Source organism: Labeo rohita, chromosome 5, assembly GCF_022985175.1.
Source record: "Labeo rohita strain BAU-BD-2019 chromosome 5, IGBB_LRoh.1.0, whole genome shotgun sequence".
Taxonomy (NCBI): domain Eukaryota; kingdom Metazoa; phylum Chordata; class Actinopteri; order Cypriniformes; family Cyprinidae; genus Labeo; species Labeo rohita.
Genome location: NC_066873.1, coordinates 31,280,621 through 31,424,799, shown reverse-complemented (window position 1 = coordinate 31,424,799; position 144,179 = coordinate 31,280,621). Strand labels below are relative to the sequence as shown.

The 144,179-nt window shown below is 36.0% G+C and overlaps 8 protein-coding genes across 14 annotated transcripts in view; 2 read left to right on the top strand and 6 right to left on the bottom strand.

Annotated features, from left to right (window-relative positions):
- Positions 1-26,856: 26,856 nt before the first annotated feature.
- mfsd3 (major facilitator superfamily domain containing 3) lies at positions 26,857-57,549 on the bottom strand. Of its 4 annotated transcripts, none has more exons than XM_051111077.1 (6): positions 57,460-57,549; positions 55,214-55,946; positions 46,653-46,800; positions 39,740-39,840; positions 34,576-34,685; positions 26,857-28,883 (listed from the first exon to the last, which is right to left on the bottom strand). In XM_051111077.1, exons 2-6 carry the CDS (start codon positions 55,902-55,904, stop codon positions 28,680-28,682), a joined length of 1,254 nt encoding a protein of 417 aa, XP_050967034.1. In that variant the 5' UTR covers positions 55,905-55,946; positions 57,460-57,549; the 3' UTR covers positions 26,857-28,679. The 4 variants fall into 4 exon arrangements, with proteins under 4 accessions (XP_050967034.1, XP_050967035.1, XP_050967036.1 ...); XM_051111078.1 differs by having other exon boundaries at positions 57,477-57,538; XM_051111079.1 differs by having other exon boundaries at positions 57,496-57,538.
- Positions 57,550-58,505: 956 nt separating this feature from the next.
- anxa1a (annexin A1a) lies at positions 58,506-62,029 on the bottom strand. Its single transcript, XM_051111197.1, has 13 exons — positions 61,867-62,029; positions 61,344-61,446; positions 60,995-61,079; positions 60,817-60,911; positions 60,625-60,738; positions 60,418-60,508; positions 60,089-60,168; positions 59,875-59,931; positions 59,705-59,798; positions 59,515-59,610; positions 59,135-59,193; positions 58,924-59,046; positions 58,506-58,804 (listed from the first exon to the last, which is right to left on the bottom strand). The coding sequence occupies exons 2-13, from the start codon at positions 61,416-61,418 to the stop codon at positions 58,751-58,753; spliced, it is 1,023 nt and encodes a 340-aa protein (XP_050967154.1). The 5' UTR covers positions 61,419-61,446; positions 61,867-62,029; the 3' UTR covers positions 58,506-58,750.
- A 2,844-nt stretch (positions 62,030-64,873) lies between these two features.
- Positions 64,874-76,321, top strand: si:dkey-96l17.6 (uncharacterized). 3 transcript variants are annotated; one of them, XM_051110899.1, is made up of 23 exons: positions 64,874-65,038; positions 65,470-65,587; positions 65,841-66,029; positions 67,189-67,299; positions 67,378-67,481; positions 68,737-68,829; positions 68,906-69,028; positions 69,215-69,307; positions 69,412-69,472; positions 69,593-69,696; positions 69,848-70,024; positions 70,225-70,388; positions 70,480-70,586; positions 70,673-70,722; positions 70,791-70,880; positions 71,011-71,110; positions 72,086-72,278; positions 73,763-73,943; positions 74,029-74,239; positions 75,140-75,300; positions 75,648-75,850; positions 75,933-76,011; positions 76,097-76,321. In XM_051110899.1, the coding sequence occupies exons 2-23, from the start codon at positions 65,491-65,493 to the stop codon at positions 76,142-76,144; spliced, it is 2,739 nt and encodes a 912-aa protein (XP_050966856.1). In that variant the 5' UTR covers positions 64,874-65,038; positions 65,470-65,490; the 3' UTR covers positions 76,145-76,321. The 3 variants fall into 3 exon arrangements, with proteins under 3 accessions (XP_050966856.1, XP_050966855.1, XP_050966857.1); XM_051110898.1 differs by having other exon boundaries at positions 67,189-67,481; XM_051110900.1 differs by lacking the exons at positions 75,140-75,300; positions 75,933-76,011; positions 76,097-76,321 and having other exon boundaries at positions 67,189-67,481; positions 75,648-75,756.
- A 45-nt stretch (positions 76,322-76,366) lies between these two features.
- LOC127165932 (cytochrome P450 1A1) lies at positions 76,367-83,910 on the bottom strand. The gene is made up of 7 exons (XM_051110901.1): positions 83,583-83,910; positions 82,530-83,368; positions 81,296-81,419; positions 80,558-80,647; positions 78,627-78,750; positions 78,431-78,517; positions 76,367-77,262 (listed from the first exon to the last, which is right to left on the bottom strand). The coding sequence occupies exons 2-7, from the start codon at positions 83,352-83,354 to the stop codon at positions 76,980-76,982; spliced, it is 1,533 nt and encodes a 510-aa protein (XP_050966858.1). The 5' UTR covers positions 83,355-83,368; positions 83,583-83,910; the 3' UTR covers positions 76,367-76,979.
- Positions 83,911-85,685: 1,775 nt separating this feature from the next.
- On the bottom strand, positions 85,686-102,573 carry tmc2b (transmembrane channel-like 2b). Its single transcript, XM_051108773.1, has 20 exons — positions 102,374-102,573; positions 102,070-102,111; positions 101,490-101,895; positions 100,808-100,951; positions 98,317-98,407; positions 98,152-98,233; positions 97,947-98,053; positions 97,094-97,192; positions 96,848-96,990; positions 96,577-96,724; positions 93,884-94,078; positions 93,615-93,794; positions 90,307-90,468; positions 89,405-89,533; positions 88,839-88,906; positions 88,521-88,760; positions 86,670-86,795; positions 86,482-86,560; positions 86,267-86,387; positions 85,686-86,092 (listed from the first exon to the last, which is right to left on the bottom strand). Exons 1-20 carry the CDS (start codon positions 102,414-102,416, stop codon positions 85,854-85,856), a joined length of 2,844 nt encoding a protein of 947 aa, XP_050964730.1. The 5' UTR covers positions 102,417-102,573; the 3' UTR covers positions 85,686-85,853.
- tmc1 (transmembrane channel-like 1) lies at positions 102,418-117,066 on the bottom strand. Its single transcript, XM_051108775.1, has 19 exons — positions 116,935-117,066; positions 115,338-115,541; positions 115,171-115,261; positions 114,998-115,079; positions 114,800-114,906; positions 114,564-114,662; positions 114,340-114,482; positions 114,077-114,221; positions 111,872-112,066; positions 111,606-111,785; positions 111,278-111,430; positions 110,114-110,242; positions 109,967-110,034; positions 109,621-109,860; positions 107,982-108,107; positions 107,335-107,413; positions 106,895-107,006; positions 106,492-106,677; positions 102,418-102,519 (listed from the first exon to the last, which is right to left on the bottom strand). Exons 1-19 carry the CDS (start codon positions 116,997-116,999, stop codon positions 102,503-102,505), a joined length of 2,421 nt encoding a protein of 806 aa, XP_050964732.1. The 5' UTR covers positions 117,000-117,066; the 3' UTR covers positions 102,418-102,502.
- A 9,112-nt stretch (positions 117,067-126,178) lies between these two features.
- Positions 126,179-132,333, top strand: zfand5a (zinc finger, AN1-type domain 5a). The gene is made up of 6 exons (XM_051110425.1): positions 126,179-126,345; positions 129,061-129,219; positions 129,594-129,693; positions 129,839-129,942; positions 131,317-131,448; positions 131,540-132,333. The coding sequence occupies exons 2-6, from the start codon at positions 129,063-129,065 to the stop codon at positions 131,686-131,688; spliced, it is 642 nt and encodes a 213-aa protein (XP_050966382.1). The 5' UTR covers positions 126,179-126,345; positions 129,061-129,062; the 3' UTR covers positions 131,689-132,333.
- Positions 132,334-138,351: 6,018 nt separating this feature from the next.
- The window catches only part of gda (guanine deaminase), a 6,120-nt gene continuing 292 nt past the window's right edge, over positions 138,352-144,179 (bottom strand). Inside the window, exons 2-14 of one of the 2 annotated variants that reach the window (XM_051110874.1) lie at positions 144,022-144,113; positions 143,585-143,756; positions 143,347-143,434; positions 142,858-142,963; positions 142,668-142,764; positions 142,403-142,510; positions 141,802-141,909; positions 140,100-140,197; positions 139,932-139,999; positions 139,306-139,452; positions 139,094-139,212; positions 138,848-138,875; positions 138,352-138,746 (exon numbers count right to left, since the gene is read on the bottom strand). In XM_051110874.1, the coding sequence (XP_050966831.1) occupies positions 138,679-138,746; positions 138,848-138,875; positions 139,094-139,212; positions 139,306-139,452; positions 139,932-139,999; positions 140,100-140,197; positions 141,802-141,909; positions 142,403-142,510; positions 142,668-142,764; positions 142,858-142,963; positions 143,347-143,434; positions 143,585-143,756; positions 144,022-144,113 (1,299 nt within the window). In that variant the 3' untranslated portion in view covers positions 138,352-138,678. The remainder of the gene's footprint in view (positions 138,747-138,847; positions 138,876-139,093; positions 139,213-139,305; positions 139,453-139,931; positions 140,000-140,099; positions 140,198-141,801; positions 141,910-142,402; positions 142,511-142,667; positions 142,765-142,857; positions 142,964-143,346; positions 143,435-143,584; positions 143,757-144,021; positions 144,114-144,179) is intronic. The other variant, XM_051110875.1, reaches the window with a different exon arrangement.

Below are 144,179 nucleotides of genomic sequence, written 5' to 3'. Positions count from 1 at the left end.
AATATATTGCATCATATATTAGTCAGTTTGTATTGATTTTCACAGCATTATAAATTGTTTGTTCTCTAGGAAGAGATTAAATATTTATTTATTGGCATGTAAATATTCCCATATTTTTTCCTCAAGAGTACAGACAGAAATCTAAAGTAGTAGGAAAGTAGTAGTGGACAAATCTATGAAATCAGATTTTGACAGTTTATTCTTCTTTATAATCTGTCAAATTTTCAGTATTACACAGTTCCTTATGAAAAAAAGGCCAAAAATGTACATAGCTTATAAAAAAAAACATCACATATTGTAAATAAGTTGTCACCGAATAAGAATGTGAATAACTCAATTTTGACAAAAATGTCAGATAGAACCTTATACTGTATTTCTAAGGCGACACATTACATTTGTACGCTTGTTTGTTTTGCAATTAGACGCTGCTTGAATTACAAGTGTAGTTTGATTTTTATTTTTATTTTTTTTTAATATTGCTTTTATGTAGCAAGGATGCATTAAATTGATCAAATACGACAGTATAAAAATGTATAATTAGGGCTTGGTAAAAAATATTGATTTCTCAATTTTAATTTTTACAAAATGATATCCAAGAATCGATTAATCTAGCCCGATTTCAGTTAATGAACAGAATATTGTAGCGTGCCTCCCATCCAATAAATCGCAATAAGCTTTGTGCCTTGTTACTTTTGATATGAAACAAAGTCTCAGACTTCAAATTCAGTAAATTTTTTTGTTACAATATTCAAACAATAAAACCCGAGGTAATGCAGAGGTGGACAGTAGTGAAGTTTTTTTTACTCTGCTTTAAAAGTACTTTTCAAGTGTCTGTACTTAATCAGAGTGTTTTTCTTTAGAAAACTTTACTTAACAACATTCCAAAGCATAATATTGTACCTTTTTACTGCAGTACATTTAATATTACATATAATTTAATACATAATTACATTAGAAATCTAGTACTTTCTTACTTTTACTCTGACCAAAGTAATCCAAACAGTAATCCAAAATTTACTTGAGTACAACTAAGTACTATTTTTGTTGTTCTTAATGTAGCACAGTACAATGTACAACATTATGCTTTGGAATGTAGTGAAGTAAAAGTTTTCCAAGGACAAACGCTCTGATAAAGTACAGATACTTACAGATACTAAAGTAAAAATACTTCACTACTGTCCACCTCTGAGGTAATGGCTGCTGAAAATCCAATTGCCACTGCAGGAATAAATGTATTTTATTTTAAATTGTTTTTAAATTGTTTTACAATAGTACTAATTTTACTGTATTTTGATCAAATGTAGCCTTAGTGAGTCTTTTTGCAAAATCTTACTGACAAAAATACCAGTAAAGTAACAAACACACTGGACACACATATACAGAGTGACATGTTTGTACAGTACCAAAATAACTATCATCCTAATTTTCACTGAGAGAACAGACTCAGTCGAAACAGAAACAAACAAAACAAAAGCTTTTAACGCTGCTCTCATGAACGGTGCACTCAGAGACGTTACCTCATTAAAGCACATAAATCCACAACCTCCTGATCCGATGAAAGAAGTTGTTTGTGATTGTGTACAGTTGATATCAGTACAGAACCAGCAGTGGTGATTTAGTAAGCAAGCCAGGGGCTGATTAATTAAGCATGTGTACAATATGGACTGTTTTTGAAATTAGTACCTTTAATGATGGCTACATGCTTCCAATCAGGCAGTTTAAAGGCAAACCATCTGCCTGAACTTGGCTCTTGGATGGGATCCCCACCCCCACTCACTCTGTCGATATGATCTAGCGTGATTCTGACATTATAAAGACTTATAGGAAGAGTTGAGCGCATCACTGTACAAGCACAACAATCTGAAACACACTGATCTGTAATCTCTAAAAACTCATGTGTTGTCTTGCGCTTAATGTTGACATAAACACATGCGGGCGCGCGTTTGGGAAAGAAGAGACTGTGGTGTGATCATTGGAAAGAATCCATGCACATGTAACATGTTAATGAAAAGGAAATATTCATATTAAGGGAAAACAAACTATTGAGAAAGTGCTCATTAGACCTTATTAATAAATGCAAGTGCTGGTAATTAGCGAAAGGACCTTGGAGCCTCTGTTTCTTCTTTTCTTTATACTGCATCTTTTTGTGTTTGTTTATTTGTTTTTTTTTCTTGTTGTTTTTTTGAAGTTGTTTCCGCGCCGTTCCCTCGCTTTGAGCGCTGACCTGATCTCTCCGCCCCTCTACTTCCTCTATGGACACAGCTCCATGCTTTCATCAACACGCTGCCGACCCACTCTTCCCTAATCCCCGTGCCCAGAGGAGGGCCGCTGGTCCAGTCGCTCTCCCTCTGCAGAGAGTCCTGGCTCTGGCTCTCTTGCTATCCCTCTACCCATGATTCTTTCCACCCACCCTTCTCAGTCAAAGGCCCAAAGGCTTAGACCCACTTCCTCCTAAACTTACACCCTCAGTTTGTAGCTGACTGACACATTCCATACGCACCGAAACTTCCGCGGGTTTATAAAGTGTCATAAACAATTCATGTTTAGCGAGATCATTTAATTTGTGCTTTGTAAACAAACTGTGATTTTTTTTTTTTTTCAATGAAATAATTCTTAATGCAACTGGATAATACATTTTAAAAATTGATGAATTGTTGTTATTGTAATAAAAAATTTTAATTATAAATTATAATAATGTTTTATTGTCATTACTATTATTATTATGAATATAAAAAGTAATTTTAAAAGTTTAATTTTAATAATTATTACAGGAATAATGCAAAATGTAAAAGTAAAAAGTTAAAATAGACAGATTCTCAGAAGATAATATATGGAGATAATTCCTGAAATGTTTTCCTCTAAAAGCATAATTTCTTTACAATTGAAGAAAGAAAGGCATGAACATCTTAGATGACAACAGGGTGAGTATATTATCTGTAAATTTTTGTTCTGGAAGTGAAGTAATCCTTTAAGAGTTGCCCGGATCCAATATACTGTTACACATTTGTTTTTGTTTTGTTTTTTCCTTAGCTGTTTGCTCTTACTTAAGACCTAATTTAAAGTGTTTACAAGAATATTTGCAAAGACTGGCATTTTGACACATAGAAACAGCACTCAGAGGTCTCTCAGACATATATATTTATATACAAACATACATTTCTGCATTTCATTTAGAGGCAGTAAAACACTAACTTCTATTCCTTTTCACACAAAGTATGATTTACAGGTACAGAGTTTTGATAAATAAAGCCTCATTTTCACACAATTATTTGCAATTATGCTATGACAATATTAACATCCTGCGCAATTTTAAAAATGATACTTTTGAACATTGTCATCACATATACAGCTTCATATGCATGAGTTTTCTAATTCAGTAGGTTTGCTCGGTAGCTCACACGATACGGTGTTGCGCTTGAGTGATGAAGAGCTCCAGTACAAACCCAGTGAAACTACAGTTAAAAAAAACAGCTCAAATCCACATAAGGAAGTTAAAACAGCAAGGCTGCATCAACGAATGCAGTTTTATATAAATTTTGCATTTGTTAACACTAGGTATAGGGTTGGGTTTGGTGTAGGGGATATTTCCAACTAGAGCATTAACCTTTAGCGACACTCTTGCAGAAATGTATATAGAGGCACATATTTTCATGAGCCTGGGTTGTTATTTTTGCTATGGCTCTTTTGCTCAGCTGTTACATTGTGCATATCTTTTTAATGCAATATTCACTTTGTTCAGGTGGTTAAAAGTAGTGGTTAAAAAGTAAGAAACGATCATCATAAACACTGTTGGTTACATCAAAATAGAAGCAAACATTAATCCAACCAAGAATATGCCTATGATTATAACGCTGCAAAATACCCTCTGGTTGACCAATTAAGATAAACGACAAATAAAATGAATTCAAAATGATCCTTGGTTTATGTCCACAAACAAGAATTTATTGGCACAAACTTCACTTGTATTTCTTCCTTACATCTCTGGCCATTTAATTATTCACTATATGCCTGAATAAATGAAGATGAAAAACACTCTCAGATGACTTTAAAAAAGTAATAGCTAATTGCAGCTTAAAGAAAGTTTTTTCCTCCCTTTCTACTTTTTTGCATTGTACCATCTGACTTGTTCTGCTTTCATGTCACTTCATTACATTTAATTTATTAATGTCCAATACTTAATGTGCCAAAAATGTCAGATTCAAAGCTGTGAAAATGGGGCACTTTTTTTCTGCTGATAAGGAGAGGCTCAAGCTGTTTGGAGCCTGTTGTTTTGGCTCATGGGGCTGAGAGAGAGAGGAGAGGGGAACAGAAGAGGGTGCAGTATCTGTCACACACACACAAACAGGCAGAAAGGCAAACCCATCACACCAAAGGACACAACTTTAGACCAGCTCACTTAAAAACACAACACATCTCTGGCTCCAGCTGCTCGGCCGAAAGATCGGTTTCGGAGTGGCCCGACTGAGGCCTCGCCAGTCACATGTCAGTCGCTTTCTACTGAGAACAGTACAACTTTCCGATGTATAAAAGATTGGAAACGTAAATAAAACTGGAAGTGAATTGCGAAGGAGGGTCGGGTACATTTCCACTAACACACATTCAGGGTGACGGCAGTCATTATGCAATAAATCAACACTAACAAACACCCTCCATGGAACCCAGCTGAAACTCCCCCTCATTAATCGATTGGCTCTCAGGGTTTGTCCTTGACATCTGTCCATCTCTCATCGCCACTAATTGATCTCCTATCGATTATCTTTTGTTACGGACACACCACAAAATGAGAGTTTCTCCACCACAACTGAGATAATAACATGCAACGGCTTAGGTATTGCAGCTCTTTTCAGGTATTGTAAAAATATTCTCTTTTTTTGTTGCTTGGTTGACTCATGGAGTAGTTAATTAAAGGCCTGCTTTACATCCCTCTGATGTTGTCCTCCAAAACCCATTTATGCACATCTACAGCCATCAGATGAGAAATGAACATTATCTAATTCATTTAACGTGCACAGATATACCGAGCACATAAAACCCTCGACAACGAACTTGTGATGTTTTTGTTTTCGTGTACAGTTCAATCCTTTTCTTTATATGTGCTTTGAGCACAATGTTATGTCATTAAAATTAATTAAACTACAAATTAAAATCTTCAGTGTGCTAGCAATAGGAAGTGAAGAGGCTATAATCATTGTTAATCGCAGGGCAAAGAGCTCTCTCAGGGACATTGAGAACACAATGTCGAGCTCTCAGCTCCAGATATTAAGCATTTCAGGTAATAGCAAAGTGCATTTGTGTGTATAAGTGAAAATGTGAGTGTGTGTATGTCAGATTTTCAATAAGACATTAGCACAGGCTACGTATCACTAAAATAACAGTATACTCAGGTGTGAAATTTATGTTAGATGTAATTTAGGTGTTATTTCTCTATCTGTTAAATTTTGCTTTTACCTGTTACAAAAGTTATTTTGTAGAGGGTCATTTAACCAACTACTTGTATACTGCAATTTTATAATTCAAAATTTGATTTAAACACTTCTTAATACTCCAGAAACTACAAGTTTAATCATAATACCTTTTACCTCAATTAAAATTTTGAATGTAGTGCTAAAATCCACTGAAAAAGCTTCAAGTTTAACGTCAAATGAACCATAACGTCTGACAACTTGCCATCCAAGTGGTCAAAATTGCAAATTGTGAACTAACATGAACAAACAATGAACACATTTATTTTTATTAGCTAACATTAACGAAGCTGAATAAATAGTGTAATAAATACACCACCAGTCAAAAGTTTTTGAACAGTAAAATTTCTAATGTTATGCTAAATTTTTAATGTTTAATGTCTCTTCTGCTCACCACGCCTGCATTTATTTGATCCAAAGTACAGCAAAAACAGTAAAATGTTTAAATATTTTTACTATTACTATTACTGTTTTCTATTTGAATATATTTTAAAATGTAATTTATTCCTGTTATTTCTAAATGTTAAAAATTTTTAGTATTATTGCTCTAGTCATATGATCAGAATTCATTCTATCATTCTGATATTCTGATTTGCTGCTCAAAAAAGAAGAACAGCATTTATCTGAAACCGAAATCATTTGTAACATTATAAATGTCTTTATCATCACTTTTAATCAATTTAAAGCACCCTTGCTAAATAAAAGTATTAATTTCTATATTTTTTTTCCTAAAAACTCAAAGCTTTGAATGGTACAGTGTATAATGTTACAAAAGCTTTTCATTTTTAGATAAATGCTGATCTTTGGATCTTTGTATTTATCAAAGAATCCTGAAAAAAAGTACTCCACTGTTTTAAATATTGAAAATAATAATAATAATATTGTTTCCTAAACAACAAATCAGCATATTAGAATGATTTCTGAAGGATCATGTGACACTGAAGACTGGAGTAACAATGCTGAAATTTTTGTGCTTTGATCACAGAAATAAATTACATTTTAAAATGTATTCAAATAGAGAGCAGTTATTTTAAATGTAAAAATATTTCATAATATTACTGCTTTTGCTGTATTTTGGATTAAATCAATTCAGGCTTAGTGAGCAGAAGAAAATTCTTTAAAACATAAATAATCTTACTGTTCAAACACTTCTGACTCATCGTGTATACTGTTCATTGTTTGTTTATGTTAGTTAATACATAAACTAATGTTAACAAATGACACCTTATTGTAAACCGTTACCATTATTCCTTAATATCTACACACTGAAAAAAAAATCAACACTAGTTTGAAAATAATTAATATCTATTAAAAAAAAAAACATTTGCTGAGAGTACGACCTATAAAATTGAACTAATTACAACAGCTAGACAACAGCTGTGCCCAGAATTCATACCAGCTGAATAAATTAAAATAAAGATGCTTTGCTAAAGTTTTTCTGTTTTTATATTTTCCTTCATTTCCCTGAGTTACCCACAGACTACATCTGTCTGTCTCTGTAAAGACAAATACTTATAAAAACACAGTCACTCAGCCGTCTCTAACATCTCACGAACACGGACACACACAAAACTATCGTTTCTATAGTAACGTCAGTGAAGCACTGAATGTTCAAGAGCCAATTTTTCGTACCATTTGCCCATTTCATTAATTATATCTTTGTGCAGGAGAGTACAGAACAGCCCCCCTAAACACACACACATGCACACTCCCCTAACTCCCAACACACCCCCCTTTCCTCCGACCAAATCCTGAGCTAAGGCTGTCCTGTCGCGGACAAACAGTAGCATTGTTTGGGGCAGCCGGTCCCAGCCTCCCCCTCCCTTCAGCAGAGTCCCAGGGCGCTGGCGGACAGAGAAACAAAATGAGCGTCTTCTCTAATGAGCTGCTGCCTGTCAGCTACAGTTAGGCACTCAGCACAGAAACACAGAGAAAGAGGGAGAGAGAGGCGGGTAAGGCCTCTTGTTAGGGGACGTTACACTGGCACACGTGTTGATACGTAGGCATGCTTTCTCATGAATTTTGCATCAGCCTATTGAAGACACTACAACACATACTCGGGGTCCAAAGCTAACTTTTTGTTATACCTGCCAATGGTAAACGAATTGAGGAAATGCATCAGCCATGAAACTCTCTATAAACTTTCATCACTGCAGATAGGCACTCTGTTAGAGAACTTGTATGACTTTGGCATCATTAACTCACTTAACACGTGCAAGATAAGAAACCATGAACCTCAGATCATTGTTTTTCCAATTAAAAGTATTCATTATGTGATTTCAATTAAAGTTACCAGAAAATGTCCCAAACTGTACTTGGCAAGTTAATTTTAGATTCTGGACACACCGTAAAAGCTACATGACTTTTAAAATCTTAATAGATTTTAAAACACTAGGCATCATACATTTGCCCAATTTGGAAATGGTTACAAAAAACTGGGCATTATATACTAAAAGACTTTCAAGTTGCTCAGTCAGAACACAACATAGTGCTGAAACATGCAAGAGACAAATAGAGACGCACAACAAATAAAAATGTATTCTAAAATAACATAAAACATAAAAAACATGTTTGATATGCTCTGATTTGATAGAATCACAGCCTGATTCAGACTGTAATTGTTTCTCATGGTGACATAAGTGATTTTCAACATTTACAGGGGTTAGTTGTGATTTTATTGCTGTCCAAATCCAGAATGTCTGTGTTTTTCTTCCACCACCCATGTGAAAAACCCCGGACGAATTACCTACTGTTTTTTGATAAACACAAAGGTTGTGTGGTAATTTTATTGTTATGCAAATCCACATCTCTGAGTTTACAAAAAGAAACTGATTCAAAATTCAGTTTTTTTACCACTACCAAACACCATACAATAAGTTTTGCACTGTAATTTGCATGCTTATTTATTATTAAAAAAAAAAAAATTAATCCTGAAAAGCTGGAAAATATTTCCAAGAACAACATTTCATAACTGCTCCACAACAGCAAGTGGGAGCTGTTAAAAACAAAAAGAAGAAAGAGAAGAGAAGCAAATGTAAACATTTGAAATGAGTCATTAGTATGGCAGCAACAAGAATGCAATACATTTTTTAAAATATTTATTATATAGGCCTACAGTTACACACATAACAACATAAACCAAGCAGCTTTATATTTACTTTATGTAAATAAGAGGTTGCATTAATTTATTTCTCCTAATCTCCACATTTTGTAATGACATCCATCATTTTGAGTGATAAAATGTAAGACAGAAAACCATTTCAACTATAGCACGTCTATTTTCAAATTTTTAAACAGGAGATTAAAATAATCAAATAATAAATTAATTTTATTTTATTATCCCAAGCAAATGACATTTTATTTACAAGCAGACAATCATACGACTGGCCACACGAGCAGCGGGTTTGTCCGATCACAGAACTCGCGTCTCCACTGTGAATAAATCATCATCCGAATGAATGTGTTTTATTACTGAAGTGCCTTGCAAAAATAATTTTTCAGACATACACATGAGAAACAATTACTGTTCAAATAGGGCTATAATCTAGTGTTGAAGGCTTGAAAAATCTGAGTCTGTGCCCCTCATACACTACACAATATTTTCAACTTTTGTCAACTAGCATTGACTGAAAATTGTGGCATAAGTCATGTAAGTTAAATTGTCCGCAATCCTTTTTGTCATTCACATTTTCACAAGTTACAACTACAAGATTTTTTGTCTTTGAGCTGATAAAGCTGATAAATTCAGTGTTGGGAAAGGCACTTTTAAACTGAAGCTTGTAAACAGTTACCTGTACACAAATTACAACTAAGAAACTCAAATACATCCTATATTTGTGATTAACTACTAAATTAAACACAATGCACATTTTTTACAGTTTTATAGGAAACAGGAAAAAAACCCATTTCCGCCACTGAATAAAAAACATGTTATTGCGACTTGTTGTGAGTCCCATTTTGAGGGGAAATAAGACTGATGTCTTCTCAGTATTGCGAGTTTATATCTCAGTTCTGAGAAAAAAAAATCAGAATTGCAAGAAAAAAGTCTGAACTGCAAGATAAAAACCTGCAATTCTGACTTCTTTTCTTGCAAATGCAAGTTTTTATCTTGCAATTCTGACTTTTTTTTCCTCTGAATTGTGAGATATAAACTTGCAATTGCGAGTTATAAAGTCCCATTTTGAGGGGAAAAAATACTGATATGTTTTCAGAATTGCGAATTTATAGCTCACAATTCTGATTTAATGACTCACGATTGCGTGTTATAAAACCAGAAATGATAGATATAAACTCTGAATTTTGGGAAAAAAGTGAGAATTGTGAGATAAAAAGTTGCAGTTATCTTTTTTTTTTATTCAGTGGCGGAAACGGGCTTCCATAGAGTTTCATGAACCATCTGAAACAAACCGCTTCACTGTAATGAATCACGTTTCCCACACTACATTTGTGAAAGACTAAAAAAAGGAGGTTTAGAAAAGCATGTTAAAACAACAACAACAGCAACAAAAAACAATAAAAAGTAGCTTGTTACTCGAAAAGCCAAATTGTTTTGAAAACATTTGAACTACTGTACAGTCATGAAAAATGTATTAAAGTAACATTGTCACTACTACTAGTCAGTTACTCCCCAACAATGCTAACACTGTTAAACAATGTATTGTTGGACCACAAACGTGAAATATTGCAAAATTGTTTCGTCAGAAAAATGGTTGCATGACTAAAGTTTACGTGCTTTCAGTGGCGAAACTATGAAAGATATCAGATACTGACATACAACCTGCTCCTTCATTTACATGTGAGTAGACGTTGTAATCCTAGGGGAGCATTTAACTGACGCACTATAGGCTTCATAAATATCTTATGAAGGAAACTTTAATGCCATCAAGAACAATAGCTCAAGGTACTGTAGGAGAAAATCAGTTTCAGTATCACGGTCTGAAGAACTAACGAATACAAATGTGCCTGAAATAAAAGCTGCTGCTTTCATCATCGGTGTCTGCGAATGTTTAAGATCTACAGAAACTGAGATGTGCAGATCAAGGCCGTGTCAGTCTTTACGTATTCAACCAGGAAAGGCATATGCTCTATGCAAAGACTAAGCAATTAATGTTGAGTTATAAATGTCATCCACCAAATCAGAATCCAAACACGTCCTCTGGTCTTATGAGCCTGTATATGTCAAGTGTGTATCCTCACTCACATGTGTGTGTGTGTGTGTATGTGTTGGGGGTTCAGATGTATGGACATTATTTACAGTGGCTGGGTCCTGCTGGGCAGTGCATATGTTTAGTACGTTTCATTCCCGCCATTATTAGAATGTGCAAAACGGCGCTCACACAATGACAGCCATCTGTCCATCTTTGCTCTCAGATGACAAGAGACGGTCAGTCACTGAAACAATCCATCTCTAAACAGATCAATAACCCAATGTCACGACAAATAAAGCATGCTTTGACCAATCAACTGATAATTTTCACATTTATTGTTCAATCATTTAAATACTGGCTGTGGTTGAAATGGCACAGAAGCAAAGCCCTGATCAGACCACCTTAAGAGTGTTAAAGGCTGACCAGCCATTTTTCAGTAATTATGTTAAATAATTCTGAGGCCAGATGATAAAAGAGCTTTCAATCGGCAGGAATATGAGCACAGATGTTTCATTAAAAAAGGCTGCCAGTAACACTGTATCTCTCATACACTCATCATCTGCAATACACACCCAAAATTACATCTAAACCTTCTGTTCCCATACTAGAGGTTAGATATTATATTGTGAAGACGGCTTATGCAAACAGGGAAGGCTGAGGATGGTTGTAACACAGGCTGAACTGTAACATTTAACTATTTAGAAACATGTTTAACCATGTACAGATGAAATCTTTAAGAACATCGATAATGTCATAATGTTACGAATTTATGAGATACCTTTCTTTTGTGTGCAAAGAAAACAAAAATACAGACTTTATTCAACAATTTCTTCCCTTCCATGTCAGTCTTCGATGTGCGTTCACAAGAGTACCACGACATATAAGTATGGTGTTGCTGACGCAGGAATAGTTGAATGAACTCATAATTTTTGATTTCCTTGCACAAAAAAAGTATTCTCATACAGAGGTATGTATGAGAATACTTTGTCCGTCATTGAACAGTACATAGTGCGCCTCACATTCAATAAATTGCAATCTTTGTGCTTTGTTACTTTTGATATGAAAAAGTCTCAGATTTCAAATTCTGTCCATTTCATTAGGAAATTCAACCAATACTGTTTTGGCGCTCTTTAATGTGGTGTGATAGATCGCTGTAGCTTAAACTGGGTACTCGCCTGTGCGAAATTAAACACAGAGCAAAACATTCGTTACGGTTTCATTTTTGTTCTGGATCCAGTGCTCTGCTGCCACACTGGAGCACACTCGCCACCAACTGGACAAAAGTGGGAATTGCAGTTACAAGTTAGATCACCCTCAGTGTAATTCGTCAAAGTGACGCACAATCTTCAGATTTTTCCGTCACTGATAAAAAAAATTTCTGTCAATGACGGACAATTTTCGGTTAACGCGACCTCTGTTCTCATAGCTTCATAACATTACGGTTGAACCACTGATGTCACATGGACTATTTTATCAATGTTCTTACTAACTTTCTGGGCCTTGAATGTGGTAGTTGTGTTGCTGTCTATGTAGGGTCAGAAAGCTTTCGGATTTCATCAAAAACATCTTTTTTTGTGTTACAAAGATTAACAAAGGTCTTATGGGTTTGGAATGACATGAGGGTGAGTAATCAATAACAGAATTTTAAGTTTTGAGTAAACTATCCCTTTAATACCAACCTTGAACATTTAACAACCCCTTCGTCAATATCTGGTAAAGAAGAGTTGTTGCTGCGATCATTTTAGGTCATGATCAGTGCTGAACTGGAGTAGATGTGCTCAATCTTATTTATCTTGAGTTATTAGAAGTAAAAAGCGCATCTACTGTATAAGAAGTGAAAGCTGTCTGTATGAAAAGCTCTATCAAAAGAGACAGAGGCAGATGATGGACAGAGATATAGTCTCTAATGGCTTGTGGATTATTGTAGAGTACAAAGAGACAATATAGTGAAACCTGAGAGTGATAGACAGGTTGCCAAAGAAAGACCAGATGATGCTGTCACATCCTCCTCTCACATTTGAGGGATACGCAGTTTTAGTTGTGTCACCGTGACAGACTGAAAAAGAGAAAGGGCGAAGTTCAGAGTAATTAAAAGAGCATGCTGTTGTTATTCTGACTAATAGATTTACCATCTTACACTTTCTAGACATCATGGGTATTCAACAGAATGTTTGTGGATCGAAACTAATTCATCCTAATGGTTTTTTAATAACAAACCAGACCGAAAATTGCTACATAATATTCACGATTGTCATAACTGGGCATTCAAAATCATAAATAAGTTTTTATGCAGTTTGTTTTTGTGTGTTTGGAAAACACGCTAGCAAACAAAGGTTTATCAACATTCATTTGCATTTTGTCTAGACGTGACATCACATTTATCCTTTTGTTTTACATTAACAATGTATTGACCCAGTATCAGCAGGGGTAACATCCCCAACTACAGTGCAAGAACATGAAACACTCTTTTGTCTCGGGGAAAACAACACACGTGGGAATTGTAAAAAACGCTTCCTGCATCTTTCACATTTGCAGTGATGGGAATAACGGCGTTACAAATAAACAGCTTTATTAATGGCGTTATTAACAGGTATCAAACAAATGACTGTTTCCCCCCGTTACAATGCCGTTACTGACAATAAAATGCGGCGTCACTATAATTTATTATAATATTACAATAATTTTATTTTTCAGTTCATCTGAATGGATGCGCAGCGTACCAGCAATCTCATTGACTGGCGCTCACCTATTATCGCCCATTTTGATTTCAGCAAATCAGAGCGAATGCAGACAATGTGATTAATATTCATGAACCCAGCAGCTCATTAATCCTTAGTGTGTTTTATATTGTTATTAGTAGTAGAATTCGTAGTAGTTTTGTTGTCTTTTCAGTATTATTTTTATTTTGTTTTATAGAAACACTAAATTACAAACAATATCTTAAGCACCACCACCAGTCCTAAATTCAGTCAATATGACATATGCATTAATACATGGTTATTTTAAAGTTCTAATTACTAAAGTTTAATGCTAAATTATCACATCATTATTATAATGCTTGACTGACTGATGCTAAGTGTACATTCAGATATTTAAAAAAAACCTGTGCCATTACGCTTTATATACCTGGTGAGTAAACTAAAAAATTCAATAAAAAAAAATAAAAATAAAAAATAAAAATAAATGACAAATCTTACTTGTTAGGTATATATTTGGTAACACTTTTTTCTAAATGTTAGAAATACTTTTACAGCACTATTTATTTGTCAGTGACTCTAAATTCATTCATATTTTCATTTCACAAGATCATGATCAGACTAAAATTATTGTAAATAATGGATACTACTGGACCAGATGATCGGGCCAAGCATTGCCACACACTTATTGTTTACTTGGCAGTCCATTCCACAGCTAGTGCTCTTTAAACTCAACACTTTACACAAATACAGAGCAATTAGGGCTCTAATGAGAGTGGGTAGATATGGGAGGGGAGTGTTGGTGAGGGGTATGAGAGGGCATGGAGGTGAGGGGAGGACAGAGAGACACAACTCTCTAGATGCGCTTTCTCTCTCATTACAAGACAAAGACGATGTCTTATTCCACAGCAATACCCCATTGCGTCATAACGATGCCTGCATGATGAGTCACTGGTAATCTTAAACACTTTATGGTGTGTTAACGCACTTTCATTTTTCTCAACAGTTACCTGGAGTCAAGGGAAAGAGCATTCTCATGTCCAGGCCAGAATTAGTGTTCAGTAGAACCTTTTTTGTGTTTGTTTTTTGTGCTATTTCTGTCTTTTCTAGTGCATGTTTTACTTAAGAGAAAGTTTTTGTAAGTTTAACTAGAGATTACAGTTTCTGAAATTTTAAATATAGATATTTTTCTTACACAAACGCATCAATTCACTTCAGAAGGGCTTTGTTAACCCCCCAGAGCCATGTGGAGCACTTTTTATGATGGATGGATGCACTTTATTTTGCTTCAAAATCTCGACCACCATTCACTGCTATTAAAAAGCTTGGAAGAGCCAGGACATTTTTTAATATAACTCTGATAGTATTTGTCTGAAAGAAGAACGTAATATACACCTAGGATGGCTTGAGAGTGAGTAAATGATGAAGTAATTTTCATGTTTCGGTGAACTATTCCTTTAAGTCTTTGGAGATTTTGTAAGATTTGTTTTTATGAGTAAAGACATTTTATACTGTAAATGCTGTTCTTCTGAACTTTCATCAAAGAATCCTGAAAAAGAAAATTCATGTTTTCTACAAAAAAAATTAACCAGCACAATGTTTTTAACATTGGTAACAATACGAAATTTCTTCAATTCTGAAAAATCTGCTTTTTCATCACAAGAATAAATTACACTTTAAATTAAATCCACAAGCAGCGTTGAAAGTGCCCTTGCACCCAGGCTTTTAGGAAAACTGTGAACAGTGAGCAATATGCATGGTAAATATAGCAGGAATATATAAGTCATTTGTATGCGCCAAACTTCCTGCTGCCAGCTGGAGGCGCTATGACTACAACTGAATATTGACATGTTAATGTCTTCAAGCCAAGACTTTCATCAAACATATGAAGTTTGAACATGGTATGTTTGAGTTAGTTTAAAACATGAGATATCCTATTGCCAACAGGTGGCGCTATGATTATAACTGAATATTGGCCTTTAGATGACTTCGGGCCAGGACTCTTATAGAACGTGTTAAGTTTGGGGCAGATTGGACATTTATAAGAACTTCCTTTTACATGGCGAAACATCAAACTTTGTCAGGCCACCACGGACACGCCCTTTAATGAAAACTCAAGATCTTTGCAATTTAACATCGCGAAGGGCTTAAGATTAGAGTGACCAAATATAATGTTGATGTCATTAAATCTCTAGGAGGAGTTTGTTAGAGCATAAAACATGCCACTTCCTGTTGTCAGCAGGTGGCGCTATGACTAAATATGGGCACGGGCATGTGTTCAGGACAGGACTCTTTTGGACTCTCTCAGGAATTTTGACACAGATTGGACATTGTATGGCTGAATTATAACAACCTCCTGTTTCATGGCGAAACATCGAAGTTTGTCAGGCCACCATGGACACGTCCTTTAACAAAAACTCAAAATCTTCACAATTTAATGTCACAAAGGGCTTTCGATTACACTCACTAAATTTAAGAACTTCATAGCAGGGGACTTTTTTTTTTTTTTTATGCAGTAGGTATTTGTGTGTTATATGTCTACCAAATTTTGTACATGCACGTGAAATGTAGCTTGAGGGGCACTTAGTTGGAATTTTATAGGCTACACCCACTTCTGAAACCCCTATCAGATGTAAATTTTCATCGCTTTTGGCACATGTGATAAGTTTCATGAGTTTTCGAGCATGTTTAGGCATTCAAAAATGAGATTCATTTTGGAGAAGAAGAAGAAGAAACTGATCAGTTCCAATAGGGTTATTGCACCATCAGTGCTCGGGCCCTAAATATATTAAAACAGAAAACAGTTACTTTAATATTATGTGGTAATAATTTTTACTTTATTTTTCATCAAATGAATGCAGCCTTCATAAGCATACAAGTCTTCTTTCAAAAAGACCTAAAAAAAAAAAAACCTTACCAACCCCAAACTTTTGAATGGTAGTGCAATTTAACATTTTCCTGGAATAAAACCAGCTGATAAAATTGCTTGGTCACAGTTCATTCCAGCCCATGTGAGAACATCATCATATAAATTTTTACCACTTTATCAGCACATTATACTGAAAATCACACAATTCACAGAAATCTTTAGATCATTTTGATGGGATGTTCTGTGAAGCACGTCCAAGTTAACAACAGTAACCAAGGACGGCGAAGCTTAGCAAAGGGTCATTTCTGTGGAAATCTGCAGGCAACGATTCCATGTGGGCCTGCTGACTACCCATAACACCACCCAAACCTGTGACACTTTCTCGAATGGAGAGATAACACAGATGACCAAAGACTGACCACACAATCTAATGTTTGAATTTCACGGCTGGCCTTTTCTCGTGGGTTTCTGTTGAGTCCAGTGATGCAGCTGAGTGATTTTCCCTTATAGTTTTGGCAGGCTATTCATTGGCATTAAAAGCAGGAAGACACCCTCTCTTAACGAGCAGGTCACTGAATGCCCTCTGATTAGCACAATTAAGGCTCCTTCCCATCACTCAGGAGTGCCACTGTCCAAATCGGTTTAAGCAGGACATTTTTTTCAATACCAGCCCCCTATATAGCTATATCACACTCAGCATGCTAATTAAATTAATAATATGGTCAAATAATTTGGTTTTAGTTGGTGTCGTTCAGGTGGAACTTCAGTTAGCTATTCAGTGAAAATAACTAGCACACAAAAACAGCAAACACATTTCAGAAATGTATTAGACGTAATATATAGAGAGAAATGTTTCTCTCCTCTTCTTGGTGAGTGGACATGGTTTGTCGTTTCACACAGACCTCCACTCCTCACACCTCCAGTCACAGTGAGACACTTCTCTGTGTTCTTGCTGCCTGACTGTATCAGAGAGACAGCTCACTGCCAGAGATCTGAGCTACTTCACAATTTAAGCCATGTTTGGCCCAATAATGTTTCAATTTGAGGAAACAAAGCCCTGTGTAAGCCTAGTTTTAACGTGTACAACTTGTACACATTACAACATACAGCTTGTGCACAATATAAAGTCCTTTTAAGCCATACGATAGTATAGTAGAATAATGGACTAAAAGTCATTATTCATTAAAATAATGAATTGGCAAGTTCGAGAAGAATCAAGGATAGAGTATATAATGTAAAAATGTAAATTGTACACTAAAAAAAATGCTGGGTTAAATACATCCCAGCGTTGGGTGAAATATGGACAATCTTGCAGCGAATGGGTTAAACGTTAAATATTTAACCCAACCTTCTGGATAGTTTTATTTAACTCAACTATTGTTTAAAAATTACTATACGGCTGGCTTAGAATGAACCCAAAATAGGGTAAAAATCAGACACATAATTACTAGAGGCATCAGCAATAAACAAAAGGTGGGCATTTATTAATAAGAGCTTTAAAAATGTTTATTATTTAATTATTATCTATCAAACTTATTAATAAATGATAATTTATTGAACATATGGTAGCACTCTACAGTAAGGTGTCATTTGTTAACATTAATGTATTAACTAACACATATACAGTTATTACACTATTTGTTAACCTTTGTTAATGTTAGTTAATAAAAATACAGTCACTCATTGTTTGTTCATGTTAGTTCACAGTGCATTAACTCATGTTAACAAATACAACTTGTGAATGTAATAATGCATTAGTAAATGCAGAAATTAACATTAATAAATGCTGTAGAAGTATTGTCCACTCTTAGTTAGTTATGTAGTTAACTAATGTTAACTAATGAACCTTACGGTACTGTACTGTACAGTGTTGCCGAACATATTAATAAATGTTAATTTCCAACCTATTTTGAATTTAAGTAAGAATATAGTAAGTTTTAAGCAATAGTTAATGTTGATCTATTTATTCGTAACTATTTGTGAAATTTACTAGCAATTTCTGAGTGAAAACTGTTTTAAAACCATTTTTTTTCCCAGTGTATAAGACTTGGGAATATAGTGTTTGAGTATTTGCATGGCTTCATGCAATACAGTATATTTTATGGAAATTTTGCATCCTTTTTGATACTTGAAAGACCCCCATTAATTGTAATTGCATGCAAAAACCGATTACTCAAAATGTGTCCTTATGTGCACCACAGAAGAAAGAAAATCATATCAGTTTGGAACAACACAAAGATGAGTAAATGATTGTCATTAGAGTTAACTGTCCCTTTAAGGGACATTAATTGTCAAGGTCTCTCTTGACCCTCAAATTTGTATTTTCATACTTACTATGCAGATGACAAGATACAGCACAAACATCTTCATGAATATACAATCATAAATTTTTAAGTATGGAACAAATTAGAATTCATAAATCCGGCACTGAAGGATAAGTCATGGCGCAATGTTTTGATTTATCATCGCCTTTTGACTTTGGGAGGAATTATGCCAATGAAATAAAACCAGCGACTTTGGCAAGGCCGTCCCATAATCACTGAGACACAGCTCATGATTCCTCCATCTCATCATCCTAACACGTCTGTGGATCAGTATCCAATTATATCCCAGGATGCACTGACATCTCCACATTCAGTGGTGTGTCCTCTGGGTCATCACTTTAGAAAGTCAAGCACTGCATTCCTCTCACATACCCACTATCTGGCTGTTAAAGAAACAGACAATGAGATTCATTTATGTCTTAGAAAAGGGCAGTGTAGCAGGGCAAAATGTTTTGTGATGTTAGAAAGATCAACCGCTTTGTAGAATTTGTAAACAATTTCTGAATACTAATTGAAACCTGCAGTAATCTATACACAGCGATTTATGACAGGAGATAAAATTCAGGCCATTCACTGATTCAGTAGGCATTAATACAGGTTTAAATGACACATTATAGTGACTAATTGGGCTGTATTGTGAAACAGGTAATCCCTAACCTTTTCTACGGGTGTTATTGTGAGATTAGAAGAAACTTGAGCAGCTTCAGCCCACTAGCAGAGCAATCACTGTGGGCCAATGGAAAACCACACTCTCAGTGTCACAAGACTGAATATGACCACAGATTATTTTAAAGGACAGTTTAACCAATAATGAAAATTTATCATTCATCATTTACTGTACTCACAATTATATTGTTCAATATATATAAATATAAATTTCTATCTCATGTGGCATACGAAAGTATACCGATTAATTCTGATTTGAATAAATAAAAAAAAGATAAGACTTAAAAGAATGATTTGTTCTCAAATTGGACAACATTACTTGTTATGAGCTTGGGCAAATATTAAGATTTGTAGTAACTGACAACTTTTACTGGCACATAGCCAGTGTTTTGGAATAAAATAAAATAAAATAAAATAAAACAAAACAGCACTTTAGCTGTATTGACAACTCTGAAAATTTAGTTTTGTCACTCTTTTTAAGCTTGAAAGCCTCAGTACATATTCACTGTAAAATAAAATAAACTAATAAAATCAAATAAAATATTACAATTGAAAAAGAAATATAATAAAAAAATAACGTTTTTTTTTTTTAACGCTAAATGTAACAATAATTAAATTTCTAAAAATTCTATGAAATGTCACATCTAGTTTGCAACAGTTACATTTAATGAACGCAGCATTGAAAAGCACCCACTGGCCTGTCATTTCCCGAGCAGGCCTTGCCACAATGGCCGGCCCGACGAAGCGAACAGAAATAGTATTTTGAATCACGCTGCCGTGGTCCGATGAACATCCCCGCTCCACACTCTGAGCAAAGAATGCGCAGTGATGTCACCGGGAGGCAGGGGTAAGTGAGAAACGCTGTGATTTAGGGACAGGACACAGCGGAGGGAGGGAAGGAGGGAGGACGGGGATGAACAGTGGGAGCAGTGAGGGGGAAAGAGAGGGGGATGAGATGGGGATGAGAGAGGTCTGAGGGCTTCTGCTGCCACCGCCGTAATGGCCCAAACGAGGTGGAGGGGAGAGCAGTGGAGTGAAGCCAGGGGTGAGGCGGTGGTGACTCTGCTTCAACGCCATATGAGCTGGCAGCTTGTCACAACCCAACCCATCACACAAACGCAGACACAGACACATTCCCATTATCCCGCACATCAGATCAGACCTGCTTCCGCAGCCCCTACACGTTACCAGCACAAGTGTGATAAACACATCACAATCAACCGGCATTCCTTGTCCACACCAAACGCCATCATCAGGCCAATGATAATCACTTACACGCCCTCTAAAATGCTTGTTACAGCAATATTCATCATCATCATCACCGACATGATCTTTACTCTTACAACAAATTAAGCTTCCAGAATTATCTATCCATCTCTCTATGAAGACAAAATAAGTAAAATTTACCCTGATCTTCAAATTCCAAAAGTTTTCACCCCCCAGCTCTTAATGCATTGTGTTTCCTTCTGAAGCATCAGTGAGCATTCGAACCTTCTGTCATAATGTCATAATGTTGCATAATAGTCCCTTAGTGTGAAAAGATGGACCTCAAAGTCATTGCTGGAAAGGGTTCAAATAAACAAAAATGCTGAAAACCCAAAGAATTTGTGGGACCTGAAGGATTTTTCTGAAGAACAGCAGGCAGTTTAACTGTTCAGGACAAACAAGGGGCTCAAAAACAACTGTCACTAAACAAAACAACAACAACAAAACAGTTGTGGATCATTCAGGTAACAACACAGTATTAAGAAACAAGTGTATGTAAACTTTTGAACAGGGTCATTTGTATAAATTTAACTATTATTTTCTCTTGTGGACTATATGTAAAAGTCTGTGAAATATGTGAAATATCTTATTCAGGTCAGTACTAAATAAATAAATAACATGTATTTTGCATGATCCTTCTTATTTTGGTAAAATAATTAACATTTTGCAGATTCTGCAAGGTGTATGCAAACTTTTGACCTCTGTATATATCTATCCATTGGTAATATAGATAGGTTTGGTAAGACATGAGGCTTAGTAAATCATCATAGCACTTTTGTTTAGGAAGTCTTAAATCATATGCAGGGTTATTGTAACTAAAGGTATTTATAACTAAAACTATATACCTATATCCATATATAACTAATAAATAAAATAAAATATTTGATACCAGCTGGTTGCCAAAAAAGAAAAAAAATCTCATTTTAAATAGGTTAAACTGAAATTGAAATAAATAATACTAACAATGAAAACTATGCATACAAATTCTCTAACCACTTTAACGCCTTCACTATATTAAAATTAAATCTAATCATGACAAAATATATATTGTTGGAAAGGTCTAAGACTCCTAAATAGATATTTTACCAATGTTTTTTTGTTAAAGGGGTCATCGGATGCCCATTTTCCACAAGTTGATATGATTCTTTAGGGTCTTAATGAAAAGTCTATAACATGCTTTGGTTAAAATTCCTCAGTGGTACTTCAAAAAACACCCTTTTTACCATGTCAAAATCAGCTCTGCAAAAATCCACCTGTTTGGTCAATGTTGCTTTAAATGTTAATGAGCTCTGCCCGCCCCACCCCTCTGTTCTCTCTGTGGAGTGACGAGCCTGTTTACTTCAGCCGCATTTAGCCATGAAGCTTGCTAACTAGCACATTATTAGGAAAGGCGTTTGCAAAGATTCAGAAAAAAAACCTTATACTCACTTCTGCTGTAAGTGAAGCTGTCACGAATGATTCACGTGAACATAGATGCATTTATGTAGACCGGGAGGTGCATTCCCTTCACAAACAAAAGACATCCACTGCGTCTTTAGCGGCTCAGATGTCGGGAGTAAATGACAACTACGATGTTCATTATTACATCCAACAACAGAACACCTTATGGCTTAGGAGCCAATCTTGTCTACGTCCCTGCTCAACATCGAAACAATGGCGATCAGACTGTTACAGCTCATCAGGGCGGGTCTAAGGTAAAACATCCAGTCAATCTATTGTGGGAGTGGCCTCTGTCGGTGTGACGCCACACAGACAAGATGCTGAGAATGGCTTGATTTGAAAAAGGGGTAATTATTTTTACAGATTTAATAAACACCCCTGGGTGGATTTTTTTATTATAGGGTGTTTGTGTACACACACTGCCAACACACATTTATGTTCAAACAACATGTAAAAGTGAACTTTGCATCCGATGACCCCTTTAAAAATTATGTAGGAACAGTAATACATTAATTTACGACAAGAGTGTACTTCAAAAAATCTTCATCATAACAGAAGGCTTTAATTTTGTAGCATTTTTGGATTAAAAACTATTTTGTAAAATATTTATTTCATATAAAAATTTAAAAATAGTACAGTACTTATTTTTACAGTAAATTTAAACATTTATAACGTTTTTAGTTTAATTTTTTTTTTTAATTGATTTCACTTAATAATCTGCTGATTGTCTCCTTTAAATTAGACCAACTTTAGATCTGTATTGAAAAGCGTTCACGAATTATAACAATTTAAGACACTTTCATGTCTATGTTCAAAAATAGGTGGGGTGATAGTGAGGGGTTTAAAAAAAAATCAAAAACTAATAAAAATAACAGAAAAACTATAAAATTACTCATCTACAGTATCTGGCTTAAAAACCTTCCAGTAAAGATTCATAGTTTGCCTGGACCAACTTTGTACTTTTATAGTTAGAATTATAGTTTTATACTTATCTATTTGTAAATTCAGTTTAATTTTTACTATCTCAGTGAATTGAACTGAAATTTAAAAGAAATTCTCAGTTCAGTTTTGAATGGAGCACAACTCCGGCTGACAGACTGAGCCTTTATGCATGTATTTCCCTTGTCTTTCCTATGAATATTTATGCAGATTAAAGTCAGGTTGGTAAAAATAGCTGAATATGATTATTGTGTGGGCACATGGTTAAAGAAGGAACAAAAAAATCTCTCCTTTTACCAAGGAAATAAGATGAGTCTGCAGTGATTATTTCATCTCTTTAAGCAAATGCATATTTAAACCACATTTGAAGGATATTTTGAAATATCGGATATATACAAACGACAACCCATTTCAGGAAAAAAACACTCTGAGATGGTAAAATGATTGTAACCAGTGTACAAAACCAAACTATTTCTTGTAAAATGACCAAGCTATAGATCTCAGACGTTTTCAATCTTTTGGACCCTATTATACTGTATCATTCTGTTAGCAGTAAAAAGAAATATTTTGGGAATACAGCTCATCTCAAAACTGCCATTGTTCAACATACTGACCGTCTCATGTACTAAACAGTGACAACATGACCTTTAGGTCATCTTAAGCCTTCCCATCTCTCTTCATCACCAACAAATAACAACACCTTTTTTTACAATGTTGGCACACAAATGCAAGTGTTCTACCTCCTAAATAATAGAGCACATTATGTAAATGATATCTGAACAGTTCTGAGAGGGTTATCAAATTCAGTCAGAAATATTCCAGAACATGCGCACAGACTTTTGACAGTGCGTGAAGAGTTTGCAAAGGCAGAGGAGAAAAAGGAGGAGAAGAGGAGGAGGATGATGAATAAAAAACGAAACAAAGAGAGGGGGCAATGTGTGGAAAGCAGATCTGATCTGGCGACATGTATATATTTCGCATTCGGCAAACAAACAAAAGGCCGGTAAATAGCAGGAGAGGAAATGCGTGGTTATCCGATGCCGCTGCTCCGCGCTCAGCCCGCACCTCCCGGCTAGGGTTTCCCTGGCAGACAAAGAGCCACCAGCGCATTCTGCCGGCCTGCCCATAAAAAGCTGCACTGAAAAAGCCAACACCTCTTCCCTTCGGGGGCTCCACAAAACACTTTTGTTAGTGGATATTAAAACATGTTGCAATATCAGCCTTTGTCTCACAAAGGAAACTTTATCACACACATGATGAGGCTGCTAGTTGGCTGGTTTGGGACTAAGCACATCAGTCCCTGGTCAGTTTGTCACTGTATGGTTAGTTAGAGTTAAGTTAGAAGAAGCACAGCTGCAATAGGACTGTTGAGGGAATCGTTTATCCCAAAATAAAAAAAAAATTAAAATTAAAAAATGACAGAAAAAAAACGAAAATTACTTAAATTTTAACTAAAATTTAAATAAACATGGGGGAAAAAAACCTAATTCAAAATATAAATAAAATAAAAACTGTAATAGTATCTCAATGATACTACAGTAACACTGGTCACAAAAAAGACATGTATAAATCCAGAAGAAATATTGTGCGAGTTTTGTATGAGACATGCAAAGACAGGCTGAAACAGAAAGCAGCAGAATGGGCTCTGGTGACTGTACAGTCTCTGGACTCACTCACTCAGCTGGACAACTCCTCCCAATTTCTCGGACCCAGTCGGGGGTCTGTCTCCAATCGACACCACGAGACAAACTGTCCCTTTACTTCTCACTCTACACTGTGTCCTTTCTTCTCTTCTCAGCTTATTTCCCAAAGACCTGAGGCTCTAATGCTTCTTTCTGCTCCCAGAAAATGGAAACTCAATGCCTGGGAAAAGCGCAAGAAACAACTTGAGGTCTGTTTCATGTCATACCTGTTGTTTGTTGCTATTAGGTAAGACAAGTCAATTTACTACAGCTTTGCTACCTTAAAAACAGTCGATGACCACGTTCCGCTGGCTGTAGATGAGAATCCTGGCCACATTTCTTGCTCAAAGCTAATGGGAAGTTAAAGGATTAGTTCAGTTTCAGAATAAAAAAAATCTTGATAATTTACTCACCCCCCATGTCATCTAAGATGCTCATGTCTTTCTTCAGTCGAAAACAAAATTTAGGTTTTGAGGAAAACATTCCAGGATTTTTCTCCATGTAGTTGACTTCAATGGTTTCAATGCAGCTTCAAAGGGTTCTACACGATCCCATTCGAGGAATAAGGGTCTTATCTAGAAAAACAATTGGTCATTTTCTAAAAAAAAAAAAAAAATTCTATACTTTTTAAACACAAATGCTTATCTTGCACTAGCACAGCCTCACGCATTATGCAACCATGCACGTGTGACGTAGGCAGAAGTACCGACCCAGTATTTACAAAGCGAACGTGCAAAAGTAAAAGTAAAAAACTGACAGAGATTTCTAAAGCTGCATTATTGGCATATATTCTCTCAGAGACGACGAGAGACTAATCTACATCAACATATGCTGATAATGGTATATAACTGTCTTAAATTATTCCACTAATATTTCTCTTGTGACCTGTATAGTAAAAAACACGAGAAGAAATTATTTAGCGTTAAACAGGTTGTTTTTGAAAATTGGTGCATGAAATAAAACTGCTCTTAATAATCGCCATCACTTCATTGGACGCACATTTAGAGAGAAATGCATCTTTAGGGATTTTATAATGAAAGGGTTTTTGTTTTTGATTTGAATTATTTTGTTTTAAAGTAATAATTCAAAGCTTTCTATAGATATATTTATCACGTGAGGCAAGCATTCGCTGAGTTTCGGTTTATCAAAAACAAAACAGAAATCTTTATTTGATAAAAACACAATGTTTTGTTGAAGTGAAGCGGGCAGATACTTCTGCATAGCTTTTATTAATAAACAAAGACGTGGTCATGCAGTGGCAAACAGGTATATGAGGGCAAGACACAAGAGTAATCCGAGAACAGGCGAGGGTCGATCAACAGCGAACGTAATCCAGGGGGGCTAGGCAAAAAGGGTAACGACAATATAACGTTAAACATATGAAAAGGTTTCAAAAAGCACATGGCGCCACAGTTTAATCACTTCACAATGCAGCAGTTTTGCAGTAACTTACGTGTCATAGTTTAATGAGCGGGAAGATAACATGAAGCAACGCAAGGATTTGCTGGTATGCAAAACAAATACTTTACAGGAATTGTTTAAGCTTATTGCTGTTACTGTGGCACCCAACAACAGCACAGCTTGTACGCACATTTAGTTATATTGAAAAAAATTACATTAGCCATTATTTAGTAAGTCGTTCTCTTCTTTCACCCTGTTTTAACGTGGATTTCTTTGGGGACCGAAACATGAGAGCACCCAAACGGAAGTTAAAATTCATCATGACGGCGCTTCGGTTACTCTGGAAAAACGTGGATATGGAGAAAAGTCATGGAATGTTTTAGACTTTTGACAACTCTACAAAAACCCACTGTAGTTCGATTACCGTGCATGTACACTCTCTGTTTGACCAGTTCTTGGTGTCTGTGGTTATGTGAAAGTGAAGTGTGAAGAAGACCATCCCTTCCTTTCTTCTCTTTGTTTTCTCTCTGGCAAAACCACCCAAGAAATAATGTCACAGTGAAAGGGTGAAGTGCAGGTCTATTCATGAATTACGTAAGGACTCATAATCCCTCTGACAGATCGGGAAGAATCATCTCTCTTTCATGGTGAGGTAAGATACAGTGTCGTGGTAAAAGCTAGGGATAAGGTTCAGTCCCATCAACAGCATACGATTCTACAGCTACTACCTCATTTACAGAGAGAAGTCTCCAAGCTCCATCTGGGGAAGTACTACAGAGTTGATAAGTGTTTTACAGTTCTTTAGATCTAGAGAGCAGTGTATAAAACACAAATGTACACAAATCAATATTGGATTTTCTAAAGACTAAGGGTAAGTGGAGTGGCCCAGGATCTCTTAATAATACGGACTAATGGCTTTTAATTCTTGTCTGATAATCTCATAAAAGCACAGACGCATTCTGGATTCAGTAATAGCTTTTATTTTTGAGTTTCCTGTAGTCTAAGCTAAAATGCCAAAAATAGTCCTTGTTTGGAAAGGGCTTTGCTTATCAGAGGATTTAATGACAAAATAACCACCAATTCTCCATACCTACTCCATTTATCTCATTAGGTTATATGTGTTTTTAACCATTTTTAACATGTAGTATTTAATTGGGACTGTCTGATTCTATTTTGCCAAGAATACTAATGAAAACCAAAAAAAGAAGAAAAAAAAAAAAGGAAGCATTGTTAGCATGAAACCAAGAGCAAAATGACACTGTAGTGCATTAATAATATTTAAATATTTTTCTGCTTTTAACAGGATTGGAAAATATATACTGTAACTGCACTATATACATGTATATTTGCAGTCTTATTTGATGCTTTTTTAGCAATTGAAATTGAATACCCCTCCGAAACAGACATTTGTACAAATAATTATAGCTTCAAGGCATCTTAAACATTAGTTATGGCAAATCCCACACATATACCTACAGTCTCAATATCTCTTTCCACATGTTTTGGCTCTGCAGTAAATTACAAAAAATAAAATAAAAGTAAGGCTATTTAAACAAAGTTTGTTTTTCAGGTACAAGAAGAAGTTGTATGTAATAGCCATGAATAAATTTGTGTTATTGCATAGGAAATGCAGACAACTCATACAAAAACAAACATTTCAAACAAATACATGTACCGGCTCAAAAAAATGAGCTTGATGAGTTTAACCGTTTCAATGTTTAGTATTGAAAAGACATTAAAGGGGTCATATCATACTTTTTCAAATCATTTTTCCCTGAGGTCCACTTTGAATGTTAGTCAAGGTTTCAGCACCAAAACAGTCCTTATTCAGTTTGTCAAGACTATTTTCTGCCCTGGATTTTGCTGCTGTGCCTTTAAGATGTGCAAACACCATCTTGATATGTAAAATATTAAACTGTTTGGTCACATTTGCTGCTGGGCAACATTTTCTAATAATTTTAGGGAGGATTAGGATTTTCAGGTGTTTGACAACCTTTACTCTTTTATTAATTCTTTTGAAGTTAAGTTTTCTGGTCAAACTGCTAACACCGAGGTGATGTATAATACTGTTAAAAGGCTATATGATATGACCTCTTTAATACAAGTATTGCACTGAGAATACAAAAATGCACTCCACTAAGCATAGTACCCTAATTCAATGCTCATACTGCTCCCAAATTTGCAAAATGTATTATGTTTCTGATTGGTCAGTAAACTGATGGAATTTGCTGCAAGTGTGTCTACGGTGTCAGATTAAAAACTAAAGGCAATTCTAAGGCAAATACATGCTGTATGTAAGGAAATGTGTAAATGACTAGGGTGTGTATAACTAAACCAGACTAGACTAGACCCTTAAACAAGCTTTAGATTTTTTATAACCAGTAAAATTGTATTGAAATATACAGTTGTCACTGTCCGTTATATCAAAGACAACGGATTAACCGTGTTTTGTTATTAATTCTTTTTTAAATGATTGACTGTTGTTCTTCAGGCAGACTGGATGACATGTTCACAGTGTTGCCATAGCTCAGTCTGCTTGCCATTCAGGATGACTTGTTGTTGAAAAGCAAGTACCTTTAAAGCTAGTTTACTGTAGAGGTGCAATGTAACTGTTAAGCATTTGTAGTGTTTTTCAGGGAGGTACTGGCTTTTAGTGAGAGTGCTTGTGTGGCTCTTGTCACGTCAATGCTGGTTGAGTCATAAATAAATACAAATAAAAACACTGGCTATTTGGTCACCAGTATCTTCACCCAGACATTCTCGCTCTCTCTCGCAGGCTAACTCTGGTCACTGTGGCTGCTCTTTGAGCTGCTCCTTCAGGACGCCAGTCTCTGTGGCTCTCCACACGTGCAGGGCACTGCTGGAGGTAAGGAAGAGGAAGAGGATGAAGGCTATGGGAAAGCCCACAGTGTCCACCATACCTCCAGCCAGGGCACTAAAACTCAGTTTCCCCAGGACCTCCAGAGTGGCCAGAAAACTGTAGTGGGTGGCCTGAACACAGACAGAGAGAGAAAGGGAAATACAGAAAGATGTTTAGCATTAACTTTTGATGATTTGTCGGATTTTCATGAGAACAATGAAAAAGGGACAGTAAATTATAAAGGAAGAAGGGGAAATGTGTTTTGCTGTAAGGCTAGATTCAACTGTTACCTGTATGTGTGAAACATGCATTCATGCACTGATCTCTACTATATAAAATTTTTTCAAATCCTCCAAAGGTCCTGCACTTAAATACAGAAGTGTTCTTTACAGGATGCACTGATTTTAGAATTCTGGCCAGTAACCCAATGTTAAAATTCTATAGAATTGTAATATGAGTTCTTTATCTTCTTTGAGTTCTTTAAATATTTATCCATATTTCCTGGAATGCCACAATGAACGCATGTACAAAAGATAAGATTAAGGTTTATAGTTTTAAATATGGATATTTTTCTTACACAAACACATCGATTCACTTCAGAAGGCCTTTATTAACCCCCTGGAGCTGTATGGAACATTTCAAAATCTCAACACCCATTCAATGTTATAAAGCCTGGAAGAACCAATACATGTTTTAATATAACTCTGACTGTATTTGTCTGAAAGAAAAAAGTCATATACACATAGGAGGTTGAGTTGAGTAAATCATGGGGTAATTTTGATTTTTGGGTTAACTATCCTTTATAAAAAAATAAATAAATAAATAAATAAATAAATAAAAATTATGTTAAATAATACAAATGAATTTACACATCACAACATAATGTTAAGTTTTGTTACTGTTTACTAAAACTGAAACTAAAACTATCATAAATCTTTTCTTGTTGACTGAAATAAAGCTGGAATAAAATAAAATATAAATGTTAGATGAAAAACAAAAATTAGAAATGATGCCTTAGGAACTAACTGAAATTATTTAAAACTAAAATATTATTTAGACACTGAAATAAAATATATCAAGGCTAAATAGAAGTAGATCAACTTTAAGTAAGCATTAGATTATGGCAAAGACAGGCTAAATACAAAAATAAGGATAATTTGCATGATTAAATACTAGGGATGTAACAATATCTAAATCTCACGATACAATGATATTGCGATATGAAGTCCATATATATATATATATATATATATTTTTTTAAATATCAAAAGTTAAAGTTCAAAAGTTTCAATCTAATGCACTTGAGAGTTTAAAATTAAGATCTCCAACTCATGTTCTTAACTAAGAAGAAGTCAGAAAAAAGTGAATTGACTTGTACCTAAACTTTAAAGGGGAATCATATTATTTTTGTTTTACACTACAGTAGGGAAATTACATTACTTCTTTCCTAATTTCTACACTTTAGAGCTTTTATTTTGATGGAAAACTTCAGCTTCAGTGAAATGCTGTAATGATCTATTGCGAAAATAAACGAACACTGGTGACCGTTACATTCCCAGATGCGTGCTAAACTCACAGTACATGCAATAAACGAGTTCACTGCATTCATTCACTGTGAACGGAGATGTTCTGAGGCGCAGAAAACACTGGATCAGGAGCTGACTGCCTGAACGAAGTGCGCACTTCACTTTAGAAACGCGCAGCGAAAAAAGACTTGATGAAGGGATTAAGCCATATAGCGCTTTCGGTTTTAGCTCATTTGACAGATACTGTATCAAAGCACAATGGCCCAAATCACAACTTTAAAGACCTTTTATGTTAGAACAGGGGTAGGGAACCTTGATCCCGGAGGGCCGGTGTTCCTGCAGAGTTTAGCTCCAACCCTACAAAAAAAAATAAATACCAACCTGTATCATGAAGACCTTGATTAGCTTGTTAGGTGTGTTTGATTAGGGCTGGACCTAAACTCTGCAGGGTCATCTGGCCTTAAAGATCAACATTCCCCACCTCTGTGTTAGAATATTTTAAAAGAATATTTTAAAAATCGTTTCATGTCGTCGTGACCATGATAATATTGAGACAGTTTTGCTATCGCGATACCACAATATTGATAATATCAATACATCCCTATCAAATAAAAATAAACATACAATATTACAATAAATTACAGATTTCTCAAATATCATTTGATAACCAACATACATTGTGCTTCCCTAATTTAAATATCATGGCCCTTTTTGCCTTCAAAGAACAGGACGTTAGATATAGTACAGGAAACAATAGGCAGAAGAAGGAAAGATGGAAAAAAAACAAAACAAAACAAAACAAAACAAAAAAATCTAATTCAGGTTTATGCCATAAGTGACAAGAGTATGTGCACAACTGAAACGTCTGCTTTTGACCTTTTTCACATGTGTTACTTTTCAAAGTAACCAATGACTTTTTAACTTGATTCTTATTTATCAATTTTTAACTTTGCCTCACATCAAAACAATTCCAACAGGAGGATCAAAGAGCAGTCTGAACCCCTCTCTCCTGTCTGGACGCCAGAGACTATCTCTATACTCTTTTCCTTCAACTTAGCACGCAAGTTAGGAAAGCAAAGCCAAGTCCATTCCTTCACATGGCCCCACCACTAAAGTTAAGTGAAGTACCTTTATTCCTACAAACTTGTTTAAGGTGTTCAGTTTCTCCCTCCAGGGCCTTTTCACAAACATTCACAGTATCGGTTTTCGGTCGGCTAAAACCACCTTAAAACAAACACACACAAACACACACAAGCTGCTCTCGCTACGCTATGTATGTCATAAGAACATTTCGAATTAACCTACAGTTTGCAATGCTCCTTCTGGTTATTTTCCTCTGCATGTGAATCGGAAGTTTTAAATTGCTTAGAGACCGAGGGAAAACATACACTTCTCTTATTGTTTAATGAGTTTCGTTAGCGCCATTAATTCAGCTCGTATTGAGCTGATGGAGTGACAAATAGCTGAGAGAGCATTGAAAGATCACATGCAAGCAGCACAGGCCCATTTAAAGAGGACAATACAATCATGTCAAAGATGAACGAGGGGATGAAATGAGAGAACCTGGGAGGGGAGAGATATTTATGAAGAGTGAGAAGTACAGTTTATCATCTGGGGGATATAAATAAACAAACAGAAAGAATGAACAAATGAACAAACAAGGAGAGAAATTAGGCAACACAAGATTAGCAAGACAAAATAGGGAGTAGATTGTTGTAAAGAATAGAGCTGGTATGGATGGATTGTTTATCGATGGACAGATAAGATGACTTTACACTGTAAAGGAGACACAGAAGCAGTAACTGACGTAAGATAAAGTGACAGTATAGAGTTTGCAAAACACCTAATGCTCTTGCACAAGGTGTGCTTTGCAAACTACTATAGAAGAATCACAAATGCAAAACGCATCTGCTTCTTTATTTCCATGCACTTACAAAAGACAAGATGTTGATTACTGCAAACTTTTGCACTGTATGTCATTGTTTATGGATTTGCAGCAGGGAAGTCATAAACACTATATCTGTATAAATAGCTGTATAATTCTCAGATATCATTGTAAACATTAAAAACTTTTTTTATTTTTAAGGAAAAGAACAAAACTAAAAGTATGTTTATATATTTCTAATACATAATTGAATGAATGAATGAATGAATGAATGCATCATTTTTAGGAGCTGGGTCCAGTAAACGTGTTGCCAGGAAAAGTAAAAATCTGAACTCCTGGCCTGATTTTTTTTTTTTGGATAAATTTCACATGGAAGCCAGTTTCCACCACTGAATAAGAAATAAAAAGTTTATTGCTTTTTTATTACTTTTTATCCCACAATTCTGACTTTTTCTTTGTGAAATATAATCTCGCAATTATAAGATATAAACTCGCAATTACGAGTTAAAAAGTCAGAATTGCGTGCTATAAACTCGCAATTCTGAATAAAAAAAGTCAGAATTGTGAGTTTATATCTTGCAATTTTGACTTTATTTCTCAGAATCGCAAGTTCATGTCTTTATGACTTGTGAGGATGATTTTGTTGTCTTCTCTCTTCTTAAAAAAAGAAAATAAAAGAGGAAATATGGGTCCATCTAATCCTGAGATATACACTGTAAAAAATAAAAAACACAATTTGTTGAGTCAGCTTAAAATAATTTGTTACCCTGCTGCCCTAAAATTTTAAGTTTAGTCAACTAAAATAAGTTTAGTCAACTTGAAATGTTAAGTTGTACTAAGTAACAACTGAGATATTTGTGTTTGCTAAACTTAACAGATGGGTAAGTAACCCAGCTGCCTTAAAATTTTAAGTTGATTAAACTCAAATGTCTAAGTTGTCACTTAGTATAATTTAACATTTCAAGTTGAATAAACTTTTTTTGAGTTGACTGAACTTAAAATTTTAAGGCAACCAGGTTACAAATTATTTTAAGTTGACTCAACAAATTGTTTTTTACAGTGTAGAGAGAAAGGAGTGTTCCACCTCCTTATTAAGAAGCTGCGGGATTATCACAGGCAATTCAAAGTTTACTTCAGGAAGTTTAATGCTTTGATACTGGAGCCATATATTAAAAATATAAACCCGCAATTCTGAGAAAAAAAGTCAGAATTGTGAGTTTATATCTTGCATCTTGCGAGTTCATGTCTTTATGACTTTATAACTCGCAAAGATTGTCACGAAATTCTGAGAAAATATATTATAACTTGTACATATATTATAACTTGTCATTATGAGTTTATATCTCACAATTCTGACTTTATAACTCGTAATTACAAGTTTATGTCACAGATCTGACTTCATTTATCAGAATTGCAACTTTATTTCTCAGAATTGCGAGTTTATGTCTTTATGACTTTATAACTTGTGCTGCGAGATGAAATGTATCGACTTGTCAAATGCCATTCTGGATTTTGGCGTTCGCTTGTACGGTGGCTCTGAATTCCTCTCAAAATGCTTGCTACACATGCGAAAAATGCAGAAAATCGAACCCAATCCGAATTTTTTTTATAATGGACAAAAGTTTCAGAGGCAGTGTGTAAACGTAATTGACACAACGTGAGGTTGTGTTTTTTTTTTAATATGCAAAAATTTCAGATGATACAATGACCTTTAGTGAGCATAAACTTTTGACCCCAAACTTTTGGATGGTAGTGTACATACAAGTTTCTGAAACAGTGGAAGTTATTACTGTTGAGACCTTTTCAAAAGAAAATGTAGAAGATTTGGGAACAGTGTCAGGAAATAACACAAATCAGCCTCAAACTTGCATTGCAATTCAATGTGTCAGAGCATGTAATCTAATCACTGGGCTACTGCTACAACCAAAGATATAATCCTGACAAATTAAAATAATAATAATTAAAAAAAAAAGATTAAAATGTCAAAACTATGAATATGAATAGACTTTCTGATGCATATGCTTTGTAGGTGACTGATGAGTTGAAATGGGTTGACGTGCAGAGCTAAAGAGAGTGTGAAAACTGCTCAGTTCTCTGAGAGCTATTGACTGACAGATAAATGAGCTTTTGACTGCTGTGATGTGCTCACGTATGTGGCAGAGAGGAAACACTCTCAGGCTTTCTGTAGCTCACAGCCTGTTGTGAGACTCTACCTGTCAACAACTATCAAAAACTGTAAGATGCATGTTTTGTTGTCTTCAGAGCTTGACTGCTGAAACTGAAGAGAAAACACAATAGATTTGTCATGCTGTTGACCTTAGGTGAACACGTGTGATGCCGTTAAGCAGTTTGCTCTGATCTGTCAGGAAGCATGAAGAGTTGTGGTCAGTTGAAGAGGGTGGTGTGTGATACCTGTATGCTCTCCTCGGCTCTCTGTGTGCAGTTCATCATTGTGGTGAAAGTCAGAGTGGTGATGAGACCTGCTATGAAATGCTGCAAACTCAGACTCAGCACTGCCATACCTAAGAGAGAAAGAAAACACAATCCGCATTAATACATAACACTTCCCTACATACTGCTATTGATTTAGGTCTGCAACAAAAAGCCTCAGATTATAAGCAACTCTCAGAGTGTTCCTGTTGACAGTCCTCAAGTTTGAATTTGTGACTTGAATTTACATCTTGCAAGTAAAAATGCATAATGTCTCTAACATATTGCACTGAGGGCAAAACAAGCATTAGCTGTTCATGAGAGAGATGACCTGTGGAAAAAAAAACTGCTCTTGTGGCTGGTTGTTCTGGTGCTCAGTGCTCTACATTGACCAGCTAAATGCTCAAAGGAGGTCCAAAATGATTTTTTCAACAGCACATTTCCGAAATCTGGTAGTGTAAAGGACTTGAAGGATGGGGTGGGGGCACCAATAATTATCTGACAGCCAAAATGATCTTTCTTTTGTCCAATTTGGTAGCCAATCCAAAGCAGACAGTTACTGAAATGCATGAAGTTTCTGTATGACTGGTTGCCAGGTTTGCATGCTAGGTTTGTACTGACTGTTGAAACAGCAGAAGTGAGCAACAGCTAATAAAATTGTGAAAGGTAGCAAAAGAAAAAAAAAAAAAACAACAAAGGGAGACAGGATCCCAAAAACAAAACAAAAGTTAACTAACTAAAAAAACGAGTCAAAAAAAAAAAAAAGCCAAAAACCATAAATAAATACATTTATAAACTATAATATACACTGTTGTTCAAAAGTTTGGGATCAGTATGATTTTTAATGTTTTTAAAGAAGATTCTTATGCTCATCAAGGCTGCATTCACCGGATCAAAATTACAAAAAACAAAACAAAAACAATTTATTTTATTTTAAAATATTAGTTTTCAATTTTAATATAATTAATTTCTGTGATGAAAGCCGAATTTTCTTCAGTCATTACTCCAGTCTTCAAGTTTCACATGATCCTGCAGAAATAATTCCAAAATGCTGATTTATTATCAGTGTTGAAAACAGTTGTGCTGCTTAGTACAGTATATATATATATATATATATATATATATATAAGAACCTGTGACATTTTTTGTAGGATTCTTTTATGAATAAACATTCAAAACAACAGTTTTTTTTTTAAATAGAACTCTTAATAACATTATACACTACTGTTCAAAAGTTTGGGGTCAGTACATTTTTTCTTTTTTTAAAGTAAATTCATACTTTTATTTAGCAAGAATGTGTTATAAAAAGTGATTTAGAAAAAACTTATATTGTTAGAAAAGAGGTTTATTTAAAATAAATGCTGTACTTTTAAACTTTTAAAATATTAAGCAGCACAACTGTTGCCAACATTGATAATAAATCGGCACATTAAAGTGATTTCTGAAGGATCATGTAACACTGAAGACTGGAGTAATAATGCTGAAAATTCAGCTCTGCATCACTGAAATAAATTATATTTTAAAGTAAATATTTACGGAAACATTTAAAATCTTACTGATCCCAAACTTTTGAATGGCACTGTATATTTATAGTTTAGAAATGTGTTTATTTATGGAAGCCAACTTCTTTTTGGACTTTTTGGTTTTGTTTTGTTTTTGGGCTCCTGCTTCCTATCCTTCTTTTTCTTTTTCTTTTTCTTTTTCTTTTTCTTTTTCTTTTTCTTTTTCTTTTGTTGCCTTTCACAATTTTATAAGAAGAAACTCAAATTTACAGCAAAAAATAGAACAGACAATAGATTTTATTTTTGCAACATTATAAATGCCAAGTGCTGTCATGAAACCCCTATTCTGTGCAAATCAGTGCAAAATGGCCAAAAGCCTTTCCTTCAGGTTGTTTGTTCATACGCATGTGTAAAAACTAGGTATGTCACAATTCTCAATATAATATCAAACCGTTCCCCTGGTGAAAAAAAACAGCATATGTTGGTAGGCATGCTTTGATGCTGGTTTAAGCTGGTCCTTAGCTGGTTTATGCTGGTCATGCTGCTGGTCAAGGACCAGCATAAACCAGCAAAGGACCACCATATGCTGTTTTTTTCACCAGGGTAGGTACGGCATCCACAGGTTCAGTGAATTGCGGTTTTTCGGTTTTGCATTTAAATAAATTTAACCTTGTTTTATTTCTGTCGGAATTTGCTGTATGTGTGCCCGCGATTTCACATGCTGAAATGAGGAAAACGCTTATATTTGAAAAAGCAACACACGCAGAGCATCTTCCATTCTAATGACATGCAATGATAAGCCTTTCTAAACCTGTTGTCCAACAAAAGAGTTATAAAAACAAAAAGTTATAAAAAACATTAAAACTTGTTTTTAATTTACAACATCAGTCGAGTGTTTGAAATAACTTCCTTATGTGATCTGATGTAGATTCTTATCACAGAATGAGGCAGACAATACATTCTGTACTCATATTCTATGTATGTCGATTAGCAGTGGCTTATGAAAATACACGAGATGGCTTGAATAACACAGATAAACCATATTTTATTTACATTTCATCATTCAAAACGTTTAACGTTATATCTTGTTTTTATTCAGTTACAGCAATAGCGATGCCTTTATCTGTATTAGAGAAGCTGGAATGGAACATCATCAGTGATACTTCTTTGACTCATATGTGGATTTTCAGCACGAGGGTGCCCAGTATGAAAAAAAACCATTCGATTTTGTGTAAAAATCGAAAAATAATACCTGTCTCAAATGAAAAATTAAGCAGACATATACAAAACCACGCTTTTTCCAGTGTACAGAGGTTTCCAGAAGTATTCTTAAATTGTTGCAAAAAAACACCACGCTGAAGTGGCAACATTTCAGAACCAAACCGAACCGAAAACCGTGGTTAAAAACCGAGGTACGTATTGAACTGTGAACTAACTGTATTGTTGCATCCCTAGTAAAAACTGAATTTCACGATCCTAAAGTCAGGGACAGTATGCACCACCATGACAGAAAAAAAGAAATGGATCAGTTTTTAAATGCATGCATAGTGACGACGTTCTGTCTTATAATATGTACATGGGTTTACTCATACTCAACACTGTCATACCACTGTTAGAAGGAGCAGGACTTTACATGCCAGTTTTTACACTGAGCTCTCCCAGACCATTACTTATGCAGACAGAACAATGTCTTAAATGTCTTAAACTGAAATCTGACTCTACATGACTGACACTTAGAAATTTGTGTCTTTTTGAAGCTGATTATTTAATTCACAGTAATGTCCACCCAGTGCATGAGACATATAGACTACCATTAATGCCTCTAAAATCATGAATCTCAAATCAATCATTACCAGAAGCCCATTTGCCAAAAAAAAAAAAAAAAAAGTCATGAAGCTTTCACATCCAGCTCCGTCTGAATTATTCACTGGAAATGTTTAGTTCTGCCTAACAAGACTTCTCCATTACTTATCCAGGAACCACAGGAAGGAAAATCAGCTCTTCTGAGGCATCGAGTCTCATACAATATTGAAAAATATTTTCTGCAGAACTTTATCTTTTTTTTTTTTTTGAGGGGGGTTAGATGGGGTGCAGAGTTGCTTTGTTCCGTTTCGTTTGGGATAGCGGCAGAAAAAGAGACGGGGAGAGAGAGAATAAGAAAGACAGAGAGATGAGGGAGTTGTCAAACAGAAGCTCGCTGACAAAAACATCTTGACTAAAAAGCCACGACATCCTGGGGAAGAAGTAATACAGTGGCAAAAAATACTGAGTAAAACAGCTAAAACGCAAGAGTTTCCCCATTTCCTTTTTTTCCATTTTCATTAAATAAACATTCAAAGCACCTGTGAGAGAAAGAGACAGCGCGAGAAAAAAAGAGAAATAGGCAGAGGGTTTGAATATGGGTTTATTCATTTATCAAAGCGAGCCGTGAGAATACTCAAGGTAAAATAGCGTTGGCTTCTGCAGACAGAAACAGAAACGCAAATCCACTTAAGTAAGTTGAACCGGGAGAGAGTATGTTTGACAGAACTTCTGTATGATCACTTCTATACGGCTCATGCATAAAACTGAGCTTGAACTATGTTGAATCTAAGCACTAGGACTATGAAGAGTCTTACAGAAGATTCATGGAATAAAATTCCAAGATAATTTTACAGAAAAGAGGGTGCACTGATCTGAGGTTGGATCAATACTGAAAGTTTAGCTTTGGTAAGATATCAGCCTCTGGTACTGGTTTTTATATTAAAACAGACACCTAAGGCAACAAATAGAGAGCCTTGAGCAACTGATGAAATGAAAGTCTGTGATCAAGTAATTGTCATTCTGTGATCAGTCCAACTATTTAAAAAAAATAATCTAAATAAACTCTAAAGGCTGGGTTTAGCCATTCAATTAGCAAATGATTTGCATATTAAATAGTATTTATAAAAAAATAAATACATAAAAAATAAAATGTTAAAATCTAAAAATAAAACAACATTCTCCAGCCGTCACTTAAGCACCAAAGAAGTGTTTGCAAACAATATTTTACATACACGTTGAGATTTTATCCTACCCATTTATTTATAGTTAAATTACCAAATTAAACAATATTAAACAAAAAACATTTAAATAATCTCTATTCTAAATTTACCACAAAGCAAGGTGAACTCTATGCTGGTTTGAATGACATTCATGTTAATACTTTCCCTTTTTATCACAGGCTGTTGCTTAATGCAGCATTGAGAGTTTTATTCACACACATTCTGCCTTAACACCTGTTTACTCTGTGTAAGGTGCTGAAATGGACGCTTTAGCCTGTCAGTGGAAAACGCTGAAACCAGAGATGGCCCCATGGATGCTTAAATGCAGGGGAATAGTAGAAAGCTCAGAAGAGAACAGGTCAATTTCACTTCTACTGTATATATACATACGTACAGGTAATCTACCTGGCTCTTGCAAACAAACTGTACCCACAAGATGTACAAGGCAGTAACAAACGTACTTAGTTTTTCCACTTCCTTTTATTAATATAGCAGTGGACTAAAGACGAGCAGCACCTTTTTGAATTGCAAAATAAAATTTAATAACTCTACACTATTACTAATGCTAGTAAAATACCATGTTCGTATACTTTAGTATGTACGAGTATGTGCATTTCTCACCTTTCATCAAGGGCGAGGGCTCCAGCACTACAAGAAGTGAGCTCTGGAAGACCATGCTGACAGTCCGCATCATAAACACACGTCTCATTAGCAGGCCAACACTGAGGACATAAAAGAGAGAATGTTCAGTTATATTATCTCATACGCCACTTATATGCAATGTATTGTAGTGTAACATACAATAACAGTTCAACATTTTTAAGGTATTAATACTATTATTATTTCTTAGGGACACATTAAATGTATCCAAAGTGAGAGGGAAAGGCATCCATGTTACAAAAATCTTATTTTATTCTCTATTATTCCATAAATTCTATTTTCTATTTATTAAAAATCCTGAAAAGATGTTCTGCAAACATATAAAGCCATTTTCAACTAACTCTACAATAATAAGAAATATTTCTTGAGCATCGATTTCAGAATTTTAGAATTATTTCTAAAGGGTCATGTGACACTGAAAACTGGAGAATGGCTGCTGAAAATTTAGGCTTGCCATCACAGGGATAAATTATATTTTAAAGGGTTAGTTCACCCAAAAACGAAAATCCTGTCATTAATTACTCACCCACATGTCGTACCAAACACGTAAGACCTTTGTTTATCTTTAGAACACAAATTAAGATGAAATCCAAAAGCTTTCTGGTCAGCTCCTGCCAGCAGTGCCACACACATACGTCATGCATGAGAAGAAATTGTTGAATAAAGTCGTTATTTTTGCTTTTTGTATGCACAAAAAGTATTGTCGTAGCTTTGTAGCATTACGGTTGAACCACTTATGTCACATGGACTATTTCAACGATGTCCTTACTACCTTTCTGGGTCTTGAATGTGCCAATTGCGTTGTTGTCTATTAGAGCTGCACAATTCTGGATAAACTGAGAATCACAATTTTTTGTCTTAAATAGGCCATGTTCACACAGCAGCAGAATACGGTTGTCAATACTGTATTTGAGTCCTTAATACGGTTACGTTCACACACAGTACTGTAATTTATGGGTGTGACAACCATATTCTATAAGCGAACTCACACCCGTATATTTTCAGAACTCACAACCGCATTCTTGAAACACTCGCTTTGTGTGAACGGAACAGGACTGGACAACTAGTTGTCTGTCACAGCATATAGTACGAGAGAGCCGCTCTGCCGTACAAACGCACGTCTACCGTGTGCTGCGTGCTTTCATGTCTGGTTTCGGTAACTTACAGTGATGGAGAAATGAGCTGCGTGTCATCTGAAAGTTTTATATCCAGTCTCCACTGGAGCCGCTCTCTCCCGTCAGTTTTGTGTTCTGCACGAAGCTTAAATGCTCCACTCTCCAATCAAATCTAAACTAATCAAAATAATGTGTGACAAAATATGAATATATATATATATATATATATACACACTGCCCTCCAAAAGTTTGGAAACACCCCTGGCAAAGTTTGGTTTTGGAGGATATCAGCATAAATCCTTATCATTTTTTTCTGCAAATACATTAAGTAACTTGACATTATCATTGAAGACCAGCAATAATAATTTTCATTTTGATTACATAATAATGGCAATATATACGTCAAAATCACACATGCCCATTTGCCAGCTGTGATGCCTGGTTACTGGTTTAAACCAATTGAGCTACTATGGGAGGAACTGGACCGTGATGTCCATAAGAAGTGTCCAACCAGTGTGAATCATCTTTGGGCAATCCTTCAGGAGGCTTGGAGTAATATATCAAGTCAATGTTTGAATAAACTGACAGCTCAGATGCCCAGATTATGCAGAGCTGTAATAGCTGCTAATGGTGGATATTCTGATGAATCGAAAAATTAAGTTTTTTCTATGTATAAACTGTTTATGTAATAAAATATGTTTTTGTAGTTTGTGTTGTCCCTCATCAGTGCAGAATTATCACAAATATATATATATATATAGGCAAGTTATATATATATATATATATATATATATATATATATATATATATATACACACACATACCAATTTTTAATATTAAAATTATGAAAATGTGGTTTGGATGAATGATTCAATGACTCACTCATAAATACTTTACTTGTTTCATTCCTAAATGAATTATCATTTTTGAACAAATATCAATGAATGATTCAATGACAAATACATTGTTTAACAGTTACTTGTTCCCACCTAGTGTCCATACAATGCAATCGACAATATGACTTGCTCTATTTTTAATTTTACTTCTATAGACATAAATATTTTTATCCGAACTATGACCTTTAATCACAGTATTTCTGTGATAATATGAATGCCTATAAGACAGAAATAATGCTGCATAGTATTAATCAAGATTGCGATCTTTTATTGATTAATCGTGCAGCTGTCTATGGAGGGTCAGAAAGCTCTTGGATTTCATTAAAAATATCTTCATTTGTGTTCTGAAGATGAAGAAGGACTGACATGTGTAATTAGTGACAGAATTTTCACTTTTGGGTGAACTCTCCCTTTAAAATATCTTAAAATAGGAAAAAAGTTATGTAATAATATTTCTCAAAATTACTGCTTTTTCTAGATTTTTGCTCAAATGCAGACTTGGTGGAGCATTAGAGATTTCTAACCAACCTCAATATTTTGAATGGTTGTGCAATATAATATAACATCAACAAGACAAACTATATAGTACAGTGAACTAAAGGCTTTAATTTACAGATCAGTCATTGCAGGACATTAATGAGGGTCAAACACACAGGACTGCCACACTGAGACACTTCTGTGCACATGCTTACATGCAGTGTGTTTGCTTACACACTCGAATTGATTCTCTATTAACAGTTAAGAATCCCTCAGGGGAACTTCCTTCACGACATAATCAATAACGCAACAAGATCCACAGCCATGTGGCTGATTAACCCCCTGCTAATTAGTGACCATCACACACCTCAATTTCTCCCAGCTCCAATCAGAACACCCGGAGGGCCCTGTCAATCAAACACAGAGCTTCTGCAGTGTTGCTTTTCACAACTAATATTGTTGTCAATCAGTAATGCATTTAACAGTTAACATAATTTCACATCAAGTTAAGCTCTGGTGACAGGATCTGTTAGTTTAAAAATCTGTTGCATAAAAATTAGACTCGTTCCTAAGGTAAAAATTGTGTCTTTACATAAACGTCCTTTCCATGTGAATAGACTCTGAGGCATCTGACAGAGAAAGCGAGTCGAGAAAGAGAGAAGGAGATGCGGGTAAAGGTCAACTGGACTTTAAGAGAGCAGTAAGGAATCGTCTGTCATCTTAAACCAGCCTTTTAGATCTAGATGTACCCAGTCAACAACAGCAGCCGGTCAGACAGAAAGCCAATCTGCCATCATTCTCATGCAAACACCCTCCCTGCATCCACTCAATAACACTCTTTCATATTTCACTCAGATGAGAGGAGAGAGAGAAAGAGAGCTGTAAGAAAGACAGACAGTCTTAAAGAGGAAAACGAGCAAGAGAGAGAGAGAGAGAAGGGTGCGAGAGATCGAAAACGAGTCTAAAACAGGCGTATCACACGAGCAGTTAGGCCCGATAAGATTCGTACTCTCAGATTGCTGATGGCGATCAGTGTATGGGGGTCAGTTTTTGGCCACTCAAGCGTTTCAGATGGGGCCGGGATAAGTGTCCAAATTAGCTTTTAGTGGCCCTGAACAGACAACGGCAGAAACCCAATCTGTGGGAAGCAAGGCCTGAATGCACGACTGTGTCGAATGAACGAGCCCCCTGCGTGTGAAACTTTACATTCCTCCCCATTCACTAACACTGCCTTTAGCATAGAGAGGGAGAGAGAGACCAAAAGAGAAAACGGGGGGGAAAAAAGGAAAAAAGATGAAGGGACCGAGAGAGAGGGAGACATTAGTGAAAAAGGCAAATGGAGAGAAGGAGAGGTAAGAAAATTTGAGCAGATATTTAACTCTGCTTGTGATTTTTTCTGTACGTCTGTCCCACTCACCTGGTATTTTGAAGGCATGTTGATTTATGTTCATAAGGAAAGTTAAGGACTAGACCTCTTGTAACATTAATTAAATGCTGGGTTAGAAAAGAGCCTTTGTTTGTTTGTTTATATTAAAATTAAATTGAATATTTTGCATTGTGTATTTAATGATCACAGAGAATAACAGTGATAGGAGAAATACATGTGATGCACATTTTGATTTCCCTATGATTTCCACATGTGGTAAACAAGGAGAGAATAGCTGAATCCAGTCATAAAAATGGAATTTACTGTATAACACAGAATTTCACAGAATTTTCCAAATTTAGGATGAATGAATGGTCAGTACACCTAAATCAAAAGGTGATATAGACTATTGTCTGTGAACATTAAGGTGCAAACAGGGCTATTTAAATATGAACCCTGCATGTTGTGTGAGTCTGTGTGAAAGAATGGCGCAGATGTAAAGTATACGACGCTTGCGATGTTTTCAGTCCCTGCCGCCTCAATATATGAACAAAATCTCTAAAACTGCTCTAAGAGTCACTTCATGAGCATTTTACTGTTTCTTTTAAGAAAAACTATTGTCATATCATGCACAAACATTACAGCAACCCCTCAAAATTAAAGTTCAATTTAACTTAAAGAAACTGTGACAGAAATATATTAATGTAATGATAGTACTACTACTGCTACTGATAAAATTATTAAAACAGAATTTTTTTAAGGAATATTTACCAGAAAAAATATTTACCAGAATTTAATACCAGAAAAATGTAAATACACAAAACAGTATTTCTGAAAATAAGTAAATAATATGAATAAAACAAAATAATAATATATGTTTTTATAAAATCAGTGAATTAGAGTTTAATGAAACCACTGAAATGGAATCCAGAAAATTACTGGAAACACACAGAATTTAGTAAAAAAAAAAAAAAAAAAAAAATTAAAACGAAAAAAAAAAAATGTATTCATAAAATTTTTTATTTTCATATGGCCTGTAAAATGTATTTTTTGTTAAACTTTTAATAAACTGCTGTTAACTTGTTTAAGTTTCATGATTTTAATTCATTAGAAATGCTTTTCGATGAATATTTGTTAATTTATCCATCAAAACAGACTCTAGAAAAATTAAAACAGAAAAAAACTTAAACCAGAAAAAGTAAAATGGAAACAACTGAATTTGAGAAAAAATAAAACTGATTTCATAGGGCCCTATCGGTCACTTTTTTAGTTTACAGACACTTTAGCTACTCTCAGTGCAGAACAAAAAAACTATTGTTTTTTTTTACAATAGTAATTATAATCATAATCATAATGCCAAACACTGCTTTTGAAAGGTTTGGGCTCAGTAAGATTTTTAAAAACGCTTTTAAAGGCTGTTTTTATTTGATTAAAAATACAGCAAAAATAGTAATATTGTGAAATACTTTAAAATAATTTATTATACTATAATAATATCATAAAAAAACATTTTAACATATTTTAAATAGAACACTCAAGTCGTCAGTGTCACGTGATCTTTCATAAGTCAATCATTCTGATATGCTGATTTGCTGCTTAACATTTTAAAACATTTTGGGCTGGTTTCACAAACAGGGCTTAGACTAACCCAGTATTAGGTCATAGTTCAATTTATTAGGACATTAAAGTAATTTTTATAAACATGCCTTAGACAAAAAACATTACTGGTGTGAGAAGAAACAAGGGCAATGACATATTTCAAAATCAATCAGTCCAAACTTCTTTCAGCTGAAAAATCTTAGACTTACATTTTAGTCTGGGACTAGGTTTAAGACTTGTCTGTCTCAATTTTTTTTTAACATTATAAATGTGTTTACTGTCTCTTTTGATCATTTGTATGCATATTTGCTGAATAGAAGTAAACATTTCTTTCCAAAAAAATAAAAAATAAATAGTGTATATCAACAAAGAAAATTGATCTGTGGTCATGAAATCAATCTGCTTTCCGGATCAAATGATATGTTTGCATCACCTCACTTTAGATGGTTCGAGAATTAAAGGTTACAGAGACAGCAGATTAAGGGTGACGTTACTCTCAGTCTTTTAATAGACCAACATTACATCATTCGAACTAACATATACACCAGCGTCAAAGCGTCAAGCGCAGAAGCTCATGTAATGCATTCCAGTGGTTTGTAAAACTGCATTAAAATGCATGTTGTTTCATGATGCCATAAGGCAAAGCAAACCAGCCTGGAGAAAAAGGCACACGTCCAGTATGAAGAGTATCGATTCACTTCAAACTCTGATACATGACTGGATGTCTGCCCTCAAGTCTGGAATGAAATAACGACAGAACCTCAGCAGATGTCTTTCTCCAAAATCCTCTTCCTCGTGCCTTTTTTTAAGCGCACTAACAGGTGTGCGGGCCAACGAGTCAATACCGCTCGAGGAAGCTCCGCTCCTGGAACGGTTTAGGCAACCGAACTCCTATCTTAACTATTACAAGACATAACTGTTAAAAACCGGTCTCAGTTCAGTAGACAAGGGCAACGTATCAGCAACAAGTATATCTCTATTCAAGCGGACCAACCTTATGCATCCTGAAGGCCTTTCAGCTCACACCTGAGCCTGTTTTACTCTCAGCTCTCACAAAAGGCTGTGTTTACTTCCATTACTATCTCTCTTTCTATCTCTCACACACACTCTCTATCTCTTTCTCTCTCCTCCTTTCGCGCCTGAGGCCGAGATGGGTGGAGAGATATAGTGAGAAAACACTGAGAAAAAGAAAAGGGCCGCGTTTCTTTCACAGAGAGATGGTGGGCTGCAGAAACCGATAAAGCAAGAGGGGGCATTGAAAAAGGTGTAAGGAGAAATCCAAAGAACAAAGTCTTCCTACACCATTCCTGCAACATTAATGGCAAAGCGTGACTTGGCTGGAAAGGCTGTTGCAGCTAGAACTTACTTAGTTTCACCATCGTTTTATTACAAACAAAAAATACACAAAACACACTCCCTACCTGTATTGAGAGAGCAAGAAGCCCCCGATTGATGAGCCGCAGATGGAAAACGCCATGGCTACCACCCCGTTCCACACCCCGAGCTCTCTAGCCGTCATGTGGTGGTCCAGTAGGAAGAGAGGAAACATGGTGATAGCCCCCTGCTCACCTAAACAGAAAATATAGGATTACATCAGCGCAGCTCAACGATTGTAAATGCTCTTTTCTCTGAACTTCAGATAGAGAGAACAAAAAGGCCAAGAAAATTGACCGGATTATTGAAAACGTGCTGGATTCTTATCACATTGCATCAGACTTTTCTCAAAACTGGTGTTAAACTCCTGATAATATCCACGGAACACAACACAAACTTAGTCAAAACAAAACACTTGTTATCTGAGAAAGGAAAACAGAGATAACCTGAGCAGAGGCCATGTTTTTTTCGCACTTTAGTCCTTAAAGGATCAGAGCCTGGATTGCCTTCCAGTCATTCTTTTTCTAAGAGTTTGTCACTTAAATTCAGACGAATGTGACAAAAACAAAAGCTGCCATGAAAATGCTGCCGTTAGACTGCACAGAGTCCTGCGTCGCTGCATGATAGCGGTTGCACAGAGGCCTCGCTAACCCGCCGCCGTGTATTATTTAACGGCATTGTCATTATTTATGGAGTCTGCCTTCAGTTCGACAGCGAGACAGCCCGCTGACTGACAGCTCTGAGACCGCCGTCAAAAAGATACTGCGCTTCCGGGGTCCCCGGGATGAAACCGGTGAGAAACAAAAACAGAAAATCAAATCAAAAATCAGACGCTTCTGTCGGAGTTCTGCTACGGTCGCTGACAGCGCCACGTGAGCGCTTTGACATCGCTTTCTTTGTGGGGGATTGAGCCTGACAGTAGAACTAAATTTGTAAAGGATGTTGTAAAGTCTGTAATGTGGTGGCAACAATGAACAATGGGACTCGTTTTTCACATTCAGCACATCTTTTCTTCATATAAGGCAGCTATGCCACCCAGGTCCTAAGGATGCTGTTTTATAAAAGGATGAACACATACAAGTCACATTCACTTTGCAGTGTGCACAAAAAGCATTAAAAACTGCTTGTTGACTAATCGCCGTCTTAGAATTATAAGGTTCTTATAAGGCACTTTTGAGATACTGAGCTTCAAAGTTTTTGTGTTCCATAGACTTCTGTAGATAGAATCAGTTTTGGGCCAAATTTATACACAGCTTACAAAAGAAACATCACATAATCTAAGTTGTCACCAAATAAGAATATGTAAATAACTCAACAAAAAAGTCAGATAGAACCTTATCATTTTAAAAGGGTCATCAGATGATCACATTTTCCACAAGTTCATACGATTCTTTAGGGTCTTAATGAAAAGTCTATAATATACTTCGGTTAAAAATTCTCAATGATTGTGTAAAACAACACCCTTTTCACCTTGTCAAAATCAGCTCTGCAAAAATCATCTCATTCTGGTCGAGGCTGCTTTAAATCCAAATGAGCTCTGTTTGCCCCACTCTCTCTTCTCTCTGTGGAGTGATGAGCCTGTTTACTATAGCCGCGTTTAGCCGCTAAACTTGCTAACTAGCACATTATTAGGAAAGGCGATCACAAAAATTCATAAAAAAACCCTTATACTCACATCTGCTGTAAGTGAAGCTGGATCATGAATGATTCGGGCAAACATAGATGCATTTATGCAGATCGGGAGGCGCATTCCATTCACAAACAAATGTAATCTACTGCATCTTCAGTGGCTCAGATGTCGGGAGTAAATGATGACCACTATGTTCATTATTACATCCAGCAACACAACACCTCAAATGCTCAGTGGAGATATTCTTGTCTAACTTACATCCCTGTTCCAGCATCAAAACAAAGAGGGTGGACTGTTACAGCTGATCTTAGGTAACACGCTCATGTCAATCAATTATCGTGGGAGTGGCCTCTGTTGGTGTGACGCCACAACGACAGGCATCTGAGAATGGCTCGATTTGAAAAAGGGAATATTATTTTTACAGATTATTTAAAAACCACTGCATGGATTTTTATCATTATAGGGTAGATTTGTACATACACTGCCAACACACATTAATGTTCAAACAACATGTAAAAGTGAACTTAGCATCCGATGACCCCTTTAAGGTGACGTAATATCAAAAGAGTCAATTATAGCCTAATACTTGAAAAAACGTAGCACAGTTCCAGCATAACCATAATTTATTTAAAGACCATAGTAACCACAGGTAGAACCACAAAGGCCACTTACATTATGGAAAGATAGTATGAATCTGGATTCCCACTAAAATTCCATAATAAATACAGCTGAAAATTTATGTAAAGGGAATACTGCAGAACAAATAGTGTACATTGTGTCAACATAGTAGTGTAAATATATACAAAACACCAAAGATGATCATTGAACAGTTCAGATGCTGCTGATCATCCCATATGCGCAGCTATAACATGCGCTTCAGCGTTCTGCCTCTTCTGCGTCTTTTTTTTCTCCTATGCTGCTTCAAACTAATTATTTTTTAAGCAGGGATTGAAAACAAACAACAAGGCTGCTTATTTATGTCTATAAATAATCTCAGAGCAACAATTGTCCATTTCACAGGGGATTTCATTAGACATCCACAAAAACACAGTGGAGGGAAGCAGAAGAGGGGAGGCACTGGGAGGAGAAAGAGGAAGTGAGAGAGAGAGACAGTGGGGAGAGATGCTGTATCAGTTCACTTCGGTTAACAACGAAAGATAATGGGGAACAGATGAAGGCAAAAATGGACAACAGATTCAGGATGAGACAGAATGATTGTGACAGTGAATAGGTAATGAACTACACTACAACTGTGTGGTACTGATTGAGAAGTTCAGCAGATGTAAGATTTGAAACTTATTTTTAAAGGGATAGTTCACCCAATAATGAAAATTCTGTCATTAATTATTCACCCTTATGTTGTTCCAAACCTGTAAGACCTTCATTCATCTTCGGAACACAAATTACAATATTTTTGATGAAATCCGAGAGCTTTCCGACCCTGCATAGACATCATTGCAACACATGCTCAAGGCCCAGAAAGGAAGTAAGGACGCCATTAAAATAGTCCATGTGACATCATTATTCATTATTCAACAATTTCTTCTCTTAGCTTTCAGTCTCTGCCATACGTTCACAAGAGTACCCATGATGCATACGTGTGGTGCTGCTGACACAGGTGTAAAAGCAGACTGAACATAAAACAGTCTTTGTAAACATGTCTAAAAAATTTCAACAGAGAGGATGACTTGCAATTTTTTGCCCATCCTTACTTATTTGAAACAGAATATACAGACGATAAACTAAGAGAGATGGACGTTCTAAGTCAGAATGCCAGCTCCTGTGTCAACAGCACTGCACACATGCATTGTGATATTCTTGTGAATGTGCATCAAAGACTAACATGGAAGAGAAGAAATTAGTATTCAAAAAGTACAGAAGTACACAAAAAGTATTCTTGTTGCTTCACAAAATTACGGTTGAACCACTGATGTCACATGGACTATTTTAATGATGTCCTTACTACCTTTCTGGGCCTTAAACACAATAGTTGCTTTGCTGTCTATGCAGGATCAGCGAGCTCTTGGTTTATACAAAAATATCTTCATTTGTGTTCCAAAGATGAATAAAGATCTTACAGGTTTAGAACAACATGAGTGTGGGTAATTAATGACAGAATTTTTATTTTTGGGTGAACTATTTGGGTGAACTAACTAAAAAAGGAATTCTGTTAAGTTCCTAATAAAGAATTGTTCAAGCTAAAACAAAAACCATCGCATATTCTCATGTTGTTCCAAACGGTGTTTTTTTTTTTTTCTGTCTAACCAAAAGAGCTGTTTTTATGAACATACAATTCTTTACATGCAATCACAAAGAAATAAGGACAGAAGCTTTAAAGTCTCAAAAAGAAAACAAAAGCACTGTGAAGTATCAGTAGTTCACACGATTTATAATAGTTTGGTGTCATGAACAGACTAAAATGTAAGTGATTATTTACAGATTCCAGTTCCAGACAGAGTCAGTGAGATAAATTTGAGAAACAAATCAGTCTAGTTCTTGGACAAATCACTGAGATCACTGGAACTGATTCACTGGAAATGTCTAACTCAATTTCACTCAAAATATAACAGATATCACTATTCTCACAAACCCCGAACAACAAGAATTTCAGTAAATGATGATTTAGATTTCAGTCTGTATTTCACAGTATTACGTAACCCTGAAGTCGCACAAGTATGGTTGTAACAATAGCCAACAATACATTGTATAGGTCAAAATATTTGATCATTGATTTTTCTTTTATGCCAAAAATCATTAGGAAATTAAGAGAAGATCATGTTCCATGAAGATATTTTGTAAATTTCCTACTTTAAATATATCAAAACTTTTTGATAAAACGATTTTTTTTTTTTTTTTTTGCATATTCATTCAGCTTTCAGATGAAGCATAAATCTCAAAGACTATGGACAATATATGGACAATATATTTAAAATATAAAGCTTTACAGGTCCAGTTCTCAGTTATTTTTACTGCATTAAACAGAAAGTTCCACAAAAGATAGAAAGCCATTCAGCTTTGGAGCAACACGAGGATGCAATTCAATGAAACCACCTCAAAAGTGTGTGAGAGCCAACGAGTGTGAGATGCTGACTAAAACCAGCAGTACGATACATCTCAAAGTCCCCAGAGTCTTCAGCATGGGAACAGCCTGAGGAACCTGGGCCCCTCCCAGTTCATATAGGTCACTGTGCCGTGTGTATCTGCATCTGTGTGTACCTGAGCAGGTCACACAACTCCATTGTAAATGCTCCTCAACCAACGACAAGCTGTGAACCAAGTCTCTACGGACCTCTGAGGTTATAATCGGCAAAGGTCTAGGTTATTCCCTTTACATTCTGGGACACAATGACATAATTGTTTGGACGAAACAAAAGCATGGAGAACTATCACTTGCACCGTTAGCTATGTGAATGCGAGCGAAGATACAGTGGTATGGCTAGGGAACAGAGACGCATCCTATTCAGAGTGTGATGTAGTGTAAGCTCACATATCTAAACAGAATGCTTTTTAATGTTCACACCCGAGTTACACAATGGTCCAGACAATGGGAAAACAATGTAGGTCAACTAAAAGGCATCACATACTTTACTCATCTTCTTTCTTGGAATTCAGCGTTCTCCATTGCTCTCTATTCACACGCTTTCTCATCGTACCCGACGCCCCCTGCACCCCACCATCTCTCTCGCTCGCTCTCTTTCACTCTCTCTCATAGTTGACCATGTGGTGGGTGTTCATTAATTCATCCCCCCTGCAGTCCTCTGCGTTCCCTCTGGAAAATATTTGCCTCCTGCTTGCGTCTCCCCTCCATCCCCCCTACATGCCCCTCCGTTCCCTGACCCCTGCTGTGCGGGACAGAGGGAGGGCAGCATCAGGCGATATACATGCATCTATGTGTGTGTGTGAGTGTGTGTTAGGTGTATATATAGTTGGATAGGAGAGTGAAAGACAGAGCAAAAGTGGCTTTCTACTCCCATAGAGAATCCAACTTTAACCCCCAATAAGCACACTCCCGCCTCCAGCTGGACTCTTCCCAGGGAAGCTCCACGTCTGGCCCAATCCCAGCCCCCTCCATCCCACAACTGTTCCCCCCATCACCCTTTATCGACGCTTGGGCTGAGAGAACCTTATATAACACATTTTGGTAACAACCTGTGATGCAATAGGGGCACGAAATGACAATGACGTTTCGTACAAAGCATGATCGATTTATCATCTTAGTAAGACATTATTATTATTACATTATTCTACAATCCAATAAAGTTGTATTAAAATTATAAAAGTAAATAAAGTACTACTAAAGTTTGAAAGTAAGTTAAATATTATTCAAGTAAATAACAGGGGACTTTAGTTTGTGAATTCCTATTTATTTATGATTTCTATTTATTTTTATTTATTTGTTTATTTATTTTAGTAAGATACTTATATTATTCTACAATCCAATAAACATTGTATTAAAACTTACAAAAGTAAATAAAGTGTTATTAAAGTTTGAAAGTAAGTTAAATATTATTACAGTAAATAACAGGGGACTTCAGTTTGTAAATTTCTATTTGTTTATGATTTTCTATTTATTTATCATTCCTATTTATTTATGATTTTATTTATGAATTCCTATTAATTAATTCATTTATTTATTAACATATAATGCTAATGAAAAACAAGCAATAACAGTTATAAAAAAATACATTAATAAAAAAACAGCAAACGACCACATAAATCTCCACCATAAACATGAGTTAATAAAGTGATTTTATTGCTTTTTATTGACAAACAAAGCAAAACATAACTGTCTTAAAATCAATACTTTTATATTTTAAAAAACATATTTAAATAAATTTACTTGAGAAACAAAACAGCATAAAATATGAAGGCTTGTTTTTAAAAAATCAGATTTTTTTTCTTTTTTGATATTTTATTTTCTTATCCCACTGGCAATTTTTTTGTTTCTGACTTTAAATACAAACTGCAAAAAGTACTGTTAGGTTTATGCTAAAAAATGCTAATGAGGTTAAAAAGAAAAATGAAAAAATAAACTTAATTCAGAATATATTGTCTAAAACAAGTATTAATATCATATGCAAATCAGTTTTAAGAAAATGTATCTTATTTTAAAGATGTTTATATGTCTTCACTGAAAAGCAAGGCACAAATACTGATTAAGAAATTTGTGTTTTCCAGTGTACCATCACACTTTTAAGATGTCAGCACATTAGTAAACTAGTTTGAGTCATCCAAAGCGCTGTTTAATAGTGATTATGATGATGATCGGGGGAGAAACCTTATAAGACAGATTAAGAGGGGGGCTGCCGCTTGTCCTGTCTGCTTTCGTCTGCTGAGGCTCATCCGATTACAGTGCCACCTCTCTCTCTTTGCCAGAGACACATACACATGACACACAAAGCTTGGTTTTCTGATTAAACTGTTCTGAACAAAATATTACATTCAAATGAAGCGACGCAAACAAAATACTTTGACATAAACAGTGCAGCAGATATTTCTAAATTCAGTTTTGAATGAAAATACCACAGACACAAAGAGACTCTAATCCGGACATAATCCCCTTCTGGTGCCAAACACCACATTCAGCTCATTGAAAGTGATTCATTAGCAGCTATTTATGTCTATATTTCTGATTCAGATTGTGAGACAAAAGTTAGTCTTTGTGGTTAAACGCTGGTGCAAATTTAATGAAAGATTTCAATATTAGTTCCAGTACAGACATGTTGAACTGAACTGGGTGACCAAACTGTGTTTGGTTTCCTGATGTTTAACAGCTTCAAAGTCTTTGAGTAGTCTTTGACTACTGAGTGTGACAGTAAGCATGCAAAAGGGCAAGACTGCCATCTTGTGGTAAAACAACATATTGCTATAACTTTGTTTCAAGTTCATTGGTCAGTCATGGTAAAGAAACTGAAGGGGGGGGGATTTCAAACATTTAACTTGCCAATCACATCACAGTTCTGACATTGCATAAATTATCCACTTTCCTGGTAAATAACATGAGGAATTATATATCAAAAAAGTTTTAATGTTTTTTTAAAGAAGTTTCTTCTGTTCACCAAGCCTGCATTTATTTGATTCAAAGTACAGCAACAACAGTAAAATATTGAAATATACATAGTAAATATTTTTACTATTTAAAATAACTGATTTTATTTGAATATATTTTAAAACGTAATTTATTTCTTTGATTTCAAAGCTGAATTTTTAGCATCCTTATTCCAGTCACATGAACCTTCAGAAATCATTCTAATATTCTGATTTGCTGCTCAAAAAACATTTGAGTGGAATTTTTTCAGGTTTCTTTGATGAATAGAGAGTTCAGAACAGCATTTATCTTTTGTCCAGCATCCTTGCTAATATTATTAGTATAATAGTAATTTCTATAACTTCAGTCCAAAATAAAAATATTATTCTGACTCCAAGCATTTAAATGGTATATACAAAAGCTTTATATTTCAGTTAAATGCTGATCTTTGGATCTTTCTATTCATCAAATAATCCTGAAAAAATGTACTCAACTGTTTTAAATATTGATTATAATAATAAAAAATGATTCTTGAACAGCAAATCAGCATATTAGAATGATTTCTGGAGGATCATGTGAAATAAATGCAGGCTTGGTGAGTAGAAGAGGCTTCTTTAAAAACATTAAAAATCTTACTGTTCTAAAACTTTTGACTGGTAGTGTACACACAGACACACACACATTAATAACACTTAAACTTATAACTTAATTTATGTATTAATTTATTATTTAAAAAAATAAATTATTAATTATTAATTTATTATAAATTAATTAATTATTTAGCAGTTCTGCCTGATGATGTAGAACCAGCACTTCACCTTTATTTAACTGTATAAATTCAGTACACAAATACAAAACAATAGGTGTGTGTAAACTTATCCAACAAATTAGAGAGAAATGTAAATGTACTTTGAGATCCAAATCATTTAAATCAATCCATATGATCTTACCTAGCTTATAAGTGAGAACGTAGAACATCGTCCATGGCGTTCCTGGCACAGACAAGAGCTTCCTCCACACCTTCCACGGCTGCATCACATCCTTCGACCCTCTCCGTCCTTCTCCCTGTCCCCGTGCCGACTCTCCATCCAACACTGGGGCGCCCCACACGAACAGAGCAACACCACCGTACACGCAGGCGAGCAGTGCGAACATCCAGCCCCAACCTGCAACATCAATCACAGCCAGGAGCCCCCCTCCAGCAAACACAGATCCAGCTTTGTACCCCACCACCTGCACGGTGTTCCCTAGACCCAGCTCCCCCTGACCCCTGAGCAGCCGCACGGCCGCCCCATCCACCGCAATGTCCTGCACTGATGCCAGCACGTTCATAGCGAGCAGTGAGCCCGCTACACCCATGTACTGAACATCAGGTGAGATGGTAGCGCTCACCAAACAGGTGAGGGCCAGACCAGCCACTGTGCCCACTAACCAGCAGCGCTTGGTGCCAGTCCGGTCCACCAGAGGGGCCCAGAGTACCTTGAGCACCCAGGGGAAATAGAGGATTTTGGTGAGGCTGATGCGGGTGAGGGAGTGGCCGGCGCCGCGCAGGTACACCGGGAGCAAAGACGACTGCAAGCCATAAGGAATGCCCTGGATGAAATAAAGGAGACCCAGGAACACCAACTTGTCGTTCATCATTGAGAAAGGCGGGTTTGGGGAGCCTCAGCTCATGGCTGTACTCTGTAAGCAACACAAGTAGAGTGTTTTACATGGACTTGTCAACATACTGTACAGTTGAGGTCAAAAGTTCACATACACCTTGCAGAATCTGCAAATCATACAGTCATTGTTGGAAAGGGTTCAACTACACAAAAATGCTGAAAAACCAAAGAATTTGTGGGACCTGAAGGATTTTTCTGAAGAACAGCAGGAGGTTTAACATGACAAACAAGGGACTCATGAACGACTATCACTAAACAAAAAAAATATCATTCAGGTAACAACACAGTACTAAGAATCAAGCGTATGTAAACTTTTGAACAAGGCCATTTTTATAAATTCAACTATTATTTTCTCTTGTGTATTACTTGTAAACATCTTTTATGTGAAATATCTTATTCATGTCAGTACTAAATAAAAAATAACATGCATTTTGTATGATCCCTCTTATTTTGGTAAAAAAAAAAAAAAATTAACGTTTGCAGATTCTGCATGATGTATGTAAACTTTTGACCTCAACTGTAAGTTAGACATGACAGCACAGGTGAAAATCTTTCAGAAATATTGTTTAAATATGCAAACAATGCATTATCTAAGTATGAAGATTGAATAAAGCCAGATTTTCCAAATCCTTCATTCATTTTGTTGACATATTAGAGTTTTTGGTAACACTTTACAATAAGGTGTCATTTGTTAACATCTGTAATGTATTAATGAACATGAACGAACAATGAACACATTTATTAGACTATTTATTCATCTTTATTCATGTCAGTTAATAAAAATACATTTCATTCATATTAGTGCACAGTGCATTATCTAATAATAACAAACACAACTTGTAATTTTAATAATGCATTAGTAAATGCTAAAACTAACTATGATTAATAAATGCTGTAGAAGCATTTAACTAATGTACTAACTAACTAACTAACGTTAACTAATGAACCTTATTGTAAAGTGTTACCAAGTTTTTTACAGAGGGGATTTGGGATATCTTGTTTTATTACCCCATGAATCAGGAATCATCAACATCCAGATACAAAAAAAAAAAAAAAAAAAAAAACTGGCTGGTATAATCAAATAAAAACAAATCCATCTTGGATATTTACTTTCCAGTGGTTTGAAAGAAGACATGTCATGGTAGCAAAATCTCTACATTGACAAGTGAATAAAAAAAGGTTTTACAAGTAATGTCTTGTACAAGTAATGACACAAAACAAGCATTGCAAAGAGTGCTGAGTGATTCATTCATTCATTGCACGTCATTCATTCATGACATTAAATAATATCCCAGCTGGATATAACTGAAATAACTAATCTAATGTCTCATTAGATATCTTTCATATACATTCTGCAAACCGCTAGACACTAAACTATAAATATTAGAGAATTAAATATTCAATAACGATTTCATTTAGAGTCATAAACAGTCCCATACTGTCACAACATATGCTCTGCTTGTGGGAGACAGGATTATGAAACTATGCTAACTGAAATGCACAAATAATACAATGCACAGAAAATACCTTACTGTATTACTGTATTTACAGGTAAATGTCTCCTTCACCTGCCGTGCTCGATGCAGCATAACCTCTATTTTCCAATCTTCTGTACTTCCGCGGGAGCGCTTGACGTAACGCACTCTTTCAACCAATCAACACAGCTGCGCTCACAGCCAATAAATCAACAGCGCCTCCCGTCATAACAACGGTACTGCAGCGTAGGACACGTATGACAGCAAGTCTAGGCCATCATGGAATATGAGGAATGTAAAAATATCACGCCCTGTCCCTTTATCGTTAACTTTTTATCGTTTTACTTTTCCTACCACTCCCATTGTTCCAGCCCAACATGTTTCTGACACAATCTAGGCTGTAATTTGTCTTCAACCTTTTGTGGTAATAATTTCCTATATACTGCAGATAAGTGCATAAACCCTGTTGCAGGGTATTTTTTTATTAACTTAACATAAAAGCATCCTAATCCAAAAGAAATGCAGCTTTTATTTGATTCAAATGGTCATTATAATACCATTTACTTTTACAATGGACCATTTTTTAGTTAATATTAAGCCAGCAAATATATATATTTATATATATATATATATATATAGCCTCAATTCCAAACAGTACAAATCTTAGTGTCTATTTGTGACCCTGGACCACTAGACCAGTCTGAAGTAGCACGGGTATATTTGTAGCAATAGCCAAAAAGACATTGTATGTGTAAAAAATTATTGATTTTTCTTCTATGCCAAAATCATTAGGATATTAAGTAAAGATAATATTCCATTAAAATATTTTGTGAATTTCCTACTATAAATATATCAAAACTTAATTTTTCGGTTAGTAATATGCATTGCCAAGAACTTAATTTAGACAGCTTTAAAGATGATTTTCTCAATATTTAATCAAAATCTTAATATTTCTCAATATCCTAACAAACCACACATCAATGGAAAGCTTATTTATTCAGCTTAAATAAAAAAAAATTACCATTGTGACTGGGTTTGTGGTCCAGGGTCACATTTGTGCTTATCTGATTCCCTTCATATCGATGACCACAGAGTCATTAAACTTCCATTTTGAGCATGTTTTTTATTTGTTTTTCAGAGTCAACATGACTTTAAAAATTAATAGATGCACCATACCACTTTAGAAGCTTTGCATAAATTTACACAGACATATACATTTAGTCAAGTTTTTATTTATCAAAAATGTTTTTTTTATTTCTACTCCATTACAGTTGCTTATATATGGTGTATAGTTCATATATTGATAGTTGGTGGGTCTTCATCTGTATACATTCATTACTGACACCAATTAATTGCCACACAAGGCTAGCAGGATCTTCTCATAGTCTCCTTTGGTGTCATCCTAAAACAAACAAAACACAATCTTTACCAGTTGAATCTATACAGGACAGGACCAAAGTATAGCACTTATTAATTTGTTTTCATGTACTGAGTGTAATTTGCAAACTGAGTTTTATTTACCTGGATGTCCTGATAGAGGCTCTTGCTAAATATTTTCTGGTACTCTTGCTTGATGTGGGCCAAGTCAATCTCAGAGCGGCTCACCAATATTCTGGTCAAGATCTTGCCTTTATAACCAGAGCCCTGTGAACACACAAAGTCACACATGTAAAACAGTTGTCATGTCGTTTTAGATTTTAAATGGATCCATTAGACTGGAAGTTACACTTGCCTTCATTGCCTGATTTAGTTTCTCAGCAAAGAATGCAGATTTGTTTCCAGCACATTTCACTGTTGAAAAAATAAGTCACAGTGATGAGAAAACATGAAAATATATATTTTGAAAATCTCATGCAAAGGCCAGCTTCTGTTTCACTGCTCAGAGCTTAAAATAACATTTTTGTCATATTATTGAACACAGTAAAAAGAAACATCGAAGTAGCATTCTTATCATACTGTAAAAAAGTAATGCAGATCTTAAAAGGTATGATAAGAGCATCTGCAGCAATTCAAAGAAAAGTTTGTAGTGAACTTATTGCATATCATACCATTTTAAAATGCAGTATGCAATGCTATAGACATGCTACAGATATGAAGGTTTCAGTGCCTCACCAACAGAAATCAAGCAGTTCTCAATATCACCCTTCAACTCCAGATCAAGGGCTTTTGCGACATCCACTTTACTGTACTTGGAGTACAGCTGGAAAACTAAATATAAAAGCAAAAATGACATTACTATCATGCAGAAAGTGGATTAGAAGAAAATTGCACAACTTAAGGAGGTGGAGGAAGTCAACCATACCTCTTCTCAGGTGAGAAGGATTGCGTGAGGTCAGGATGTCAATGAACGTGGCACAGTCTGTGCCTTTCCTTTTCTCTCCTGCCTCATACAAAGCCTACAGGCAAAATCAGAGGTCAAAAGACATGCACATACAATGACCAACCACATATACACAATACACGTTTAATTACCCTGGCATCTTTGTCAGCCAAGGTCTCATCCACAGCCCTGTCTTCACTTCTGGTACCCTGTAAAAATAAAAAAGTCAAATAAAAAGTTTAACAATGAGCCAAAGCACTTTGTGCCAGCAAAGCTGCAGAATCAGATGTGTTCGATGAGAAGACATCTAAAACATGCAGCAATGGGAGGGGCAGAATTGAGAAACACTGTATGAGCAAAGCCAACCTTGCAGAGAGAAAGCAGGGCATTTCTGAAGTCTCCACTTGTCTCAGACTTGATTGCTGCGTCCAGATCCTTCTTATAGTCTATAAACAGAAGTCATACATTCAATTTTCATATATACTGCTTTCACAAACGACAAGTGTCTCTTGGGGGGAGCACTGTCCTGCAGAGTTTAGCTCCAACCCTAATTAAACACACCTAAACCAGCTAAGCAAGATCTTCAAGATTTCTAGGAACTTCCAGGTGGGTGTGTTAAGGCATGCTGGGGCTAAATTCCGCAGGCCGTTGGCCCTGCAGGATCCGGATCGGACACTCATTAGCATTAATATTACCTTGTTTGTAAGCCTGTTTAATCTCTCGGATCTCTTTATTGGTCCTGGAGGCCAAAATCTCGACAAGTGTATCTTCATCTGTGCCCAAACCCTGAAGAGAAAAATATTTGAAGTTATACATCTCATGTCGAATCTTTTGTGTAAGAGAAGTTTTTTAAAATATCCACTGAATTCAGAGTAAAAATGTGAAGTTATAAGTAATGTTACCTTCATGGCACCATGGAGAATAAAGGCATCATACTGAGCTGGAGTCATCAACAGGCCCAGAACCACTTCTTCCAGCTCACCTTTAAGAGCAGCTTTCAAGGCTACATCCAGAGGCTGCACAGAGGAGAAGAAGTGATTTAGGTGAGGGAGACAGTAAAAATGTGTAGATTTCAAGTCCAGTGAATGTCATACCTTGCTGGCAGATTGCTGGTAAGCAGCCTTGATTTGCTGGCGCTGGGCATTGCTTCTGCGGACCAGCACTTCAATGATCGTGGCCTCATCCACACCTGAAAACAAAAACTTCTGTCAATATACGCAGAATGCAAAGATGTAGATGCGTTTTATTCATCTTCAACTTTCATATACCTACCTTTTGCCTTGATAGCCTTGTCCAGGATGCCTGCATCTGCAGCTGCACTGAACTGAGCAAAAGGTTTCACTGTGCCCTGCCCCTCCTAAAGACACGAGAGACGCTTATTAAAATCATATAAAAATAATCTACATTTATATAATCACAAACTGACTTAAAGCAGACCAGTGTAAGAAGTCTATTCAGTAAAAAAATTCAAGAAGTGAATTTTACTAAGGAAACACTAAAATATTGAAGCTCTTGCTCTTTAACAGGATGAAGTGCTAGAACGGGGAGTGGAGTACATTCCTGTCCCTGACTCATTCAGTCTGGTGCTGCTCAAATTTTCCAGAAAGTTGAACAAACTTACTGTGAAGTCTTGTACTGTGTTATCTTGCATGCCCTGGTAGACAAGCTGCTGAAGAAAAGAACTGACGGCTGACATTTTGGCACCTGGAACTCAACAGCTCAACCTATAACACATATTGGAATATGTTTATACATACAGTATATCAAAAAGCAGAATCCTTTTAGTAAATTGCAGAATTATAGTTTTCTGGAAGTTTTCTAGCAGTTTCTATTAATCTTACAGGACGTACATCCAAAGTCATACATCCAAATACTGAAAGCGACAAAACAATTCACAAAACCAGGATGTGGAATTTTATAGCTCGAAGTGTCCAAAGTTTTTAAACACTGTTGCATAACTTTGTTGCATAACTTTTAGTAGCAACTCGCTTTGCATTTTTATTCTTATTTGCATCTTATTTTTAAGTAAACAAAAACAACGCTGGCATAAATATGCAACAATTATATATTTAACAAAAAACTGACAGCACTGTCGGAAGCTAGATAACTTGTAGAAGTAAAGAAAATCCCAGTTCCCCACTTACCAAGACCGAGTGAACAGCAAGCGAGCAGAAGGGGAGTTTTCAGTTGTATTTATACTCAGGACCACACCTAGCAACATCTTTTAACTGTTGCGCTACATTTGGGCGTTGACTCGGCTGGTCTGCTTTCCTCCTTCCCGTATGAAACAGCCTTTCCATGGTGCGCAAAAAGAAAAACCGTGGGTTGCATAGCTTTTTTCTTCCTCTCTTTTAAAGTTGCATTTATCATTTTTTTGTTTTTTTGTTTATAAAATTGGGAAAAAACTAACATACAGAAATTCCCAGAAGGAAAAAAAAATCTGTTTTACATCAAAAATTTGAGAAGAAGAATCTAGTCATTTCAGTAGCGTAATAAAAGTTGTTTTATTTATGATTTGAGGCGAGTCATGGGGGCAGACATGTTCACGTAAAATCACATGACCATATATTAAATGAAAGGCAATTCACTTAAAATCCAAACGCTTACTAGAATGATTACCAAGATCTTAAATTTACAACCCATACTGTACAGAATTCACAACACATACACACACCAGATGAATTATCTAACAGATATAGTTATTTAGACAGTGTATGATCATATAGGTCAACTCAGTTAAAATTCATCGTTATTTAGGGAACTCAGTAGGCGTAGGCCTATATTGTTTTTCACTGGCATGGCAGCTAGCATGAATAGTACATAATAGACAGCCATTGTCTTACCTCATGCAACACTTAAACCTGAAACTAGGTGCAGAGAGCCTAGTTGTCTGTTTAAGTGTTCATTGTCTGTTTAATTTGTTTTCTAAGTGTTTCAGAGCAGGCTAGTTAAAATAATGCAACCTTGTTTAAAACCAGAATTAAAAACTTCTGTGTGCATACATGCATGCAATGAACAAGGGCCACAGCTGATTTAGAGTCAGCTGGTTTATTGAAAAAAGAATGAAAGCTAGCTTTATCCCAAAGCACTTGAGACAGCACTACAAAATAAAGTTCCAAAAAGAAACAGAAAAACTCTGGGGCCAAATGTAATTAAAATTTTATTGTATTTGTTTTTTTCAAGTCATTTATTTCTTTGTTTAATTTATTATCATTATTACATTTAGTTATTAATTGAATTTTTTGGGGCCTCCATATTAAACACCCTTTGCCCGTACTTGTTCCCAAGAGGATAAAGACTAGAAATATTGTTGCAAAAAGTACACAATGTGAATACTCTGGCAGCTGCATAATCCTCCGTCAAGCATAAAAGATGTAGGCAGTTTGTGCAATTTTTGCAAGCACTCATTTACTTTCACTGTGTTGTGCAATTTTTTTTAAAACCACGGTTTAACGGATATGAGAGCACGTTATGATCACGGATCAAACTGAAAAACTGGTTAGTTAACTGAATTCATCAGAAAAGGTCATTAAAGCGCAAACAGAGAAAAGGAATACTTCTGAGGTTCTAGTTCTACTTCATTCCTCATACACACCAACCAAATTATGGCAACAATGAGACAACATACCTATAGATTGAATGTTTTAGAAAGACACAGCCAGTCATTGCTCTTTTTTTCAATGCAGACCTGTCAGGACATGCATTTATGAACAAGACTGTCCGAACACTGCCCAAACAGATCATGTTTTCTTGTATTTCCTCACACCCTGTACTTGATCACGTAAACCTCTACCCCCGGTTTCACAGACAAAGCTTAAGCCTAGACTTAGACTAAAATGTAAGTCTGAGCTGTTTCAACTAAAAAAAACTTGCATTGACTATTCATTGCCAGTTTTGTCTCAAGATGCACACCAGTAATGTTTTTTTCTAGATATGTGTATAAAAATTACTTAAATGTCCTAATTGAACTATGGCTTAGTCTAAGCCCTGTCTGTGAAACCAGGCCATAGACTTTTAAACTACCCTTCTTCTTTATTTAACATACAATTATTATAGAGAATTTGTGATGTTCAGACATTTCTGCCTTACTAGCACAGGTACTAGCACAACCAGGTATGTTGATTTACTACACTGTAAAAAACAATTTGTTGAGTCAACTTAAAATAATTTGTTACCTGGCTGCCTTAAAATTTTAAGTTCAGTCAACTCCAAAAAAAGTTTATTTAACTTGAAATGTTAAGTTATGCTAAGTGACAACTTAGATGTTTGAGTTGATTCAACTTAAAATTTTAAGGCAGCTGGGTTACTTACCCAGCTTTTAAGTTTAAACTTATTTGAGTTGACTGAACTTAAAATTTTAAGGCAGCAGGGTAACAAATTATTTTAAGCTGACTCAGCAAGTTGTGTTTTTTGTTTTTACAGTGTAGTTGCTCAAATGATCTGGATCTGATATGTATTGGAGCAAGATTTTTAACATTTGCACAACTCAAGATCAACTGGGTTTATTCCAACAAGTGTAACTCACTTGTCAGCTTTAATTTATATGACGAATAATTTTTTCCACTCCACCGAGTAAGCATATTACCATAAAATATCTGTAATATCTGACAGAAAGAAAGCTAAATTATATTATATTTCCTTTGCTTTCAATAGGACCAATGCATACACACTGTGTAAAATGTTAAGCAAAAAAAGAAAAGAAAACGTTACAACACGATGGAGGAAATTGATGTTAAGTTTAACAAGGCAGTGCATATCATTATATAGTAAAAAAAAGGGGGGGAGGGGCGTTTCCAGAATTCTTTGCATTATTTTGCTTTAATATACTGTATGTACATATAATATATGTATATTTCAGATGCCATCTTTTTACTATCATTTCAACTTTTGTTTTAACAATGCAGGTACATGAAGACAGAGAGGCAGGTCATAAGAACATGATGTCCGATCATATGGTTCTCAATTCATGAAAAAATATTTAATACATTATTAAGAGAAGACAGTAATTCACAAACTTGATGGATGACCACAATGCAGGTTTTCCATTAGCATTGTCCTAGAGAGATAGACCTGTCTAGATCTAGTTACAATCTCTATCTCACACATTGGAAACCTGATGACAGTCTGCAGCTTGCGTCGGCCATTCAAGCAAACTAATCCCACCTGAAACCTCATCCACTGAGGTTAATATTTAACAAGCGTTGAGAGTTTGGTTCCTCACAAAAACAAGCATCTTTCCACTTTTTCTCTATTATGTTTGCCAGACAGGTCTTCCTACCGCTAACCACAGTCAAGCGTCTTGAATCTTGAATCAAGGTAATCCCTCTGATTTCCTTATTTCTTAAAACTGATTTGTAAAGTAGATAGTGATGGTTTCACTGATTATGTTAATGCTTATATCTCTGATTCACCAAAATTTATTAGTTTTTCTGTCTGTTATAGCCAGAGTTAGCTTTTGTTTATATAGCTAAGAGTAGTGTTCACACCCTCACTGCTTAATCCTGGTTAACCAGTGGTAGCAAAATGCTTTGAAGGTTAACAGTTTTATTGTTCTGTTCAGTATATATTCAAATGGATATAGAAGCAATTCTAAAAAAAGCTGTCATTTAAGTTGGATATACCTTATTAATGGCATTGCTGAGTTTGCCTGTTTGTGTGTGTGTGAAGGAATCCTGCTGGTGTGATGTACAGCCACCTCGATGTATAATTGTGACACGTGTGCTTTGTACATTTTCCAAACAAAACAGAGATAGGAACACTCAGGCATCATGTATGTCAATTCTGGAGCAGAAAATGTGTCCATGTCTTTGAACTTTATGGGCAGGAAGTTACGTAACCATACTGTTGCCCCAGCAGCAAAACAACGTAAGTAAATATGACATTCACACAAGTGCCTACTCCTTCCGTTCGTCTTAACATATCACTTTGTGTCATCAGACTCTTGATTTATATATGTATTTCCTGAAGTTTACTCAGTAGTCTTAATCAGTCTTCTGGTGCAATATTAAATATTGCTTCATGAAAGGATTCATTTCCAAAACCACATTTTGTTGGCGAAGAACATCCAGCCGGTTTAACTTTTTATATCAGGCTGTCTTTATATCTTTACAATCTCTAGGTGCCTGGGAGACCACTGACCTTTCTCGATATCAGGATGATCCAGTGGTCTCCACACGAGTGGTACTTTCTCATCCCATTGTGTCATCAGAGGAACTGCCAGGCAGTGTGCCTGATCTGAGAGAAGAGGTTCAGTGGCGTAGATCGTGTAACATCCATAATACACTCCTAGACAAGGATAAAGATAGAGGTGGGTTCCTGTCCTGTTCCTGTCACCTCCCAGAATCGAAATATAGCCTAAACCCTAAATACTGTCTAATATTTGCATAACATTTAAACTAACACCTAATTAATCATAACGACATAAGAATCTTAATACTACGTAGGCCTACCTAAAATAACTTTTTATAATAATCTTATACAATTTTTTTAAATATTTAAAACATTTAAAAAACATTTTCTTTTTCTTTTTTTTAAATGTCTTAATTTATTTGCATACGTTTTCTTTTTTTGTCTTTTAAGCGAGCACATCCGGAACAAGCGTTTCAACATGATGTTTATGCCACTGAAAATGTTACAAGAAGAAACCGCATAAAAAAGAAGTGAAAATACTCTCTGTATTTAAGTACCTAAAGGGACAGTCTACCGAAAAAATGAAAATTCTGTCATAATTTACTCCAAACCTTCAGTTTTGGGTCCCAGTAGTGGACAAAAATGACCATGCATGGAAGTCAGTGGAACTCAAAACTGTTTTGATATCCTACAAAATCGTATCCTTTCTGTTCCACGGACAAAAGAAAAGTCATGACATGAGGATGAGTAATTGATGACAGAATATTCAACTTTCCCTTTAAGACCAACCCAAGGTAAAAACACGGATAGTGTGTTTTGTAATGTGCAGGCAGGTTTGTTCAGAGCTTTTGTGAAATGATTATGGTAAATAATTATGTAACTGTTTATTTAATAAAGTGCATACAGTAATTACTTTGTGCTTAGCTCCCACTTAATTGCATATTTAATTTAACACCTTAAATCTGTTAATTTAGTTTTAAATAAAGGAATAAATAGTAAATAAACGCTAAAATGAATGTTAATGTAAAATTGTAAAATTGTAAGAAATAAATTAACACATAAAATGTATAAACAAATAAATTGTTATACATGAATGGTATTGTTTAATTGGATATGTGTGTGTGTGTGTATCTGACTATGAGCTAATTAACCCTGTTGCTCTACATTTACTGCACCCTGTTGTTTAGCATACATGAATACTAGACAAAAGACTGTCGCTGATCTATCCCCCATACAGAGGAAGTGCTCATTAAGGCTTGCTTTGTAAAACAGCTCCAGACTCCCCAACAGAGCCTAAAGAGTGAATTATCACTGTAACTGCATGTTAATATTTGAAGGTGCAGCTAAATGTGAGGTCTCATGGCTGAGGGAAGGTAGACTCAAATGGAAAACGTTCAAACGCTGGATCGGCGTAGACCGCCACCGTGGTCCAAAATGCAGAGGCAAAGGTAGGTCCCATCAGTGGAGATTGGTCATGTTTAAATTCCGATCGAAATCCATTCAAATTCATACGATTTTAATCACAGCACCCAATGTGTCTTCTATGAGTGTAAGACATCCTAAAGATGAGGCTCCAGTGGACATCAAGATGTTTATCCCATACGACTCTGCCAAGCTATGCATAACCCAAGTATGTAGATATCACTCCTTCATGGACTACTGTGTACTCTGCATTATGTTTCTGAATAGATTTATCCATCAACTGTAACCTAACTCAGTATGTTTTGTTTAAGAACACATATTATTTTTGTTATCCAAGAAATTTGGGATGCTTCCTGCACTAGTCACATGTCTCTCACTCCCTCTCTTGCCCCGGGGCCAACAGAGGGGTGGAGATGAGATGTCTCATCTGATGTCATGTGTTGTTGGTACATCAAGGCCAATTCATGACCACACATTATTGAACAATTCAAAACCCAGTATTCTCAAAAAGACAAATCTCAACAGGTTTCTGTACACACCCTGTGTCATTTATGTTTTGTTTGTCAAATGTTTTCGTTGCCAAATGCTGTCAGCATTAAAGAATGTACTATTTTAAAGCTGCAGTCCATACGTTTTGCCTCTTTGTGGCCATCTCTGTTTGAAACCTGCTATTGCAGTTTTGCGGAATCTTCTTTAAGTAGGTTGTGCGCTTTACTTCGGAATTACGGATACTATGTCTTGGAAGTATGTCCAGTCAAAAATGTTCATTATTTAACCAAAACAGGAGGGATCATACAAAATGCATGTTATTTTTTTAATTAGTACTGACCGGAATAAGATATTTAACAAAATAATAGTTGAATTTATAAAAATGACCCTGTTCAAAAGTTTACATACACTTGATTCTTAATACTGTGTTGTTACCTGAATATGTCAACTGCTGCTTTTTGTTGCTGTTGTTTAGGTATAGTCGTTCAAAATAAGAGAAATGTCCAAATCTTCATTCTGTTCAAAAGTTTTCACCCCTGGCTCTTAACGCATTGTTTTTCCTTCTGGATCATCAGTGAGCGTTTGAACCTTCTGTAATAGTTTCTTATGGGTCCCTCAGTTGTCCTCAGTGTAAAAAGATGGATCTCAAAATCATACAGTCATTGTCGGAAAGGATTCAAATACACAAAAATGCTGAAAACCAAAGAATTTGTGGGACCTAAAGGATTTTTCTGAAGAATAGCGGGCAGTTTAACTGATTAGAACAACTATCACTAAAGAAAAAAACACAGCTGTGGATCATTCAGGTAACAACAGAGTATTAAGAATCAAACACACTTGAATGGGGTAATTTTCTTCAATAAAAAGTTTTAATGGTGAAATATTTTAATATGAAAATTTAGGGACAATCATGTAGAAACTTAAATAAAAACTATGTATTTTAGTGGTCTATATGACTGTTACCATACCAACAGATCACAGATGATATGACTGCAATGAAGAGCAGACATCAGGAGATTATACAAGAACTGGAGGAGAACTTTCTCATTGCATCACGAGAGAATCAGGTGACATGCTTGTTTACCGACTACAGGAATTTTATGGAGATTTTATGGATGCTTACGTATATTAATGTGTGTGTAGGAAAAAGTAGCTGTTAAAATGAGGACGTATTATCAAAACAAGCTTAACACCCTGAAGAGAATCCTAGATATTTACCAGGAAAAGGTGGCCAGAAAAAACACATACTGGGAGGAGAAGGTCAGGGTGAGTCACAAGCATTGTCAAATTGATTTAACTTCCTTCATTTCCAAAATTCTCATTGTTCACAGTACATGTAATTACTAATTCTGGGCTAAACCGAAACACACAGTGCATTATGATTAATAATTGTGTCATATGGCGGTCATCTGGCTATTTTTACTGTGTATTGTTTAATTTTCCTGTGATCAGACTATAGAGGATCTCAATGAAAAACTTAAGGTGCAACATAAATTGCTTCAGGAGAGGAACCAAAAAGACTTGGCCTCATGGGATCAAGAAAAGGTATCAGACTGGTCTCACACACAAACACACGCAAATATATATAATGTGTGTGTGTGTACATAGAGAGAGAGAGAGACTGAAAGCATCGATGGAACCTTTTTCAGAACAAGATGATGGAATTGTTCTCCTCTCGACTGGACCTCCTTAACAACCACCAGGCATCAAGTAAGAGCTGTATAGGTTAATTTTGTACACTGTTTACAAGATTAAAATACGTATGTTAAGATGTGAATGAAAATTCAGAATAGGCGAAGGAAGGTGTTTGAGTCTATATCTGTTTAACAGCACTGCAGGAACTGCATTTGGCCAGGGCAGAGATGGGGAAGGTCCAGGAGATGCTCGAAGCCTTTCAGGAGAAGAAAGAAGCAGAAAATACATCTGAAGAAAAGGTAGAAAATCAATAAAAACATCACTTACAGCTCTGAAGAACATATTCTTTCTGAAAGGTTCCCTGCAAAGACTTCTTGTAGTATTTACCAGGCATTGATTTTTACTGATGTGAGGGAATGTGTGATTCCTATTAAACTGCTCTGCCAACAGGACAGTAGTGATTCAGATGTACCACTAGATGGAGCACAAGCTCGTCTGGAGATTTTGAAGGATAACCTCTTGAAGAGGGAGAGAGAGATCTCAATGCTCATGGAAGGACAAGAGCATGTGACAGAACCAGTTGAACAGTCAGCATATGCTCACCTCCTCAGTGCTGTTATACAACAGGTTATTTCAAATGTATTGAATTTTCTATTTATGAGTACAATAAGGCCAAAAAATATTACTTCCATGTTTTGCTCCACAACATAAATTGCACACGGTGATACATCAAACATGAACTGACACAGTCATACCCCAAAAATCCTTTCAAGTCTGGCCTACAAATTGATAATAACAGAATAGCTTTCTTTCATTGTTTACTCAAGGCTCACTGTGTTTATGCTGAGCTGACAGAGGCTAAACAGCAGTTTGACCAAATGGCAGAAGACAACCAAAAAATTCTGGAGAAGATTAAAGAAAGTCTTGACCAAACAGTGGAAGAGTCCAGCCAGAAGAGCCATGAGGAACAAGAGGATGCACAGCAGAAAATGTGGGTGTTTGGTGGTTTCTAAAGAGTCAGAATTTAGAAATCTAACTTTGAATGTAAGCATCTGCTAACTGAATCACACATGATAACCCAGGGCAGAGCCACAGGTGGGGGACGGATCACAGGCCAGGTTACTCCATCATGAGGTCAAACAGGTGGCTTTGGAGTGCATCAGAACAGGGGCTAAACCCACTGTAACTGGTAAATATGGTAAACTGATAACTGGGTAAATTAATAGATGTATTTTTGTATGTATATATAGTGACTTCTTTCTTTGTTATTCTTAGAGACTGACATGAATGAGGAATGGACAGCAGAGCTGGATGAAAGAGTCAGAGTACGGCACACACACTTTTATTCTGCACTCATTCTCACGCAATACTAACGTTTACTCTCTATTTTTAGAAATTTGAGGAGGATTTCCAAAAGAATGGATTCTTAAATTCTGATACTGATAAAAGTGTGGGGCACCAGTTGCTGTTACTCCAAGCAGAGGTGACAACAGCCAAGAAACATATATCTTTCAGTGTATAATCGAAACTAATATTAGACTCTCTACAATGTCATAGTGCCTTAATTGCATAGAATCAGTTTTTGGCCTCATATTCCTTGTCTGTCTCTCTAGTTAAAGCAAATCAAAGATGAAAACAAGAAGATTATTGAAAACTACACAGCTGAAAGAACCTTGAGGAAGAAGTACTACAACATGGTGGAGGACATGAAAGGCATAGTATATCACAGTCACACAGCTCGACTAAAGACATAAAAATGTCTTTATATAGGCATTGTTGCCAGATACAACATAAACTGGAATATCCCTTTTGTGAGTATGTACTATTTATTCTGCGGCTTTGGGCCAAATATCTATCTCCAAAGACCCTTGAATGCTTTCCCAGACATTCTTTTTTCAAGTTTTAATCAGTTGTATTTCAAATGGTAATACAGATGAATGCCAAACCACTGAAAACCAGCTACAGACATTTTTGCCCATTTAAGGTTTTTAATGATTTGCAAGGCTTACATGAGGAATATTCTTGATACGCACACTAGCACACACAAACACTGGAGTCAGTAGAAATGTTTATTTTTTTTTTAAAAAAAAAGAAGTCTCTTATGCTCACTAAGGCTTCATTTATTCGATCAAAACAGAGAAATAATAGTAATACTGTCAAATATTAATAACATTTAAAACAACTGTTTCTATTTTAATAGATTTTAAAATATAATTTATTCCTGTTATTAAAGCTGAATTTTTAGCAGCCATTTCTCCAGTCTACTTCAGTGTCACATTTTGAAGCTCTTATTATCATCAGTGTTTGAGTATATGAGTATAATTAATATTTTGTTCAAAAATAAAAAATATATTGTTCAAAAGGTCATTTGAAATTAAAATATTCTATAACATAAATGTCTTTCTAGTCACTTTTGATCAATTTAATACATCCTTGCTGAATAAAAGCAGCAATTTCTTAAAAAAAAAAAAAAAACACTGACTCTAAGTTTTGAAAGATAGTGTGCAATGAGGTGTAAAAATATGAGCTCACATTAAAAATGGGATTTCGTCTACACTTGGTGGAATTTATTTATTTTTTCTTATTAAAAAAAGACTAAGGTCATGACATAAAATAAATCAATAAATATAAACTACACTTTAAGTATTTAAACAGGCTGTCTCTGACTTTATGTGTGGTCTTGTACAGGTAAAATCAGAGTATTCTGTCGAATAAGGCCGTTGACTCGTGCAGAACAGGCAAAAAGAGGTCACACCATCATCGCTTGTCTTGACGACTACTCTGTGATCCTGGAGACCCCACGAGGACCTCGCGAGTTTCAGTTTGACAAGATCTTCAACCCCGAGTGCACACAGGAGGAAGTCTTCACTGAGTCCAGTGGGCAAGTGTGATACCCAGACATACTTCATATTCATTTTGATGAAAAATTAATTGGGCTAAACATGGAAATTAAAAGAATAGCTCACTCAAAAATAAAAGTCAGTCATCATTTACTCACTCTCATGTTGCTCCAAACCTGTATGACTTACGTTCCTCTGTGGAAAATAAAAGGTGAATTTTCTCTATTCAGTATGATTAAAGTGAATGAGGACTAAGGCTGCTCCAAAATATACTATATAGCAGGGGTGGCGAACTCCGGTCCTGGAGAGCAGCAGCCCTGCAGAGTTCAGCTCCAACCCTAATTAAAACTCACCTGCCTGTTGCTTTCTAGTAACCCTTCAGACCTTGATTAGCTTGTTCAGGTGCGTTTGATTAGGGTTGAAGCAAAACTATACAGGGCTGCGGCTCTCCAGGGCCGACGTTCGCCACCCCTGCTATATAGGTATAATAACATTGGTACATCTGACGTGTCGTGTGCTATATTCTTGGTTTCAGAGAGAGGTAATTGTAAAAAGAGCTATGAACAATATTTAGAATTTCTCCTTCAGTGTTTCACAGAGGAAATATAATCATATGATTTGGAATAAATATAACCAAAATTTGGAGTAAATGACACCAAAATTTTAATTTTTAGTGAACTATTCCTTTAGAGGATTATTTACTCACCCCTATGTCATCCAAGATGATCACGTCTTTCTTTCTTCAGTCGAAAAAAATTAGGATTTTATGGAAAGCATTCCAGGATTTTTCTCCATATACTGAACTTCAACGGGAGCCAATGGGTTGAAGGAAACGATTGGTCAATTTAAAAAAAAAAAACACACATTTCTACACTTTTTAACCACAAATGCTTGTCTTGCATTACCTCTGCTTCATGCATTAAGTTATCCTGTTGGAAAGGACACACGCGGTAAGTTCTTCGTCTGTATACTCTGGTTCAAAAAGGTACAGTAGGGTTGGGTGAAAAACTCCATCCCAACTTCAAAATCATCCAGAATCGTTTTTTTGCCTTTTTTTGTAAACACCTTTGCTTTGTAAACACTGGGTTGCTAGGTCCGCCTACATGTGATTACATAATGAGTGAAGTCATGGATGCAGAGCTAATGCAAGATGAGATATTGTGGTTAAAAAGTATATAAATTTTCATTTTTTTTAGAAAATGACCTCGTTTTGCTAGACAACACCCTTGGCTGGGATCATGTAGAGCCATTTGAAGCTGTATTGAAACTGCAATTTGGACCTTCAACCTGTTGACTTCCAAGAAAGTCCAATATATGGAGAAAAATCTTGGAATTTTTTTCTTCAGAAACCTTCATTTCTTTTCGACTGAAGAAAAAAAGACATGAACATCTTGGATGACATAGGAGAGAGTAAATTGTCAGGAAATTTTTATTCTGGAAATGAACTCATTACACAATATACAAAATGTGACATCGTGGCCAAATTTTCCAAAGACAAAGATCCTAAGATACAATTTTTTCCTAGGCTAATCCAGTGTGCGATTGATGGATTTAACGTATGCATTTTTGCATATGGTCATACGGGTTCAGGGAAAACCTTCACAATGGTTGGAGACAGAGATCGGAGGAACCCAGGAATCATTCCCAGAACGTTCACCAAGATCTTTGAGATCATCCATGATAATGAGTCTAAATTTGAATTTAAGGTATGCTCAGTATGCATAGTATGTGTTTCTTAAGCTGAACTGATATACAATAGTCTTTAAACTCCTTTCCTTTGTCCGTCCTCAGGTTTCAGCCTACATGCTGGAGCTGTACAACGACCGCCTACAGGACCTCTTTGTGAGCCCCGCTGAAGCTTTCAGCAAGCGAATCGAAATTAAGAGGGACAGAAAGGGGCTTGTGTTTGCCCAGGGAGCAGAGACAAAAGAGGCAGCCAGCGCTGGCGAACTCTTCGCATTATTTGAGCAGGGCTGTGCAAACCGCCACATTGCGGCCACAAGTATGTGCTCAATGAAACTTTAACAGACTTCAGTTAAATGGTTTGGATTAACTGCTTTAGTTACACTCAGTATAAATGCATGGTAGGAACATGATGACCTGGCACTGAAGCCAACTTCATAACAAAGAAGGAGGGCCTTGAGTTTAACTGTGTCCCAGAGAACAGGCTTGAATGATTTATAAACATTATATAAGAGAGACACGTGTCTGCCTCAAACAAATGCAGATTTAGAGCAAGTGTATATAAGTTGTGCATTTTTTCACAATGATTCTAATGGTGCACTCACTTCTAATAAGGTGAACGGTTTCTGTTTCTTTCCTACGTTGCCCCCAAACTTGTGTCATGAAAGTATGCATGTTTAATAAACATGTACGATATTCTGCAAAAAGTGCGTTTTGCTTAACGGCAGAAACAGATAGCTATCTATTGTAATTATAACATTGATATATATTCAAAAGTGAATTCCACTCACTTAACTGTAGGGGGCTTATACAGTCTCTGTACGTCATCTACGCATCATGCATCCATTGATTAATCTATTCTATCCGCCTATTTTTTCCTGTAAGAATGTGTGCTGTCATTTGTAAATTTTATGGGTCTGGCTTCTGGTCTCATCTGCGTTTAGCTATTTTTATCTGTACAAAAGAGCTCATTGTGCTGCTTGATATTCCAAATTGGCGTCTTATAATATTGTTTTAATGTATTATCTTTATTATGAACATGCTGATTTGTAATGCAAATCATTTTAGCGTTTACTGCACATTGTTATTCTTCTCCTTATTTCCCTAAGGTCCGCCCATAGGCTTACTTCAGCTTTGACTTCCGCTTTGAAGAATAATGTGGATATTGGATTGAATAAGCATTTGCTGTAAAAATCATTATTTATTATATTTTTTGTAGAGATGAACGTAGAGAGTTCCCGCTCTCACCTGATCATTGGCATCATGATTGAGAGCCGGAATCTGACCAATGGAAGCGTGAGTTTCGGGAAGCTTAGTCTGGTGGACCTGGCAGGAAGTGAACGAGCATCAAAAACTGGTGCCAAAGACGACCAGCTGAAGGTTGTTTGAAACTAATAAAATATAAAACCTTATTTAAAGTGGCCTGAAAAAGTTTTTGGACACTTCATGTTGGCTTCAAGTGCATCTGAGAAAGTTGAGTAGTCATTACATTCAAGTAAGACACAATAAAAACAAATGAACAAAAGCATATTTTTTCTGCTGTTACAGTGAACATGTAAAAAGGTATATATGCACTTGCATCACTTTTGCAAAGATTATAGGAAAGGTCACAAATTTGTTGAAAGTGTCCAAATACTATGTTCCTGACTGTTGTTTTATATACTGTGCATATTTTTTTCTAACACCTCTCATAATTGTCTCACATTTTTTGTGTTTTTTTTTTCCAGGAGGCAAACTCTATTAACAAATCTCTGAGTGCCCTTGGAGATGTGATTTCAGCTTTGTCAATGGAGCAGCCTCATGTGCCCTACCGTAACAACAAGCTGACCCAGCTCATGCAGGACTCACTGGGCGGCAATGCCAAGACCCTCATGTTCCTCAACATCTCTCCCTCTGACTGCAACTTGGACGAAACTCTCACCTCACTCATGTGAGAACCAAGTACCCTGCCTGTATCTTTTATTATACCAGGTATATACAGTAATATACACTAAAATAAGTTTGTCTTACAGCTATGCAACTCGAGTGAAAGCCATCACCAACAATGCTCAGAGGAACATAGACAGCATGGAAATCGCTCAGCTAAAAGAGGTATGTACATTATTTATCAAAATCACAGCTTTTTATTGCTGACCACACATTTTTCTCTTAATTACATTCTGTGTTTACTTCACAGGTGATTTTAAAATTGAAATCAGGTCAGCCCGTCGAAGAAGATGTGTAAACTTCCTTCATCTTCCACATTTACTGTCTTTTGGTCAATCTAATGCATTCTTGCTAAATAAAAATAATTTATTTCTTTAAAAAATCTTACCGACCCCAAACATTTGAACATTACTTCACATCAAGAATTACTGTAAGAAACATCAAATCTGAAACAGTCAACTCTCTTCACAAACTAGAAAAAATGAAACAATAAACAGTAAAATGCATTTTTTGTCCTTTATTCTGTTATAATCAGTGGTATAAAAAATAGGATGGTTAAAAATATTCAGTAATATGATAGAATTGACAACTGTACAATATTATAAATATCATATGAAACTATACTATTATATAGTATATAGATAATATTAAACTGGATTACATCTTATTACTTATTAAAAATATTTGTTCATTAATGCATCATCACTATCATTAATTCTGATGATTCCGTTTATTCTAACACAAAGCAGCTTTTCAACAGGCAGAACATTTCAAACCTTCAATGTCACTGAAATAATTTTAACTTCAACGCCTTATTTGATATTTCAAATATCTGTGCTAAAAGTACAAACAGTAACTTAGATGCTTAGCTATCATGTATTATCACAAATATTGCAGGGCGTGCTCAGAGTACACAATTATGTGCAATAGTAAATGCTCAAGTAACAGATGAGCTGAATGCTATTTAAAATAGAGGTAGAGAAAAGACAACATAAAAAATGAAGAATATAGTGGCTAATTAGCTTAACAGTTCAGTAATGCCCAACATTAGCTTTGTGCTGTGATTTTAGCAATCATTCTGAGGTGCACCGCAGGTCCATTTGGTGTACAAATAACATCTGAAATAGAATAGCTTAGTTACGAGATGAGATTTTGATTCGGAAGGGTCTGGGCTTCATGGTGAGGCCAAACGTAGAGCTCAGGTCAAGCTCCTGCCCTGGAACATTCTCAATGTGCAGCCGGTGCAGCAGGGTGGTTAAGAACACAAACATCTCCAAACGGGCAAAGCTGTCACCGAGGCAACGGCGTATTCCAATGCCAAATATCATTACCTTTTCAGTGAGGTTTTTATTTAGATGGCCAGATGATGTGAGGAAACGTTCGGGTCGGAAAGCCTCAGCATCACCCCAAATATCCCTTTTTAACAAATAAAGACAAAAATCAGTCGTAGCCTATATACCTATGATAACATTTATTTATTTATACAACATTCTTTTCTGGTCCTTGAATCTGATTGGCTGACAGAAGTGATATTCTAGTATTCTAGTCACCATTTGTGTTACTCCGCTTGCGGTATTTCTCACAGCCAGTGTCATGGCAGACACCCAAATTTAACATAATTTAAAAAATAATACTGTTTTGTGTTTTCTAGGTGAGAATGCACTTGTTTAGACTTCAAATATGCGGTTTATTCATAAAAATAACGTCTATTTGAAAATTTGCCTAGAGGTTTTCGGAGATGTGAGCTCCAGGGTGTCAGCGGCCGTTCAGCGTTTATGAACCCGCTGAGAGCAGCCTTACCTCAGCCAAATCTTCTGGAATTTGCCACAGCCTCTGATGTCTCTATAGTGGTTAAACGTGAGGTATAATTCATTTTGGGTAAATCTAATGGGTAGTCTTTGGTCTCATTAATTTATTATTTGTTCCAGAGCAAACAGTTTTGGCTGAGGGCAAAATCTCATCACGTTATTTAAATATATAAATGTAATGCTGTATATCAGAGCACTCTCTGTACTTTCGACTGAATTGCATAGCAACTTCTATAATGGCTTATTAAATCTTATTATCAATAAATAATATTTTATATAAAAATAGTATTTAGTATTGGAAAATAGTGTGTGTTCACGATGGTGATTTTAGTTACATTATTCTGCCATTAGACAGTTTTTATGAGTGAGTCAGGAGTAAGGACTTTATGCTGAAAGACTGAAACGTGGTTGTAAACACAGTTGTTTTTACTTTCAACAACACCTTGTAAGACGCAACCAACAAATGCACTGAGCAGCGCTATAATTGGAAATCACCTTTAAAAGATGTAAGGATAGTACGACAAAGATATCGCTTTCCTCGGTGGACATTCAAATTAATGTTTTATTGTGAATATGAAGAATAAATGCTGTATCAGATGCAGATAATCACACTCGCTCAGTCCATCTCTCTCTCATAATACTTTACAAAATACAGAGTTTTTAATACAGTAATACAATAAGCTTTCAATGAAGCAACCAAATGTTCCTTCATTACTAGTTCTAAAGTGAACTTGGGCTCAGCTGTTAAACTGGCTCAAATGTGGTGGGATACTTACATGTCATGATTGACTTGATACTGGTTGATGAACACACATGTGTCTTTGGGGATGAAGTATCCATTCAGTGTAATGTTATCAGTTGTGCTAGACAACATGATGGAGGAAAAAGAAGAAAGTGGGAATCTGTTTAATAATGCAGTCCTGATACCAGAGAGAGAAACAGAGAAACAAGAAGAGAGAAACATGGACTCACCAGTGAGGTATGGTGAAAGGCACATAGGATGCATGACGAAACACTTCAAATATGAAAGCTTCTGTGTACGGCATGTTTGACTTGTCTTTAAACTGTGGTAACCTGTTCATACCAACCTGGTTATCTAGGAAAGCACATACAACAAATAATAAATGACCAGAAGAGAAGATGAAGAAATACTATATGAATTTATCAGCATTATTTGTGACCTCATAAATTGTTTTAGTACTTACGATGGGGTTTTAGTGCCACGTAAAAAAATAAAAAATCTTGCGAGAATAAAGTCAGAATTATTAGAATAAAGTCTAAATATTTTGAGAATAAAAAATCTAAATTACGAGAATAAAGTCGAAATGTTTCGAGAATAAAGTCAAAATGAGAAGAATAAAGTTGAAATGCTTTGAGAATAAAGTCGAAATTACGAGAATGAAATCGTAGCAAATAAAGTTATAATATTTTGAGACTATAGCCTGCGCATGCAAATGGCCTGGGTTGGGAGCACTGGGAGAAGTTGCCAGGCTACTGGAATTTATTTGAATATATGTGAGGAATGAAAGATTGGACGCCACAGATGTTTTTGCAGAGTAGGTGGTGGAATTTCCACAAAGAAAACAGTATCATTTAATGAAACAAATGTCTCATTGTAATCGAAAAGATGACTGATTCACATGAATACAACAATCTGTCCCGCCACATTAAAGAGCATGAAAAACACGTTATTGCAAAATACACTGTTTGTATTTCACTATAAAACACCAATTTTGAAAGCTGAGACTTTGTTTTATATAAAAAGTACCAAAAGCACAATGCTTATTGCTATTATTGGTTGGTTGGCACACTACAAATAGGCACACTGTCTCTGTGAGTATAACACAATTCTCATAATTTTGACTTTATTCTCAAAACATTTTGACTTTATTCTTATAATTTTGACTTAATTCTCAAAACATTTCGACTTTATTCTTGAAACATTTCAACTCTGTTTTTCTATTTTTAACTTTATTCTCGAAACATTTAGACTTTTCTCAAACTATTTCGATTTTTACTTTATTCTCATAATTTCGACTTCATTCTTGAAACATTTCGACTTTATTCTCTAAATATTTTGAGTTTATTCTCATAATTTTGACTTTATTCTCAAAATATTTCGAATTTAATCTTGTTATTTTAGATTTTTTTTGTAACGTGGCACTAAAACACCATCTTATGTACTGGATGATTTCTTTAAAAGAAAAAAACTTGCTCCCATGTCAGACCTTACTGGTTTCTAGATCAATTCCAGAGACAGTCTGGCACCAACACATTACTGTGACCAATCATGTGAGAACCGAGTGGACTAAACTCTGAGAAAATAAAGGGCACTGTGTATAGAAATATGAGCTCACTGTGTGTAGATGTGTAGTTGACCCCTGCAATTTATTTATGAGATCCCACCCACTCACTGGAAAAGAAATATCATCTTGAGACAAAAAGTACACAAGCTTGAAAACATTCAGCTTGCAAACTGCAAATTTGATCTAATATACTTGATTTGAAAAGAAAACATAAATAGCATGCAGTTTTTCTTACTAGATTTCTTTCAAATGTCTCTGGTTGCAGTCACTTCTAAATAACCTTTTAGATAATATCCCATTTAAACAAAATTTCCTGTTTATGGCAAGTTCCTGATTTTCCAAAAGATCAAAATAAAGAAAGGCCACATGAAGAAAATGTTTAGTTCTTTCACCATCTTTTAAGCTCTGTCTAAATTTGTGGATCGAATTGTGTGTTGTTTTTGGTTTCCTGTGTTGGTCTCACAACAAATCACAAATCGCTGCTAGCACAGATCCCATTTCCCCAGGAAGCATCAGCACAGCTAAAGGAAGAGACATGCATGATGGGAAATAGACCCCCCCACAATGTTGTTCTCACTGGCCCTTTAGTGCCTTCACCTATCTCCTGGAAGATTTTAGCCTGGATGTCTGGAAACTTGATCAGGTATAAAAGGCTCCACTGCAAACCGGTGAAGATAGTGTCAAAACCTACGAGGAAAAAAAGCCATTGGTTATGATCAAAATCTGTAAATATCCTCAAGATACACATCACAATTAGCAAGTGGGCAACTAAATAAGCAGAAGATGGGATGTGTGGTGAAAAACCACAACGTTCTCAGGCTAAAAGAATGAAAATTAGCAGTTTGAGCTCCTCATGGGGGTTTGTTAAACGCTCTTTAAAAAACTAGAACGACCAAAAGGCATAAACTGAAACAGGAATGAATAGAATAAGCCAAAAAGAGCAGATGAAGAAGCAAATTCTCAGAAGAACTCAAGGTTTGATTCTGGTAGATAGTCGGAAGTTCCTTCCCCCGTGACAATAACACTGAGCCAGGAAAAACATCTGGTTTTGGATGTAAATGCACGTTTTTAACAAGCAAAGCTATTAGCGCAACAACATCCCATGAAGGAGGACTGCAGCCCTGGAAGGCATGTGGTTATGTTTGGCAGCGTCTCTAAGTGCTATGAAACATGTAAACACAGTTTATGACTTATTACCTAATGTAACAATCTGCCTTCATGCTTCAAATCACTTCACACATGCTCATAATTCAGGATATATAGAGAAAAAACCATTTTTCTGTTCTACCTTTAAAAGTACAGTGTTGTGCACATTCATGACTCTGGGACTCTCACCAGCTCCGAAGATGTCAATGACACTGTGGATGATCTGTGAGTTGCTGAGCTTGACTTTTTCCTCGTCCTCCTGCCTGTCCTCACACATTGCTATTAGGGCATCAGTGATGTCCCGGATACAGTTCTGGACAAAAATATGGAGAATGTTTGAATCTATACATTCAAACTTACTTTAATGTCACATCTACATCTATGTTGTTCCTGGCAATGTAGTATGCATGTGTGCTTTCAAGGGGATGTAAACTTTTGAACCGGGTCATATAAGTTCAACAATTATTTTTTCTTGTGGACTATAGTGGACGATATGTAAATATCTTTTATGCGAAATATCTTGCTCAGGTTAGTACTAAATAAACAATAACATGTATTTTGTATGATCCCTCTTATTTAGGTAAAATAATTAACATTTTGCAGATTCTGCCAGGTGTATGTAAACTTTTGACTTCAGCTGTATATGCTGTGTGTATACACATACATACACAGCTGCTCAAAACTTTGGGATCAGTAAGACTTGTAATGTTTTTTAAAGAAGTCTCTTATACTCATCAAGACTGCATTTATTTGAAAATACAGAAAAAAATGTGTCACTTGATCCTCCAGAAATCATTCTAATATGCTGATTTATTATTAGAATTATTAATGTTGGAAACATTTGGGCACTTGTGATTCTTTTTTTTAGGATTCTTTGATGAATAACAAGTTAAAAAGAACAGAATTTATTCAAAATATAAATCTTTTCTAACAATGTAAATCTATGTTTTCACTTTTTATTCATTTAACACATCCTTGGTGAATAAAAGTATTAATTTCTTTCAAAAAAATAAAAAATAAAACCGTACTGACCCCAAAATAATTTTGAACAGTAGTGTATATTGTTAGAAAACCTTTCTATTTTAAATAAATGCTTTTAACCTTTTATTGATCAAAGAATTCTGAAAAAAGTATCTATTTTTTAGGTTCCAAAAAATATTCCAAAAAAATAAGCAGCAGCATAACTGTTTTCAACACTGATAATAAATCAGCATATTAGAATGATTTTTGAAGGAACATGTGACACTTAATCAATCAAATTGATCAAATAAATGCAGCCTTGATGAGCATGTATATATATATATATATATAATTTTCTAGGAATATGATTTTTCTTTAAATTCATCATTTGTAATACATTCTGGACGTAACACTTTTGCAGGAATGCATTTGTCTTCTTTTCTGCTGATTTCAGCATTATTACCCTGTCAAAGGTGATGAGATGTTCCCTGATGTTGCGTTCCATGAAGTTGTTCATTTTGTCAATGAACTGGACCAGCTTTCGCAGAGATGGACTGGGCAGGTAACGGAAAATGGGAAAAAAGTCAGCCAGATTTCCTGCAGCAAAGAGCCGCAGCACTTCATTATTGATGTTGACGATGGTGAGGAACTCTTTATCGTCATGTGCATACCGCTTCCCGAAACACAGAGTGCAAACCACATTGGCAACTGAGGTCACTAGCAACTTAACTGGGTAGAGTCCTAAATCTCCAACCTCATCTCTTTGTTTCTTCAGAGTCTCCACCATATCCACGGCTTCTGCACAGATACGTTCCTCCAAAAGACAAGAAGCGCTCGAGTCTCGGGGCTTAGCTTGGGAGAAGGTCTTTAGGGCATTTTTGCAGATCTTTTTGTGAAGCACCCAAGCTTCTCCATACTTCTCACTAAACGTCATACTGGTGCCATTAGCAACTGCAGAGAAGCTGAAGAAATCAGGACGTCCTGCAAACGCCTCTCCTTGACGAATCAAAGCCTCCTTGATTGTAGAATAGCCGCTCAAAACGACCACCACGAGAGAACCCATTTTCATCTGGAAAACATCTCCATACTGAACCCTCAGGTTTGTTAATGACAAATGGATCTGTTCCCCCACCTGGAAAAGATTTCCCACCAGCGGCCAAGGTCTGGGACCTGGGGGAACGGGGCAGCCCGGTTCTCTCCGTCGACTATGGAGAACCAGCAAGAGCAGAGTGAAGGCACAGAGGAACAAAGTCACTCCAGTCGTGTTGGAGATCTCCTCAAGATACATGACACTGCAAATGACTGTGATATATTGAAAAAACGTATTTAAAGATAGAATTTTGACGCAGAAAGCATAACACACCATTCTATTCTAAACAGCTTAGAAGAATTAAGGAAATGATAACTTTACAATAGCTGTTACAGTATAGGCTACTGTTTACGTTAAGGTAAGTATATAGAACCGAACAGAAAAGTCCAAATAGGTAAACTAAATAAAGTAATATGCATATCTTACCTTTGAGACCACTCTTGACAGATCCAAAGGACAATGAAATACTTGCGAAACAGCTGAAAAATGACTGCACGCAAAGACTCTTTAAAAGCGCGTCTCCATTACTGCACAAACCACAGGCTGAATCTCAGAAGCAGAGAACATGAGGGGCGTCGAGATGATCGATTTATAAGCAAGAATGAACAGTGTATGAATGTAAGCCAGTAAGAAAAAAAACGTATCCTACTGATGAACAGGAAAAATGTTATTTAAGAAAAAAAAACAATGTGTTTCCACACGATGGCAGTGTCCTAGACACTTCTAAGCTTACAGTATACTGTACAGTGGTTGATACAAATCGAGCAGGAAATAGGAAAGAGACGATTGCTTAAACGGTTTGCAGAGTTATATGACAGTCTGTGAGAATGAAATAATGCTGGCAGCTGTGCATGACTGTTTGCATAATGACTTCCTAATAATGTTTTTAAATGAGATAATAAAATAGATCTTTACTTCTTAAGTTTGGTTTTCATCTGCGCTGTAAAATATAATTGGTAGACATTATATGTCGTACCAACAACAATAAAAACAACAATCATTATCCTTATAAAATCGTAAATATGCTCATTTGTAAGTACAGTGGACCAACACCTTGGTAAAAAAAAAAACAGCATATGCTGGTAGGTATGTTTTGATGCTGGGATGCTGGTTAGGCATGTTTTGGTGCTGGTTTAAGCTGGTCGTTAGCTGGTTTATGCTGGTCCTTTGCTGGTTTATGCTGGTCATGTTGCTGGTCAAGGACAAACATAAACCAGCAAAGGACCAGCATACACCAGCTAAGGACCAGCTTAAACCAGCACCAAAACATACCTAACCAGCATCCCAGCATCAAAACATGCCTACCAGCATATGCTGGTTTTTTCACCAGGGCAGTAATTTTATCCTTGTGGAAGTACATTTGTCATAGACGAAACTCTTGTAATATAAGTAGACTACTGTCTTATTTAATTATTCAATATGTGGTATAAGGGAAAGGGTGAAATAATGACTGAACTCAGGGTCAGCTTTCCTTATACAGTAAGCTTAAAGGGATAGTTCACCCAGAAATGAAAATTCTGTCATTAATTACTCTCCCTTATGTTGTTCCAAATCCGTAAAACCTTCGTTCATCTTCGGAAGACAAATGAAGATATTTTTGATGAAATCCATAAACTCTTTGACCCTGCATAAACAGCAACGCAACTGAAATGTTCCGACCCAGAAATGTAGCCTATAAGGGCAACTGTAAAACAGTCCATGTGGCATCAGTGGTTCAGCCTCAATTTTATAAAGTTATACGAGAATACTTTTTTGTGTGCATAGAAGACAAAAATAACGACTTTGTTCAACAATTTCTCCAAATCACGCATTCCGACGTTATCACATGTTCTATGTCAGCAGCATCACGTGCATTCGTTGTTTAAATGCTGAAGTACTCTCCATAATGACGAAATATGTGATTTGGAGTTTAAGAATTGTTTATAAAAGTTATTTTTGTCTTCTTTGCGCACAAAAAGTATTCTTGTAGCTTCGTAAATTTACAATTGAACCACTGTCACATGGACTATTAATTCGAGGTCCTTACTACGTTTCTTGGCCTGGGAACATTTAAGTTGTATGCTGTCTATGCAGGGTCAGAAAGCCCTCGGATTTCATTAAAAATATCTCAATTTGTGTTCCGAAACTGAACGAAGGTCTTGCGGTTTTAGAACGACATGAGAGTAATTAATGAGTAATTGGGTAAACTGTCCCTTTAGGCAAACTTAAATTGAGATTGCTGCTTGTTGTTTACAATGGTGCATTTAAATTTCTTTTGTTCAATTAAAAAGTTGTGAGAAGGTTATAATTAAAGGTTTAATTTATGTTTTTAGGTTTCGTCTTGATCCTTAAAAAATTATTATTTTTTAAATTTTTTTCCTTATTTTAAGTCATTTTGACAACAAAAGGTGCACAAAAGCACATAGGTGAATCCCATTAAGAAAACTTATGTTTCATCCTAAAATCTGATCTGTTTGCAATAATAATCAAATTTATTTGATGAATAAACCACCACAGATGTGTACAACCATAAAGTTTTTATTGCACATATTTAAGTAGCATACAAATACATTTTGCACAAAAATATTTACATTTTACACAAAAATATTAACTACAGAACCTTCTCACGGTGTAACAGTATTAAAATTTGATATGGTTCCAAATTTAGTATCTAGTACAAAAAGAAACTCTCTTGAGTGTGTGTGCATTCTTCATGCACTATCTTCGAGGTGGTGGTCCACCTCTCCCTCTTCCCATCCCTTGACCAGGTGGAGGTCCGCGGGCATTACCTGGCAGAGGTCCGGGTGGCCTGGGACCTGGCGGACGAGTTACTGGAGCACGGGGGTTTGCAGCAGCCAAAGACACATCCTTCTGAACATGTACCCCTTTCCCAGTGGCTGCAGAACCTGGTTTGCCTGTCACCTTTGGTGACTTGCTAACCTGGTCAACTGGTTTCTCTGTAACAAAAATGTCAGGTTTGTCACAGAAACAGAGCCTTCATTGTGAATGAAGACACTTGCACACTCAACTCTGAAGATTATAAGAATTTGGAGTTGGCTACAATGTCTGTAGGGGAAACACCCAAAAGAAACAAGTCATGACTAGTTGAATGAGTTGTTTAGACCACTGACCAGACTCCTCAGTAGATGGAGGGGGAATGAGGGACTTGTTGGGCAGAAGATCCTCCAGGTCTTTCATCACTTGGTTGGTGCTGTCCTTGTTGTTCCTCCGATTCTTCTCCTCATCTCTTTGCTTGATGAAGGAGTAGAAAATAACAAGCAATTGTTGACACTGCTGATGTCAGGCAACTTTACCAACATTTATAAACAAAAAAATATTTACCAACCATTTGCATTTTGCGTTTTAAGTCCATGTTAGCATTCTGATATGCTTTGGACACAGCATTCAGATAATAAATAGCTAACCTGTTAGAAACAAGACAAGACAGATTTTTTAGACACTTTTATTAAAAGCTAAATAGTATAACATTTACCTTTAAACTTGATGATACCAGATGATTAGGTGACTACTCACACCATGAGCAAAACTGCAGATATGATGAGGCCTGGGTTGGATGCATAACTGAAGACGTCAGCCATAAATGGAGGCAAGTCCTTCTCTATAGTCTCCATGATCACATCATACATCTTATCTTTACCACTGTGGAGAGACATGGATCTTATATTGTTTAGGACATTCATTATTCAACAGAAAAATGAAATATTTCTGAGTTCACCGTTTAGGCCCCTTAGAAAAATAGGATTTTTGCTGGTTTAAAAGATGTATGACAATGTTAAAAAAAATAATTATTTTTATTATATATTGATGGAGCAGTAAGAAACAAGCTTGTTATACTGTAGCAATATGTTGTAAGATTATAAGAAGTGCTGTCAAATCGATTAATTGCGATTAATCGCATACAAAATAAAAGTTTGTGTTTACATAATATGTGTGTGTACTGTATATTTATATGTATACATTTTTATTCATATTTAGATATGATTTATATTATAAACACAAAATGTCATTTTGGATGCGATTAATCGCTATTAATCGACTTGACAACGCTAATTTTATGACATATTTATTAAAAAAACTGCAAATGACAAATTTTCTGTTTATTTAATCACTTTTGGATTTTTATAATGATTATTTTAGATGTTTTCCTGTATTATGTTGCCTTTAATTATGGAAGCCCTTTTCGCCACATTAAAAATCATGTATTGGTAAATCATAATTAAGGTAATTATAAGATGAAATTATGAAAAATAATTATGAAAAAAAAGTCAAAATCAGGATACAAGTCCTGCTTTGGTAAACAGTAATTTGAGAACAAGAGGTTATGAGTTAATTATGAGTTAAAATGTCATAATTATGAAATAAAAGGTCAAAATCAGGACATAAGTCCTATTTATAAGCTAAAAAGACTTACGGGGCATTCCGTGTCAAATCAACCAAATTTCAGAAACGTACCCAACTCAAATTTTTAATTTCGCTAATATTTATTCTGAAGAAAGATACACATGTATAGTGATGAAAGACAAAATGTCATGGATGAATATTTACTGAAGAATTCACTATTTTGTAGAGGGAGGTCAAAATGGCAATTTTCACCTGAGATTCAGAGCCAAATTACAGGGGGGTCAAAATGACTTCAGAAAGACAGCAGCATCATAATGTTATTTTTACACAGAGATTGGTAGTTCTATTAGTAAAATCTGTTGACTTTAGCAATCTTTGTTGCATAAGGTGCCAAGGATGACCATTCAAAAATGGGAAAACTGAACTTTGCAAGTTTTTACTCCAAAGTTTGCATGCCTCATTTTAGATATTGGGTCTTAACAAACTTTTCTTTTGGCATGTTACTTTTTAAGGCCCTACGTGGTTTGGTTACAGAGATACTGGAATTTCAATATGGCTCCAGGAGTAAATTGTTAAATTGTACACATATTCAATGGTCAAAAACCCAATGTGGATCAGTTTGCAAAAATAAATATGAGATGAATGTCTAAAGAAGAAATAATGTTGAAACTAGAAATGTATCTCATTTCCTTCTGTCAAAACAACTGCATTAAACATACAAGTCTGAGTAGCATAAATATTCTTTTTCCAAACTCCAGAAGTATTAAAGATATCGCCATATGATTTTAGATTCTAGTTCTTCAAAAAATTCTTTTGGAATCTTCATTTTTAAGGCCCTGCATCATTCAGTCAAAATGGGCTTCCATATTTAAAAAATAAACAGGGACAATAAATCTGTTTTTCCTAACGTACGGAATAATTTGTTGTAGTTCAGGCATTCTGCACTTTTTCTCTTTTTTGGCCTTTTTTTTTTACCATAATGGGTCTTTTCAAGGATTAGCAACATGAGTTTTCAAGAGATACCTGAAGGGTCCACAGTCGAAGGACGGTGGCAGGGTCATAATGGAGTAGATCACAGGCATGAGACTGAGGAAGAGGACGAGGAGGAGCAGCCCCATGTAGAAGTTATTAGAACGTGAGGCTTTGAACACTCTTTCATGGGGAACGTTACAAGCCATTACAGCCCAGCACTGGTAATACATGGAGCTCAGCAGACGCAACACATTTATGCCCACCAGCCCAGGGGCGTAGAATGCACCCATCCTAAAATACAGACATATGCAAAATCATCATACTGTCCATCACCGAGATGATGTGTTTTTGCTCTCATGATCTACTTACCAGATCATTCCCTGATTGAAGATGAGCCCAAGTACATTACCACTGATGTCAAACTCTGCATAAGACGGCTGCAGAAACACAAACACACACGGATACGCGTAAATATCTGCAGACGGCACCAAAGGAATAAATGTCTCGGTAAAGGATACCTCTCACTGTCTCTCTCTCTCTCTCTCTCTGTAATTAAGTGCCCTGAATGGTGTAGTGTGTCTCTCTGTGACTTTGGTTGTAAAGCAGCCCTATCACCTATCCTGCCACCTTCTCATGGTGTTCAGTTGACCTCGGATGAGTGAGTAGTATGTTACCTATATCAAGTGACAGGAAAATGAGGGCGACAGGGCAAAGCCATATAGAGCGATCATTTCTGAGCATGAGATTATACTTAACATGACATAACAAACACAGTTGGCCAGGTTCCTACCATCTACCCTGTATCGCTAAAATGCCAAGCTTAAAAACTACAAAAGTGCATCTGACAGAAGTCATGCTGTTTTATAACCTGAAGCTTGTTTACACAGTGTAATGTGAGTAACTTGAATAACAGCAGGGCGTAAGGATGAACTTACAAAGCCAGCTTCCAGATCCCAACACCAGCAGTAGTTGAGGAATCTCACAATCACGGCTCGTAAGAAGTCCCCTATCAGAATGGTCAGATATGTCACCTGGATATCAGATACTGTGAGCTTCACAAACTCCTGTGAGAAAATGAAATGGTATCTTTTAAGCCTATAAAGCCTACAGTATCATATCTGATACATGAACTTCTAAGCCAAGGTACTGTCAGCATCGACAGGGTTAAAGGGATAGTTCACCCAAAAAATTTAAATTCTGGCATTATTTACTCAACCTCATGTCGTTTTTCATTTCGTTTTCATGAAATCCGAGAGCTTTCTGACCCTGCATAGACAGCAAACACTGACACGTTCAAGACCCAGAAAGGTAGTAAGGACATCGTTGAAGTAGTCCATGTGACATCAGTGCTTCAACCGTATTGTTATAAAGCTATGAAAATGCTTTTTTTTTGCACAAAATAAACAAAAATAGCGACTTCATTCAACTAATTCTTCTCTTCTGTGTCAGTCTTCAACGCGCTTCCACGAGAGTACCATGACGCATAAGTGTGATGCTGCTGACGCAGGAGCCGTCATGGTATTCTTGAGAATATGTGTTGAAGACTGACATGAAATAATAATAACATGGTTGAACCACTGATGTCACATGGACTATTTTAACAATGTCCTTACTACCTTTCTGGGTCTTAAACGTATCAGTTGTGTTACTGTCTCTCGGATTTCATCAGAAATATCTTCTTTTGTGTTCTGAAGTTGAATGAAGGTCTTACGGGTTTGGAACAACATGAGGGAGAGTAATTAATAACAGAATTTTCATTTCTGGGTGAACCCATTTAAGTACTGACTGTTATTGACAATTATGATAGTTTGGTGATGTTGGTGCCGACGGTACCTACAATGCCAACTTCTGTCTCCCAGCAAGGACCCCTGATGACATCAGCTGGGGAGATGTTTGGAGGGGGGATGTTTTCTGTGACATTATGGTATAAGGTGTAGTTGGCATAGTATTCTTTAAGGGCCCAGATGGTTTCATTTTTAATTACTTTCTCATTTTCAAGCTGTGAACATATAATACCAGAGAAATGATTCACATAAAATGTTACAGGATTGGTAAGTAACCATTTTGGTTCATTCCAAAACTCTCAAAGGATTAAAAGAAAAGAAATTAAGGCTTTTGAGGAAAACATTTAAGGATTTTTCTCTGTATAGTGGACTTCAATTGGAGCCAATGAGTTGAAGGTCCAAATAGCAGCTTCAAAGGGCTCTACACGATCCCAGCTGAGGAATAAGAGTCTTATCTAGCAAAACGATCGGTCATTTTCTAAAATAAAAAAGTAAATTTAATACACTTTTAACCACAAATGCTAGTCTTACACTAGCTCTGTAATGCACATCCACAACATTACACATTACGCAATCACGTTGGAAAGGTCATGCGCTGTTAGTTCTTCGTAGGGCTGTTCGATTCTGAACATTTTGGAATCGAGTTCGATTCCTGGATCTGGAATCGATAGGAATCGATTCCTCACTGTTTTTGATACTTTTTCAATTCTTGTTTTTTCAGATCGGAGGAACCTAATTTTGCCATGAGTGTAGGATATACATGTCTTAAAAAGTAGCCTTATCATAATACAAAGCTTTATTTTTAAAAAATTATGATAAATTTCTGCATTTAAATTGTAATTTTACTGCATTGCCCATGAAATCAGTCACAGCCCACAGGACATGATGTTAACTTCAGCAGTATGCTTTGCACAAAATTAACAAACTGTACACAAACAAAATAACCAGAACATTAACAACAACACTGATATAACAGCTCGAGGTTTATCTGTCAATCAGATGCGCTCTGGGCCACTGTGCTCTTGTTTTGTTTTTGTTTTGTTTTTTTGTTTTTTTTTTTATCATTGGCTGACAGAAAAGTTAAGAATTAGCTTTTTTTTAAAAGATGGAAATAGGATCAATACCCTCCAGTAGGTCATGATCTATTCTGTTGTGCAGCGCTCAAAATTGGGAACAGTATAAGCCAGTTCCACCGTAAAATAACTTCTGAATCGTTTTTGAACTGGTTCATTAAAACGATCTATCCGAAAGAAACTTTTCGTGGAAACGAATCAGACTTCTAATCACTATTAGCGAGCAAGAGGCAAATTAATGGATGCTCAACGGAAGGGTGCATCCTCAAACTCAGACCAGCTCACTACTGACTGAAGTTTATTTTCGTGAATCGACGTTCAGCGACGTTTGATGATAGCAGCCGAGATATGCATCCTTCGTATGATGCAGCCTTTCCTTTGAGGGGGGCCCATAGATTAGCTTTGCTGCACTGAAAACGGCTCTGAATGGGGAGTCGATTCCACTTGATGGAATCGATTTCAACCTTTGGAATCGACTCTCGATTCCCAACGCCTCGGAATCGATTCCCAGCTCTAGTTCTTCGACTGTATACTCCAGTTCAAAAAGGTAGGGTAGGGCAAAAAACTCCATTTCATTTTCTACTCCATCTTCAAAATTGTAAAGGTTGTAGGGCTGAAACGATTCCTCGAGTAACTCGAATACAAAAAAAAAAAAAAAAAAAATCATCGAGGCAAATAATTTTCCATTTACTGTAACTACACACGGAACACTGTGTTTCCCCAGGGACCATTATTACTGACTCACAAACCGATAAACGCTGGACATATTTAAGTAAATTAATTGTGAATTAATCGTAAATTAATGATGGTTAGTTAGGATGTCCCTAAGTTAACGTTAGCTATTTTTTGTGAAAGACTAAGTGCTATTTATGTTGATTGTCTCATTCTCTCTCTGACGGAGAAAGTTAGACACTTAGTCAACATCAAACGAAGACTCCCCCAGCATGATTACAAATGTGATACTGATTTTATGCAACAGTTCAAGTCAAGAGACTTACATTTTAGACAGCATATTGCATGTTTTCTCTCTGTTTCGCGTTTTGCGTCTTTGAGCAACATGATGGTGTTTCGTTCTTGAATGAATCACCCGTTAAATGATTCAGTTCAATCGCAATGACTCACTTACTTAACAGTGACTTGCTGCCACTTACTGGCGGTATTGATTTCACATTTAAAGTATCTTCATTTTAAAAATACATGCATATATCAGTATTCATTGTTTTGTTTAAAATAACAAAATATTATTTATGCATTTGTAACTGCAAGTTAAGTGCATCCATGTCCCTCTGAGCTGAATTAAATAGTGGGTAGGCCTACATCTAAATGCCATGCCTCAATTTCTTGATTTATGCATTTGTTTTAGGTTGTAATGTTAACCTTTTTCTAAAGTAATGTGAAATTGATTTTTGCATTTTTATTCATTTATATACATATAACATACATATATATATATATATATATATATACATACATATAATATAAATACATATAAATAAATACATACATATAATATAAAAAAAATAAACAAATAAAAAAACAAAAATCAATTTCACATTATATATATACATATATATATATATATATATATATATATATATATATATATATGTATATATTTGTATTTTAAAGATAATTTGGCAAAAAAAATGCATTAAATACATTTAGTTTTCATGGTTATTAATGTAAGCAATTTCCACAATAAAAAAAATTATTTTTTAAAAAATGAAAAAAAAAATTGTTTACTTTAAGAAGCCTATCTTATTTTCTCTTATATATTTTTATTGCTCTTTAATAAAGAAAAATGACTTCTTTTCCGATTACTCGATAGAATAATCGGGAGAATACTCGATTACTGAAATAATCGATAGCTACAGCCCTAAAAGGGTGTTTGACTTTCTATGCACGTTCGCTTTGTAAACACTGGGTTGGTATTTCCGCCTACGTCACATGTAAACTTTCCAACGTGACTACGTAATGCATGAGGTGGAGCTAGTGTAGGAAGCATTTGTGGTTAAAAAGTACTTTTTTTCCTTTTTTTTAAGAAAATGATCAGTCATTTCACTACATAAGACACTTATTCCTCGGCTGCGATTATGTTGAGCCCTTTGAAGCTGCTTTGAAAGTGCATTTTGCACCTTCAACCCGTTGGCACCTATTGAGGTCCACTATATGGAGTAAATTCCTGTAATGTTTTCCTCAAAAACCTTTCTTATCAACATCTTGGATGACATGGGGGTGAGTAAATTATCAGGAAATGTTTATCGTTACTAGACTATCTATCACCATACCTTTCCATTAACTTCATCAAACAGTGCAAACAGAAAAGTGTACAGGTTGCCCAGAAAGAGGGCGAAGATTCTGCCCAGCTGCCATTTTAGGGCAATTCGAGGGTGATAGTCTTCCAGCTCAGCTATAGTCTCAAACAGAGGTGGACACACCAAGCCCAACAATGACATCACAATTTCAACCTGAGCAGAGAGGAAACAGTTTCACAACAAATTTTTTGTAAGTCATCACATTAAAAATAATTTATGTAAATGTAAAAGAAAAGGGGTACTTCATTTTTTTGAAGCCATGTCAATTCATTCCTGTCCTTCTTGGCAAATTGCTGAGATCTTTTGACCACAAAGTAGATGAGGTATCCGCTCCCACCCAAGCAGCACAGGATGAGAAGGTTGGCTAGGATACGTAGAAAACGGCGCAGGTGAATGTTCTCATCCTTTAGGTTTTCCTGCTCATCCACTATAGATTCCTGAGGGAATAAGACAAGGTTTCAGATCATTCAGTTGCATTTTATTTTACAGTATGTGTATTTACATGTACTTACAGTGCACCTACCTTAGAACATTCTGGTAATATAAGGTAACTTATTGGTGCCTAGTTATTACCTAGTTATTGTAATTACTACATTATGTACATAGTATGTACAGGTGCATCTCAATAAATTACAATGTGTGGAAAAGTTCATTTATTTCAGTAATTCAACTCAAATTGTGAAACTCGTGTATTAAATAAATTCAGTGCTTACAGACTGAAGTAGTTGAAGTCTTTGGTTCTTTTAATTGTGATGATTTTGACTTACATTTAACAAAAACCCACCAATTCACTATCTCAACAAATTAGAACACTTCATAAGACCCATAAAAACATTTTTAGTGAATTGTTGGCCTTCTGGAAAGTATGTTCATTTACTGTGTATGTACTCAATACTTGGTAGGGGCTCCTTTTGCTTTCATTACTACCTCAGTTCGGCGTGGCATGGAGGTGTGCCATTTGTTGAGATAGTGAATTAGTGGGTTTTTTGTTAAATGTGAGCCAAAATCATCACAAAACATCACATTTAACAAAACCCCACCAATTCACTATCTCAACAAATTAGAATATGGTGACATGCCAATCAGCTAATCAACTCAAAACACCTGCAAAGGTTTCCTGAGCCTTCAAAATGGTCTCTCAGTTTGGTTCACTAGGCTACACAATCATGGGGAAGACTGCTGATCTAACAGTTGTCCAGAAGACAATCATTGACACCCTTCACAAGGAGGGTTAAGCCACAAACATTCATTGCCAAAGAAGCTGGCTGTTCACAGAGTGCTGTATCCAAGCATATTAACAGAAAGTTGAGTGGACGGAAAAAGTGTGGAAGAAAAAGATGCACAACCAACCGAGAGAACCGCAGCCTTGAAAGCCTTGAAAGGCTTGTCAAGCAAAATCGATTCAAGAATTTGTGTGAACTTCACAAGGAATGGACTGAGGCTGGGGTCAAGGCATCAAGAGCCACCACACACAAATGTGTCATGGAATTTGGCTACAGTTGTCATATTCCTCTTGTTAAGCCACTCCTGAACCACAGACAACGTCAGAGGCGTCTTACCTGGGTTAATGAGAAGAAGAAATGGACTGTTGCCCAGTGGTCCAAAGTCCTCTTTTCAGATGAGAGCAAGTTTTGTATTTCATTTGGAAACCAAGGTCCTAGAGTCTGGAGGAAGGGTGGAGAAGCTCATAGCCCAAGTTGCTTGAAGTCCAGTGTTAAGTTTCCACAGTCTGTGATGATTTGAGGTGCAATGTCATCTGCTGGTGTTGGTCCACTGTGTTTTTTGAAAGTCACTGCACCCGTTTAACAAGAAATTTTAGAGCACTTCATGCTTCCTTCTGCTGACCAGCTTTTTAAAGATGCTGATTTCATTTTCCAGCAGGATTTGGTGCCTGCCCACACTGCCAAAATTACCAAAAGTTGGCTAAATGACCATGGTGTTGGTGTGCTTGACTGGCCAGCAAACTCACCAGACCTGAACCCCATAGAGAATCCATGGGGTATTGTCAAGAGTAAAATGAGAAACAAGAGACCAAAAAATGCAGATGAGCTGAAGGCCACTGTCAAAGAAACCTGGGCTTCCATACCACCTCAGCAGTGCCACAGACTGATCACCACCATGCCACGCCGAATTGATTAAAGCAAAAGGAGCCCCAACCAAGTATTGAGTACATATACAGTAAATGAACATACTTTCCAGAAGGCCAACAATGGACTACTTGCACTGAGCCTCGTGACGCACTTCCGTTTTGAAATCGTACGGCTCAGTTATTTCCAGTTATGTACATTTTCAACACGCTGTAATCATCTAGTTAACTAAAATGCCTCAAATTCGGAAATTTTCAGAGACAGGAGACGACATATTTTGATGATTACTAAGTACAGAATTTTCCAAACTCAATGGAACATAAAGTTTTAATCCAACATAAACCGATCATAAGCGGTGGCTAGTAATCATAGGTGATTGTTCACCACATGGTGTCAGTTTTCTATAGTAGCCTAAATATGTTAGTCACTATTCTGTGTCATATTTTGTCATAATTTCACCGGAAACTCCAGAGCCGTAACAAGTAGAATGCGGAAGTAATTGTGCAAGTAATCCATTCACTAAAAATGTTTTTTATTTTTTTTATTGGTCTTATGAAGTATTCTAATTTGTTGAGATAGTGAATTGGTGGGTTTTTGTTAAATGTGAGTATTAAAAGAACCAAAGACTTAAACTACTTCAGTCTGTGTGCACTGCATTTATTTAATACGTGAGTTTCACAATTTGAGATGAATTACTGAAATAAATGAACTTTTCCACAACATTCTAATTTATTGAGATGCACCTGTACCAATCATTCTAGCTACACAGACTATAAGACCATAACACTATAAGGTTTTTTTTTTCTTAGCATAGTGCACCATTCTTAGATACTATTACTATTATTAACCTTGAAGCTTGTGGTGGTGGAGGCAAACTTGTTGTCAGCTGTCTCTGGGTTTCCTATAAGGAAGTCCCAGCTAGTGAACAGCTTCCAGCAAAAGGTGAAGGCACCTTCCTCTGCTCCATCTCCTCCTTCATTGGCATTTCTTGCCATTCTAGAAGTGGGAAGGTGATTTGAAACAAAAGAAAGAAGAGGGTCCACATTATCAGCTGATTATCAGAGCATTGTCAGTGAGTAAAATGCTTCACAGAACTGCAAATGTAGTCATTAGACTCACGTTCTGATAACCACCATTAGACTGTAGCCAAATATCCCAACACCAACTAAAAGATATGACAGGGGTAACCGGAACTGCAGGAATCCAATACTTCTTTGATTATTGTAATAACCATAAAACAAAACGGAGTACTTGCAATAACCCTGTAAAAATGCCAAAGGTATAATCCAGATAAGATAATAGCAACCTTACAACCTTACACAGAATCCAATTGTAAAAAAAAAAAAACAAACTCAGAAAACTTACTCCAAACTCAAACAAGACAGAGAAGTCCATGGCACTGTCCTGCTCCTCTCTGGGAACGATTTTTCTGGGAATGGAGCCATAAGGCATGCCCATCAATACCTATAGAGACAAAGACACAGATTGTATTAGTGTAGCCTTTATTTAAACATTGTAAAAACAACTTCAACACACACACAAAAAGAAACTATTAATTGTATTCAGCAAGGATGCATTCAATTTGATGTGACAGTAAAGACATTCATAAAAGGTTTAGTATTTCATATTGAATTCTATTTGTTGGACCTTCCATCAAAGGATGCTGAAAACTGTATCATGGTTTCCATAAAAATATTAGGCAATATTTTTTTAAAGTTTCCACCCTCCGGCTTTTAATGTATCATTACACTGGCACATCAGTGAGCTTTTGAACCTTCTGTAATAGTTGCATATGAGTCCATCAGTTGTCCTCAGTGTGAATAGATGGGTTTCAAAATCATACAGTCATCGATGGAAAGGGTTTAAATACATGGAAATACTGAAAAACCAAAGAGTTTGTGGGCAGCACAAATGTTTTCAACATTGCTAATAAGAATGATTTCTGAAGGATCATGTGACACTGAAGACTGGAGTAATGGCTGCTGAAAATTCAGCTTTGCATTACAGGAATAAATTATATTTTAAAATATATTAACATAGAAAACAGTTATTTTAAATTGTATTATTATTTCACAATTATACTACTTTTACAATATTTTTTAATCAAATTGTCAAATATGCAGATGCAGCCTTGGTGAGCATAAGAGCATCTTTCAAAAACAACATCTTACTGACCCCAAACTTTTGAACAGTAGTGTACATCTGCCTAAAATCTCACCTCCGGAATAACAACAAGTCCAAACATAAAGCCAAAGAGAACAAGGTTTAGTCCATACATCCACCGCAGGAAAATGAAGTAGGATGCTACAGATGACCCAAAGTGACCTGTGAGAATGAAACGGATGAGCAGAGATTAAAGAAACACGCTGAAAATACTGATTTCGCTAATAAAATCAAATAATAATAATCGGAGATGAACAGACTTTCCACTTCTTTTATCCGACTTTCCCATGGAATGCAGGCTGTCTTGAAGTTTTCAAAGTCTCTGTTGAATTTGATTATTTTCTGAAAAAACAAAGAATTTTTTTTTTTTCAGCAATTGCATTTATAAATAAAAACGCATTAATATGAAATACGTAGTGCTGTACCTTGGTCATCATGACTTTAAATGCATAGAGTCTCCTCCCTTTTCCTTTGCCCAAAGCCCCTTCAAACTTCTCCACAAATGCCTGGGCTTCTCTAGCAGATTATATAAATAGAAATTTGTATTGGTATGGAATTAAAACTGTATTTCAATTCAAAATGACTCTGTGTTCCCATTTGTATTATTAAAACAACTGTTCTGTTTTTATTTCAGGTTTCTACCTGTGTTTGAGTCACATCACATTACTATACATGTGTAGACCATTTAGTCCATTGAGTTACTGGCTGCTTCTGCTTGTCTTACGCAGCATGACCATTCAGCATTGTGCAGTAAGCACCAGAGACAACACCAGGAAAAAATATCATGTTTCACTCACAACCTTCAAATACTGTAACTTGAGCATACAGCCAATTAATTAACTCATCAATGCATAATGAATGGGAATAGTGCAGATGGGATGGACACAAGATGAATTAATTCACTAACTTGAGATATGTGAGAGCAAAAGCAGGTCAAACGGATATTACTGAAAAGGATAGTTCACCTAAAAATGAAAATTCTATCATTGTTTACTCACCCTCATGTCGATAAAACCTGCATGACTTTCTGGTAAATGAAATGAAAGTCAAAGGGGTCCAGTGTTGTTTTAGACCATGATGGGGGAAAATATTTTTATCAAAAATATGTCATTTTGTGTTCCACAGAAAACAGAAACTTCCATTTTTGAGTGAACTAACGCTTTTATATTTTCATATAGAAATAGTATGGAGACAAGGGTTATTATACGGCTTAAGTTAAAAGCTTACATACACCTTGCAGAATCTGCAAATTGTTATTATTTTACCAAAATAAGAGAGATCATAGAAAAAAATGTATGCTATTATTCACTACTGACCTGTATAAGATATTTCACATAAAGACGTTTACATATAGTCCACAAGAAAAAATAATAGTTGAATTTTTATCTTAATACTGTGTTGTTACCTGAATGATCCACAGCTGTGTTTGTTTTGTTTAGTAATAGTTGTTCTTGAGTGTTGTTGTTTGTCCTTAACAGTTAAACTGCCTGCTGTTCTTCAGAAAAATCTTTCAGGTCCCACAAATTCTTTGGTTTTTTAGCATTTTGTGTATTTGAACCCTTTCAAGCAATGGCTGTATGATTTTGAGATCCATCTTTTCACACTGAGGACAACTGAAGGACTATTACAGAAGGTTCAAACCCTCACTGATGCTTCAGAGGTAAAAATGATGCATTGGGGGTGTAAACTTTTGAACAGAATTCTTATTTTGCCTAAATATCACATTTGTTTCCTTTAGTATTGCCCTTCAGAAGCTACAGAAGATACATACATGTTTCCCAGAAGACAAAAGTTGTTTACCCTGATTTTCAATTCAAAAAGATTCCACCCTCCGGCTTTTAATGTATCATGTTCCCTTCTGGCACATCAGTGAGCTTTTGAACCTTCTGTAATAGTTGCATATGAGTCCATCAGTTGTCCTCAGTGTGAATAGATGGGTTTCAAAATCATACAGTCATCGATGGAAAGGGTTTAAATACATGGAAATACTGAAAAACCAAAGAGTTTGTGGGACCTCAAGGATTTTTCAAGGTGTATGTAAACTTTTGACCTCAACTGTAGCTAAAACTAAAACCATGTTAAAAAAAACCCTATGTGCAATATATCAGTTAAACTATTGTGTAATATTTGAAATTATTTGAAGCACCTCATTATGACCTGTGGTGGACCATATCAACATCTGCTTAGTGTTTGGGTATGACCATATGACCTCATGGCACTTCAGACATGGGACCTCTGAAGAGAGTTACACCCAAACATGCATGCAAAGACTGCCATCAAGAAACATCAGCATGCAAAAAACAGCGTCAAGCTCATGAAATTGTAACATTGCCTAGCAGAAGTTACCTATCTAGAAGCTTTGCCAAGTGAATGTCCCCTTTGTGGCACAGTTTCTTTCCCTGCAGCTCCCATGTTACCGATGCTTTCTTGGGCAGTGTGTCGGTCTCTACTAACTTTTTAGGGCACTTGTCCAAACTCTCACTTGTCACCCACACTGGTCAATTCCACTGGGCAGTCTGAGGTAAAGGTTCAGACAGAGGCCACTAGGTAATGAATTCACTGGCGTAGACACAGTGTCAAGCGTTTTATCGCAAGGTACTATCGAGCGCGTTTTGGATGATGGTGATCCTTTATCAAAACTTTGTCGCCTTTCAAACTACTCATAATTCAAACTACTTTCATGCATGCTAAAATACTTTTTCAAAGCCAGCAAGAATAAGAGCTCCTTTAAACATCAGCTTAAAGTGCATTAAGAGACGTGAAGATGCAAGAAAGCAAAAGCACAGCAACTTTAATGAAGCACATAAACAACCATGAAACTCATGCTGACTAAATGAACTTCAGTTGAGGTAGTGATGACGGACACAAGAGCCAACAGTATCACAGCACAAGCAATGAGAAGGAAATCCGTTTTACTTCAGGCACTTGAGTCTCCTCTTCATGCGCCAGGGCTTGTTCCGAAGTGTCGCTATCAGCTTTTTCTTCTCCTCGACTTCCTCTTTCAGTCGGGCCATCTCTCCCTCAGACATAGACTCGTCTTCTGAATTGTCATCTGAGCTGCTGCAGAACAAAGCCCAAAGCAGTCAGTCCATCAGCAGTCAGTCCTTAAAGTCCAGTTTAACAGTATATTCCACAAGGATATTGTTGTTTTGGTAGATAAAAAGAGTTCTAGTGGCAGGATGGCCATGAAAAGCACTTCCAGATCATCAGTTGGAAGGCAAAAGATAAAATAAAAGAGCGAAAATATCTAGCTTAAAACAAAATGGATAGCTGATGACATTACTGCCAGCTTTTTTTTAAGGATTCAAGTATTAAAGTTATAAATTTGTCAAAGTAAATAAATAAATAAACACATGTTTATATCACAACAATCATAAGAACACTTTTTCGGATGTTTAGAGGTTTTAGTTCCATGGCTGCGTTTTACTGCTTCATAATCACAATACTATGTAATATTAATAACTGAGAACATTCAAAAGTTCTTTTATGGCAATAGATGTGTGTGGCTGTGTTTTAATTCGAGATGGAGGTAATGAGGAGTGTTGATCGGCACCGTGTGTGTGTATGGCGTAGAGAGCGAGGCTAGAGAATACTGCACCTGCTGTTTTTGCCTTTGTTCTTTTTATCATCCTGTTTTTCTTTCCCTCCTTTTCCTGCTGCTTTGCCATTCCCCTTCTTCTCCTTGTTATTCTCCTCCTCCTTCTCCTTCTTAGTTGCTCCTCTTTTCCCTCTGTTTCTTTTATTTCCCTTCTCTTCTTCGCTCTCCTCTTCGGAGTCATCTTTCACGGCAGCCTTCTTCTTTGAACCTGCTGCTTTCTTTCTTCTTCCTCTCTGCTCTTCCTCACTCTCCTCCTCACTTTCTTCCTTCTTCTTTCTGCCTCTTCTCTTACGCGGAGCCTCATCCTCCTCTTCCTCACTCTCCTCGCTTTCTGCCGGCTTGGCTTTCTTTCCTCGAGCCGCAGGCTTCGGTTTATTCCTGCCTTTCGCCCTTCTTCTTGAATCCACTGAAAGTATAGGGAAAATGTTGTGAAATAATACATTATTATAAAACTATTTTTGCATTCTATGTATTAAATACATAATACTATGATAAATGATAATTAAATAGTAATAGTTTTGTTAATCAAATAAAAAAATGTAACAAATATAATCAAATTTCAATTCTCTGTAAAGCTTACCATCACTTCCACTATCATATTCTGCATCAATTTCCATTCCAACTGTAACACAAACACTGTATTGATAATCACGCTTTTAAAATTTCACAATAACAAAATAATAATATATGTGATATATTGTGTTATTCATTCAAGCCCTGGCTCACACAAATGTAAAACTTTCAACTGCATTACATACTAGTTAGTTACCCAACCTATTCATATGTAGGCTGATGCATCTGAAACTAGTTTAAACAGTCCCCTAGTACACACAGAACCAAAATGATGCCAGACTGATTCTCTTCTAGTATTAAAATTTACTTACCGTCATCCACAGTTATCGCAACATCATTTTTTTTGCGGGGCATCTTGCAGGTTTGAGTTTAAGTCCTTCTATTCAGACTTGCGAGGCATCTACAGCTGAGGACACACCTGACTGTCAGGTAGGTCTCTGTTAACAGGTGCTCACTCCTAAAAAAGGAATCAAATGACTCCTTGACTACAGTAAATGGTAGTCAAGATCTAAAGCCGTGCTGGGAGAGCCAGGAAACAAAACGCCAGTATACGGGGCAGATCAAAGATTAAAATAATCACAGAGTAATCATGTCTCTCATGATACGTAAACACAAACAGATCGGCTAAATACAGTGATGTACATATACCTAAATTTTATGATAAACGTCTGCAGATAAAGTTGCCTAAAAAAAAATAATAATAATAACAATAATAAATGCATTTAATATGTATGAAAACCTGTTTCCACCATGGTATAAAAATAAAAAGGTAATGCAACTTTTTATCTCACAATTCTGAGTTTTTTTCCTGACTTTATTTCTCAGAATTGCAACTTTATTTTTGTATCTTGCAATTCTGAATTTATAACTCGCAATTGCGAGTTTATATCAACCAATTCTAAAAAAAAAAAGTCAAATTGCGAGATGTGATTCACAATTCTGACACAATTCTTACAATTCTGAGTTTTATATCTCGCAATTCTGACTTTGTAACACGCAATTGCAAGTTAAGTCAGAATTGTGAGATATGAGTCATTTTCCCCCTCAAAATGTGACTTTTTGACTCGCAGCTGCAAGTTTATATCTCACAATTCTGAGGAAAAATGTCAGAATTGAAAGAAAAAATTGCAAGATATAAAAAATTGTAAGATATAAACTCGCAATTGCGAAAAAGTCACAATTGTGAGATACAAACAAGCATTCACAAGAAAAAAAGTCAAAATTGCATGAGTTTTTATCTCGCAATTCTTACTCTATAACTCGTAATTGTGAGTTTATATCATGTAATTCTGAAAAAAAGAGTCCGAACTGTGAGTTTATATCACACAATTCTGAGGAAAAAAGTCAGAATTGCTAGAAAAAAGTCAAAATTGTGAGATATAAACTTGCAGTTATGAGAAGAAAAGTCAGATTTGTGAGATACAAACAAGCATCAGCAAAAAAACTAAGTCAGAATTGCGTAAGTTTTCATCTTGCAATTCTGAGTTTATAACTCGCCATTGAGAGGTTATATCATGCAATTCTGAAAAAAAGAGTTAGAATTGTGAGTTTGTGTCATGTAATTCTGAGGGGGAAAAAAAATTAATTCAGTGGTGGAAATGGGCTTCCAAAAATATGGGAAAATAGCAGAAAAAGTAATTTTAATAACAATGTTTAAAAAAAAAAGTTAACTTAAATGTGCTTACAACCTGTCTATGAGTAGAAGAGGTAAACTGTTTATTTGTTTTATATTCTTTTAACACACTTGGTTCTATATCAGTACAAGTTTACATACTGAACTATGGCTTGACCATGTTTAGCTATGGTTAAATTTGTGTTTTTATTCTTCAATATGTGTAAATAAGTCATTACGTCAACAGATAATTCAGGAACCTCTAGGCAAACTAAGCTTCTTGCTCAGACACAGCAGCTGAATACCATTAATTGTTTTGAGTTAATTATGTACAAGAGGTCTACTACTATAACGTCCGGTAACAGAACTACAATCACACAGATCAGATGTCCAGTATATAAAAGAAGTTTCTCAGTGGTGGCAGCAGGTAAGCTACTACATGACATTGTGAAGACCTCATCAAGGTTCACAAGAAGGTTTACAAAACAATAAGTTGTTAGTTGTTATAAGTTGTTATGAGCCCAGTGCTATCGCTATTCTTGATTTCCTGGCATATTCAGGACCTTATAAATTCAAAAAGAGCTACGTCTTCAAATGAGCAATGGCTCCCTAAATGAACAAATAAACAAAATCTCAAATGACTCCTGTTAATACTTAATGAAGTCTGCCTATGAATTATGGATGAGCATTTGCAATGTTAATGAAACTTATGTGCCAATTCTCTAATAAGTAATAGTCAAGATTTGAAAGAGGGATATCATAAGGTTCTTAAGATTGTAAGATCTCTTCAGTCTGTCTTCAAAGAAAGTGCTCAAGTGATATTCTCAATGTTTTTACTATCCTCTAGTGGTTTGGGAACAAATGCCCTCACATAAATGGTACACAGCGTAACCCCAAACAGAGCAGTGTGGGCCATGGCATGACAAATGAGCCACATGCATCTTCGCTGCCAAATCTGTGGCTGTAGGAAAATAATCCGAGACATTAGACACCCCTAGAGCTGAGAGCAGATTTGAGAATACAGTAGGGCCCATGGAAATGTTGCGGGCCACCTGACACGCTGATCAAGATAAAGCTGCATGGATTGGAGAATGGGGAAACAATGAAATGGAGAGTAGAGGTATAATGGTGGGTGAAACCAAGCTGTCATGAGTTGTTCGTGAGTGCTCAAAAATGATTTTGTTTTCATATCTATCCTGTTGAAAAAAACAGCATATGCTGGTTAGGTATGTTTTGAAGCATGGCAGCTGGTTTGAGCTGGTTTAAGATGGTCCTTTGTTGATCATGAGCTGGTTTAAGCTGTTCTGAGCAGGAGCTAGTTGCTTAGGACCAAAGTCCCTGACTTTACTAGTCAACGACTGGGTCTTTCAGTAAGAAGGCGGGGCTTTGCGGCCATAATGAGGGTTGCATCTTTCCCCATTCAAAACTATACGAGTGACAAGTCTTGGGTATTCTATAGTCTTTGCTTGGAACCATCTTAGGACCAACACCTGACCAGCTTAAACCAACTCAAACCAGTTGCCATGCGCCAAAACATACCTAACCAGCATATGCTGTTTTTTTTGGGTTGACTGTTACAGTGGCCCTAAAAAAGCATTTGGTCATTGCCTATAGCCGATATGCGCAACTGCACTTCAGGCCGACCTGGGTTCCAAATCCTGACCCAGGGTCCTTTGCAGGGTACCCCTGCTCTCCACCCAACCCCTTCCTGTCAATCTCCACTGTCCTATAACCCAAAGAGCACAAAAAGGCCAAAAAAAAACATTTGGACACTTAAAAAAATGTACAAAATCTCCAAGGAAATTATGCTATTAAATTATGCTCACAATTCTGACTTTTTTCTCAGCATAGCGGGATATAAACTCGCAGCTGCAAGAAATTCTTGCAAATGCGAGTTTGTATCTTGAAATTCAGACTTTTTTTTCTCAAAAAAGACCATGTTCTCAGAATTGCGAGTTTATACCTGACATTTCTGACTTGACTCGCAATTCTGACTTTATTTCTCAGAATTCTGACTTTATTTAAGACTTTATAACTTTATAACTAAGTTTATAGCTTACAATTCTGAGAAAAAAGTCCTTTGTTAGTCATGAGCTTTTTAAAGCTGGACCAGCTTCAAACTTGAAATTGCAAGAAAAAAGTTAAAACTGTGAGATAAAAAAATCATTACCTTTTTTATTGTTTCTTTTTAATGTGTTCTATCATTTGTCAATGACAAAGCAGCTCTTTACTGCATGTGCAACTTGTGTGAACAAGTCTGTACTGCAGGTAAAGATGATTTTAAACAAGGGTATCAACATATGCGCACATTTTTTTAACGAAGGAGCTTGTGTCCTAGTACTGATGAAAGGTTAGAAATGTCCCTGTTTCCTTCTCTAACATATTAGTCAACAAAAATAATAAATGTGGCTTTACCATGTGGCTGTAGATTAATAACTAGTTGTAATTGGCATGTAAACCAACAATCAAGCAAATATTTTTAAAACTAAAAAAGAAATATAAAAAACAACAAATCAAGAGATAGTTTGACCCTAGTTTGGCCTGTGTGTAACAAGATCAGTCATTTCTCTTTCACAGAGATAAGACTTATCATTCTAGAGTTACATAGCCACCGAGCCCTTGAGATTCACTGAGACGTTCATGATATGTGCTGCAGGCCTGGGCAAATAATTTATACTGTATCAGCAAAAAACTAAAAATGTTCATATAAGTGCCAAATGTGCATGCAACAAACAGAGTCATCTATTTATCTGTTTACATCTGTGCTGTTTTATCTCCTGTTTGAGTGAGAGTTTTTCTGTGGCTGCTGTGGGTGACCTGGGAGATGTCCAGATGATGTGTGGCCCCGGGATGCAGGAGGTCTTGTAGTTGTGTGGTTTGAGGAGACGGGAGGTTCAGAGTTGTGATTATGCTGACTCTGTGAGGGGTGAATAAAGTCACCGTTCTGTCCAGCTTGTCTGTGTTCCCCTGTTTCATCAATGCTGCTGCTTTCTTCATTCACTCCTGAGAAAGAGGAGGCAGAAAGACCTTTCAACTGCTGTCTCACAGCAACACTGATATACAGAAACAAGGGCATGTTGTTTTAAGACTGTGGCCACCTGCTGTCCAAACACAGCACATTAACTCTTCAACATTAATGGAACGTTTCTCTGCATTGGTTCCAAGTTGCTGTCTTGTACGCTGACTGATGGGAGCTATGACCCGTTCTGTGTGCTCTCACCCAAATCGGAGGCGCTGTTGCTGTGTTGCTCTCCTGCTTTCTTCGCCTGCTCCAGTTCATTGGCTGCTTTTAAGGCTGCAAGTTTGTTCTTTTTCTTGTTTTCCTCATTTTGCTGTAAAAACAAAATTTGAGAATTCAGTGACATGACTATCAATTACCTGTGGAGTTTGTAACAGCAGTGAGCAGATCCATGTCCAGTGATAAAATTAAACTGAATGCATAAAGAATGTAATTTGGTCTTTGTGATTATACTAATACTACTACTACTACTAATAATTTATTAATGTATAATTTTTTAAAATGGAATAATTTTTAGCTCAATGTAAGTGCTTCCATCTAGTGGTGAGTTTACATAAAATCATCTGCTTATATAACCTTGTTTAAAATTAAACATTCACTGTAGGAGACATTTGAACAGACATTTGGACTTTGCAACTTACTGTTTGAAGTTTCTTTTTCAGCTCCATGTTTACCCTTTTGTATGTTTTAGAAGTGGACTGCAGATAATAAATCGCAAGACTAAAATGACAGGAAAAAAAAGTAAAGCCTACCATTACAATTGCACATCCTCACAGAAGTACTCTTACGAAAATTAGCCATGGTTTTACTACAAATGAAACCAAAAAAACACGGTTACTATAGTTAAACCATGGTAATTACATATTAGCCATGATTTTACTAACCACTGCTTACCCATGGTCCCTTTTGAAAAAAAACTTAGCTTAGGCTGGTTTTAGCTGGTCATCCAGGCTGGTCTTAGCTGGTCATAGCTGGTCAGCAGGCTGGTTTTAGAGGGGTTTTGGCCACTTCCTTAGCTGGTCAGGTTGGTAGACCAGCTGGAACAACCAGCTAAAACGAGCCTAGCCAGGCTGGGAGACCAGCTAAAACCAGCTACCTACAGCTTAACCATCTACCTTACCCAACCAGCATCCCAGCATCAAAACATACCTACCAGGGGGGTATTTGTAGTGAAACTATGGATATACAAATGATACTCAATACTACAATTTTACTATAATAAAACCATGCTTAATTTTCGTAAGGGTAGAGGAAACTCATAAGGATGTATTTAGACATCCCCACTTACACCAAGAGCAGAAGAAAGGGCAGCACCAGTCCGGGGTTCGAGGCGTAACTGAACACTTTACCGAACCAGGGAGGGAAGTCTGACTCCAGTGTCTCCTGAATCACATCAAACATGCGATTTTTCCCACTGCGGGAAACATACAAGATTAGACATACTTCTAAAATGGCAGAAACCTAACTCTAAACTTGTAAATAAATAGCTCTTAAACAACCAAACACATTATCAAATGTTTAGCCTATTTTATTTGTTTATTGCTATAGAGCTGGCCAGTCTGCAGTTCTAAAACCTGACACACAATTAGCATGTTTTAGCCATTGCATCCATTGAAATTTTGCTTTTCTATTTATGTAAACGAGGGTCTGATGCTGCCACGAAAAAAACAGAATGATATATTGGCCATCAGTTACTTGTTCACAGAAGACGCTATATCTACGTTAAACTGTCCTACACTTTTTAAGAAAACTAAAAAATTTGTAAACATTTTTATGCTTTTATTGTATTTATGTATGTATGCATGTATGCATGCATGTATAATGTACTCCCTGGCTGTAAAAATCTTTAAAACAAAAAATTAAAATAACATGAACTTTCCTAAAGTAAGGTTAACTGCATTTTCTGATGATTTTGAGGAGAAAATTGATGTGAGAAGATTGAGGCTTGCACTTTGCTGCACTCTAGTGCTAAAGATCTGCTATTGCAAGACTTGGTTTGTAATGTCCCTCCGCTTATTCAGGGATAATTCACCCAAAAATGAAAATTCTGTCATTAATTATTCACCCTCACGTTGTTCCAAACATATAAGACCTTTATTTACCTTCAGAACACAAATTAAGATATTTTTGATGAAATCCAAGAGCTTTCTAACCCTGCATAAACAAAACTCAACTGTGACATTCAAGGCCCAGAAAGGTAGTAAGGACATCATTAAAATAGTCCATGTGACATCAGTGGTTTAACCTTAATTTTATGCAGCTATGAGAATACTTTTTGTTCACAAAGAAAATAAAAATAATGTCTATTCAACAGTTTCCTCTCTTCCATGCCAGCCTTTAATGCATGTTTATGAGAATACCACAACTGGGTTGTACTGGCTCCTGCGTCAGCAGCATCATATTCATGCATGATTTTTTTGTGTGAATGCACGTTGAAGACTTACACAGAAGAGAAGAAACTTTTGAATAAAGTCTTTTTTTTGGTACACAAAAAGTATTCTCGTAGCTTCATAACATTATGGTTGAACCACTGATGTCATATTTTAACTATTTTAACGATGTCCTTACTACCTTTCTGCACCTTGAATGTAATAGTTGTGTTGCTGTCTGTGCAGGGTCAAAAAGTTCTCGGATTTCATCAAAAATATCTTAATTTGTGTTCCGAAGATGAATGAATGTCTTATGGGTTTGGAACGACATGAGGTTAAGTAATTAATGACAGAATTTTGATTTTTGGGTGAACTTTCCCTTTAATTTATACTTACAAGTCTGTTACTGTAGAGTCTAATTATTTGCAATTATACTTAATTTAAGAGATTCACAGCTTTCATCACACTGAACAATTTCAAAAACATCAAATTACTCAGTTCTTATGCTACACAGAAATGCTTCACACCATTTCTAATTCAAACATAAACTTTTAGAACCTGAAAGGTCCACAGTCAAAAGAGGGAGGAATGGAGACAATGGTGTATATAGCTGGCAGTGTAGAGAGGAAGAGGATGACCAGCAGCATAGCCATGTAGAAGTTATTGGAGCCGGAAGCTTTGAAGACCCGTTCCTGAGGCACATTACAACACATCACCGCCCAACACTGCAGGTACATGGATACGTGAAGCCGGAGAAGATTTAATGCTGGAAGACATGGAGCGTAGAACGCCCCCATCCTGATACACACATACACAATGACAAAGATTTGGTGAGATTTGATGGTGTGCTGTTTTCATATGGAAAGCAAGAAAACATGCAACATAAAATGGAGGTAGTTCTCACCAGATCATTCCCTGATTGAAAATCAGCCCCAGAACATTCCCACTGACGTCAAACTCTGAATAGGACGGCTAATGAAGAAAGCACACATCAGTTATAAATGAGGGGAAATCCATGATGCTGACTACTGCATGTGTTGCGGATACTCACAAAGCCATACTCCAGATCCCAGCACCAGCAGTTGTTTAGGAATCGCACCAATACAGCTCGGAGGAAATCCCCAATAAGCAGAGTGATGTAAGTTGTCATTGTATCAGAAATGATGAGACGAACAAACTCCTGTAGACACAGAGGATGCTGACAATCTCTAAAGATTTGATGTAATGCATCATAATATTTTTACAATGAGGACAACTGAGGGACTCATATGCAACTATTGTAGAAGGTTCAAACGTTCACTGATACTTTAGAAGGAAACACAATGCATTAAGAGCCTGGGGGTGAAAACTTTTTAAATTTGAAGATCAGGGTAAATTTAACTTATTCTGTCTTCTGGGAAACATCTAAGTATCTTCTGTAGCTTTGGAAATGCAGTACTAAATGAAAAAATAAGATAGGGGAAAAAAAAAGTACACATCTTCATTCTGGTCAAAAGTTTTCACCTCCAGCTCTTTATGCATTGTTTTGCCTTCTGGAGCATCAGTGAGCGTTTGAACCTTCTGTAATAGTTGCATAGGAGTCCCTCAGTTGTCCTCAGTGTGAAAAGATGGATCTCAAAATCATATAGTTATTGTTGGAAAGGGTTCAAATACACAAAAATACTGCAAAAACCAAAGAATTTGTGGGACCTGAAAGATATTTCTAAAAAAACAGCAAGCAGTTTAACTATTCAGGACAAACAACTATCACTAAAAAACAAAAACAAAACAAACAGCTGTGGATCATTCAGGTAACAACACAGTATTAAGAATCAAGGGGATGTAAACTTTTGAACAGGGTCATTTTTATAAATTCAACAATTATTTTCTCTTGTGGAGTATATGTAAACATCCTTTATGTGAAATATCTTATTCAAGTCAGTACTAAATAAAAAACATGAATTTTGTATGATCCCTCTTATTTTGGTAAAATAATTAATTAACATTTTGCAGTTTCTGCAAAGTGTATGCAAACTTTTGACTTCAACTGCATATACTATACCATAAATGTATACCATTATAGAATTTTCCCTTGACACATTTTGCTTACTGGAATTCTATACTTCGTAATGCTACTTTGGAACGAAATGTGTTTCGGTTACTGGAATTTGTATTGTGAAAAGTGCTATGCAATGAAATTTGAAGTGAACTCAATTGAACCACTCTTCCCCAGTACCTGTCCAACCATTGTCTCCCAGCAAGGCCCTCTAGGAACATCAGCAGGGTGCACTGTGACCGGAGGAGCAGTTGAGTTGTCTGGCACAGTCCCGTTGTACAAGTTAGCCTGCCAGATTGTCATATTCTTCTTCACTATCTCCTCTTCTGCCCTCTTCAGAATATGTGACAGTTAGGAGAATAAATGACCTTCATAAGAAGATGATTCATTGAACACAGATTCTTTGACCCAAAGGAGCTAGAATGACGGAAGTTATTACTATTCTCAACGTCAGAGGGACTGAAGATGGAACTGTGAGCACTTTAGTCTTTGTTAAATGAAGCTGTACCTTTAGTTGTATGGCATCCATTAGAGCGATGATGAACGTGTAGAGGTTCCCCAGGAAAAGGGCGAATATGCGCCCCAGCTGCCACTGGAGGGCGATGCGCGGATGATAGTTCTCTAAAGTGCTGATCACGTCGAACAGCATCGGACAAAACATTCCCAACAGAGACATCACCATGTTCACCTGAGGGTATATGTGAAACCATGCAAAATTCATTTTTTATCGATTGACAAGAGGATTACAGTTGCACACTGTTACATGAGTCTGACCTCATTCCTCTCCCACCAGCCGTAGTTCTCCAGTCCCTCCAGAGCAAACTTCTGAGACCTGCGTACTACAAAGTAGATTAAGTACCCACTCCCTGCCAGACAGCAGAGCACCAGGAAGTTGGCCAGCACTCTAAGGAATCTTGTCAGGTGGATGTTGTCATCTTTTCTGCTCTCTTGCTCCTCCACAATGGCCTCCTGTTAATGTGCTGAATTTATTATGAAGCCAAAAGAGGCCAGATTAAGTGGGTCATATCATTCTTTTATTATTATTATTATTTAAAAATACATTTTTCCCCACTTGAGATGTTATTTGAGGCAAAAATAGGCATCATTTAGTTTTTCGTTAACATTTTCCACACATATTCTGACTGCTCTGTTTTTTTATTTATTTTTTAAATAAAAAAAGTATAGTGGTCAGGTGTCTGTCTCATTTCTGACACATAAAAAAAATCATGCTTTGTAATCGTAATTATGGGATAAAAATATGAAGATACAAAATAAATAAGGAAATATAAATTATAATTATGTTTTATGACATAGAAAGTCATCATTATAACAAATGTCGAGTCTTGGTTATGAAAAAGTCAAAGTTATGAGATATAAAATGATCAAGTGGAGGTAAAAAAGTTATCAATATGACATAAAGAGTTGATTGTTTGTCATAATTATCACTTTTATCTCAAAATGATTACAATCAGCTCTTTATCTCATAATTTTGACCTTTTGTCATAATGTCGACTTTTTATGCCATAAGTTTTCATAATTCTGAGATAAAAACATAATGATATGGAATAAAGAAGGAAATATGAATTAGAAGTATGTTTTATGACATAGAAAGTCATCATTATAACAAATGTCTAAACTGTCTAAATTGTGAGATACAAAATCAATCTTTTTTGTGATAAAAAGTTATCAATATGACATAAAGAGTTGATTGTTTGTCATAATTATGACTTTCATTTCAAATTTATGACAAAAAAATCAACTCTTTATCTCATAATTTTGACCTTTTGTCAAAATGTTGACTTTTTATGCCATAGTTATGTCTCTATAATTATGAGATAAAATATAATGATATGGAATAAACAAGGAAATATGAATTATAAATATGTTTTATGACATAGAAAGTCATCATTATAACAAATGTCGAAATTTTGTCTAAATTGTCTAAATTGTGAGATACAAAATCATCAGTCTTTTTTGTGATAAAAAGCTATCAATATGACATAAAGAGTTGATTGTCTGTCATAATTATGACTTTTATGTCAAAATTATGACAGTAAACTCTTTATCTCATAATTTTGACCTTTTGTCATAATGTCGACTTTTTACGCCATTATTGTGTCTTCTTAATTTGAGATGAAAACATAATGATATGTAATAAAGAAGAAAATATTAATTATAATTATGTTTTATGACATAGAGTCATCATTATAACAATAGTTGAAATTATGCTAAAGTCTAAATTATGAGATACAAAATCATCAATATGCGATAAAAAGTTATCAATATGACATAAAGAGTTGATTGTTTGTCATAATTATGACAAACAATCAACTCTTTATCTCATAATTTTGACCTTTTGTCATAATGTCGACTTTTTATGCCATAGTTATGTCTTCATAATTATGAGATAAAAATATAATGGTATGGAATAAAATAGAAATATGAATTATAAGTATGTTTTTAGACATTATTATAACAAATGTCAGATAAAAAATAATCAGTATGAGATAAAAAGTTGTCAGTATGACATGAAATCAGAAAAGTATGACAATCAATTCACTGTCATATTGATAACTTTTTATCTCATATTGATGATTTTGTATATAGTGATTACTTTCTATGTCATAAAACATAATTATCCTTAATTTTTTCCATGTTATATTTTTATCTCATAATTATGGAATAAAAAGACAAAAAAATAGACTTTTTAATGTCGACTTTTTATGCCATAATTATGTCTTTTTATGTATATTAAAATATATTATGTATATTTACATGTTTCTTAAATTGCGGAATTGAAATGTTTGCAGCTCGCTGTCACTACATGGTCTTTTGTTACTCAGTTGGACATTTTTAGCTAAATGTTTAGTGTATCAGAAATGTCACATAATAGCCTATCACATTCTGTTTTAGAGAATTTCATTTCACAATATAAAACTAAATGTGGGCCCAGCACAAGTAAAATGAAGAGAGGCGCACCTTAAAACTTGTGGTGATGGAAGCAAACTTGTTGTCTGCTGTCTCAGGATTTCCAATGAGGTAATCCCAACTAGTAAATGTCTTCCAGCTGAAATTAAAGCTGGTGTCATCTCCGCCACCTTCTTCATTGGCATTGCGGGCCATACTGTTGGGTAACAGTGAGGAAATCAGTAAAGAAATGTATTGTCTGTGGACTAAATAGACTAAGTGGCATTCACGGGCACACTCAACAAAGGTTTCTGATATGGATTGTCATGACTAACGTCCTGATTACCACCATGTAGCTATACGCCACTGTACCCACTCCCACCAGGAAGTAGGACAGCGGCATGCGGAACTTGAGCCACCCAATGGCCCGCTGGTTATTGTAGTAGCCGTAGAAGAGGACAGAGTACTTAGCATAGCCCTGAAAAAGACAAAAACAAGTTTAGGATGCAAATAGGATGACTACGATAGAAAATCATAGTCTATAATCATATAGACTTACCCCAAAATCCCATAAAACTGCAAAATTCATAGCACTGGCCTCTTCCTCTCTGGGCACTGTCTTCCTGGGCAAACTACCATATGGTTTCCCCATAAGAGCCTGGAAGGTGAATGAGATTGTGATAGATCGAAGAATGGACTGGTTACATTTCATAAAATAAACGTTTCATGTGGTCTTTGTTACTACAGTATATATTCTGTCATTTTTAATTTTGATGGACTGACTATATTTCTCACCTCTGGAACCATTACTAGCCCAAATGTCAGTCCAAATAAAATCATATTGATGCCATACATCCACCTCAGAAATATGAAGTAAGAAGCAACTGATGAACCAAAATGACCTGTAAGAACATAAAAATAGAGTTTATTTAGAAATGAGGGGAAAAAAAACAGCAGGGAAGAGAAGGGAGCTCAAATTGAAAGGCTTCACACTTTCGATTTCCTTTATCTTCATCTCCCACGGGATACAGGCAGTCGTGAAGTTCTCAAGGTCGCGTCGAAACTTCATCCATTTCTGACAATTAGTGTAATAAAAATAAAGATGACTCTGAAGTTGTAAAATGATATATTTCTTTCCATCAACCTAACAATGATCATCTCTTCACCTTCATCATCATGACCTTATAGGCGTAGAGTTTCCTGCCTTTACCCTTTCCCAGAGCCCCTTCGTATTTTTCCACAAACTCCTGTGACTCCCTAAGACAGAACACAAGTCACTAGCATTATGAAGGCTGGTGTACACATGTGCAAAAACAGCAGAGACAGGACGTACCTAAGGATAACTAGTTTTTTCTTCATGGGCCAGGGTTTTCCTCTCAGTGTGGTGATTAGCTTTTTCCTTTCCTCCACTGCTTCTTTTAACTTCTCCAGCTCCTCTGGGGTCAGAGACCCCAAAACTCCCACTATTTGATTGTCCTTTGATTCAGAGTCAGAGTCCGATTCAGATTCTGACTCAGATTTGGACTCAGATTCTGACCTGGGAGGGAGAAATACATGCAGTTATATTGAGTGGGACTCACACATCTGAGTCCACAAATGGGAATGCTTTTGTTTTGCATTTTTTTTACATTTAAAACCACATTTCCATTACGAATTATATTAATAGCAAAACGATTTGAGAGAAAAGCTTAAATGAAAAATGTACAGAAATTTCAGAATGTCCTTTTATTTACTGCATTGAATATTTTTAAAGACATTTCTTATGCTCATCAAGGCTGCATTTATTTGATCAAAAATACAGAAAAAAACAGTAATATTGCAAAATATTATTACAATATAAAATAATGTTTTTTATTTTAATATACTTTAAAATATAATTTACTCCTGTGATGCAAAGCTACATTTTAATCAGCTGTTACTTCAGTCTTAAATGTCACATGATCCTTCAGAAATCATTCTAATATGCTGATTTATTATCAATGTTGAAAACTGCTTAATATTTTATTTAAAATAGGGTTTCTAGCAATATACACTACTGTTAGGAAGTTTGGGGTCAGTACATTTTTATTCTTTCTTTTTTGAAAGAAATTAATACTTTTATTCACCAAGGATGTGTTAAATTAAAAAAAAAAATGATAACATACATTTACATTGTTAGAAAAGATTTATTTTTGAATAAATGCTGTTCTTTTTAACTTGTTATTCATCAGAGAAAACTGAAAAGGTTCCAAAAAAATATTTGGCAGCACAACTGTTTCCAACATTGATCATTCTAATAATAAATCTGCATATTAGAATGATTTCTGAAGGATCATGTGACACCTAAGATTGGAGTAACAGCTGATGAAAATTCAGCTTTGCATCACAGGAATAAATTATATTTTAAACTATATTAAAATAAAAACCATTGTTTTATATTGTAATAACATTTTGCAATATTACAGTTTTTTTCTGTATTTTTGATCAAATAAATGCAGCCTTAATGAGCATATATATATATATATATATACACACACACACACACATACAGTTATACAATTTACTGGCCCCAAACTTTGAACAGTAGTGTATATTACAAAAGATTTCTATTTTAAATAAATGCTGTTCTTTTTAACGTGTCATTCATTTACAATAAATTATATTAAAATAGAAAACCACAATTTTAAATTGCAGCAATATTTCACAAAATTACTGTTTTTTCAGTATTTTTAATCAAATAAATGCAGTCTTAATAAGCAGAAAAGACTTACTGATCCCAAAGTTTTGAATGGCAGTGTATATAATAAATTTAAAAATATACAAATTACACATTTTTTAATGTAATCTCAGACTTTTAGACTTTTCATATAATCCATAGTGTGGTTATAGTTTGATACCAGTTATACATTTATTGATTTACTGAAATCAGTGGTAAAATAAAACAAACTTACGTAGTCTCTGGCTTCTTTCTTTTCTTTTTCTTTTTCTCTTCCTTTTCCTTTTCCTTCATGGGCATGTCATGACAATCCTTCTGTTTTGTCTTTTCAGGACTTTCATCGTCCTCCTCATTTTTAACATGCTTCTTTCTCTTTTTCTTCACATCTTTTTCCTTCTCATCTTCCAGTTTTAGTGTCTTGGTTCTTTCATTTTTAATGTTCTTTTTCTCTTTGCTGGATTCTTCCTCAACCTCCTCTTCATCTGCATTCTTTCTTCTTTGCCTTTTTCCATGTTTCTCACCCTTATTCCTTGCAGTTTTCTGGCGTCTCTCATGTTTCTTCTCTGCTCTTTTATTGCCCCCCTCGATTGTTCTCTTCTCTGAAGCTCTTCTCCTGCTAACTTCACCATTTCTCTCTCTTCTCCGTTTGCCATCTCGCGTCGTCTGCTTCTCCTTACCTTTCTTAGAGTTTTCCTCCACTTCCACGTAGTAGAGGCTGAATTCATTATCCTTTCCTACAAAAATAGTTTTACATAGATTAACACTACAGTACAAAATAAAAACATTAAAAAATGCACGCAGAAAGCAGACAACCTTCCTACCTTCATCCACCTCAATGCTCACTGTAAAATGAAATAGAAAATAAGTCAAAAACGGAAGACAAGAGTTCTGGACATTGTTAGGAAGACATTGTTAAGTCCTGAAAGGTCAGACATGGGTTCCCAGCAGCTGTTTAGCGTCTCTTGTATTGTTTGTGACCACAGTGTAACCAGACCGGTAAGTGCTGACCGGGTCATTACATGCTTAGTTGTGTTGTACAATAGACACAATGGTGCTTTTCATCTTCAGTGTCAGTGTCCTCTCACAGGGGTCAAAGGGCAATAGAATAAAAGTAATGTTTATAAATTCACAAACACACACTTAAAATTCATATTAGCTGCATGACCACCCTTGCATTTAGCACAAGTCAGTGGGTTTGCATCAAAATGAAATTACCTAGAAAATTATAATTCACATCCAGCCATAAAATACAAATCGCCTTTCAAGTGACTGAACTATTCAAACAATTTTATCAGAATCAAAAATATAATTTTTAAACACTGAGGCAGACTGTGGAATTAATTTCAAGTGATAAAAGTCAGTTGTCAGTCATGGCTTAACACTGAATAAAATAAGATAAACACATCATCAAAGTATCATTTTGCTAGGAAAAAAATTTATAAAATACAAAAAGAATGTAATAATCATCTTTACCGTCACTTTCAGATGCGATGAGTTTATGCCGTGGCATCCTCCTCGCTAGTGGCCTTCACTCTGTGCATGTGGTTGACCTCCCGTGTGTGTGTCCATGCATATACGAGTGTGTGTGCGATGATGTTGCAGCAGCGGACCATGTCCTGACTGAACAGAACCTGGCAGGTGATGAGTACCGTGCATGAAGAGTTCACTTTTTACCAGCATTCAGCGACCTCGCCCAGGAACAATAACCAGTCGAAACTCTAGAGCCTCTCAATTTCACCCCTTTGAATTATTCAACAGAATTATGACTCTTTTTTTCAAAAAGAAAGGGGGTCACACAGTACCAAGCCAAAATAGAGGATGATGGTCTAATGACCGACTATAGAAAGAGCGAAGAGGGAGATAATAGATGATTAGTGCCGCAGAGTAACCAGAGTCATTGTGAGCTGTACTTTCACTTATAGTGGAAAAGTTACCCTAAATATGGCTTCAGTTTGCAGGAAATCGTAAAATCACAGCAATTATATTCATGTAGAAAATAAGAATTCAGATATTAAGATTGTAAAAGAATGCATACGTAAAATACAAAGTGACATGCTACACTACTAAAGTCAGTAAAGTATATCTAACAGTGTACAGTATCTGGCACATTAGAGCCAAAGCTGCCATAAAATAAAGACAGAAACAGAAAGTCTGGAAGTGTCTCCGGAGAAATTAATAGGAAGACAGATTTTACTCATATATGCCTGAGGTGCCCTCGTGGGATTGTGCTCCACAGAATGGTAGAAGCATAGAGATATTAGATGTATGGAAAAGGAGAAAAAGGGAGGACACTGGGTTCTATTAATAGATCTTGATATTTTAATGTATTTATAGGTAACTGAATCTAATGAACTGAACCTTTGTCATTATGGTTCTACATGATCCCAATCATAGATGGAGCGTGTGTAAAGCCCAAAGTACATTTCACTTTTTACACGTACACGAGGGTCAGCGTACAGTGCACATGATGCAAATTTCGTCATCAGATTTTTTTTAACTGTTAGTAGGCCTACTTTGTACAGACAGGTTGCACAGGCATTGAGTTTGTTTAGCCGTAATCTGTTGTTCCACAAGGTGACAATACTGACCCAGGCCATTGTTTTACAGTAGTAAACAAAAATAAAGAGATGGAATAACAACAACAAAGTAGTGGAGACTGCAACAACAACAGACACTCACATTGACAAGTGCTTGTGAGCGAGAGGGTGTGAGATATTGGTTTAAAAGAGTTCAAAAATATAGTTTTCGGTCATAACTTATGGGGAAAATAAAGCAGGCACTGGACATAGATGAAGCTTTCTAGAGTGCATATGTCGACCGCCCGCATTCGCACACAACATCAAATGAGTATGGAAAGCCAAATGGTTCAAAAACACAAAAAATATGCATATTTAATACATATTATACACATATTTCAGGGTAAACAACATGTATTTAACTCTTGAAATACATGTTAAATACACATATTTTATGTGTTGTTGAAGTATTAAAATTCATGTGCTTTTGAACCATTTGTCCTTCCATAAATGGTGCATACTTTGAAAGGCTACACCAGCGTACGCATCCAAAAACGAGGTATATTTTGGGCTGAAAGCTGGGGAAGCCTTAGCTTTTCCCTGCAATGTAAAAAACAATAAAACACAATTTGTTGAGTCAACTTAAAATAATTTGTTACCCCACTGCCTTAAAATTTTACGTTCAGTCAACTCAAATAAGATTACATTTTTGTTATTGGTCATAACTTACGGGGAAAAATAAAGCAGACACTGGACATAGAGTGCATATGTCGACCGCCCATGTTCGCACACAACACCAAATGGGTATGGAAGGCCAAATGGTTCAAAAACATGCAAATTTTAACACATAAAATATACTTATTTAATACGTACTATATGCATATTTCAGGCGTTAAATACGTGTTGTTTTGCGCATATTTAATGCACTGATTTTTCACGGGTAAACAATATGTATGTAACTCTTGAAATACGCGTTAAATACACATATTTTATGTGTTGTTGACGTGTTAAAATTCATGTGTTTTTGAACCATTTGTCCTTCCATAAATGTAGTATACCTTGAAAGGCTACGCCAGCGTACTTGTACAAAAACAAAGTATATTTTGGGCTGAAAGCTGGGGAAGCCTTAGCCTTTCCCACACAGACTTGGGGCAAAAAAGTCCACCAAATTAGACAAAAATGCCCCTGCACAATTAAATTAAAAATATTGTCTGTTGCTAACAAGTAAAAATGAATGAAAAGTGTCGATTGCGCCATTAAATTAGGATCTGCTCATGTTGCACCATATTTCTTTTTACACGTTTTTAAACGCTTTGCATTATAACCAATCACATAAGATTCTGTTGAGCTTATGAATGCAATGTCCAACCAGAGGAGTTCAGATGATTCATTGCTGAAACGCCGGTTTCATTCAGTCTGACTGAATTCTGTGCTCTTGTGAATTCCCTCATTATAAACAACAAAGCACTGATATATGTACAATGTTCTCAGTGCATTTACAGTGTAGACAACTTGGGTCATTATAACAATAGTTTTGTTTTTTGAGAGTGCTCGAAGTCGTGATAGACTAAAGTTGAGTGATAATATTCTTCACTTGCTTTCTGCATTAAAACTGTTATAATTAGCATTATAATTGTAACTTACAGTATTTTATATTAACCTGTCCTATTAAAAAAAAAAATTATTAGGCCATGACACCCGTATGTGGTATTTGCCTGAAAAAAAGGATTTATGATGTATTTGTATTTAATAGGTGACACTCCTGGAGGTGGTTTCACTCCACGCATATGATCCAAAAAATATTAATAATAGAAATTAGATAACCGTAGAGCGTGGAGCTGGTAACATCAGAGTCATCATGGGTTTGATTCCTATGGAATGCATGAACTGTTTGGGGGGGATGCAAACTTGAATCCAATGTAAGTCACTTTGGACAAAAGTGTCTGATAAATATGTAAAAGTAGTGTCAATAAGAAATATTTAAAACATAATAATAAATTACCATGCCAAAAATATTACTGATACCAAAAGGTAGCAGTGACCTTGTGGTTCAGGCTTTGGGACTGTAATACTATTCCCTAGAGTCAATCATCCGGTAAATTAGAGAGTAACTGAGCAAATCTTGTTATTATTACATCCTTAAATAGGCATTTAACCTCAGCTTGCTCCAGGCATTTCTCCTACTTTTGCGGTTAATATAAGGTATATGTCTGATGCATCAATGCATGTGATAGCACGGAATGCATGTGAAAGCTCTGAATCCAACATCACCAACAGCATTTGTGGATTCCTTCATTGTCGTTACACATCTTGACCACCTGATGTCACTAAGGATAAACATTTGAGGCTGTTCTGTTAAAATGAATGAGAAATCTAGGGGAATTCAGATGATGTCAGGCTGCATCGCAGTTTCAATGTTTGACCCATTTCTTGTGCACACATTACCCTCCCAGTCAGCAGGTATTTGTATTCATACAGTGTATTTTTGCATATTGTGTCAAGGTCTGTGTGTTTGAGATCCCATGGGCTGGAGTGTCTATCTCTGTACTTGTGTTGTCGCCCTGCAGGGAGCTAGATTGTTTTCCTCGGCTAAGTTTAGCAGCACCGTTTGGGGATTCCATCTTCGGAGAACTGACACAGGCCGTAACTGTATTCTGAGCATGTCTTCTTCTCACTCCCTCAGTCTCTCAGCCACTGGCACACCTTTGATCACAGAAACATAAAATGTTCCATTGTGGCTGCTATTTTTTCCACTCATGTCTTAAAGAAAAATGTTTTTCCAGACACATTCAGAACAGTAGAATTAAGCATTTTTGACCATTACAGTCACATCTACAGTACAATTAATGCTAATGAGAACATAAAGAGCTATTTAGAGTCAATAGACGTGACAAAACGATGAGCTGGCAGCTTTCATTTGTAAAACAAATCTGAGTCACAGTCTAACAGTGTCTCATCTTTACTGTTGTCATCAGACAAACCCGTCTCAGGTAATCATGTGAGCCAAAGATGAGCTGTATTCCATCACTCTGAAGAATCCTATAGTCAGGATACTTAATACACTCTGGGTGGATGGTTTTTATTTATAGATGGGCTGGTGCCCTGTTACTCTCACGTTTTCATTCAGTCCATATTCTCAGTACTGCCTGTGGAGGAAGAGAAAACAGCAGTTTGACTGGAAAGTCTTCTATATCCATATCCACACGTGAAAGGGATGTTTAAATACCGAGCCTGTGATTAAATCTGGATTTACTAGTACGGCATGCTTTGTTTAAATCAAACTGGTCATAAATGACTAAATATTTTCACACTTAACGCCTGCTGACTGGATTCTACTGTGCTATACTGTGCAACCAATTTGTTTTGTTATTGAACTTGGTTATAAATTATTTTAAACACAATCAAGACATGACTAAAGCTGTAGAGTTCATAATAATAACAGCCTTTGACTGAAGACGGATCAATAAAAACCATTCTGCTAAAGCAGAAAATGTCAAATGCATAGATGTAATTGCTGAAGCCATATTTTGAAATGTCAACAGCTACAAGCAGGGTCTCTTTTATGTAAAAGCAGAATGAAAACACTGATACTATGGAAAGCTGTCAGAATACTGGGTACTTTTGAGAAAGTAAACAAAATTTCCCTTAAGGACGAAGAGGGTAGGCTGAGGTAGAGAGGGAGGGTGCTGACATGAAGTGAAAGCATACTTGAAACAACTACAAGAGCAGGAAGAAGCTGTCAAAATAAAGTGGGATACTGACGGATGAATCAAAGACCGGTTTCAACAGCACATCTCATAGATTTAACTACATTCCATCACTCTAGAATACTAGCATTGTGATAGTACCTGACTTGTGTTGTGTTGCAGTGTTGTTTTAAAATATAAATGTTAGTTTTGACTAACACTGATAGTAAAATCTGTACTTATATTGAATTAGTTATTTTTAGATTTTTATTGTAATTGGTTAAAAGTAATTCTGAGTTTGTCATTTTTATTAGTTTTCTATATGTCTACACTACCAGTCAAAAGTTTTTGAACAGTAAGATTTTAATGCTTTTAAAGAAGTCCCTTCTGCTCACCAAGCCTGCATTTATTTGATCCAAAGTACAGCAAAAACAGTAGAATTTTGAAACATTTGTTATTATTTAAAATAACTGTTTTCCATTTGAATATAGTTTAATGTGTAATTTATTCCTGTGATTTCAAAGCTGAATTTTTAGCATCATTACTCCAGTTACATGATCCTTCAGAAATTATTATAACATTCTGATTTTCTGCTCAAAAAACATTTATTACTATTATTATGTTGAAAAGTTGAGAGTAGGATTTTTTTTTTTTTTCAGGTTTCTGAAAGTAGAATTTCAGTCTACTTTCTGAGCAGAATTTTATCAGGCTTCTTTGATTAATAGAAAGTTCAGAAGAACAGCATTTATCTGAAATAGAAATCTTTTGTAACATTATAAATGTCTTTATCATCACTTTTGATCAATATAAAGCAATGCTATATGTAAGTATTAATTTCTATAATTTCTTTCCCCTCCAAAATTATACTGACTCCAAGCTTTTAAATGGTTTTAAAAATGTTTTTTTTTTTTTTTTTTTTTTTTTTTTTTTTTTCAGAAAAATGCTTTATCAAAGAATCCTGAAAAAATGTACTCAACTGTTTTAAATATTGATAATAATAAAAAAATGTTTCTTGAACAGCAAATCAGCATATTCGAATGAGTTCTGAAGGATCATGTGACACTGAAGACCGGAGTAATAATGCTAAAAATTGAGCTGGGATCACAGGAATAAATTACATTTTAAAATGCATTTTAAATTGCAAAAATATTTCAAAATTTTTCAGTTTTTGCTGTACTTTGGATCAAATAAATGCAGGCTTGGTGAGCAGAAGAGACTTTAAAAAAAATTAAAAATCTTACTGTTCAAAAACGTTTGACTGGTATTGTATATATTTTTTGTTTTAGTTTTAGTTATTTTATTATCAAGTTAAACTAAATGAAAATGAGAAATGTTGTCTTTTGCAACTAGCTTAAAAAAATTTTCCATTTATGTTCAGTAACATACCTTTTTTATTTTTTTTGTGAACTGTCAAAACCTTGACTCACTAATGGTTTTCGGTCATCCCATAATAAAGCATTTTGATTAGCAAATGACTATATTACCTAGTCTAACAGGTTTCATTCATGTCACCTCATAAAGAATAAGCTGAGTAATTGTGTATGGATGTTTTTGTGAAGATAATGCAATATACACTCATTAGATCACTGTCTTAAAGTGAAAACACACTGAATGTTAGTGTTTGTGTTTCTGATGCTGTTATGGGTCAACACACTTGACACAATGGCGTCAGCAGCTGATACTTTATGACTCTATTATTGACCCAGTTGGCAATCTAACAAACACTTTATGGCACAGGAGCATACACTCAAAAGTACACAGCAACGCTAAAATATAAACAAATAAAACAATCACGATTGTGATTTTTGGGTTTCAACTCATGACATGTAAGAGCATAAATGTACGGAATGAAACCCACCTTACTATTCACCACAGTCCTGGTTAAAATATATAATATCTATTTGTCCACCACGTTTGTCCAATATGAAAACAAAATGTGCATCTAATAAATGATTAATTTCCAAAGAAGCAAGAATGGTATTCAAATCACATGCAAAACTACTTCTTGACTTAAATGATCCATAAAGACATAAAGTGTATGTATATAAGGAAAACATATTACATATACACAAAATGGATATTTAAAAGCTTCTGCAAAATACATAATGTAAATTCAGTGAGGTTCTGTACGCTCACAAATGCATGCAGATAAGGCTACATTTATTGCACACATTTACTTTGGACTGAATAGGGTGACCTGCTGTTATCTATGCGTTGTAATAAACATGCAAAAATCCCATGGTGTTTGCCTTGTTTGACATGGGCTGGGATCTCTACTTAAGCAATGACGACACACCAAAAACATCAGTTTAAAGGTAAAACATCCCATAGATTAAGCCTCTCCCCTTGTACGACATGTTTGCACTCACAACACATACATGCAAATAACACATACAGTGTGACAAACCAAACTCAAACTAGTTCAGGCAGGTTTATTTTCGCTAAATGTGCAGTTTTTAAACTTGTCCCCCTCCTCCACTTCAAACTCTTCTTCTCAGAAACAACTAGGCGGCTTCTGTCTTTGCTTATGTACAAAGCCACCCTCAGGATACACTGAGTTGGGTTACACTACTGAAAGGAATCTCTCTCACACCAGCTCAAAGGCTAGTGGGTTTGTACAGTTCATCCGAGAGTTTGCTGACTGACAGTATAAGTTATGCGTGTAGTGCAAAAACACATGAGAGCTGTCCACATTTCCAGGCACAGAGGTGATAAAGTGAATGAACTTCTTGGAAATGTCTCAAGAGTTCCTCAATGGACAATGTATACAGTCATATTTCCATTAATCATTTTATCTCAACATTTATATTCTCCTGTTTACAACCTCAGATTCATAATTTCTGCATTTGGAGCTCCTATGTAAATGCGTCTCTGACACATCTGTGCAACATTATACCATATGTACATCAGAAGCAGCTTCCTTTACAGTGTCAACACATGCCAAAAGTTGTAGTGCCAATAACAAAAAGAGTTGTAATACAACAGAGTTGGACAGATAACACATAAACATTTAAAGTACCTAAGAAAATTTAAATACAATAGGTATAACACAATAAATACCTACTAAATATTTATAACTTCGTTTCATGAGCCTGTTGACTTTGTTGGTGTCTTCAGGCTTGGGAGACTTTCATCAGGAAGGTATGATTTCGTCATCAGTGTAGGTGGCAAACCTAAAGTGGATTCTGAGTACCACGCCCCGCCCACGGGCGTCGAATGACCAATGAAAACCTTCCCTGTCTGCGATGACGCTATCAGTCACTCCCCTTTACTAAAGAAGGAAACAAACAGAGTGAAAGAAGAGAGAGCTCGGGAGAGGACGGGAGAGGAATTTACTTATTTACATCACCGACAAAGCCTCGGGAGGAAGACAAACTCCTTTTCGAAGAGTTCCTGTTCCTTAACCGGCATTCATCGACCGATTAGATTTTAAAAGTCTTCGAGGTAAGCGCTACATCGTTTAGTTTGCATTTTATTTAGGCGATAATCGCGAAAGGTTTGACGATGTGATCACGGAAAGACTGGTTGACCCCGAAAAAAGGGAGCGATTAACGATTACCGATTCAGGACGTGTAGCACACCGGGTTAAACCGCTGGTTCGGATCTATAATCGCCAGGGTTGTCTGAGGTATCGAGCTTTTTTTTTGTTCGACGGGTGGGTCCTTAAAAAAAACAAAGTGTCCCAAGTTGTCAGCAGCACCTTCATGAACATCACAAGCCCCAGAACGTGACTCGGCTGCCCGCAAAAACACAGCCAGACAATCGCCAAGTTTCCTTCGTCTTGTATATAAATTTATAAATCGATTGTCTGTGCTTACTTGCTTTTATAAACTATGATCTTCAGTAATGGCTTCTGAAAGAGACACACAACTCAACGGATTATTTTCATTGTGCTGTGGGTTGTTTATTGTTCGACCGTGTCCGTTTAAATTCGAGGAAATGTCGTTCAGTTGTTCGCGTTTTCGTGGTATATGATACTAGTTACTCAGACAAACAGCTGGCTAAGCCAGTTAGCTTTTTGTTTCGGGCTTGTTCAAAGGACAGATTGTCTGTCTAGGGAGGAAATCCTGGAGCAAAAGGACAAAGAAGGAAGATTAAACAAAGCCAGTGCTGCTCTGTAGTCGCGATGTTTGCGTTTGGATGTGTCATGATATTTTATGTCTTGCTATTTTTGGCTTTACTCGCCGTTCTGGTTCGTTCTGTTCTCTCTCATCCACCCAGTTTATTCGTCTGCGAGATTCGACAGAAGTAGGCTTCCTACTTCGATAGCCACACGATTATGATACCCCAAAATGCAGTCTAGCTCGCCAGATTTTGAGACACAGTCGCTCTTTTACATCCCGGACACGACTGCCCAGTCATGTAGACGGTTAAATGACCTGTAATTCTCGGTTGAGTGGTGGTTTAAAGTTCTGTTAACCGCCAGCATCGACTGTTGGAGTGTCCGTGAGCTGTTATTGATCCCTGGTGTCTGTCAGCTGGTAGCGATGCTTTCACTCGCATGGTTGAACACGTGAACAGCTTTTGTGCTTCTTTTGCTTAAAATGCCAGATTAGAGATGTAGGCTTAATGTATCACCTTTATTGCCTCCTGAAATTGCATATCACGCTTGACACCCACTCGTTTGGTTAGTCATGGTTAGGTGGGAGAGCCTGTGTCGTGCTGTTTAATGTGTGGAGTTTATTTAGAGATACAGACAGACGGATTAGAAGAGAGTTCAGTTTGTGGTTAGGAATAGATACAGCAGAACACGGTATTAGTCCGGTCAGTCGGTTGACTTGACTGTAATTACGTTGTCCTGATGAGGGTGGTTGAGAAGCTTGTGTCTTATTTTTGGCTGGGATAAAACAAGATCTTTTAATTATAGCGGGGTTTTCGGTGTGTCCACGTTTAGAGACTTAGATAACTCTTGAGCTTTAAAGGTGCACAAGGTAACTTTTTTGCAAATTAAATTTTGCACGAGGAAATGAATCATAGTTTTGTAAAACTGTCATTACAGTCTTCTAGAAAAAGCTCTTTTATTCTACATGGAGTGGGTCCCCCTCATGGGTGACGCCATATTGAGGTCACATGACTGTACAAAATTGCTTAAAAAAACAGTAAGAATGTTGTGTCTGTTAGTATTGTTTTGTTATGTGGTCTAGACTTGTTTGTCAACTGTTTCAATCTTTTAAAAAAACTCTTTATACTTTATATAGAGGGTTTGCACTTATGTCATGATTTGGTCAGTTATCAGAATGCGTACCCATACTAGCGATACTGGGAAGTCAACAGAAGCATGGATTGCATGATTAATGTACTACTGAATATGTTGTTCTGCTAATTTATGCTGTCTAAACCACGGAAAAAAAACTGCTAAATCATATAAAGAAGGACTTAGTAAGCAGGAAACAGTGACATATTTTGATAAGCTAAAGTTAATAGGTGGCAAAGATGCGTACGAGCAGTATTAATTAAGATACTAGCCTAATATTTCACCAATGGAAATGATAAGAACAAACACGAATGTTGTCAAGATTCTTGCCCTGGAAATCCTGGTTTAGTTTGGTCAACCACAAACACCTTCTGTTCCTCAGACAGTTTTTTTTGTACTCTTCTACTTGACTTGTGTTAACTTTTGTCAGTATATAATACTCCAAATGTTTTTCCCTGTCCGAACGATTGGTACAGCCCAAAACTTGACAATAATTAACCATTTTCAGTAACAATAATCTGCAAAATATGCGAGTTTCGTTCAGTGGCATTGTTTATGTTCAGTCCCGCCAGTATGGCCAATTAATGACACGTTGTGAAAACACTCCATAGCACCATTAGCCGGTACTTTACCAGAAATAAACCTAAAAGTACATCTAAACAAAATGGACAAGCTAAGGAATATAACAACAAACACATTACACATACTAAGAATAGATCAATATCACTTTTCATGTCCGATCCAGATACTGATACTGCAGCTTTCGACAGCAGTGCCAGTCTGATACCAATAGCTTAGAATAGCTATACCTCATTGACTTGCTAACTGTAAACATGTACAAGCTAAGTGTAAAACAAAAACTTACTGAGTGCACCATTAAAACAATGGTCTCCTCCAAACACAATGCTGTTATTGTTAACAAGACCACTCTTGTTCTGTCTCCATGTTCTTTTGTGATACATTAGCAATGGCCCAAGAGACAAACCAGAGTCCCGTGCCTATACTGTGTACCACAGGCTGTGGTTTCTATGGCAACCCTAGGACCAATGGCATGTGCTCGGTATGCTATAAGGAGCACCTGAACAGACAGCAAAGCAGTGATCGTAGTCCCATGAGCCCCCTGGGTAAGTCACACTGAAACATTAACCTGTTTGTCTAACCTCCCAGATAGAGCTCTCTATGGTTACAGACCACACAAACAACATGGTTATACTTTGGTATAAGGGCTCTCATTCACTGGTGATATTATAGTTGCTACAGCAATAACAGACCATGGTTACTGCTTGTGAAGCATTTCAGAGCCACCAGCACCCAGTGATAGCATGTTACTCTGAGCTGTTTTAGAACTTAATCCTTTTCTTGGTCTCTGGCAGGGTCTTCCCTGAGCAATTGTAACGATAAGCTGCACTTGTTTTGTGTCACAGGCCTTTTGTATAGTGTAGCACAGCTGCACCTGTGCACTGTTTGTGATTTGTGTCTTTGTGTTCTGTTGGACCAGCTGGCAGCCCCTCAGCAGAGGCCTCCGCTATACAGAGACTAGAAGCCAGCATAAACAAAGCAGAGCCTTCACCTGCACCCAGCACAGATACCATGAGAGAGTAAGTACTTCACATGTGTGTTTGTTGTTAAACCTCAGAATGAGAGAGAATGCATTTTATGTATAGCTGCTTGACGTTTGAATGATCTCCTGTGTTTCAAGAAAAGCCAGTGCGCGCTAAAACCCCCGCCTGTTTGTTTTTGCAGAAGTATTCCTTCAACCTCTTTACCAGTCACACAACAGATGACAGAAATGAGCATTTCTCGAGACGAAAAGGCCCTGTCTCCTAAAGCTGAGGCTGCTGAACCAGGTAATTGCAAATAAATATGATCAAATACATTTTAAAGTAGACACCCAGAGCTTCTTGTTTAGTCTAACAGAGTTTTTTAAACTATTTCATGTGAAGGACCATCAAACATGAAAATTCTTCTGCGATCGACTATAGCAATGATTTATAAAAATTATAGCAATGAAAGCTGCCCCGTGGACCATAAAACCAGTCATAAGGGTCAATTTTATGAAACTGAGGTTTATACATCATCTGAAAGCTGAATAAATAAGCTTTCCATTGATGTATGGTTTGTTAAGATAGGACCATATGTGGCCTATTTGAAAATCTGTAATTTGAGGGTGCAAAAAAATAACAATTTTGAGAAAATCACCTTTAAAGTTGTCCAAATGAAGTTCTTAGCAATGCATTTTATGAATTAAAAATGAAGTTTTGATATATTTGCGGTAGAAAATTTACAAAATATCTTCATAGAACATGATCTCTACTTATTATCTTAATGATTTTTGGCGTAAAAGAAAAATCAATCATTTTGACCCATACAATGTACGTGTTGTGGTCCAGGGTCACAAATAATTGTTTACAAAATTATTAATTGAATGATTAAAAAATGTAAATACAGAACTGGCTTTTATTATGCCAATGTAACATGCAAATTGTTGTAAAAACATTTACATTTTCTAAAGTTTAATCTGAGATTGACGTTTAGAAATATTTTTAATATTTTTTTTAATATCTCACAAAACTATACACAGCTTCTTATTAAAACGAATGCTGTCAATAGAATGAAATGATTGTAACTGATTTCATGATTTCTCACCAGTGTCTATAAAGCAGAATTAAATAGTAAATCTACTAAACACATTTCATTATCATTTAAAGTCTACAGAACTTAAAACAATTTTTGAATTTTTCAAAAATGCATCTAAATAAACCAAAACAGTGCTGTCTGAATGCATATTCAAATTTTTGTAGCTACAGCAGTGAGCGAGATGATGACTTCTTCATCTGTTTTATTACTCATTATGATCACTCAAGTTCACAAGGAGTGTTTATTTATACCACAGTACATGTACAATGATAATATCAAAGGAAGCACTGTCAACTTTGTGGTATTTAGGCCTTCAGACATTAAGCTCTGTTTTCTCAGTTCTTTGTACTAAAATGGACTGTCTTTGGGCCTGCTCCAGTTTTAGTGTGAGCTGTTTACTGATGACATTCTTAAGTTCATGCAGTGTTAAGAACTTTGTTCTGACAGAAACTGTGGCAGAGCCTATTTTAGAACAGCCCAATAAAATTGCAACCATACTCAAATCAGTTTTAGACTGCTTTCAGAATCCACCCATGCCACAGTATTTCATTTGAATGAATTTTCTGTCTACCCTCTTCCCACAGTCATAACACAGCCCACCTCGTCCTACTCCCCCATCCCCGTGGCTCAGGGCAGCGATGAAGGCAAGAGCCCAGATTCCTCGAAACCTAAGAAAAATAGATGCTTTACCTGCCGTAAAAGAGTCGGACTAACAGGTGAGACTAATTGATTGGTCATCGTAATATTAGGGTGATACATGTATGTGTGTGTGTGAACGGAAGTCTTATGTTTTGTTTGGCTTCACAGGTTTCAACTGTCGATGTGGTAATCTGTTCTGTGGAATTCACCGGTACTCAGACAAGCACAACTGCACTTACGATTACAAGGCAGAAGCTGCTGCTAAGATCCGTAAGGAGAATCCCGTAGTGGTGGCCGATAAGATCCAGAGAATATAAGCTTTACCCTGTTTCTCCAATAACACTGGTGGATAAAATGGACGACTTGAAAAACGGACTTGTGTTTTTCGATCACTCTAAGAGGAAAGTGAGAGAACTGTACCGTCTGAGGCTCATGCATGAACGATCTTGACAGATTTTTTTGGTTTTCGAATAGGTATTAATTTCCTTCCGTTTTGTTTTGCTCTCCTCTCTGTGGTGTTTTATGCTAGTTATCTTGCATATTCTTTTTATTTTCTAAAGCATAGGACACCTTTCAGGAAATTTTTAGCTTTTATATTCGTTTTTTTGCCTGTTCCCGCCATCAAGCAATGGGAGTGGCAGATACTCTGTGCCAAAACGTGGCCGTGTAGTTTCTGAGTAAGTAGTGTTCCGCCTTTGACTTATCATGAATGACGCTGGATTTTTCAAGAGGTGTGTCAGAGCTCTACCTGATGATATGTGCAGCATGTTTCGGTCTGTTAAACTGCAGTTTATCATTACAGTCTGTTCTAGCAAAATCAGTTGGAATGCGAGGCCGCCCAGTCGTTAATACCATTTATTTAGCATTATTTTAGAATGTGAACTTGCTACTGTGACATCATACCTTTTCTTTGTTTTTAAATGAAAGGTTGAGATTCATCAGAAGTAATTTTTTTTTTTTTTTCTTTCTGTCTGTACTAGACAAGCTCTTTTCCCACATTCTAGAATGTCAGATGTCTGGGAGTTTTATTTCTGTTAATTACGTGTGACTTTTCAAAAAAAGACTGTATGGTGGTACGGTCTGTTTCCGTGTGAGCGTATTTGTGCGCAAGGGGGGAAATTTGCGCACAAGTTGTTCTTCCTGTTGTCAAAGCGAGATGAGCTAACCCTCCTTAGACAGTGCATTCATAACACCGCAATAGTATACGCATAAAGTCAGACCTGAGTCTGTGAAACGTTGTTTTTGTTTGTTTTAAAATGCACCCACAATGCACCTGTCATTTTTGTGTGTCTGCATATGTTAATGTAAGCGAGTCCGAGTGCATGTATTGTGTATATAAACGTCTTTTCTTCTGTAGGGAGTGAGGTTTCCTTAAAAAAAAGATGTATCTGTTGAGAGTATGTATCTGTTTGAGGTTTAATTTCAGCCTTTAGTTATATGCAAATTTGTATGGAAAAAACACCTTACTATGTTCATATTTATGTATTGCATTTAATCCTTTTACCTGGCATTAAAGAAAAAAGTATTGTAAATAAAAATATACAAAGAGAAAATATAAAGTCATGTTGTTCTGTTGTCATTTTGGGGGAAATTCCAGCACATCACGCAGATTCTAGGCCGCCTTATACTGAATGACACACAGCAGAAAAACCAGATTGTAGGTTCCCTGACAGCTGAATGATTTTTCAGATGTCGTTTGTTTCGCACACCTGTCCCGGTTGCAGACGCACAGACATCCTGTTTTCACGGCAGCTGTCCCGACAACCTTTAGCACTTCTGTGCTCGCAACCAAAGCAGATTTGACAATCCTGCCTGACCTAGTAACAGCTGGAGAGGTGTGTGTTACCCTCTAAGGAATGACAACAGCTGCTGTGAACCCTCAGCGTCACCCTCACTCAAACACGCTGGATATTTACTTCTACTTTTCCTGTCTTGTCTTTAAAGTACACTTTTGTCCGTTAAAAGAAAAACTTCCAGTCATTCTGTGTTATTGTCATACTCTGACTAGTCAGTGTCTGCGGCTCGCTCTCTGTATTTGTACAGAGGGGGCTGGGCGTTAAGCCGGTATGAGTGGATGACATCACAGTGACGGGTCGTGACAGATGTTGAGGGCAGATGCCTACGCCACTGTGAGTAGACAGGCGTCAGAGGGAGGGGCGACCAAGGATACAAAGAGGCACAGTTGAACAGGAAAGTAAGCTGTTTAGAAAAACAGTGTGGCTTAGAACTTTCTATCAGGAGTAACAGTAAATGACCTGTGGCTGAATTAAAGCAGGACGTAGGAATTGTTCAGCGGGGGAGCAGATGGGTTCTCACACTGAGTTCCTCATGTTCTTCCCACGTTAATCCTTGTGCGAGTCAGAGGCAGTAAATTGGCTTCTCAGTCGTGAGGTTGGCTGAGGAGAAGAAGGCAAGGCTCAGAACCACGAGACAGAGGAGCTTAAAGAAAGAGCTTCGTATTTAAGCAATTACGGAGGTTGCGCTTCGAGGAATGAAACATGAATGGGCATCATGGTCCTAACAAGGAAACGTAGGTTTTGGGAAAATCTTGAGAGCGAGGTGGAAATAGTGGAAAGGGAGTGGAAAGTTCAGAAGTTTTGAAACTCTTGTTTTAAGTAGTTTTTAAATAATTTAAATTGGAGTTTACTAAACTGGTGTCCTTGAACAGCTTTAAACTGACTAATAATTCAATCAAAAATTTTAATCATTTTAAAAAAGAATTTGTTTACCTGTGCCGTGTGACCATTAACTGACATCAGAGTGCTGTGAACATGTAAATGAGAGGTTAAATTATTTAAATATTGCTTTAATTTCAGGGTGTACTTCAAGAAAATGTTTTAGGCCATAAGGGCCATAATGTTACAAAACTTTGTATCAGCAGTCACATTAGAATTTAATCTGATGTTACAAATATAAACACAAAAGGGATATTGATGGCCAGGATTTTCTTACTCAATATTTTTGTCTTGTTTTCCAGTAAAAATATCAAAATATTCTTAAATCAGGAAACATTTACTTGTAAAGAAAAATTACATATATACAGTGTTTTCATGACGTGTCATATGTTGTCCATATTGGCGGCACTGAATGTCAACAATGCCACTGAACCAAACAAAACTTGCATATTTTGCTGATCATTGCTGCTAATAATGGTCAGTTATTACCATGTTTTGAGCTGTAATAAACGGTTGGACCGGGAAAACATTTGGAGTGCTATAGACTACATAAAACATATAATAAATCAAGAGTGCAAAAAATTTTCTGAGGAACAAAAGGCATTTGTGGTTGATCAAACTGAACCAGGATTTCCAGGGCGAAAATTTTGACAACATTCGTGTTTGTTCTTATCATTTCCTGTCAGGTAGGTGAAATATTAGGCTAATATCTTAATACTGCTCGTACCACCTATTAACTTTAGTATTGCACCATTTCCTGCTTACTAAGTCCTTCTCTATATGATTTAACAGCCTTCACTCGTTTTTTCCATAGTTTAGACATTACAAATTAGCAGAACAACGTATTCAGTACTACATTAACTGAGCAATCCATGCTGTTGTTTACATCCGAGTTTCACCATTATTGCCGCGCATCCAGGTGACGTAAGTGCAAAGTCTTAAACTTCGTGCTTAAAATAAGACAAATAAAATTTGTCCCTTTGAAATAAATTTACCTTTTCTTACCCCACTGGCATATATTTTCTTGTTTCAAGCGTAAAAACGTGAAATGCTAAATGGGTCGTTTCTGCTCAAGTTCATAACGTTTCCTCATTTCTTCACTGGTAATTAAAACTGACAGAAAAAGTGTATTTAGAACTTTAAAGTAGCAAACTTCGCTTTTCAGCTTTATGCTGTGTACAACAAACAAGAGGAGAATGGCTGGCCTGTCACAAAGCCTAACCAGATTATGACAGATGCTGTGAACTAGGGCAGTGAGTTCCGCCCGTGATCTCACGCAATCTCTCTCGACCCAGCAAAACCTCGCAACAAGTAAACGCTTCAATCCGACACAACTCGAAACTTAAACGTTCTCCCTTTCTCAACTTAACCAGAACGTTCCCATGCTGTTCCCTGCTGTGGTTCGTGTGTACCGAGCTTTTGTTCCTTGAGGCGTAGTCAGGAAGATGGTAATCAGTTAACAGTACAGAGTAAAACCACCCTTTAACTTGTGTCTGGGTGCGGCTCACAAAGCTGCTTGTGTTCCTCACCGTAGATCACACGGAAAATTCATTCAGCCAGTCAGACAGATTACACGAAGAGAGGGGATTATGACAGATATGGGAACCTCTTTGACTCATTACATTTCACACGCGACATTAAACTATTTTATAGCCAAAAGTCTGTTCTTTATGATGGTTCACCAAAGTTGTGTTGTTTAGTGCTTGTGTATGCCTGTTACAAATATTTAATGTACCTTGTGTGGTCTAGCCAGGAAACTCCCAGCCAGACTGATCCAGCTCTGACTGATTCAGCACTTCTGTAAAAGAGAGCGGCGGCAGGAAGGGGGCGGAGTTTGGATGGGTATTATGACGTCACCGCATATGACACAGACTCGCCTCATTCTCCATTCACATGCTCCCACTGCGTCTGCGTGCGAAGCTCCGCCCCCTCACATGCGCTTTACTCATGCCTCTGTCTCTCTCCCAACTGTGTGCCTCTTTGTCTTTCACTCCCGTGTTTATGCACTCTCCCTCACTTCTGCTTCTCTCTCGCTCGGGGACACTTACTTTATGCTGTTCGCTAGATGTCTAGCCTTGGGCTAGAACGCAAAAGCAGACGGTTTTCAATTTCATTTGCTATACATTTTTTATTTAAAGGGATATTTCACCCCAAAAATTAAAACTGGCTGAAAATTTTACTCACCCTCAGGCCATCCGAGATGTAGATTAGTTTGTTTCTTTATCTAAATAGATCTGGAAAAATATTGCATTACATCACTGGATGCAGTGAATGGGTGCCATCAGCTGATACAAACATCACACGACTTCAGTCCATCAATGAACATCTTGTGAAGTGAAAAGCAGCATGTTTGTGAGACACAAAACCATCAAGATGTTTTTAACTTCAAGCCATTACTTCCAGCTAAAATAACATTTTATGATAGATTGCTTTCCCCAGTCATCTTGTCTGAATCAGGAGAGAAATATGCACAGGATGTTGCGCAAACGAGTCCAAAACATTTCTATGTATCAAACATGTAATTCTGGTGACATCCATTCGATGCAGCATCCGTTGTTGAGTAAGTGATGTATTTCTTTAACTCTGTTAATAAAACTCATTTTGGGTGAACTATTCCTTTAATACTTAATATAATTCATGGGGTTATTATTAAGTAATTCCCTTAGTAACTTTATAAGAGGGGCATCATTCTAGTTCTTATATCATATATCAGCAAAGAATGTGTCCCTAACATTTTTGTAAATGACACCTAAATATATATTCAAGGTTCATGACTTCTATCTCATTATGAAAGTATAAAAGCAAGATTTACTTGCTGAGCAATGTGTTAGATATTACTTTCCAAACACACAAGACAGACCTGACTAACCGAGAGTTTAGAACTGGAATGTTGGCATTGTGGCGCAACAGACTTCACCTGAAAAAGATACAGGCTTGCATTGCATAAAATAATATAATGTATAAAATTGTTTAAAAGATATTATTAAAAACCAGCATAATCTACAACACTAACAGAAAATGATACTGTACAATGTAAATCATGTTTACTGATATTTTAATATAAAATGTGACTCAAATATGAGGATATTGTGAAAGTATGAGGCAAATATGACTCATACGCACTAAAGCACATCATATTTAATGTTTTTTTTTCTTAGCTAATATCATTAGTGTGAATAATTGAGACATCATCGCTGTAAGGCTGTAGACTGGAGTTAGATCTGCGGTGTAAAACACAGTCTCTTAGCGCCTCCATGTGGTTATCAATTATTTTTGCCAATTCATCGGAGGCTGACAAATGCATGAATAAACTTTTCAAGATTTTGTTAAAATGTATATGAATGTGTAAGGGAAAGTGCATATTTTATGGTGTAATTTAATTCCAATTCATTCAAATAGTACCCTACTCTTGTGCGGAAAATCTTTCTGAATACAACAGTTTCTGAATATAACAGTTCCACATATCTTAACTATGTGTTTAAAAAGAAAAACGGGGTTTAACTCCCATATTTTGCTGGTTATTGCTGCTGTCAATGGTCAATTTCTGTCATGTTTTGGACTGTATAATCGGTCGGACAGGAAAAAGCATTTGGAGACTGCCTAAAGTTATAGGCTAACAAATCAAGGAGAAGAGTGCAAAAAATTGTCTGAGCAACAAAATGGGTTTGTGGTTGGCCAAACTGAACCAGGATTTTCAGGGCAAAAATCTTGACAACTTTCGTGTTTGTTCTTATCATTTCCGGTCAGGTAGGTTAAATATTATGCTAATTACTTAATTAATACTGCTTGTATGTATCTTTACCACCTAATAACTTCAGTTTGTTAAAATATTGCACCCTTTCCTGCTTACGAAGTCATTCTCTATGATTTAGCAGCTTCCACACGTTTTTTCCCCCTTAGTTTAGACAGCATAAATTAGCAGAACAACCTATTCGGCATTACATTAACCATGCATTCCTTGCTGTTGTTTACATCTGAGTATCGCCAACATGGCCACGCATCTGGGTAACTGACCAAATCGTGACGTAAGTGCAAACCCTCTATAGGCTACATTAAAAACATGTCTAGTCTTGAAGCATGAATAAAAACCTAGCTGCTAATAAATCGTGGGCATGAAGCAAATGCTATTGAGAGCTATGTTCCCACTCGAGAACTGTCATGAACAGTGAAAACACAGGTGAGACAGACAGCTAAGAGCCTTTGATGAGAGCTGTGTGTGTAAGAGAAATACTTGTTTTGCAGTGTATTATCACGAAACAAGCAAACACAAATAAATAAATAAATATCAGGATGACAATAAAACTTTTTTATTGTCAACTTGTCATTGATTTATATAAAATATATATATTTTTCACATTTTTCCATGATCAACACAGCTAGTAAATAGAAGACAACAATGTAAAGAAAGTTAAACAATAATGATTTAAGCATTCTTCATTAAGCATAAGTCAAATCTTCAAATTGTACGGATAAAATTTAAATAATATTTGCTAAGTAAAGACATTAACAATATGTTAACTAAATAATATAAATCTATTACATCCTTTAGAAAATCTAAATAGAATCTTTAGCAACAATTGTCCTGAGTAGATGTATTATATTTCTGATAAAAACAACTGGAAAAGATATTAACTATGTATCTGGAATTGGAACCACTTGTCGTCCAGCCACGTAGACTTCAGTAATATTACGGTCATCACCTATTCAAAGCAAATATGTGTAAGGATTACATAAGACGAAAATCTCTGAACTAAAGAGATATTTAAAAAAGCATTTCAAAATGTTTTTTAAAGCAACTTACCTAGATTTAAAAACTTCTCCAAAATGACCTGCATGAAAAAAGGCACATTAAATGGGGCATTCTTTATCATTTATACGCATTAAAGATTTTTAATGAATGTAAAAGATATTCTTTGATATTGAATGATTTTGCAACACACACACACACACACACACACACACACACACACACACAAAACACATTTAACCAATTGATGTTGTTTTCTCAGTATGAGAGCATTAAAGATCAGTAGGAGATCTATCGAACCTTGGGGCCTTCACCAGGAAACAAATCAATCGGTCCATCAGGAATGCAAACATTCACTCGCAGGGCATCAAAGTCCTTCCCCACCACAAAGTTTCCGATCTGATCATCCAGCGAGAGGGCTGCAGGGAGTGGGGTGAACAACCAGGCGAGTTTATATAATGTACTGTGCTAGTATTAAATAACATGTTTGTCAGTGAGAGCTGAAATCTTACCTTCACTGCCTCCAAGTGTGGCCAATCTGAAAACCTCCTCAAAGGTCAGAGTCTCATGCTGAGGGTCCTGGATGGTCAGGGCTTTGGACGTATCAAGTGTTCTTCGAATGGCATCTAGCATGGATGGGGAATAGCCTCCTGCTACATCTACAGATGGCACAAACAAAACCATAAAATGCAGAAAATATCTTCTACAAGCATGTGAAAAAACGAGCACGTCAGATTTAGCTTCCCTGTGTTGTAGAAAGGGGATGTTATTATAATATTACTGCCCCTTAATCTTCAAGTTTCCATCCACAGCGCTGACATTGTGTTTTCAAAAGCGACAATGATGTACCAGTTCTAACGCCATGGCAAAAATTCGAGCAAAGCATGCTAACTGTTCTGTCGTTGGCTGCACAGACGAGTACAGAACACTATTTAGAGTCCCAGCCTCAAAGGAGCAGCAGCAAAATGGGCATTTTTAAAATGATATAATAACCTGTGGGGTATTTTTGAGCTGAAAATTCACATTCTGGGGACACCTGAGACTTATATTGTAAAAAGGGGCATAGGTCTCCTTTAAAGCTTTCGCTAAGACAGAATTTCCCACTATATGTACAAAATGACCTGGCAAACAGTCTTACCTGTCCCTAAACCCAATTTCACTTTGTGGTTCAAAACATTACGCACATTTAGCATCCCACTGCAAATCCTGGAATAGAAAAAAAAACAATAAATGAAAAGATATATCATGTATTACAATCAATTAATTAAAGGTATCTAAAAATGAATACTAATAGTAAAAGGCTTACGAAATGTTACTGTTAGGACAGTGAGAGATTGCAGATCCGGTGTCACGGAAGATCTCCAGTTCTTCATCAGTTAGGTGACAACCATGGGCCATTACAGTCTGCAATAGTCAATTTACATACTTTTATTTCAAACCAATTTTAAATCTCAAATCTAAACTTTTATATTACTAAGATTCTGTAAAAGTTTTATGTAATAACTGGGATAGTTTTAAAAGGGCCCAGAAATTGGACGGGATCAATCAATTCTGAATAAATTCAATGAATGAATCATTCTGTTGAGCCAGTTCATTGAAAATAACCAAGTTTAACTCAATAACCCAAAACTAAAAACTGATATATTCTGATTTTGTTAAAATCATCGAAGATTTCGTTCTACAAGCTTGCAATGACACTAGCATGAGTAAATAATGAAAACAAGTAAATATTCACTTTTTGGGTGAATAATTCCTTTAATTCATAGGTCTCTTAAAGAGACCCAAAAATGAAAATTCTTTAATTAACTACTCACTCTGTTGTGGTAATCTCATGAATATGATTCAAAGATTGACACAGAAAAAAAGAAATTTTTGAATAAAGTAATTATTTTTTATCTTTGTGCACAAAAAATATTCTCGTAGCTTCATAACATTACAGTTGAACCACTGATGTCACATGGACAATTTTATCGATGTACTTACTACCTTTCTGGGCCTTGAATGTGTCAGTTGCGTTGCTGCCTATGCAGGCTCAGAAAGCTCTCAGATTTCATCAAAAATATCTTACTTTGTTTTACTCAGATCAACAAAGGTCTTACAGGTGTGGAATGACATGAGGGTGAGTAATTAATGACAGAATTTTTGTTTTTGTGTAAACTATCCCTTTCAGTCAGAAATATGATTTGCATTTGGTTTTAGATTAGTGAGGAAGAGCATCATCTATTCAGAGCATTTGTATGCTCAAACAAATGACAATGCACTCCACTGTTCTGAACTCTTGATCACAAACTCATATTACAAAGCACATGATTCAGAACCTCTCAAACAAGCCCTTTACATCCACAGGGCTAGTGACTACAAACCAGAATACTTAAAAAACCCTCAATAAAAACATATTGGTTCATCAAAGATGTGCAGCTTTATATGAATTCATTTATATATATCTCCTCAAATAAACTCACAAAAATTGTATATTGCCAAACAACTGCATATACTGTATTTGTGTTGCTAAAATTTTAAAGACTCAAACCAGTTCTACACCAGGGATTATTCCCTGTTTATTCATTTTTAAGGGCAATGGTGGTTTAAAATATTACAATTTTTTTTTAAAAGAAAACAAAATTGCAAATAACAAAATGTCATACATCTCATTACAGATAAACTGTATCTTAAAGTAAACCAGTTTTCCAATAATGACTGTATTTGTAATAGTATTATAGAAAAAACCTTAAAAAGACAGACACTTGTTTATGTAATGCATAGACTTTAGACTTTCACACTTGGACTTTGTATATGCTCACTAAAGCTATATAATCAACACAATTCAGCACATAAAATCTACAAAATTTAACAATGAATCAAAACAAAGGTATCTATGTAGAATAATTTATATAAAGTAATATATTAGACAGATAAAAAAGATATATATATATATATATATATATATATATATAAAGATATCTCATCAGGTCTTTGATGTATAACAATAATCTCTGAATAACACTCACCCTATCTGTAAGCAGGTTGTGCTTGAGGTAAACATCAGTGTAGGATTTGCAGCCTGGGAACAATGTCTTCACAAGCTCCACTTCCTCTTTGTTCTCACTGATGTGACTCTTTTGGTTTAATGATTGAAACAAACAAACAAACAAAAAAAGAAAACAGGTGTTAATCATTTTACGTAGTGTCTATTAGTGTTTATCTTGATTTACATCAGCTTAACTGTTAATTATTCACAACTACTGAATGTGAAATTGAGTCAGTTTATATTATTTACAGCCTTTGTTTATAATATTAATTCTAATTATTTTTATAAAACAAAATTGCACAGAATCTCTCTTATGAATGCTGATGGAGTATCTGAATGTGTGCATATTTCTTAATATTCAAACAGGATGCAAACTTCCATCTTTAAGGCCAGTGCACAAAGCCATAGTTAAAGAACTGAAGATTCTATTACTATAAAAAGTACTATGACCACGTGTCAGTCAAAAACTCTTAGTCATACCACGTTTCAAGCTTCTACCTTGTGAATCCAGTTTAATGTTAACAGTGTGCTCTTTAACCTTTGTAAACCCTTGTTTATCAAGTAGATGAAAGAAGACAAACCTGAATGTGAAGCTTGTTGTTATTGGCAATCTCACCCAATTCACTGAGCAGTGAGGAGGAACAGGACGGAGCAAATCGAGGAGTGACCACAGGCTTAATATTTGGGTACTAAGAGAAGTCAGATAATATATTTTTAGTTTTAGTTTTTACAGAGACTGAAATAATTTAGGCACAACTACTTAATACCATCTCTGATCAGCATAACAATTAGAGTTATGCCAACTAATAAACCAGTTTATTTAATAAGAATGAACATGTTATTTACCTCCTTTTTAAGAAGCTCTTTGATGAAACTGCAAAAAACAAGAGGAAGCAGAATCATATCTTCAAGTTCACTGATCAGACTGGGGTTTAGATTAGGTCTAAAACAAAAAATCTGACATGAAATCAGTTGTTTTGTACATTATACATGACACTTGCGTGTCAGTACAGTCACACAGTCGTCCAAAACTCACCGATCTGTCTCCTCTTTACATTCACTTGGACTTTCTTTGTATTGTGGAACTGCAGAATTGCAGTCCATGCAAACTTTACCCACTAAAGCTCTTTGTCCGAACTTATCTAGTGGAAAAGGGACAAAAATACTGTGTATCACAATCTGAAATCAATAATTGATTTATTATCTTGTGAAATATTGTTTATATACAGCAACACAGAGGGCAGGAGATTTCATATATATGTATCTTAAATATATTAAGTATAGTTAAGTACAGTTTCACAGAATGACAGTTCACAGGGCACCTCTTATTGCATAATATGGAAAAAGGTAAACATAAAATGCAGTTACTTAACAGACTGGCAGGAACAAGAGCTAAGACAAGATAGGGCAACGCAAGACAAACTCCAAAGGTTATAGAAAGGATATGTTTGTGTTTGCCAACACAGGGACAGTCACAGGGGGAATTCTTTCAACATATGCGTGTCCTTGGTTGCATGTTTTTTACCTGCAAGCTCTCCAAGCAGAAGAGAGGCATCGGTGTGTATTGTGGCAAAATAGCAAGCTGTAGTGGTGCCGTTCTTTAAGGTTCTTTTCTACAATGCCAAACAGCCAACAATAAAGGCAATTTGCAACATGCGTTCTACATCCATTTCAGTTCTATCAATGATTTGCCTTACTTAAGAGTTATTCTTTATGTCTATTAGTTTATTTAAACTTTATGTAGTCCACTTTACCAAACTTACCACAACTTTAGTGTAGACATCATTGGCAAAATCCAAGTCTTTATACTTGGCTTCCACAGGGAAAGTGTAGGTGTTGAGCCACTCCAGCAGAGGCAGGTCTAAGGCAGTTCCAGTATAGCTATACTGAGATGCATGGATGTGCGTATCAACCATTCCAGGCATAAGAAACTCACTCGAGGGAGAAAATTAAATCTTAATTGAGTAAAATTAAATAGCTAATTGCACTGCAACAAGGTGAGAGCAATGGATATCAAAAGATTTCAAGCTTGTACATGCTTATTATTTCACAAATAATGACATGCTGATCACAAAGCTGGGTTGCAAAAAGGTTTTTGCTCTCTTTAATAACCTGTTGAAAGGTTCTGAATGCAAAAGTGAATGTACGCTACCTTAAACAGACTTATGTTGAACTGTACAATACATGCAGATGTACTCACTATTGTCCGAGCTGTTTTATGTCCGAAGTTTCAAACCCCCACGTTTTTGAAAGACTGACCACATCTTTTTCATCTTTTTCAATGAATGCAATCTTTTCAGAAAGAAAAGAAAACTGCTGAGGTTGGCTACATAATAGAAAGTCTACAAATCATTGCCA

Coding starts and splice junctions, on each gene's coding strand:
- mfsd3 (XM_051111077.1), bottom strand. CDS start 55,904: ATGATGAACGACAAGTTGGTGTTCCTGGGTCTCCTTTATTTCATCCAG. Junction 46,801..55,213: donor CGTTCTCACTTATAAGCTAG/GTAAGATCATAT, acceptor TTTTCTGTTTAG/GTGAGCAGGGGGCTATCACC. Junction 28,884..34,575: donor GAGCCGAGGAGAGCATACAG/GTATCACACACC, acceptor GTCTGTGTTCAG/GCCACCCACTACAGTTTTCT.
- anxa1a (XM_051111197.1), bottom strand. CDS start 61,418: ATGTCAGCCGTCAGTTCTTTTCTTCAGCAGCTTGTCTACCAGGGCATG. Junction 59,932..60,088: donor CCCTGCTTTCTCTCTGCAAG/GTTGGCTTTGCT, acceptor TTATTTTTACAG/GGTACCAGAAGTGAAGACAG. Junction 58,805..58,923: donor GCCTCTATCAGGACATCCAG/GTAAATAAAACT, acceptor TGTTTGTTTTAG/GATGACACCAAAGGAGACTA.
- si:dkey-96l17.6 (XM_051110898.1), top strand. CDS start 65,491: ATGTATGTCAATTCTGGAGCAGAAAATGTGTCCATGTCTTTGAACTTT. Junction 65,588..65,840: donor TGCCCCAGCAGCAAAACAAC/GTAAGTAAATAT, acceptor TACAATCTCTAG/GTGCCTGGGAGACCACTGAC. Junction 72,279..73,762: donor GTCTTCACTGAGTCCAGTGG/GCAAGTGTGATA, acceptor ATTTTTTCCTAG/GCTAATCCAGTGTGCGATTG.
- LOC127165932 (XM_051110901.1), bottom strand. CDS start 83,354: ATGTATCTTGAGGAGATCTCCAACACGACTGGAGTGACTTTGTTCCTC. Junction 81,420..82,529: donor ATCTCATCACCTTTGACAGG/GTAATAATGCTG, acceptor ATTTTTGTCCAG/AACTGTATCCGGGACATCAC. Junction 80,648..81,295: donor CATTGACATCTTCGGAGCTG/GTGAGAGTCCCA, acceptor TTTTCCTCGTAG/GTTTTGACACTATCTTCACC.
- tmc2b (XM_051108773.1), bottom strand. CDS start 102,416: ATGCCCCGCAAAAAAAATGATGTTGCGATAACTGTGGATGACG. Junction 102,112..102,373: donor TGCGATAACTGTGGATGACG/GTAAGTAAATTT, acceptor TTTGTGTTACAG/TTGGAATGGAAATTGATGCA. Junction 90,469..93,614: donor TTGATGAAGTTAATGGAAAG/GTATGGTGATAG, acceptor ATATGTTCACAG/CTTGAAAATGAGAAAGTAAT.
- tmc1 (XM_051108775.1), bottom strand. CDS start 116,999: ATGCCCATGAAGGAAAAGGAAAAGGAAGAGAAAAAGAAAAAGAAAAGA. Junction 114,222..114,339: donor TACATGGTGGTAATCAGGAC/GTTAGTCATGAC, acceptor GTTACCCAACAG/TATGGCCCGCAATGCCAATG. Junction 108,108..109,620: donor TTTGACTGTGGACCTTTCAG/GTTCTAAAAGTT, acceptor TGTTTCCCGCAG/TGGGAAAAATCGCATGTTTG.
- zfand5a (XM_051110425.1), top strand. CDS start 129,063: ATGGCCCAAGAGACAAACCAGAGTCCCGTGCCTATACTGTGTACCACA. Junction 129,220..129,593: donor TAGTCCCATGAGCCCCCTGG/GTAAGTCACACT, acceptor CTGTTGGACCAG/CTGGCAGCCCCTCAGCAGAG. Junction 129,943..131,316: donor AGCTGAGGCTGCTGAACCAG/GTAATTGCAAAT, acceptor CTCTTCCCACAG/TCATAACACAGCCCACCTCG.